The sequence below is a fragment of the Leptidea sinapis genome, chromosome 1 (assembly GCF_905404315.1).
Source record: "Leptidea sinapis chromosome 1, ilLepSina1.1, whole genome shotgun sequence".
In the NCBI taxonomy this organism is placed as follows: Eukaryota; Metazoa; Arthropoda; class Insecta; order Lepidoptera; family Pieridae; genus Leptidea; species Leptidea sinapis.
Window position 1 is genome coordinate 29,697,316 of NC_066265.1, and position 144,179 is coordinate 29,841,494.

The 144,179-nt window shown below is 35.3% G+C and overlaps 3 protein-coding genes and 1 non-coding gene across 5 annotated transcripts; 2 read left to right on the forward strand and 2 right to left on the reverse strand.

Annotated features, from left to right (window-relative positions):
• Positions 1–14,674: 14,674 nt before the first annotated feature.
• On the forward strand, positions 14,675–16,179 carry LOC126964840 (uncharacterized). Its single transcript, XM_050808160.1, has 2 exons — positions 14,675–14,861; positions 15,481–16,179. The coding sequence occupies exons 1-2, from the start codon at positions 14,721–14,723 to the stop codon at positions 15,622–15,624; spliced, it is 285 nt and encodes a 94-aa protein (XP_050664117.1). The 5' UTR covers positions 14,675–14,720; the 3' UTR covers positions 15,625–16,179.
• A 14,511-nt stretch (positions 16,180–30,690) lies between these two features.
• LOC126971010 (U5 spliceosomal RNA) lies at positions 30,691–30,810 on the reverse strand. The gene has a single exon (XR_007730757.1). It is a non-coding gene; the product is annotated as a U5 spliceosomal RNA (small nuclear RNA).
• Positions 30,811–37,980: 7,170 nt separating this feature from the next.
• LOC126964427 (uncharacterized) lies at positions 37,981–66,197 on the forward strand. The gene is made up of 11 exons (XM_050807531.1): positions 37,981–38,054; positions 54,646–54,696; positions 55,291–55,503; positions 58,483–58,557; positions 59,634–59,858; positions 60,250–60,456; positions 61,857–62,634; positions 62,715–63,130; positions 63,256–63,375; positions 63,454–63,639; positions 63,848–66,197. The coding sequence occupies exons 1-11, from the start codon at positions 38,006–38,008 to the stop codon at positions 64,738–64,740; spliced, it is 3,213 nt and encodes a 1,070-aa protein (XP_050663488.1). The 5' UTR covers positions 37,981–38,005; the 3' UTR covers positions 64,741–66,197.
• On the reverse strand, positions 66,188–102,018 carry LOC126964734 (rhomboid-related protein 2-like). 2 transcript variants are annotated; one of them, XM_050808015.1, is made up of 7 exons: positions 101,785–102,018; positions 74,392–74,494; positions 72,673–73,023; positions 71,304–71,456; positions 70,629–70,804; positions 69,897–70,078; positions 66,188–69,455 (listed from the first exon to the last, which is right to left on the reverse strand). In XM_050808015.1, exons 2-7 carry the CDS (start codon positions 74,419–74,421, stop codon positions 69,331–69,333), a joined length of 1,017 nt encoding a protein of 338 aa, XP_050663972.1. In that variant the 5' UTR covers positions 74,422–74,494; positions 101,785–102,018; the 3' UTR covers positions 66,188–69,330. The 2 variants fall into 2 exon arrangements, with proteins under 2 accessions (XP_050663972.1, XP_050663968.1); XM_050808011.1 differs by lacking the exon at positions 101,785–102,018 and adding an exon at positions 86,223–86,405.
• Between the last annotated feature and the right edge of the window lie 42,161 nt (positions 102,019–144,179).

The window sequence follows — 144,179 nt, forward strand, 5'->3', positions numbered from 1 at the left end:
GACTTCCAGAAACATTACGTGTAGGTACAAACATAAGGGTAAGAGATTGTTTTTGGGTAATAATGCTAGGTGATTGCACGAATGCTCGGAATACCAACTACGATGTAAAAAGCTTGTGGATGTCTCAAAAGAGTTCTGGGCTGGGGTCACTAAGGGAGTTGGAATGGCTTCCTTGAAACATTATTAAATAAATAGAGAATGTATAAATTAGATAATATCATAAGTATATTAAGCGAAAATTTTTAGGAACAATGAATATTTAAACTAATGTATTTGTTAAGCAAATATACATAACACGATCTTTGACAATGGCCTTTGAAACATCCGTCTTCAAACATGTACTGGTAATATAAATAAATTACTTAGTTCATACTGTTAATTTATAGATTACATTAAAACTTCCACTTTTATTATTATCTTGATGATATTTTTATTATTTTTCAAATTACATTCCATTCCTATTTACACACTTTTGTATTCTTGTAAAAGCTGCTTTAGCTTTTCCAGTCTTTTTGAGGGACGTCGTGAAATAGCCTTATGGAATACGTTCACCAACTCTTCAGGTTTTGTAACCCTATGCCTCATAATTTATCTTTAATTTTCAGAAATAAAAAATCAAAAAATGCAACATCCAGACTGTATGGTGGATCCGTCATTAATCTATACTTGAGTCCTTCCATAAACTCATTCATTATCTTAGCAGAATATGAGGACGCCTTGTAGTGTTGAAGGACGATAATGCTGCGAGGACGTTTTCAGCAAACTTTTCAAAACATTACACAAAAAAGGTTTCATCGCCAGTGAAAATATTATACACAGCCAATCACTGTCTTAAGTTCTATCTTTTTATCATTTTACGGCACCTCTCTAGAGTTTTGATTATCCGTTAAAAATACGAGCATGCAAGATTTTTGCACTTGTCTCTTGAGTTTGAGTAAAATGTAAGTAGTATGGTATCAACTTTCATGTTCTCTTCAGTCTAAGTAAAAATCAGCATAAGCTCTAATATTTTGTCGAGTTAAATTCATAGTACTGCTGCCACACAATTTTCAAAGCAATGCCAAATGACAATCACACGAACTAAATTGTAACCTAGTCTCGGAATATTTATTGTATTAGATATAAGATCAACATGCATCTTTCACTCGCCGTGAATTTTCTCTTTCACTCAATAGATTTCTTTGCTTAATTTGTTATAATACAATATTTACCCGACCTAATATCATGTTACGTTTCAACATTGTTTTGAAAAAATAAACATTACTCGAACGGCCCTTCCGTTTTTTAATCTATTTAATATTTTTTAGTGTCAATTTTGGATGATAATGTCAAAATAAAGAAAACACTCTTTTATTTAAAGCAGTCGTTCTTATATTTTTATGCATTTTTTAATTTATTTTCTGCTAAGACAAGTAAATCTTTGGGATACTTTACAAAAAAAACGAACACAAGAATATAATATATAATAATATTCACAAGAAATGGTGTACTCTGAGCTCGGTTAGTTGTAGGTATTTCAAATTGCTAAACTTTAAAAACGACGAAAAGTTTTTATTTAACTAGATAATGTTATTATATTATAATTGAATAATAATACATTTTATATAAATACAATTTTATATAAAATGTAAGTCATTTATTACAAGTATATACATATTTTTTTTTTAAATTAGAAGAAAATCTTAAATACTCGAGGAATATTTTGAACACATGAATGAACAGATAATGTTTTCTTGCGTCTTGTTTTGATATATGCATGTTAATATGATATGGAATATGTTATCCGTTTCTGAGACTGTCCATGAAATATATATAAAATAACGTAAGTAACAATTAATTGGATTGTTAATGAAATGTATTTATGTTTATTTTATAGAATTTGTTTGATATCATATAATTTATTACTGCTATAAACAATAGTTACAAGTATTCTTAATAAAAAAAAGTAACAAAAAAACAACCGACTTCAGAAACACTATTCCAAACCAATAGATATAATGTGCACAAAAAAGTATAAAAATAATTGCGTATTTTTATACACTCTAATTAATTAATCTAATTCTAGTTACGATTATTGTAATTTTCGGAATCGTTGTCCTTCCGCCGCGACCCGCTCTCGCCTCTCGCCTCCGACGACTCAAGCACATCTCACCTATAACTATGTAACAAACCTATCTTTGATGACACCGACTCCAAAAATAACATTAATCGTAACTAGAACTAGATTAATTAATTAGATTGTATTAAAATACGCAATTATTTTTATACTTTTTAGTGCATATTATATCTATTGTTTTGGAATAGTGTTTTAGAAGTCTGTTGTTTGTTTATTATTATTTTTTTTATTTTATGATTTTTAGTGAATTTGAAGTACACTAACTAACAATTTGTCTAAATATGTGTAGATATACTAAATTTGACATTGCAGCAATGAACGTATGTGCTTTGCAAAATGATTACAGTTAGAAATTATGCCACAGATCGCACCCTTACTGAAAGTCGTTAAGGAGTCCCATTGATCATCATATTTGACTACGACAATTACTTGACCATAACTATGTTATGGTAGATGACTTAAATATCCGGATAGCATAAAAAAGATTCGGTCGAGTATCGTTAATTTGCTCAAAAATTGAAGAGTTCCGTTACTTTGTCATGGATTCCGTAATCAGAACCTAACCAAACTCTCACTAAACTATCTTTGAAGTATATCCCTTCCAATAAAAAAAGAATCATCGAAATCGGTTGGCGCGATATTGAGTTATTCGTAAATTTATCATCCGCTTTGCTATACGTATGTATAGCATATTTAAGACTTTTATGGTTTTCTCATGGATGCCATTGTCAAATCTGGACCAAATTACACGGGAAGCACCAGCTTTCAAGTAAAAAAAGAATTATCAAAATCAGTTTACCCAGTCAAAAGTTTTGAGGTAACAAACATAAAAAAAGAACATACCGCAATAAGCAAATAAAATCAGATATTGTTAAGTTCATTCCATGATATAAAAAAGAATAATAAATTTGATAAAATGATAACAATTTTGTGCACGACTGTCCATAGTTTGGCAAGTGGCGTTGTATTGCTCAATCTGCAGCAAGTGCCTGCGAAGCGGACGATGCAATGTGATGCACTCTCCTCTTGATCAACATACAGAGGCTTCAGTAACCTGCGCTGAGTCTTCTTACCCACGTTCAAATATACATTGCATCAGTTTTGTTTACGATAAGTTTTGACCCTTTTGCTGAATATAAAATGGCGCTACTCACTTGCACTTTTATGGTTTATATTATTTAAATATATATTCCCTACTTGTAATACAATAATTCATTAGTTCAAACAATTACACTTGTAAATGCTAAAGTTATACATTTTTCAATTTACCACCACATCGGAATAATTGAGCTTGAAAAAGAAGAATTGGCAAGAAATTCATTGCCAGCGACTCTTTTGTATCTATATCTACAGATCCAGATTTTAGAAAGTATAAACACAATTATCTAGTCTTTGTTTCAGGCAGCTTATCACAATAAACTATGCAAATGTTGAAATGGTGGTGTGTGATTTGAAGAACCAACAGTTTTAATTACGAAAAGGGTCAGATTTCTAAAATGGTTTACATTCAGGTATAACGGACACAGTCAAAGATGCTGCCCAACAAACAAGCAATAAGCGATAAAGCTAGAAATCTTTTGGCGAATCAAATCTGCAATAAATAAAAATGTGCAATTCACACGTGTTAGAAGTAAAACCTTCACAAATTTTGAGTTTTTTTTTTTATGGACTAGGAGGACAAACGAGCGTACGGGTCACCTGGTGTTAAGTGATCACCGCCGCCCACATTCTCTTGCAACACCAGAGGAATCACAAGAGCGTTGCCGGCCTTTAAGTTCAAGATAATGAGACGAATGTAAAATTGCAGGAAGATAATTGTAGGTATTAGTAATGATCAAAGTGATACAAATTTTCATAATTATTTTACATTTTATTCGTATATACTACAAAGATTTATTCAGACTCAGAGCTCGATGAAATACTGTATCAATTACTGTTTTTGATCTTGTTGTTGATACAGTGTGACTGCTGCACATTTTCAAATTGAATTCGGCGTCCAAAAACTCAATCAACGGAATCGCTGTATCTGACGCAAAATTTACATTAAACCTCTAAACTGCATATTTAGTCCACAGGTACAGGTTGCTAGGATGACATATGATTTCAATCGCTATGAAAGACGTTACTATCACCGCTACCATACTTATGTTCTCGTGTCTATGTAGTGTTACGTGACGTCAGAATGTATTAAGGTATACTCGCGTCATATATAAGACAATCTCTTCTTCAACTATGATCGCCTGGTACCAAAACACTGTATAACGCTTCCTATCTTATATTCTCCTTTTTTGCTGTCTCGCTTTTTCGTTTCATCGATTTTCAAATCACAACGATGCCAAAAGAAGTTTTCACTTCAAAAACCTGTCATTAAAAGTTATTTTAATACAAATATTTGTAAGCCTTTATTCACAATTTAGTCTAAAACACCTATGATAATAATTTACATTATAACATACTTTTAACTTTATAATTCTAGGCTATTGTGAGTGTATTGTTTGCGGCAAACGAAGAACTCGGAGCGCAGATGAAATACCTAAGTGAAACGTTTTAACTGTTGCACGACTCAAGTTGCACACTGTTGTGGTAATTAACACGACTACTGCCCTCTGTACACTTCCTTGGTGTTTTACTTTCATATTGCTCATGTCAAAATGGCTAGAAATAAGATTTAAATTTATCACGCATGGAACGAAAAGAAACTCAGTCTAATATTGTGGCTAATAAGTGCTTAATATATTATGTACCTACTCTGGCTATAGAGACTGTTACAATTTAAAAAAAAATCAAATATATTACATTCGAATTTAGAATATTTCATTCTTATGTGAAAATTCCAAGGACTTATTATTTAAAGAGATTTTTATCATAAAAAATACGAATTTAAATACTAATTTGTTATAATAAGGTCATTTTTATTTTGAGAAAAGTTAATAAGGGTTGTAGGTACTGTACATATAATGACGTTTCTTTGTTTATATTATTATGACGTCACGATCATGGCGACTCCCTTTTTGGCGCGACTATTTATCGTTTAACTTAAAACCAATTTTTCTTAGCGTGAAGTGGAATTTTTTAAGGAAATAAAAATATCAGTTGGCTACCGAATCTTTACGAACATTCTCTAATATATTTAAAAGAATCTATGACCTATTGATCATGCATTATATTAAGTTGAATGGAGGCTTTTTTGAATGAGCTTCATAGCGTCCGGCAAGACACTACAGTAATAGTAATGTTTTGTAGAACTGAAAAAACAGATCTATTTAAATGTAATAATATTTATTGCAAAATCACTGGGTATAATAATAATAATAATTCTTTATTGCAGGCATAAAATCCCATACACAATATTGAGTCGTACAAATAAAATAGTATACAATACAATAACAAATTTATTTTCATTAATTATTTATCTCAGTCAGATAAAAGCAAAAAGAAAATAGCTTTGAGTCCAAAGCTATTTTCGGGACACTTATATACACTTCGGGAACTCTCTCCGGACCCTTTCCCGCTTTGAAAACAAGCATTTTCGTCTTCGTGACATTGTACTTCAGTCCGTGAGAGTTGGCATAACTCTCACAGACTGACAATAACTTTCCGAGTCCTTTGATCGACGGCCTAAGGAGCACCATATCGTCCGCATAGCTCAGGTTGTTAAAGCAAACACCATCGATATGGCAGCCGACTCCAGTGCTGCTCAGCCCGCCTATCAGGTCGTTAACGTACACGTTAAAAATATATATTCATGGATATTTTTGAGTTTGAGATCTGTTTAAAACGACCATTTAAAGTACAAATGTTAATTATATTATATTGAGAAACGTTACATATATTTATTTTACCAATTACCATATCAATTACATTAATTAAGTACATTGCTATTGCTAGATACTATTATGCGAGGACTCACAAAGTTTTAGCAGCAACTGCAACAACTCCTCAAGTCTATTAGTAAATAGATCACAATCAGGTCAGATCAAGACTCGCGGCACGAGCGTCGCAGTACGTGCTTCCGTGAGACACGCGGGTACCGCCAGAAGACGGTGATTTCTGCTACGACTATAATTGTCAGATATACAATCGATTCCTACTGATGATGAAAAACGCCGTCGTACAAGCACGGGTAATAATCCAGTTTCCGCTTAGATACAAGAAACGCAAAAATTCATTTCGTACTTTCTCAAGCATAAGGGAATAGGTTACATCTAAAAGGCATAAAAGGCATTTATTTTCTCAAAATTGATTCCTTTAGAATTCTTTTTGATGTCATTTCTAATAACTACTAGATTGTATTATATTGACGGTGTGGAAATCGCGAGCATTCCTTAATACGAACACTAGTCTCATAAAGGACTCTTGAGTGACTGTTATTATATGGTCGTGGTCAAATGTCACATCCAGATCTTTCATTGAATTTCGTGTACTTATGAGCTTAACATTAATGCGGTACTGAATATATGAAACTGACTTGAGGACATTGCTTTTCGTCGTTTTAGCTTCAGCAGATAATTTTTAGAATAATTTTAATGTATATCTCTATGATACAACCACATCTTCTAAGAAAACAATTACAATACAAAATAACCAGCAAAGTGGAACAAGTTAAATATTAACTTATAATTAACTTTAAAATACTAACTTAACGATTGTATTCAGTCAGCAATAAACCGTGCAGTGTGAAATATCAATATTTACCCAATATTAATTTAAAGTTGCCTTATATAATGGAAAATACCATTAAGTTTTATGTAACGATTAAACTTTAATTATAATATCAATCCGATGTTACCGAAAAAGATTTCTCGAAAGCTCCAGAAAGATAGTAGCTATCTGAAGAAATTATATAATATTATTTGGATGTTCATATTTTTTTAAAAGCATATTTTTTTAAGGGAGACAGTCGCAGAGTGACGTTCATAATATCTCCCCTTTTAGTTCGAAAATCAGCTCATTTCGTAATTTACTCTCATAAAAAATATGTTTAGGTTATGGTCGGAAAGGACTTATATTATTTCAGGGGATATTCGCTTGCTGATAAAAACTGCCTTAAGATTTATAATTTGAGCAACACCACGACTTTAAAATGGGGCAATATTCATGGCTGTGATAAATTGGTACTATTCAGGGCTTAGACATTTTTGAACGCGTGTCGTCCCAATGCTTTTTATTTATGTCCATTGTCCCACCAGTAAAAAAAAGAGACTTTTTTAACTTTCTGACTTAGACAAAACTTCTTCCTGTAAGATCACTAGGGAATAAAAATAATATAATCGACCTCGTGTCATAAGTACGCTAAAGATTCAAAGTCAAATTCAAATAGACTTTATTTTAAATAGTTTGAAACTAAGCGCATTTAAATTTTCATTATAATTTTTTAAGTGAAAATTACTCAATAAGAATAAGTAAAAATGTTCTTATTACACAATAATGTTCTTATCACAATAAACTCAACGTCCACATTACCAGTAAATATTTTAATATGTTAATATTTAAATTTTAAACGATTATAATAAAAATAATTATTATACCATTAGATAAGTAATAATTTCAAAATTCGGATGAGCATATTGAATGTATCATGACACCAGGATTACAGCGGAGCGGGGCGGTGAAAGTACGATGGAAGGGCCCTATATGAAGCGAAACAAACCGCGCGCGCCTCACATTGCTGTTAGCCTGGTAAGTCTAAATCTTATGTATATATTTTATTAATCTCTGTACGTGTTTTTTATGCATTAAGAATTAAGTGGATGTGATCGTGTCTAGAAATTTCACAAAATATTAAGGTCTTTTAAACGTTTCTTTTAAAAGAATCTGCATTCAATTAAAAATCTGAGTATATTTAGTAACTGAGGTAATTTAAAGTTAAACCTTATGATTTTATTTTTAAATATAAAGTTATCTCAAAATAAATGCATTTCAAATAAAATTATAACAGTCTGCGTACTACGTTCGTACCATAGAGTTCGTACAAGTTATCGTACTGTACTGAACTGGAGATAACAGTTAATATTTTTAATCAATATTTTACAAATTTAATTAGTATGGAATAAAAAGTTTTATTCAATAATATAAACAAACTCGAGTAATTTTTAAATTTACACATACATCTTATACTGTGTTCAAACTTACTATGCAGTTTCCATTTAAAACCATCTCTAGTATTGCAACAGGATGTGGTCGGCAGTCACTTCCTACCCCAAAACAAAATACATGACAATTTAAGATATATTTATCTTCTTCTTCTATATATATAAAAGAGAATGTATGTTTGTATGTTCCCTAATAACTCCTAAACTATTCAACCGATCTCATTGAAATCTTTTGTAATAGATTCTTAGATAGGTTTACATATATAATTTATATGGCAAAACAACGTTTTCCAGGTCAACTAGAAGGTAATTTTGAAAAATATGTGAATTAAGCTTAATTCGGAAAGAAGCTTTTCAAAATAATTAAACGAATGTTATGAATTCATATAAAAAAGATTTAAATTATATATAATTCCCTTAGTTAATTTTTAAACATTCAAATTTCGTTCTCATTGTTGTTTAGTAAAGTTCAGACGTAAGGCGCAACGAGAATAAAAATCCAAGTCAGTCAACCCATTCCCTAAGCAGTTTCTCTCTAGAAGAACAAAGACTTGAAAGAACAAAACTTGCAGGCATTTACTAGCAAGACATATCCCTCGCTCAATGGTGTATACATAATAGTATAAGTAAAAGTATGTTAATGTATCCATAAAAACATACTTGTGTATGTGTATAGAATGATACATTTAATGAATATCATTACATAACCAAAGAATATGTCCGTTTGTCCATCCATCGCTTACCACACCGACATTAGATTACACAAGTAATCATAATTGATGGCCCAAAATTGTTAAGCTCTTGAGTAATCCGTAGGGTGCGTTCACACTGCGAGATCTTGAATCGTTACAATAACTCTTTGAATTATTCTGTTTCACTTTTGAATGCTTTTAAAAGTAATTTAAATGTTAAGATTCATCATTCTTGCATAAATCTTACCATGATTTGCTACTGTGAGCTGTCATTAGTTGGTTTTGTCTAAAACAATAACTCTACTTAGTTTTACTTATGAGGTATTTCCTTAAAACCTATGCTTCAATTAAGTTATCATGCCTACGCCTTTTATTGTCTCTATAAGGTAAAATATGCTTGGAACTTTGAGTTACATAAAGTTTTTACATTTTTTTGAGTTTTACTTGTACTTTGCCACCTACAAATGAATGCGAAAATTTAAAAAGTTTGAATACTTTTAATTTGTTCTGCGTTTCCGAAAATTTGACAAAATATGATAAATTTGGTGAAATAATTGTAGCGACAATAGAAAAGAAATCTTAGCCTACCAAAAAACACGTTTTAAGTTCAGATGTGTGGCTATCACGGTAAAGGAGATACTGCTCGCTAACAAACGGGTTCACGAAAATCGGAGTCTCAAGTCTTAACCAAACAAATAAATACTTAAATAAAATAAAGAGCGGATTTTCAATAATATTTTGTGTACTTTTTTAGCCTAATTACGTTTAAATTTGGAAAACAAAATTAGATCGAATTTTGCTCGTTGATCGAAGTATATTTTGTAGGGAAAAGGGAATCATTAAAGTAACAAGCAGACGTTAATGTGAACGCGCCTTTACCAATAAATATGTATACTCACGTAGCAATTGAAAGATGAGCTACGTTGTAATAATAAAGTTAAATTTATTTCGAAATAACTAGTTTCGTTCCTATAAAGACAGCATGCTTTATATTTCAAAAATAACTATTCGATTAATTTGCTTTAGGTTTTATGAATATTTATTGAAGTAGGCGTTACTTTGCGGAAATCCATAATTATACAAATGATTTAAGTTTTCTTTAGTGTTAATTCCGCCAATAAACAATTCGACACGTGATTCGCCTCTACACGAGGCATCCTCAGGACGTGTTGTCTCGCCAAAATCTGGCACGAGACTCAAAGTTTAGTCTTGGATGTCTAGGATGCCTCGTGTAGAGGCGAAAGACGTGTCGAATTGTTAAAAAACAAATATTGGCGGAATTAACACTAAAGAAAACTTAAATCATTTGTATAATTATGGAATTCTTATTTATTATTTATGTTTGTGCAGAATATATTAAAAGTAAATATAGTAACATAATATTATTTTAATACACAGATATTATTTGTTTAATGTTTGATACATCGATGGAATTCTCGAAAAAGAATAAAGGACTGGATAAAACCTATCAGGAAAAAGTATTACTATTCGGGAAATATATTCATTTGCGTATTCAGCGATTTTTATATGCTAAAGGAATACAAAAACATATTCTGTAATTAACGCTAAATTTTTGTTATTTTAATTTTAATTGTTTTTCCTTAAATAGGAATCCGTTTACATAGCAGTTGAATCAATTACTGTACTCAATAACTCAACAAACAACAAAATTTACTCGTCTAAGGCACCGAGTATTTGACATTTGAGTATTATTGTTGCAACACTTTACATATATTGCAATTGTAATGATCTGTAGAACGATGAAGCTGTAACTATTGATTTCAAAGTTTCTTGCCACTTCTTCTAAAGCTCAGTTTTGTATGAAACTTTTGACATTCATAACTGATTTTGATTTGATTTGATTTTTTAATAAAGAGGAAATAGTCATTAGGTTTACATCGTGGTAGGTATTGATAATATGATAACAGAGGCCGAGACTTTAAAGACGACCATTTTTATGGCTATCAAGCTCGTTGTGGCAAAGTTGCCTCTAGCTGACTACAATCCATATTACAGAAGGCGTCTGAATACCTAATCCTTGATCGATTGTGAACTGAAGTCCGCAAGTACCTTATAGGTGACAATGAACGGAGACTTTTTCAAATAAAAAAAACTAACGATCTTACTGTGGTATCTCATCAGATGCTTCCTTAAAAAAATAAACTTAAAAAATGGCTGCACTCCAGAGGTACCGGTACAAGTGAAAACTTGAACATTAACGTTGTGCATTTTTGAATATTTTGGAATGGTTAGGGAATAATTTCGGACGATTTGCTTTATTTATTAGTTACTAGCTGACCTGGCAAACGTTGTTTTGCCATATAAATATTATATATGTAAACCTTCCTTGAGCTACAACGAATCTATTACAAAAGATTTCATTGAGATCGGTCGAATAGTTTAGGAGTTATTAGGGAACATACAAACATACATTCTCTTATATATATATAGTTAGCCTATGTGTTATTCTGGTGTGAGGGCCCTATTATTGTAAAGTTTCATCAAAATCCATAGAGTAGTTTTTGTGTTAAAGAAGTTCAAACATACATCCAGACAAACAAACTTTCACATTTATAATATTAGTAGGATAAGTTTACCAGAATTTATGTGGTTAGATACAATATTCATTTATTGCGCTATCGTACATAAAAATGACAATTTGTATTACATCAGAACTATTACAATTATTTTAAATTAAAAAGTTTACCTCTCAGAATAATCGACTTTTATCCATAATTTCAGCGACTGTCTTACCAATATTTGATCAGGTCACGTGTCCTGACGCGAGTATAACATTTTATATCCATCTCAGGAAAAGTTTTCACTTCAAAAAACGACCTGTTCCTTTGGTTAGACGAATAATTTCATACGTCTTTCAATTTGGAGCAACTATTGCAAAATATACAACTAATTTAATATTCGTACAGGCTTTTAAATAAAATAACATGTTACATAACCCGTATGCTGTACTTTCACAACAAAGAAATAAATTTATTACTATCGAAACAAATCAGATTTTATGTTTGTTTTAATGAATGTTTTATTCAATATGTTTAAGTAACCATTGGTTGAGTAAACATTCGAATCTCAAACTTTCGAATATTTTAAAACATCAATGTTTTGTGTACCAATAATTCCTTAGCTACACTTTAGAATCACAAAGGATGTCAGAATTGATATATTAAAGGATTAGATAGAGCCTACTAAGTTAGGACAAATATTTTATACTTTTATCTGAGTCATGTTTAACTCTCTTGAAAGCGTTGAGGTTGGACATTCAGTGAGGTTGAGTTACCGTTCTCTTTTCAGTACTTATTTCTAGTTGAAATCATTTCTTGGGTATCAGATATCTCTCTTACATTGCGTTACTTAACGACAGCTATTTAAAGCTTTTACTTAAGTCTGCTTTTTTATCACAGCTTACTAAACATTTTTCTTATTGGCACACGGCGCCTTAATGTAGGTTTATAATATATAATAATAATAAGCTCTTTCAGGCTAATATTGATAAAGCATGATATTTTTATTGCTTACCTAAAATTAAATTATAACTTTCAGAGCTCCAACTCCAACTCCAACTCCAAGCATTCTTTTTTATTGCGTTTTTTTTAATAAATTATACAATATTGTACAGTTATTGCTATAAAATAATCTTACTCAAGTCCCAGGCTGTCCGATCACTTAGATATTCAGCTGTGGAGTAGTAGGATTTACGACAGAGCCATTTTTTAATGAAACATTTAAATTTATTTATAGATAATGCCTGAACAGTGGCAGGGACTTTATTATAAAAATGTATTTACCCTTAAAGCTATTATGTATCCATGGTGGACCCTGCTCCGTCTGTAATGTCTATAGTTTGTAGGCTTTGACCGAACGTACTGCGATCGTGAGTCGTCTACTTTCTCTTTGGTTATCAGATCCAGCTTAATATATTATACACAGTGTTACGACATTGTTACGTCACTGCGAGGAATATCACTCGTTATGGACACTTCCTTTCATAATATCGAACTAGTTCTTGTACCAGCCTTCAATCGTGTCATTTGGTCTGTCTGTGAATGCATTTATGAAATAATTTCTCCATTCATTTAAAGTAAACGTAATTGCTATATTTTAATTATGAATGTAATATGTCCAATGTTCAAATATATAAAACTATGTATGTGTGTATCTGACATTAAGTATGTAGATTATATATATATTACTGATAGCTTCCTTGTGCGGTGTTTCCGGGACGATACGACATGGGTTTTCCGGGACGATACGACATGGGTACCAGGAGACCCGTACGCTCGTTTGTCCTGCTATTCCATAAAAAAATACTGAAAAAATAATACATTTATTAAGATGTGCTGCTAAAAGTTTATGTTTAATAGAAATACACAAAAAACAGTACAAAATTAAGCTAGTCCAAAATTATCGGATCTTTCATGATATATATATAATAATAATAATAAGCTCTCATGTTGTAAGAACAAGTTGGAAATGATGATGAGTTCTGTGCAAAAAAAAATTGGAACATCAATTTCAACTGTCAGATTGCTGCGTTAATTAAGCTTACGAGGGCGTACGTTATTGTTGTAAAATTATAAAAGTCATTTATTTTCTCAAAATTGATTCCTTTAGAATTCTTTTTGATGTCATTTCTAATGGCTACTACCGCTTCGGTAACAAATGGCGCTCTGAGAGAGAAGAATCTCTCCCAGCCTTTTTTGTGCGCTCCTTTTAATAAAATATACAATATTGTACTGTCATTGCTACTGCTATAAAATAATCATAATCTAGTCCCAGGATTATCTACCTATATTGTAGAAAATGTAATGCTGCTTAGGTACTGAAGCATACATATAATTATATAAGTTACCTGTTTGTTATTTATAATAATTAAGTATATATAAATTAAGTATTTGTAATTTTAAATTCATGTAAATAGTTTTTGTAATACAGGCGATATCTGTTAAACAAACGTGTTACTACTGTTATCACTTGTATTTCTAGGTTTTAATGTACACTGGAAACATACAACTGTAATAATTATGATAATAAAGAAATTTCACATCAATCAATCTAGTCCCAGGCTGTCTGACCATATAGATATTCAGCTGTAGTAGTCGGATTTACGGCAGAGCCATTTTTTTTATAAAACATTTAAATTTATTTATAGATAATGCCAGAACAGTGGCTGGGACTTATTTAACTTTTAGCTTAACCTGATAAAATGAACCTATAAGTTAATTATTTATTTTTAAGGGTTTCATCTACTGTGTGTTTACTGGTTTTATTTTTCACTTTACTCACTTTGTAAATAAATATATTTAAACAAGAAAAATAATCAAGGCTCACATAATATTATATAAATAGTAACGAGCTGACCCGGAAAACTTTGTTTTGTCATATTTTTAGAGTTAGACCGTTTCTTGGACATTGCAAGATTACTTTATTTTTCTAAAATAAAAGTTATTTTTCCAAAGTAAATGTAGCCTACTCCTTATTACATCAGCTACCTGCCAATAAAAGTCCCGTCAAAATCGGTCCGGCCATTTCAGTGAGATTAGCCGGAACAAACAGACAGATAGACAGACAAAATTTTTAAAAAATTGTATTTTGGTGTATTTACCTTATATGTATTCATATACATGTAGTAAAAAAACAGTTATTTCAATATTACAAACAGACACTCCAATTTTATTTACATGTTTGTATAGATTAGAATATATATTTTCTCTATAAGTGAACATTGTAATATTCTGAGAAATAAAGTTCTTAAATCATAATGGTTATCGTTTGTTGACAGAAATAGCTGTGGGATCGATCAATATGAAGACAGCGGTAGTTTGCCTGTTGCTGGTTGTCGCAGTGTCTGCGGCTCCTCAGAGAGAAGGTGCTGCCTACACCAAGGAAGCGATCAAACAGGCGCAGAGCACATACCTTATTCCAAAAGATGCTGTTATACAAAAGGTATCATTTGTTGATCCAAATTATTACTTTGTACAGATGAAATTCATCATCAGCCGGACGACGTCCACAGATGGACAAAGGCCTCCCCCAAAGATTTCTACGACGATTGGTCCTGTGCTAGCCTCATCCAACGTATTATTCATCTTGTGCGGGGCCTACCAATACTGCGTCTTGCACGTTGCCGTGCGGCTGTTTATTTATTTATTATATAAACCTTTAAACTTACAGTTTTACCCAAAGTATTTAATTAGAGTACTATCTAACATAATATGCATGTCATTAACAATTGTTTGAAATTTGTCCGCAAGTAAATCAATGTCACACTGAGTGAGCAAGTCGCCGATCAGACGTAATGCTCGAATAGTGGGTAGGCTGTTACCGTGGCTACCACGAGCCTTACAGTGTCTATCCTGATTTTGGGAGGTTTGCCATAATCGCCACGCATTAAGAATAGCCCTTGGTGATCAATTCGGAGAAAGCATCAATGTGTATAATTTTTGCAGTATTTAGAAAAGTAGTTTATCTCTAGTGTTCTTCAAACCAGATTACTTGATGGTAAGAAATCTTCAACGTTCCGCATTATTCCAGTTAAATTATAAATTTTTCATTATTTCAACAGGTCGAAGAAGGTATTGAGCTAGCTGCTTATGAGTCGATTCCCGGAAACCAAAGGATTAACCTTTTCGAGATCCTTGGAGACCAGCTACCCTCAGAAGTCATCAACAATTTGGAGACACAAGTCAACCATATTGGCAAACAATGATCAACATAATATAAGGCTATAAATTTAATGTTAGTGGATGCTTGATGTGAGGTACAAACATATTCTTCAAAAGATTGTATTGTGTAAGATCTCCTTTTAACGCATATTTTTATAAGATCGCATTTATACTCTTTGTAACGGCTGATTTTCGGTATTTTTTCAAATTTTTCACTTAACATTTAGTCAAGCATTGACAATTGCGAAATTCTGAAAAGTTTTGTAATTGTTTTTAGTAATACATCTTTTAAGGCTGACTGTCAAAATACTTATCACCTCTATTGTATGAAACATAGTGTTTATACGAATTTTGTCACAAAATATTAATTAATATAAAATTCATATTTCTTTCAAGTTCTGAGTAAAAATTGGTGAAAGTCATTGTTAAGACATTAATAAAATTGTACACATCACAAATGAATAAGTTAGTTTCAAAAGGAATATTTTATTCCTCCTCTTTTAATGGTCATAAAGTCTCGCAAATGCAGTGAATGTGATATGGATACATCTTTTATACTTTTGTAAATACATTTAGTACAATAAATTATATGTTTACAATGAAGTGTTTTAATTCATACTTAAACTTAAAGATAAGTAAGTTATACAAACATAAACTTCTCGATTTGGTTAAGTTGTACTTAACCAAATGCAAGTTTTTTTTTATAAATTCTTTATTCATATTAAACATACATCAAACATAGGTAAAACATTATTAATTATCTTAAATAACTTACAAGCTAAGTATTACACGCGCCTATAAAAATTTACTTTCATATCATCTGTTAACTTTGAACAACATAAATACTTTAATGTAATCTTAACTTAACTTAACTTTTTTAATGTAATCGTAATATTATTATACAACATACAAGATTGGTGTTTTCGTTTCTTCGAGGATAACTAGTTAAGGCGAAGAGTAAGCAGAAAACACGCAAATATGGTGTTTTTAGACAAGTTTTGTGGTGAAAGTATAGCATTTCGAGCTATGAACACTACTTAATCCTGTTACACATATCCTTAAGTCTTATTTGTAGGTTGCTAATGCTTGCTGTTGGTTATAGTTAACACTGCCGAGCCTTTTTGAACTACCACTTTTCTTTGAAGTTAAACAAGTGTTTTGGCATGTTGTGACGCATTTTTTTGGTACTTCTCTCAGAAAAGTTATTCTTATAGCTTGTACTTTTTTGTGTAGATTAATTTATTCAGATGAGTAGTGAATAACGAGGATTGTAAGCATATAAACTGTTTTCCACGCAAGAATTTTGAAAATATTCGCTTTATTACATAGATGGCGGGCCGGCAGCCGTGAACTCATATCGCTCAAGGTCGCTGGCATTTAGTGTCACCTTAACTGAAAAAAAAAGATGCTAGTCATTTCGCATGGCTTGCATACCGAAATGATCGCAGGGGCCAGTATACAAGTCACGCGAAGCGCCACCCTGCCCCCCGCATATTACTGGAAGGCTGGCGAAAGCCATGCATGTAAAATCGCTAAAAAGTCTCCCTTTGTCGCATCCCCTCGATTCGATATCACTCCTCTTACTGACACAGCCTGTATCGACATACTTGGAGTGGATATATCAAGAGACATTCAGTTCTGTGGTCACAATTGTGGCCTCTAAAAATCTTGAAGATTAGTAAGACAAGACAGTACTTCACTAAAGGCCACTGCCTGCAACTATATAAGGCACAAATTGTGCTTACATTGAGTTTTGTTTTCACCTCTAGACGGGCGCTCCCTAATGTCAGCTTCTTCCATTTGACCGCATATAACGAAGAGCGGTTCGAATCATCGACGATCAAGTCATCTCCGATCGGCTTGATTCTTTGGCGTTGCGTAGAGATGTGGGTTCTACCGCATCTTCATGCATTTTCTACCGCATTTATCACAGAGAGGAGAGTGCTCAGAAGAGTTGTGCGGGTGGACAGCAGCAGATGAGTTCCACCACCGGACATAAAGTCAAAATGAAAAATGCCGTCTGCATCATGTTGACGTCTGGGGTTGCCATCTTTTAATAGAAGAAATAGAGTATTTCTGATTTCAAAGAGGTAAATAAAGAGAACGGACTTCCAAAGAAGAGTATCATTTATTTCCAATATGTTTTTTTTGTACTTTTTGCAGCACATTACAATTTTTCGTGGGTTTTAAAAGAATTCTGTTAAAAAGAGTATTTCCTCCTCCATTTCCATCGTATTATACAGCATAGTCCATTAGTTAAATAAAACACTCTTTTAATGATTAAAACGCGTGTAATTGTATCTTTGTTTTAAAAACTAGATTTTTGGGTAAAAGTTACATTTTTATTATTATTTTAGGTACCTAACCAGACGTTTTAAGACCTTTCCAGATCTAGTCTTCAGGGGGCTCCAGTCCCCTTGATATAATTACACGGGATTAAATCCTTTAAAAGGTGTTTTATTTAAATATGTAACACTCCTGTTGCATTAGAGTTACCTATACATTATACTTATAGTACACCTACGTGATATAGAGTACAATACTTTATTTTAGAGTACGGTTGGCAACCCTACATCTGGCATCCAACCGCACGTCTTGCGAGTTACTTTTTTTTTATGGTTATAAGGAACGAGACGAGCAGGACGTCCAGCTGATGGTAATTGATATGCCCTGCCCACTAAAATGCAGTGCCGCTCACGAATCGTGAAAATCACAAAAATTCTGAGCGGAACTACAATTGAGCTCGTTACCTTGAGACATAACTAGTTAAGTCTTAATTTGCCCAGTAATTTCACTAGCTACGGCGCTCTTCAGACCAAAACACAATATTGCGTACACATTACTGCTTTACTGCAGAAATAGGCGTTGTTGTAGTATTCTAGCCGGCATCCTGTGCAAAGGAGCCTCCCACTGGTTAACTTCTTGCCGCACAGCCACTTTGTGGTATTATTTACCAGCTACAGTTTTATAGAACCGATACGACTACCGGACTTTGAAGCTTAGATCATACTCCCAGCTTAAAGGCATACCTCAGGTATTGCAGATGTCCATGGGTGTTTGTTTCACCACTTCTATCACTTGAGCCCCGTTTGTCCGCTATTTATAAAACATATCAATACTATTAAAAACCTTATCCGAAGGTTACAGCATTATTCTTGTTCCTGTGATGTTTCAAACTCGCAAGTATGCTTGTTCCTGTAATCCATAACAATATTAATCGCACCTGTTTCCAAGAAAACATGGGTTTAACTTGTAACCTGTTGGCTTAGTGTAAAGATATAAAAGGAATGTTGTGTTTTAATGACTTTGTAACCTTCATCAATCGATAATGAGGTGATTGCAAAGAAAACCTTGCATTATTATGACACATAAAAAAATGTTATTGTTTTTATACATTTTCTCTGATCTGCCTAATATCTAGAAAAGCTGGTAAGTACATAGTTGTCGATTACGAAGCTATTCCTTTTGTCATTGAATTCGAATTCAAATATGTTTATTCAAAATTATAGAGGAAAAAAGACATTTAAATCATTTATTTAACGTCAAAAACTACCCACCCATTTGAAAATTAATGCCGAATGAGCGCAATAAACCCAGTGGGCCTCATCTTTGTTTTTATAAAATGTCGTGAAAATAAAATTAATCATGTAGATATCCTGAGGGCGGTCGTTTCATTTCCAATCTGTGGTATCATTCAGAAAGTCATTTATGTTAAAGTTACCTTTACATAAACGTCTCTTAGCAATTCTTTTGAATGTCGTAACATAAGTGTTTTGCACATATTTTGGGATCATGTTACAACTTGACCCCAGAAAATGTACAAAGCACAAAACTGGGGTCAAATTTAAAGTCATTAAAGAACTTTCTATACTGTAGTAGTATCTAGATGTGTGGGCAGAATACTTAGTACAAACAAGTAATTGAGACTGTACACTGAACGAATACTAAGCTCTTAGTAACAAGACTAAAGTTACGTTGCTGCATTGATTAAAGAACAATTTATTCCATGTTCGACTCGAGAAAGTTCGCGTAGAAAGTCTAGGTATAACTTGATTATTGTTAGCAGTAGGAAATTATTCTACATAGATATTGTCAATTTATATCGTACTGGTACTTTCATGTTAGGAACTTTGACGTAGTTGGTGAACACTTGGAAGTTTTACTTAGTTTTTTATTTAGACTAGGATTGTAAACGCTACAACTAATAGTACAATATATGGGTTGATCAAGTGGCTAAGCATATGGGCATTTATTTAACTGGTTTTATTTTGTTTATTTAAAATAAATATATTAAATTGAACAATTGTTCGGTTTAAGTTTTGGAAAAATACTAATTCTATTAAATTCTTTAAAAAAAGAATGTTGTTATCGCTGAAAATTCAAAGATTTTTAACTCCAAAGTTTATTTTTGGGAAGCAACTTCCAAATTTTTTATTGGATATTTCAAATTATACATAAATATTCTATTCGGTTCAAATTTTCTTTAAGTCCTACTTTTTGTACTGTATTTTTTCGTCGGCATATTTTCATTGCGTCATCTTGTTTATTTATTTATTTTATATTTTTAAAAAGTTATTTTTTGTGCATGACATTGACATAATGACATTAGTGGCTCAGTTAAGAAACGTTCGAATGTCGCTTGAGGAATTGGGGATACCAACATATTAACAGTAAATGGTCGACTTTTTTGGTTATGATAATGGGTTTGCATAATATTACCAGTGGGAGGCTCCTTTGCACAGGAAACCGGCTAGATTATGGGTACACAACAGCGCCTATTTCTGCGGTGAAGCAGTAATGTGTAAACATTACTGTGTTTCGGTCTGAAGGGCGCCGTAGCTAGTGAAATTACTGGGCAAATGAGACTTAACATCTTATGTCTCAAGGTGACGAGCGCAATTGTAGTATCTGTTCAGAATTTTTTGGGTTTTTAAGAATATTGAGCGGCACTGCGTTGTAAATGGGTAGGTCGTATCAATTACTATCTGAGCTGAACGTTCTGCTCGTCTCGTCCCTTATATTCATATAAAAAAAATATAACATGACTGGTACTAGTATAGTAAACATTGTGTTTAAAAGAGTTTACCTACGTCTACATGTTGACGAGTACAATACAGTAAAAGCTTTTTTAGTATTCGCGCTTCCTTCATACGCGTTTTCACTATTCGCGTATTAAAAAATTGTGACCCAATTCCTATATTCGCGGCTAGAGATTTCTTTATTCGCGGATGTAATCGGTACATATTACATGCACATAATAAAAATAATTCCAATATAGCCGAAATTACGAATGGAATAGGAGGAGATGGGTACGAACAGATAGAATCAAGTGACATTCAGGAGTTGCTCGAAATGCAAGATGAAGATTTGACTGAAATCGACTTGGAGGAAATGTGAAATTCACAGTCCATTGAAGAGGCATCAAAAAGCACTGGAAATGTGACATTTAATTCTGAAAAATTTCAATGATGACTTAAAAATGGCAAATGAGCTTTGTGATTTCTTTTTGAAAATTGATCCGTCTATGGAACGAAGTCTTATTTTTTAAAGGCAAATTGCTAATGCCAGTGCTGAGTATCAGTTTGAACTGGAAAACCTATTAAAAATTGCCAAGCAAGAAAAAATTACAAAATTCTTTAAACCGTTGCCTAAGCCTGAAGATACTAATTAATAAGTATGGTCAAAAGCTTATATGTTTGTGTTTTATTTTGTCACCTAGGAACATATCCCCATAATCCCATATAAATTACCATTCCGTATTCACGGTTTCTGTATTCGCGGCATATTTACGGAACATATACCCCACGAATAAAGAGCTTTTACTGTACTCTATTTTAGAGTAGGTACGGTTGGCAACCCAAAGCTTATCACAAATTTGTTACTTATGTACAATCATAGTCTTCAGAATAATAGAGCTGTATACCTCCTATATACCTATAGATTATATTATATTTACCTATATGTTGATATCTTATTATTTATTTTTATAATAATAATATAAGCCTTTATTAACCTATAAAAAATTTAATATATAAGTAACAGTTACATTTTATCTTAAATCTACTCATTGTTATAATTTGTTTATTTATAAAATGTATAATAATTTATAGACCAGGGTCGATAATTTTTGAATTCAAAAAAAAATACAGCAGGATGAAACCCATTGGTAAAGGAAGAGAATATAACAAAAATTAAGGGAAAAATAAATTACGGGCGATCTGAGGTCGGGAAGTTGAAAAGGGGGGTGTTTTAGGGTAAAAAACGGTTTATCTCGATTTCCGGAAAAACTACAAGTCCTATGGCAAAAAGTTAATTGGCAAAGTTGTAGGTAATAAAGAGATCTACAACTTTTGTAATTACAACAATCTTTTCCAATGGGATTCATCCTACTATTATTTTGTTTCACTTTTTATCATTTTCAAAGGCTTCGGCACTGGTCTATTATTGTATTAGACACCGGTAACGGTTACGGGTAACTAGATTGTCTTGCTTTCCAGCAAAGGCCTCTCCACAAAGATTTATCTCTTGCTTTCCTCATCCAAGTCGCTCCTGCCACCTTTTGAATATCATCATCCTATCATCCAAATAATTATTTTTAGTATAGAACGTCATTGTTTTTAGTCTTCCCCAAATTCAAAAACCAAGGAAACCTTACAATGAAATAATTAAGAACCAGCGCCCTCTAGTATCACGTTACAAAATTAAAATCTCTTACGGAACTTGTAAAGACGGCCTTGTCAGTTTACGAAAACAAACTTAAAGACGCCGCTAGATAGCTCTGTTTCAGCAATTTAGTTCTGGTTTGAGTCTAGTTGGTTTAATCTTATATCTTCTAACAACGAATTTAAATTAATTTAATAAAAAGAACAAATTATTTTTTCTTTAAATTTTGAGTTTCAGTTCTTAGTATGGGGAACCCCCAATATTTATAGTTTTTTTGCTATTTTCGTATGAAAATGTTAATGCGGTTCACAGAATAGATCTACTTACCATTGTAATTGCTATAAAATCGCAAAATCTAATGAAAAAGAGGTTACACTTATACGCGTTTTAATCCATTAAAAGGGGTTTATTTAAATGTGTAACACTCGTGATAAACAAAGAAATTAATACTAAATGAAATGTGGAAAATGATATGTGAAAACATTTCCTTCTTTTTTTATGGAATAGGAGGACAAACGAGCGTACGGGTCACCTGGTGTTAAGTGATTACCGCCGCCCACATTCTCTTGCAACACCAGAAGAATCACAGGAGCGCTGCCGGCCTTTAAGGAAGGCGTACGCGCTTTTTTTGAAGGTACCCATGTCTGATCGTCCCGGAAACACCGCAGAAGGAAGCTCATTCCACAGCTTTGTAGTACGAGGAAGAAAGCTCCTTGAAAACCGCACTGTGGAGGACCGCCACACATCCAGATAGTGGGGATGATATCCTAACTTGTGGCGTGTCGTGTGAAGGTGGAATTCGGCGGCAGAAATCAGGTTAAACAGCTCAGGAACACTCCCCGTGATAAATGCGGTAGAAGACACACAATGAAGCGACGTCTCTACGCAACGCCAAGTGATCCAGCCGTTCACAGAGCACTAGGTCCCCGACAATTCGAGCTGCTCTGCGTTGCACGCGGTCAAATGGATCAAGCTGATACTGGGGTGCGCCAGACCAGAGATGACAGCAATACTCCATGTGTGGCCGGACCTGTGCTTTGTAGAGCGCTAGAATGTGGGCCGGCTTGAAGTATTGCCGTGCTCTATTAATTACGTCCAGCTTCTTCGAAGCTAATTTGGCTTTGCCCTCCAGATGGCCACGGAATTGGCAATCGCTCGATATTCTGAGACCCAGTATTCCGATACTAGGCGAGGCTTTAAGGGAAGTGTTGTCGAAGAGCGGTGATACGGCAAATGGGGTTTTTTTAAGTGGTAAACGCACAAACTTGAGTCCTCCTGGGGGTTAAATTGGACAAGGTTCAACTTACCCCATTCCGAGACCTTCTCGAGAGAGGATTCGATAGAAGACAAAAGTTTCTCCCGGCACTGGTCGACGATTTCCCGAGAGAGACCTGCATGGCCCGTGTATACGGCTTCACCAGTGCTATCGTCTGCATAGCAATGTATGTTGGAGGTGTCCAACATATCATTGATATGCAGAAGAAACAGAGGAGAGTGGTGTGTGGGAGATAGCACATAGCCTTGGTCCACTCCAGCGTTCACGGGCTTGGGATTCTAGCAATAACCGTCGACAACGACCTGTATGCTGCGCCCAGTGAGGAAGCTGGAGGTCCACTTGCATAAGCTCTCGGGAAGCCCAAATGATGGAAGTTTTGCGAGGAGCGCCTTTTCTTATTTTAATATGATCTTTTTAATGTACATTACTCAGCAACAAGCCAGATACAAATAGTGGTATACACCCTGTGGTAGGTACAGCCAAACTTTTTTGTTACAAGCTTATACATCCTATATACGAAAAGAATTTTCCCCAATATGTTATGTTGTGTGCTAGTGGTGTTATATCTTAATATAAATGCATTTTTTTAAAACAGCTTGCGACATACAGGAAGTACATTACATTTCAAATCATGTCACAGATATCGCATAGAATCAACGGTAATTATTAGTAACTGCTTGTGCGTGAGCTGTGGCCTCGTGTGATGTGGAGTGAAGTGACACCAAACGACGCGGTATTTAGTACAGTTAATTAATGTTATAATCATTTGTCCCGTTAGTCGGTCGTGTCATGTGTGTGGTCGCAGCTTGAGCCCTGACCACCGTCTGATTTACATTCAGATCCCAAGCTAAAGATTAATCAGAATCCATATTTGATGTCATAAACAAAACCTCAATTTATAATTCAATGTGTCAACTATTTATTTACTAAATATTTTATCTGTTACTTTCGTACTAACACCAATCTAAGCCGGTGGGAGGCGCCTTTGCACAGGATGCCGGCTATATTATGGGTACTACAACGGCGCCAATCTCAGCCGTGAAGCAGTAAAGTGTAAGCATTACTGTGTTTCAGTATGAAGGGCGCCGTAGCTAGTGAAATAACTGAGCAAATGAGACTCTGCAGCTTATGTCTCAACTCTCAAGGTGACGAGCGCAGTTGTAGTGCCGCTCAGAATTTTTGGGTTTTTTAATAATCTTGAGCAGCATTGCATTCTAAAGGGCAGAGCGTATCAATTACCATCAGCTGAACGTCCTGCTCGTCTGGTCCCTTATTTTCATAAAAAAAATACGTTCAATCAAATCACCCTAATTATAAGGAATCTATTGCTACACGTAAAATAATACACATTGACACAACGCTGCGCGAGCGCCGAAATCGCGCCGATCTACACCGTACCAATTACAGAGCGCCGAAGAACGGCGACGCTCCTGTAATAATTCTTCTGGGGAATGTGGCGCTCATGAAATTCCGGCTGATGATGATGAAATAGGATTTACTTTGTTTAAATGGCCAAATATGGACTAACGTTCGTATAACCGGTAATATGCAGAACACAGTGGTAAACATATGTCAGTATAGATATATAATAGTCTCGTGTATACATACACATAAAGTTTTTAGTTGGGTTGTTTATTCTTGTGACAAAGCTAATCTTTGAATATGGCGGTTAACTTCTGCGATTTCGTTTAAATTCCTAAACCTAAAAATTTACATATAATTTTTTTAGGCTTTTAGTTCCTTTATTTATTTATTATAGACACACCAACAAGCTATTCTAAACTAAACAAAAATAAGAAAAATATAAAACGAACATTATGAACAGAATAGTTTTCTTACAGGTATGTACTGTATCTCTGTTGTATTATTAAAGATAATGTTAGAACAAAAAACGCAAAGTACTTTAAAGATTAATAAATGTGAAATATACAAATTATTCCTAATGTTGAATATGAGTAAAAGAAGAAAAACATATATATAATTAAAAACTATTATAAATAACACTGTTGCAAAGTCTTTTAAATTGTAGCACCGACATCCCAAACATATCCATGGAGTCAAAATTATTATTAAGGAGCTCATTAAATGATCTCATAGAGCGCTGCAGTCAAGAGGAGAGGACTTTATACTACTATAATAATAAACGTGGCACTGCAATACTTGTCGGGTACCTACTTTATATTTTAGACGACGTCCAAGGGCTGAGATCTATAAAGCGTACATAGACTTTGCTCAGACTTTACTTATGTGAAACTTAGCCGAGTGTGATAAAACGCTAACTGTACTTTTGCATTAGGCTGTCTTGGCTTAATCTCAGCATAATTTCAGTTATCAAAAGACTATAAAAACGAAATAAAGATTAAACTATGCTTATAGTAAAGAGATAAGAGGAATAGAGGAAGACAGTTCAAACGATTGGCGAATGAACTGAAACAGATATGAGGACCACTATAGACAAGAATCACAAGGAACAGGAAAGAATGGAAGACCTTAGAGGAGGCCTTTGTCAAAGAAAAAACAGTTAACAGAAAGAGGACACAGACTGATTAATAGTTAGTTAATAACTGTATATAACTAATAATTGATTTAATAATAGTTATGTAATTTGAAGTTAAATAATTAAAATGTATTATATTATGTGTATATTAGTAAGTTAATGTTATGTTTTTTTTAACTATAAGAAAGGTTTTATTATTATTATTATACTGAGATAAGTTTTACGTAAGTAAAGTCTAAGGAAAGTATTAGTACACTCTATAGATCTAAGTCCTAAAGAGCGAGGTTGAAATGCAACGGACTCAATGGTTTTAACTTTTTAAGTATTTAAAATTCCCACGTCTGCCTCTAACTATGATCTGGTTGAAGAGCTGATGCAGTAACAAGACAAAGAAATAAAACTGCGACAGAATCTTGTGGTTCAGTCGGTGCATCAAAGTGAATTATAGAAATGCCTGTAACCTTTTAAGGCAGCGTGCGTAGCCAGTGCAGGTTTAATTACATGTAAAAAGTGCAGGAGTTCCAGATGATAATTGAAAATGTGTTATAGTTGCTACGAGCAAACAACTAGAAGAGCATACACATTAAAATACGTGTGTCTCAATGGAAAGAATTATTGTCAGATAAACTACGGAATAAGAAAAAGAAAGTGTGTGTGCACGCAAGAAGTTATACTTTTTTCTTTTTATAAAAATCCTTAAAATTGTTTATTCCTCGTGCTATTCTACGTTTGTAGAAAGAACAATATTGTAAGAAACTTGCATAGATGGCTTTGACTATTAATTATTAAATAACGAATACGTCTGTACGGGCTTGAACCCTTTGCCAATCCTATTAATGGGCGAAGAAACCAAAAAAAATAACGAATGTCGCAAACGTCAGAAAATTTTAGGAACCAACTTCACCCTGTTACTTTTATGTTACAGTGATGCGCGCGTATCTTAAAATTCACTCTCATCATTTTTTCATAACGCACCTAAACAAGTATAACTTCAAAAAAAAACAAAATTACCTAATAACGATACATACACAATTCAGAAGGACAAAATGGAGATGGACAGGACGCACATTAAGGAGCCGAGAAATAGAGCAAATCTGTGATAAATTGTTACCCTACAAAAAATTAAATTAAGGAGGTTAATCCTGGAGATGGGAGGATGATATTAAAAAAGTTGCAGGCGATATACGGTCGAGAGTAGTAAAGGAAAGAGAAGACTGGAAATAGTTGAAAGAGGCCTTTGTCTATTCAGGATAAACTCCAATCCAATCAATGATTAGTACATAGTGCTAGTTTTTTTTTATGGAATAGGAGGACAAACGAGCGTACGGGTCACCTGGTGTTAAGTGATCACCGCCACCCACATTCTCTTGCAACACCAGAGGAATCACAAGAGCGTTGCCGGCCTTTAAGGAAGGTCCACCCCAGAATACGAAGGGCAGCCCGAGCGATCTTTGTACGGACCGCTCTCATATTATGTTGGGGGGGGGGGGGGGGGGGGGGCTGTATGGGATGGCCACCGGTCCTCGACAATAAACAATCCTCCTCCTAGTTACACTAGACCTAGAAAAACCTGTAAATATCCCGAATAAAGGCTTCATTATTATTATTATACGTGTGTTACACAAACAGGCATACATGTACACGTTTGTACGATTGACGGATTGGTCTAAAAAAGGTTAAATATATTACCTACGGCACCTTTCAAACCGAAACAATATTTTTTTCACACTACTACCTACTTTACGGCGCAGAAAGAGACGCCGTTTTTCCTCCGAGCTAAGAAGCCTCTCACCGGTGGCTATGTCGGTGTACTTCAAAATGTTATTCCAATATCCCAATTATTTGAGGGATGGATTTCATGAAGTCCTCTACGCGCCTCGTTGGTGAACCCTCTGGTTTGGTTGGTTCTCTGCAGCCTCGATAACCTCGGATTGCTGAAATCATAATTTTTCGCAGCGGCCATCTTGGATTAAAAAAAAACTGCGTTTACTGCCCACGACGTTATGCGACAGAAATGCTATATAAAGTTCTAATATTTAACTACTAAACGAATACATCAACCAATTATCAAAAATACATAGGTATTAAAAAAACAAAATTCAAACTTGCTAAAGTATCAAATTCATTTGATTCCCGCTATTAACTTTAAGTACGTGTATGTGTTTGAGCGATGTCAGTGTAGTAGTGCGATTCGATACCTCTCTGTTATGAGAACGCGTCCTTAAAGAGGTAATATGAATTAGCAGCGTGGTCATTTGCAGTAATCCGAGGGACAATTATCTAATAAGCCACATAGAGATAGCTCATCACACTCAGAAAGCGGCTCCGGAAGTGGTTCTTGTGCGAGCGTGATAATGAATGTGGACCCACACGGCGCCGACCGTCTCCGGGATGCGCGGGACCGTTAGCCGGGATTCCGACCCTTCATTACACTTATTATTGTCACAATTACAGCACAATACCGAATACCTGACATTATACTGGGTTTCTTTATTTGCTAGGCGTAGCGGAATAAACGCAACTTCTCAAGCAACTACTAATATAAAAGAGGGTGTGTGTATTATGTTTGCACGCAAGAAGTTATACTTCTTTGGCCTAACAAAGCAAAAGTCGTTAAAATTATTTATTCCTCGTGCTATTCTACGTTAGTAGATAGAACAATATTGTAAAAATCTTGCCACGATGACTTTGACAATTAATTATTAAATAATGAATACGGCTGTACGGGCATGAACCCGTTGCCTAATCTAATAATAGACGAAGAAACCAAAAAAAAAATAACGAATGTCGCAAACGTCAGAAATTTGGGAACCAACTTCACCCTGTTACTTTTGTGTTAAAATTTCACTCTCATCATTTTTTCATAACGCGCCTAAAGAAGTATAACTTCAAAAAGAGTGTACATGATTGAAATAAAACTTAATTATTACTAACTTTAGGAGTAATTAACAGATACATGAACATATTACATTAATTAAAGCTGTGTTACCAACTAAACACTCACGTACAGCCTAACGAACTTTCTAAAAAAAGCTATTCACTCGATTGTATGAAACGTGCAGTCATTGATAGATTGACAGATGACGGCTATAATCATGTCAAAAACGGAGATATCCGAAATCCAATACGTTCCAAGCAACTATTCGCTTTCAAACTTAGCCGGATTATACTTAGTCGCCAATTGCAATACTGTAACTACTATTATTTCAAACTTATGTCAAATCACTGCACGTTACATACTAAACTGAATTTCAATTTTAACTCACTTTTTACTAACTAGGCACTCCCGCCTCTTATTACGTAGTATTTACATCCTCTTTTCTCACCTATTACTGAAGAGCTAGCAGCACACAGAGTATAGCTAGATTTGTTTGCCATTTTTTTTTCTCGCTAACGCAAACAATATTACCTCATCTTTTGAGCATAGTTGACACTTTATGTACCTAGAATAAAAAAATTCCATTATAATTATATTATTTTATCAAGAGAGCTTATATATTTTACCAAGAATGATATATTTAATGTTGAATTGATATTATTCATCCAAAAAATTTAAAAACACGTTTTTACAGATCAAGCGTCTATCAGGTTCTTGATTTTCTCTTTTATTCTTATTTATTGATGATTTATTTACTATTTCTCATTTTATATTCTATTTAAAATTCATCAATACCACACTCACGTTTAAAATTTTTCACTCATTAATTAAAATTAAAATAACATAGGGAGTGCCGCTTGCTCCTCTTGCCCCCTAAGATAAGGTCGCCTTCGATGAAGGTTAGAGGGGATTTGCCCAAATCCAAACCCAGGAGGTATTTAGTAGGCACTTAGGTTTTACGTGAGCCCCACATTGCAAACGCGGACTTAGGCTGCATTGGTATGCATAGACATTCACCACCTCCCTCACGCCGTTATCCCGGAGGGTAGCCCTTTCCCTTTGTCTGGGCGCAAAAAAAATATTATTAGCTAATATCAATATAACGTTGTTACTGATTATTAACGAGAATGGTTGTATGGGCTTTGCCAGTCACCGAATAAAAGTAGTATAAATAAACGAACTTAAAAAAAAAATTACTGAGCATTTTTTTTAAACCATTAATTTATAACGGTGAAATTGCCTTTTTTCTGACGGAAGTACTGAGCGTCACTTGCGTCAGAAAAAAAAATTGAGTTACCGCCAAGTCGTGGCTAAGGAAGTTTTACTTTACTTAATTTTGCAATAAATAAAAATTTTACTTCACTATTTTCTAAATGTTACATTACATTAAGTAAGTAGTAATTGTTATTTAAATAAAGTATTAGGAACTATTCGTAAGTATACAATTAGCAACTGATGAATCAATAGCGTATCATTAACGTTATATTTTAAACTAAAAACTTTAAAATTATATTTAATGAAAAGCAATCCGTAGAAAATCTACTAGTAAGAAATATAAGTAAGTACTAATAATTTTATAATAAATAATAGCACTGTATTACAATTAAGAATTAAATACTATAAGTTATAACATAATTTGTAAATACAAAATATTGTTCTTATAACAGCTATGAATTAATTAATAATGATAATTTGTTCATTTTCATATTTCATACTTGTATTTTATACTAATTAAGTTTGTAAGAAATAAGGGTGATTCTATTAATCCAATAATATTTAATATTTAAGAACATAATAAGTTTCACCGAAGTGAAACTATTCAAAAAACTATATTAGACTCATTTGAGTGTTCCCCTCCACGGAAATCTTTAGTAAAAGGCGAAAGATTTATACGTTTTGAAGGGAAACCAGAGTGACTCGAATATCAGCATTGAAATGATAGGGTCCTATGACGATAAAAGATGATAGCGCGTGTAAGCAATCCAGTACGTCGCAAGAGCGACATCTAGTTTGTAATGAAAGCAACAAAATTGTCCCTTGACTACAGGTGCTGTTAATAACTAGTAGAAGTCTTGTAATATGTGCCTCTCACTTAATCTACTATTTATTCGTTTCTCGGTAGCAAGCGTATCAGTATTTTTTTTTTATCTTGCTCAGTTCAAAGACGAGTTACAAATACTTCAGCTATTGCTATTGTGGGCATCTCACATTTTCACAATGCCTACTACTGATACAGCCTCAAAAAAGTTAATCTCTATGATATATCTTATAACTAAATAGAAATAATATTAAATAGTAAATAGTAAATTAAATTAGGGCTCATTTTATTATTTTGAAAAATGATAATAACATAAATGGGCGGTACTTTTTTTTTATATTAACTGGCTCCGTCGACTGAATGTCGACGATTCGGCCAACGGCAAGGAGAGATTTTTTATTTTAATTTAGCTGATTGAAGTATGTAAAGAGCTGATTTAAAAGGAAATGATCGGTTGAAATAGCTGTGGTTTTCTTTGTGAACTGAAGAATAGGCAACAAGAGATAATACGGTTAGTAATAAGCACTCATAATATTAACTACCTTGTTAGTATCTAATCTAAGTTTAAGGGAGAAATGTGTGAATGTAAGTGGGAATATGTGCCTAATAGAAGCGTAGAAAGTATGGAGGATAGAAATCACAATTTAATATTATTGCGGGAGATAAATTTGTAAAGAATCTTTATGAAAGGGGAATGGCATAAAGTAAGAAGAAAAGGGATGTTGATGGAGCGAGGGATATCCTTCGGTAGAAGGTCATACAAAGGAATGGACAATTTAGGGCAATAGAAAAAAATATGTTCAAGAGTAGGTACTCTTATGCTCTGCCAGTTATATCTAGATGGCTAGGTATCCAAGTTAATGCAACTTCTATTCCCATTATGTGACATCTGTACAGGGATGCCTTTGTTCTTAAATTAATTGTGAAGTTGTTTGAAGATTTGAAAGGATTTTTGTTAGGTCCAACAAGCAGCTTAATTGGGCGCTACTTGTGATGCCTGGATGTACCTGACACTCTCCATGTTATTGGTGACACATAATATATTTATATTTAAACTATATTTTACTTTCAATAGTTCAAATGATAGTAAAATGTTCGCATAATATCATTATTTATTTACACAAACGAGCGTACGGGTTATGTTGTTATTTGATCACCGCCGCCCACAATCTCTTCCCACCAGACGAATCACAGGTGCGTTGCCGGCCTTTGAGGAAGGTGTACGCGCTTTTTTTGAAGGTACTCATGTCGTACACTGTGCGTGAACATCCACGTGGATGTATCCACTCAATAACTTTATTAATTTCCTACATTTTTATATTTGTATAATTTATTAAGTCAAATAAAACCATCTGGATGTGTGGCGGTCCTCCACAATGCGGTTTTCAAGGAGCTTTGTTCCACGTACTACAAAGCTGTGGAATGAGTTTCCTTATGCGGTGTTTCCGGGACGATGGGTACCTTCAAAAAAAGTGCGTATACTTTCCTAAAAGGCCGGCAACGCTCCTGTGATTCCTCTGGTGTTGCAAGAGATTGTGGGCGGCGGTGATCACTTAACAACAGATGACCCGTACGCTCGTTTGTCCTCCTATTCCATAAAAAAAAACCTTTGAGTATTTTGTTGTATCACTTTACATATTATGTTGTATTTAAAATTATGAATCTGTAAAAATTTATGAGAGGCAATTAGTCTTGCCTTTGAATTTTTCGAAGCTCAAATGTGTAACTTTAACATCCATCTATATTATTTTTGAGCCGCATGAACAAATAATTTTCTAGTTTGAGACTTGAGTTTAAATTTAAATAGATTTTGTGGATGCTTTTAGTTAAGAAGGTTAAAGATAGCAATATTTAATAGCTATTAGGAATGGAACCCCACATATAAACATGAAATTTTGAAAATTTATGCTATGTGATATTGCTTTAAAAATAGTTGTCATTTAGCCCTTAGCATCTAACAATCTGAATTATATTCGTAGAAAGCCTCCTTTCGCGCAATTATCTCATTATGATACTTATAAAAAAGTGACGTAAATATTTTATGAACCTAGCTTACATAATATGGCACATGTTTTTATATTTAACATATACAATGTTGCAAATGTACAATTCTAAGATATAGAAATATACAAGGAGCGTACTTTTTCATTACAAGATTTAATTAATATAATTTTCACTTCTCATGCTCTGAAACTGCTTATTTGTGCACAATTTACAAATGTGCACGATATAGGCTGCACAAAATTAATTTTTGTGCACAAGTGCATAAACGTATCTACTCATAAATGTATCTATATTAAGGCAAAGATAATGAGCCATACAGCCAAACACAATAAAAAGTTCAGAGATAGAATTTGTTATTTTATAATATTTACTTTAATTTATTTGCTTCATGTGTTTTTTAAGACATAATAGATATAAAAATTGAAATTGAAATACGGTAGGTTATTTAATTAATTAAAGAAATATATATATTACAAAATTAATTTAATAGTAGGCTGAATAGGTCTGGAGCCCAAGCCTAATATCAATGTCGTAAGATTAAAAAAAAAGCGGCGGGAAACAATTCTTGTTTTTTCGTGCGTTTATTAATTTCTTCAAATTTGCTAACATTGTTAAAAATGTCCATGTTACACTACTGTTTTATTTCCACAAAAGCTTTTTATCCTCGACATTACAATCAGCCAATATCTCGGATAAAACTGGTTCGTTTTGTGAACTCGTTGTAAAATCTACTATTTTTAAGATTCTTCTTATTTATGTGAATGAAATATTTACTCAATCAGAAAAAAGAATACTTACCTATTACCACGGAAGAGTAAAAAAAGAAGGACTCTGCGCCGTGATATTAGCAAGTGAAGCACCGTTATTCTAGTGTGTGTGCAGTTACGGGGGATACTAGTTACACAATATTTTTCTCCCTTAAATAATCATATATGGTCACAAATACTTATATAGTATCGCTTTAACCCTTTTTCACAACGCACGACGACATTTTGAAAATATTTTATTGAGACGCAAACTGATTTGTCACATCGATCACACGATGAAAATTCTCATAATGGCCGCCTATCGGCCTGTCAGTAGTAGTGTAAGTGTGTGCGTGGGGCTATGTATATTGTATTTACACGTTAATCGGCTTGTTTTGGTGCTACACTGTTATGTATATGACACGGAGTCCTTATTTTTTTTTACTAGTCCGTGCCCATAACATCTATTAGTTTTTTTCCTATCACGGATATTCGGAGTCGGATGTGATCAAACATGTAAGAACATTCATGTCAGACAAAAATATCAATAATCTCACCGTTCATTTCGATAGATGTAAGACCACATTTACCACTGCTACTACTATTTACCATATATTAGTCTCCTATGATGTCGACTAACCTTTTTGCTATTTCCTTAAAAAGCCTTATAGCGCTAGGACCCCACGGACCAAGGGTCTCGATACCGAATGTGCCAAGACCCCTGTATTTGCTTTTTGCCTTTTCAGCCGCTTCACAAGCCGCACCAGCTCTGTTGTTGGTTCATATCGGCAGTATTGCCCCATTGTAATATACCATAGGATATAATGCTATGAAAATAACTTAAATTAAAATGACGAGGTGGTCCGAGTAACATACATACATACATAAAATCACGCCTCTTTCCCGTAGGGGTAGGCAGAGATCACTTCTTTCCACTTCCTACGATCCTTACATACTTGTTTCGCTTCGTCCACTTTCATTATTCCTTTCATACATGCTCTCCGGTTTAGGGTACTCTTGACCTGCCTTTTTTTCAAGACGTCCCTGATTTGATCTTGAAACGTCCGCCTAGGTCTACCCCTTCCAACACTTTCATTCACACTGGCCTAATACACTTTCTTCGTCAATCGTTCTTCATTCATTCTCTCGACATGTCCAAACCATCTCAGCGTACGAGGCCCGAGTAAAAACTTATGAATAATTTATTTTGTGTAGCAAAAAAAGAAAGATGTGTTAAATTAAAAAAAAAAAGACAAAGTCTGTCTATAACATTTCCTCCCTATGCGACACATTACGTAATATAAAAAGTGGTACGATCGAAGCACATGTGGGTTTTATGGTACGCAATGAGCAATTTGAGGTCGTTAAGAATACCTTACTACAATCTAGTCATTAAAACATCAAACGACTGTTAATAGGGGATGCAATTACAAACACAGCTGATGCTATTTGACATATATGGCGGTTGCAGGACGAAGAGAGGCGTCTGTCGCATGATTTATAACACTACTTTACTAATAGCCGGTTGCTATGTGCGTCGGTACGAACTCGCATAAACACACATACGCGTATTATGCCAGTACATATACGAGAACCTCCAATGCGCTCATAAACATATTAGCCAATTTAAAAAGAATAGTGACATTATCTATATGTCAATAGTCAAAAACAAACAAACTCCCAAATGATATTAACATATTACCTATCAAAAAATTTAACTATATTTAAATGTAAAAAAAAAAATAACATCTAAGGCCTATTATAAAGATTATTTGAATGATAAATTTAGTTGGCATATTTGTAAGAATTATATTATTTTCATTAAATACTGCTTGCATACTGTGATCAGAAATAAAAAGCATTCTATTCGATTTTAAAATCTTTGTCACTCAGGTGTATTTTATGTTAGGTCGTTGAATAAAATAAAATATGACCTGCTTGTGTATATCGTTTAAGGCCCAGTTTCCATCAAAGCGGTGAAGAGAGTAGATGCGTTTTGATAACCAGTCAGATTTCGTTATTTCCACATCTCCTCTCCTCTTAGCTTCGTTGGAAATGGCTCAAGCTGAGAGGAGAGGAGATGTCTCATTTGTCTATAGAATTTTGTGCCGCGTCGAGCGATCAAGCGGCGCGGCGGAGCGGAGATACGAGTAGGCGGTCGGCCGGGCGACCCGCACGTGCGCCCTTATTCCCCGCTGCCTTCTCCCAGCGCCTCGCACACCCGATAGCGTTGTTATATGCACAGCTCACATCTCTTCCCTGTTTTGGTGGAAATAGCCTGATACCTTCGCGGCTTATCTCCTCTCGTCTCCTCTCCTCACCGCTTTGGTGGATACCGGGCCTAATGCTACCGAACGATGTATGGCTTTTGCAATGATTATAATTTGGTTCACAATGGTTTGTATAATAATAAAATATATGTAAGAGTATTTAATTACTCATAATAATCGGGTCCAAGAATTTCACTAAACTCTTAGATTGAAAAATTAGCTTTTATATCTTTTATTATTCTTATGTTATTAATTAGAATTAACTAAAATAATATATTTTTTCCAATTACCCAAAAATAATTAAATAGAATCTTTGAAAGTTACAGTATTTACATTTGATACGATTGTCGAATCAGTGATTGGTTTTAGCTGACTGAACCGGGATTAAAAGTGATTTCATACTATCATGCCGTGACAACTTCAATCTCGCTGAAAGAAAATTTCTTCAATACTGATCTCAACTGGATTCAACCGGAACTTTACTGTTACGGATAGTATGAATACACACATTGTTTTTTATTTAATAATATTTTACCAGACCGTGATCGTACGACGAACGAACCGCGATCGAACTTATATTTACGTGCTTGCGCCGAACTTTATTTGAATTTATATTATTTGCTTAACACGAGGGCTTGCTGCGACCGTTTCGTATATATGCTCGGCTTGATCGACAAGCTCAAACGCGTGTCAGCAGCTTACACGGCGGAAGATGATTCGGAACACATTGATTACAGGCACGACAGGGCACAAAAGGAGAAAAGTGCCTCTTGCTGACTAAAAAAAAAACAACTACGAACTTAGCGTCAAGCTGCTTGCTACGAACTTAACGTCTCGGATCTGCTTTGTAACAGTGTGACAAACGTAACTTGTCACAATAGTGGGATTATGGAGAGTATGTTTAATGAGGCACTTTCAAAGTGCAAGGGGCAATCTACTCCACCCATTCCATATACTTCGTGATCAGCCTACTACTCGGATAAATCGATTAGTATGACGTATACTGTTGGGGATGAATTTTTACAAGATGGTCCCAGAAAATGTGCAATACGAAATATATAATAATAACAATTATAAAAACGTTTGTAAGGGGCCGCCAATATAAATGGAGCGACCACCTCCAGATTACTAAATTAATACATTTTATTGTAACGAAATGGGCAATATATCAGACGTACAATATATCAGCTTTAAATTTATTTTGTTTAAAAATATATGAATTTGATGAAAATAACGAATTAACTCATTTGAAGTTAAAAGATGGTAAAAGGGTAATATCATAAGAAGAAAATTTAATCAGAAGAAAATCTAAGCATATAGTCATTTTTATATTATAAGCAAATACTAGAAAAAAATAAAATATACTATAACATTTTTGTTTGTAAAAGTAAAATATAATATACTATGACTTGACGGAAGTTGATACTAAGAGCCGTTAGTTATAGGAATCATAGTTTTTAAATAAACCCTTCCGTCTATTATCAGTTATCACATAACTTTAATAAGAAGCTTCATAATAATCTCTGGTGTAAATCTGCGTGCACACCATACGTACGTCATTATAATTACGATGATTAATCATAGTAAAAAAAAGTTTATAGGCATTATTTTGTATTACAATTAAATTTATTGCTTTGATTACTTTTTATCGCAGTAATTCATATTTTTTATAACAACTTTACGGATTATGAGATGTATCGATTCTTTGTGAGCTTAAAATATCGGTGTGGTAATAATGAGAGATTAAGAGAATGGGACTCAAAAATTGACTTAATAGTTTTAGTTGTAATGTTCTGGATTGTATTCATTTGAAGAACGCTCTTAATTAGATCACATTCACTTCAAATGTTTTCATCTGTTTTATTTGGAATGGTAAATGTACGTGAAATGCATGAACGCTTAGTTGTTCTATTCACAAATTGAGGTTAGGTTAGTGTGTACCCAGCATAAGGCTCGTCGAAAGATAGGAGAGGCTTTAGATGGTCAATGGTAAGTGCCGAGTGGTAAGCAGGGAGCACTAGTACTCCACCGGACGTGGTGGTGATCGGACGCCATGCCTCCGCTCGCGTTCCTCGTGCTCAGCGCGTTCTTCACGCTCGCAGGTTCTACGCAAATACGGTCAATGACCCTCATAAGGATAAACGCATCTTCATTGTGTCACAAAATTTACTAAATACCTTATTAGATATTGATCATTTTTAGCACGGTGTCATCGTTAATATTTTTACCGTTATCAAGTTAGAAATGGTTTTGTGCTCGTGGTAATGTATATACATTTTTTACTTTGAGCGGTTCAGGTCTTAGTGGTATTTTTTTTAACTTTACACATTAGGAACAAAATTTTTATTTCCACTTGTGTATATAATTTGTATTCTAAAAGCGGTATACTAGCGAAACTTGTTTTGCACAGTATAAAACACAGGACACTTAATGATATTTTATGTGGGTGTTCCATAAATTAGGTAATATTTTGATAATATGTAAATAGAACGCAGAACTTGTGTGATTGATTATAGCAAGAAATGAGAATTATTTAGGTTTAGGTTTGAAATTAGTGAGTTTGGTTAAGGCGTGTTTGCTATACCTTACCCGTTACAAGTAACTGCGGATTAAAAAACCTAAATGGTTAACATTTATGTGGAAATGACAATTTTCCTTTATTATTTCGAATGAGCGTTTTTGTCATCTGTATAATGGCAATAAATTTATAATAAGAACTTCATATAATTTCGACTTTTAAAAATAAGAAAGATAAAGAATAGATTTTATTTAAAATCGTTTTCTTTGTACGATAAAATAATTAATTACTTATTTTGTGGAGAGGAGTTCCACAAAAGTATATTTTTTGCTTAATGTTTATATCGTGTGTCTAACAATAGGAATCAATACTTTTATAAACAATTAAGAAATATATAGTGATGGTAATATCATAATAGATTCTTGAATTTTTTGAATTTCCGGCTTAGGGAATTTTGGGGCCCGACTTTGTTTGTAGTTCTTACAACCCTCTTTTGTAAAATTAAGATGGTATTATTATTTGCTGAGTTTACCAATTGTAGAATTCATTACGACATAATGCTGTGAACAGCTATTGTAATCTTATATTAGAGCACGAATTCTATTAATTTTCCAGTATTAATAGGTGTGTAACTTTATTTTTAAAAAGCTGTTGATCAGTCCACTTAGCTATACATATAGTTTAAGTACAGAAAATATAACATTCCTTATAATTAAATTCGAATTAAATTTCAAATATTTTTATTCAAAATAGGATACCACCCGTACCTGACTCAGACCTGAGAAGAACGAGCGCAAGAACCTCAGTAGGCTTTTATTTTCATAAAAATGTGGTTACAATGTAATATCGTGCAATAAAATTTATTATTTAATAGCCTGAAGGTGGTCATTCCTGAAGTCGTTTATGTTATAGTAATCTTTGTATTACGTTATTCAAAAGAATTGTTAAAAACGTTTGTGTGGTAAAGGTTACTATAACATAAATGACTTTCTTAATGATACCACAGATTGGGAATGGAGTGACCGCCCTCAGGCTATTAAATAATAAGTTTAATTGTACAATATTACTTTGTAAACATATTTATTCGATGAAAAAAAAAATCCGCTGAGTTTGTTGCGCCCATTCTTCTCAGGTCTGAGGCATTCATTTTGGAATGGGTGCTAGTTATTTGACTTTCAATAAGTGATGTCACATCCTATTTTGAATAAAAATATTTGAATTTGAAAAACTCGAATTTGAACACACAGTCGTTTTTTAACAATTCTGTAGAATATCGTAATACATGTACATTTGTTTTGAACATCTTCTGGGATCTTGTTGTAAAAACATATATATCAGCATCAATACAATAATAAAATAAACCGCTGATACAAAAATCATACAGTTTTATAATTCGTTTCATATACAATAACATTTTTTTAATGTAAGCCTACAGAAATAGCATTATTTAATGCTCATCATTAATGTTGTCGGCAGAATTAAATTAAAAATGGAGAATTTTGAACATTTTACACAATATTTAGGCAATATATACCATAATTGACATCGCTGTTTTATAACAATAACCAGATTATTAAGCTGCAAAATTTTGCAAAGAATCGGCAATATATTCTATAATTGCTCCTTTGAGAATAATATTAGTAAAAAACATCAAAAAAACTAGAATTAGCGAAAGGGAGTCTGCTTTGGTGACAGGTCTCTTCGTGAATCAATGATGTTTTCGTGTTTAGTGTGTATTCACAAACTGAACTTTGATCCGTTGATGAACCGTTAATGGTTTTCCCCATTTGTGATCTCCTAGTTGTAAATCACCGACATATTTATGCAAGCTACATGTTGTCAAACAAAAGAGTTCAACGCGCTTAAATTTATTTCATTAATCAAAATTATTGTGTTGATTTTGAAAATTATTTTGTTTTTTGTATAATATAAAGTAAACATATCTGATATGTATAATATATTTAATTGTTTTAAAATACATTTTAAGTGATTTCAAAAAAGCAGGAGGTTCTCAATTCGTTGGTATATTTTTTATGTTTGTTACCTCAGAACTTAACGACTGGGTGAACCGATTTTAATAATTTTTTTTTATTTGAAAACTGGTGCTTCCCGTATGAAAACCATAAAAGTCTTAAATTTGCTGTAAGTATGTGCGCGAATTTATGAATAACTCAATATCGCTCCAACCGATTCCGATAATTCTTTTTTTGTTGGAAAGAATATACTTTAAATATAGTTTGGTGAAAGTTTCGCTAGGTTCTGATAAAGGGATCCATGACAAAGTAACGGAACTCTTCAATTCTTAGGAGCATATAAACGCTACTTGGCTGAATATTTTTTATACTATCCGGATATTTGATTCACCTACCATGACGTCGTTATGGTCAAGAAATTGTCGTAGTCGAATATTAGATATATTATATATTTAGACAAATTATTAGTTTGTGTACATCATATTCATTAAAAATCTAAAAATAAAAAATAAATTACCAAAAAAACATCCGACTTCACAAATACTCTTCTAAAAATAACAATAATCGTAACTATTTAAAAATACGCATTTTTTTTTTATAATCTTAGTACACATATCTATTATTTTGGAATATTGTTATTGAAGTCGGTTCTTTTTTTTGTTAATATGCGATTATTACTTTATGGTTTACTTGATTATCATAAGTAATTTACAACCATTTCTCATCAACCTTTCATATAATTTTTTGTGTTAAAAAATTTCATTACTATGACATTTTTAACATTTTAAGAGCAACCTATTAACGAGCAATCGATTAAGTTTTAGCTCAAATCTTATCTAACGAGTTTATAGACGTTTTAGTGTTAAACCTTAAAACTAAAACCTGCCCCCAAGTCGAAGTATCAGTGTTAAACAAAACAAAATATAGTGAAATCTGTGTTATTGTTATGTTAACAAGTTGATAATGCGGAGTGTCTAGTGCGCTAGTTACATACTTTAGCTTAGGATAGAGCCTTCTTTGTGTATCTACAGCTGAAATATGCAACAAGCAACCATTCAAGTTCTGTCTATGATAAGACTTCAATATCGCCGGTGAAATCTCTGTTACATTATTACGCAAATCCAGTGATATTGAAAACATCCCAATTAAAATCGACTCTACAATTTGAACCCACCAGTAAATCTAATCAAATAATTTAAATATAATAAGATAATTGTAAAGTTTGAATAACAATATTTCGTTCAAAGAATTCTAGTACTTATAAATAACCAATTATTAGGCTTACTCGGACAAACTCGTGGGAAACAGCTAGAGCAACGCAATTACTGTTTCAGGCTCCATACGCTCTACTCATAACAAAGAATGCTCGCAAGAACTCACCACGCGTTCGTCAATGAATTCAAGCAGGTTTTGTTCAAGGATACGAGGTTGAATCGCAAACCACAAAAAAGAAAGAATACTTTTACCCGCGGTCAGACTTGTGACCGAATGGTCACCTCTTTGTCCTCGTGCATGCGAGTTATAAATATAATATGTATTACAGCCATTTCTCATAATTCTCATAATAAATAATTATTCATATCATGGTTAAATTTAGATTATTATTTTTTATTTCCAATCCTTAGAATGTCAAATGGGTTCCCATTTGATAGTACGATTTTATCTGAAACAAATTGAGAAAAAAAATATTTTTACCATTGCTTTACAGCTACTAAACACAAAATGAATCGGCTTAGTCGAGTTTATAAGATCCAAGAAAATAATTAAAACAAATGTATGTAATTTTATAAAGAATTGTTACAAAAGGTTTGTGTGGAAGGTTACTATGACATAAAAGACTTTCTTAATAATAATACAAGGCTCTCCTCAGGCTATATAAATTTTAATATACGATTTTACATAGAACTATATTAATTATATAAAAAAAGAAGTCCGCTGAGTATCTTGCGCCCGTTATTCTCAGGTCTGAGGCATACTTTTTCGAATGGTTTGTAGTTTATGCCTCTCAATAAGTGATATTCTATCCAAATTTGAATAAAAATATTTGAATTTCAATTTGAGTAGGTTAGTATGTTGTTAGATCAATAATTAATATAGCAACACCACACAATTTAGTTATGGAAAAATTTATTTTCGAATGACTCAACCTAGCTTGACGGATCATTCTTGGACCTGGGCATTAAGAGTTTTTTTTTTAAATACGATACGACATCAAAGTCTATTATTATTTATTTCATGGGACTGAGCCTTCGGATATGTAACGCTCGTTTACCTTAAGTCAGCACTTACGCTCTGAGAAGAGTTGAATAAAGGAGAATCTCTTGGTGAGCATAGTGTAGTGTAGTTTCGTATAATTGAAATCGCGCTGAAGAATTTTCCATTTCTCTCGTATGTTTGTTAAGCCCACTGTTTTTTCTATTTAAGGAATGACTGGCGAACTCGTTTTCGTATTTTATAAATGCTGGATATCGTTTTGAAAGTTCTTAGTAGGTATTGCAGAGATTGAATTTGGTATAATTCATAAATGCAGAGATATGGATATCATTTATAAATGCAAAGATATGCATATCATTTTGAAAGTTCTCAGTATTGCAGGGATTGGATTTTATATAATTTATAAATGTAAAAATATGGATATTGTTATGAAAGTTCTCAGTATTGCAGAGTTTAATTTGGCATAATTTATTAAATCTAAGATGTCCGACACTTAATAATGTCATTGCAACAATATACGGGAGAGCAGAGATTGACTTTGGAACTATTTTTGAATACCATGATGGCTGCCGCGCAAAACTGTGATTCCAGCAATATTGGTATCGATTTTATAGTTCTTAAAAAGTTCTTTCAAAGGGGAATTCCCGTAAAAAATTATCATTGCACAATATGTATATCGTATATAAGATTCTCGTCGTGGCAGAGAACTATTTTTAAAAGATCCCGATGTCTCGTGATATGCACAATGCACATTTAACGCGAAGTCGCGACCAAATGATGGTTTAAATATGAAAATGCCTTTATAATATATGTAGAACTCATACAAAACATCATATTCATGGCATAGGAAAATATTAAATTCCATAGTAAAATCAAACACCTTGAAGATACCGTAAGCCTTATTATATTTATAATCGAATTGCATACTAACGATAATACTCCTTTACAATCGTGCTGTAGCCGTTTTAAACTGCCTACAGTTAATCTAACTAGGTACGTATTTAACTTCAATGAAGTGGCGGTGAAGGCGGCATTTCTAAGCAAACACTTCACTTAAACTTATTTGTATTCAATATTTATGAACTTTTATGTATATTAAGTGTAATATAAAGTTGTGCGGCGCTCTATGAAGAGACTGGCCGCGTCGTACCTGCTTACGTTCCGGTCTTATATCCAATTACAATTTGAATGTAGCGTAGGTATAGTCCAGCCGTAAGTTCTGGTTCAAATGAAAATGCATATAACGCGTATGTCTTTTATTTACTGAAGTCTAAGGCAATAAATAAAGGCAATAAGTAAAAAAACGTGTGCGTTTCGCGTGTGTATACATTAAAGATATTTGTTGGAGGTGTCAAAGAAAAAAGTAAGCCATCTGGAAGCTTTCAGCGAAAACAAAATATAGTATGGTGGAATTTTGTATCTTATATAGATCTGTGATGGCATATGTGTATCTTTTAAGGATAGCAAACTATATCCATTTTAATACTTTAAAAAATTTGGCAATTATGAAGCGGTAATGTAAAAGGTGTTTATACAAATACGATATTAATCCTTATCATTTTTTATTACTACCTAGTCTTGCCATCATTGAAAATCGTACGGATTGTTTTAGGAACTCCAAATTATCATGGCGTTTGGAGCAAGCCATACTCTCTGAAACTGATTATAAATCATGATCCAGCGGATTAAGATTTATGGTCACTTCAGATCTGATGAAGTCCGAAACGTTCGTTTCCAACCAAGACTGCGTAGACCGAGCTTTGGGACCCGGCGCCGAGTCTTGCTGGAAGGACCATTCCTGTTTATTGAACATGCAACACCACGTTAACGGGATTCACTACCTTCTCAAGAATGGTATCTTGGTACACTTGTGCCGAATACCTTGCCGTGATACCTTTTTCACAAAAGTATGGCTCAGCCATTCCTTCATAGCTAATATCCCACCAAACCATCACTGAAGTCGGATAGTGCCCACGTTGCACTCTGTCGACTAATTGGGAAGCTTCCTTGGAGATTTGAGAATAAATACGGTCATTTTGTTTGTTAAAATGTTGTTCAATTGTAAAAGAAATCTCAACCGTAAACAAATTTTTTTTTGTGACCTCCCTTTGCCTTAGATTATCAGTAAAGAAATGACCAGTAGTCTCTTATAGGGTGCAGGTCCTAAGTCATCCTTTCAAATACGCGACATGGTTCTAGGTGCTATCTTCATCGGCCGAGGGAAAATCTTTTGCTTTCGGAAAGGATTTTTTCAAATTCTTTCACTTACTGCTTTGATCATGATCGCGTACGAACACTACGTGGACGGCCAGATCTTTTTCTGTCACAAACAGAGGAGGTTTCATAGTACCTATTAATAGCCCGCTACATAAACATTTAACTAATACCAAGCGTATGTAGAGTATTAAAAACCGCATTTGGCTCCATACCTACTTTGTGTAAAACAATCACAGCGATTCCGTTCTCTTTATCAACCCACCCCATTTTAATATCGCAAAATATTGTACAATGTATTGGCGCCAAAACGAGAAAACTTAATGAACAATCATATAAAAATGACAGATTCCAAATTCAAATGTAATATTTTCTTTGCTTTTAATTGTAAAAGTATTTATGGCTAGTCTAAGTACATTATCACAAAATCATTCAGAAATACGCTTTTGTTTCATTTTAAACTCATTAACTTTGATTACATAATTCCGATAGCTTTAGACTGCATTATTAACTAATATTTACACCATTTTCTTTCTATTGATAGAACAGCGTCACTCAGACCATTATTTTTATAGAAGAGAACGATAAACGAGCGTATTTGTCACTTGATGTTAAGTGATCACCGCTGCCCACATTATTCTGTAGCACTAGAGGAATTACATTAGCGCTGCCTTTTTTATTTTTTGAACACCATAAAAGTACCACCAGTTGTAGGAGGTGGGTTAAAACCCCACTGTAGAGGAATCCCAGCATACCGTAACTATTATAATAGCACTTAAAATCTAGTACTTTTTTAACATAAGTTACCCCAAAAATAAAAAAATTCGAGTATGTATATGAATTTATTACGAGAAGTTACTACAACGGAAAAACACCGCCGACCATCCCGCGGTGTCAGAGCTCCATGCCTGAAGTACATTTCAGACAGAAAACAGTTCGGCGAGCTCTGTTTTCGTTGGACGTCAGGAAGTCGAGCGGGCCGGATGGCATTTCTCCAATCGTGCTTAGAACGTGTGCCCCTGAGGTGACGCCGGTGCTAACGCGTTTATTCCGGCACTCTTATTCAAAAGGCGTAGTCCCTGACTCATGGAAGTCAGCCCTTGTCCATCCGATCCAAAGAAAGGAGACAGTTCGGATCCGGCTAACTACAGGCCTATTACTATTACTTCCTGCTCACCAAGATCATGGAGAGCATAATTAACCGCCAGCTCTTGGTATACCTTGAGAGTCACCAGTTGGTCAACGACCGGCAGTACGGCTTTCGACATGGTCGGTCGACTGGCGATCTTCTGTTATTCCTAGCACATAGATGGGCGGCGGCTATTGAAAGCATGGGGGAAGGCCTGGCAGTTGGCCTGGATATAGCGAAGGCCTTTGATCGTGTAAGGCACAAAGCGCTCCTCTCAAAACTTCCATCATTTGGGCTTCCCGAGAGCTTATGCAAGTGGACCTCCAGCTGCCTCACTGGGCGCAGGATACAGGTCGTTGTCGACGGTTATTGCTCGAATCCCAAGCCCGTGAACGCTGGAGTGCCCCAAGGCTGTGTGCTATCTCCCACGCTGTTTCTTCTGCATATCAATGATATGTTAGACACCTCCAACATACATTGCTATGCAGACGACAAGACGGAAATCGTCGACCAGTGCCGGGAGAAACTTGTATCTTCTATTGAGTCCTCTCTTGAGAAGGTCGCGGAATGGGGTAAATTGAACCTTGTCCATAATGGGGGTTCAACCCCCAGAAGACTCAAGTTTGCGCGTTTACCACTAAAAAAACCGTATCACCGCTCTTCGACAACACTTCCCTTAAAGCCTCGCCTAGTATCGGAATACTGGGTCCCGAAATTTCGAGCGATTGCCAATTCCGTGGCCATCTGGCGGGCGAAGCCAAATTGGCTTCCAAGAAGATGGGGTTCATTAATAGAGCACGGCAATACTTCAAGCCGGCCCAAATTCTAGCGCTCTACAAAGCGCAGGTCCGGCCACACATGGAGTATTGCTGTCATCTCTGGTCTGGCGCACCCCAGTATCAGCTCGATCCATTTGACCACGTGCAACGCAGAGCAGCTCGAATTGTCGGGGACCCAGTGCTCTGTGAACGGCTGGATCTCTTGGCGTTGCGTAGAGACGTCGCTTCATCGTATATATTCTACCGCATTTATCACGGGGAGTGTTCCGAAGAGCTGTTTAACCTGATTCCTGCCGCTGAATTCCACCTTCGCACGACACGCCACAAGTTAGGATATCATCTCCACCATCTGGATGTGTGGCGGTCCTCCACAGTGCGGTTTTCAAGGAGCTTTCTTCATCGTACTACTAAGCTGTGGAATGAGCTTTCTTGTGCGGTGTTTCCGGGACGATACGACATGGGTACCTTCAAAAAAAGCGCGTAATTTTCCTTAAAGGCCAGCAACGCTCCTGTGATTCCTCTGGTGTTGCAAGAGAGTGTGGGTGGCGGTGATCACTTAACACCAGGTGACCCGTACGCTCGTTTGTTCTCCTATTCCATAAAAAAAAGTTACAAAATGGTATTACTTTGTTTAATATTAACTTAGTTTGTCATAGAAAATGTATTTGTAATAGCTATTGATAGTAGTTCCGCGATACGGGTGAGATAAAGCCCTTTTACAACTTACTTTCCAACATAAATTGCAATTATTACTTATGTTAACTTATGTTGTTACAAAATCAGTTAGGTAAAGTTTTACACCATTCATTGGGAGGCTTATTTGCACAAGTCACCTTTTTACTCTTAATAGGAATGCTTGATACTAATTCTAGTAGGCTTCATTAGATACATAATAGCTTTAAGGGTAAATGTATACACTTTTATAATAAAATCCAAGCCATTGTTCAGGCATTATTGATAAATAAATTTAAATGTTTTGTTAAAATGGCCGTGTCGTGAACCCAACTACTCCACAGTTGAATATCTAAGTGATCGGACAGTCTGGGACTAGATTGTGATTATTAGCAGTAGCAATGACAGTTCAATATTGTACATTTTAAATAAAAAGAGCGCAAAAATAGAATGCTGATAGAGTTTCTTGCGCCGCTTCTTCTCTCTCAGAGCGCCATTTGTTTCCGAAGCAGTAGTAATATCTAGTATATTAGAAATTTACATCAAAAAAAAACCATAGGAATAAATTTTGAGGAAATAAATGCCTTTTATTCCTATAAGCTGATGTGATTTAACATCTTATATATATAATACTAGCTGACCCAGCAAACGTTGTATTGCCGATATTAAAATCGCGATACAAAAGTAACTGTTGATCGTAGATGGGTGAAAATTTGAAGTTGTGTGCTGACTCATAATCAAACAAATTTAAAAAAAATATCAAAAACATAAAAAATAAATATTTGGCGTGGACCAGCCTTAACATTTAGGGGGATGAAAAATAGATGTTGTCCGATTCTCAGACCTACCCAATATGAACTCAATATTTCATGAGAATCGGTCAAGCCGTTTCGAAGGAGTTTAACTACAAACACCGCGACAAGAGAATTTTATATATTAGATTGAGTATTCATATAGTTTTACATAAATTTTCTTCCCCAAACTAGGCATAGGCTGTAGTACTATGGGTACAAGATAACGACGTATTTAATACATACTATATTTTTAAACATATGTACAATAGTACATAATTAAACATACGAGACTCCGAGACAAACATCCATATTCATTATATTAAATGTTTGCACCTACCGGGATACGAACCTGAGACCTCACTCTTAGTAGGCCTAACCACTGGGCTATATGGTTCGTCAAATCATGAAATATATCGAAGTAACGAGCGTAGTTGCGCTATAACTCAGAGTTTTAGGTTCAATCCTGCGGCACTGCATTGTATTGGACATAACGTTTCACCTACCAGGTCACATCTTGTTCATCCTATCAATTTTACTCATAACAAAAACCTATAAACCAATAAAATTTGTATAATATTGCTATGAAAGCAATAAAGCTAACTTAATATTTAAGTAGAATCATTCAGAGATTTTTTTTTAACAAATAATTAATTAAAATTTTAACTGACGCCTCTCAATATAATAATTCTTGATAATGTTATGTATATATGTACATAGGGCACATTAGGTAATTTTTAGAAGTTTTTTTTTATGGAAAAGGATGACGAACGAGCGTATAGGTCACCTGGTGTTAAGTGACCACTGCCGCCCACATTCTCTTGCAACACCAGAGAAATCACAGGAGCTTTGCCGACCTTTAAGGACGGTGTAGGCGCACGTACACCATTCCACAGCTTTGTAGTACGTGGAAGAAAGCTCTTTGAAAACTGTACTGTAGCCCTCTGCAGTGCAGTTTTCAGTGCAGCTACCCCTGTGTGGTGGACACATCCAGGTGGTGGGGATGATATCCTAACTTGTCGTACCGTGTCGTGCGAAGGTGGAATTCGGGGGCAGGAATCTAAAGCTGTGATATTCATAATTTAAAACCCAGGAAGAAACGTGAACTCCAAGCTTATTGTTCGGTTATGTCATGTACGTAAGTCTTTTTAGCTGAGCAGTGTCGTTTACAACTTTTACAACATGATCCGTAAATGTTCCAAACAGATGTGTTATGAAATTCAAAATAATTGTTAGAACACGTTTATGTGGTCAAGATTATCATAGCATAAGTGACTTAACGCAAAATAACGGTACGTCACCCGAACGGGTGGCTTAGTTAGAAAGAGCGCTCGCACGGAACGCGAGAGGTCGCAGGCTCGAGTCCCACATTGTTCATAAAATGTTGTTTTCAGTTTTCAGATGAATAATTCAAATGAATAATTACAGATCTATTCAAAAAACATATATGAATGTAAAAAACTTGCATCTAACTGGCTAGAACCCAAATCCTATGACTGGGTAGAACAGTTTCTGAGTAACTAGTTTATGAAAACATATGCTAAATATATACACACACTACCACACTCACATACACACATACAATTTAATACAAATTTCCCTTCTTCCCCCCTTCTCTGAATCATGTCTTCCTTTTTGTAAGTTAACTTTTGTAATTTTTTTTTTATGGATTAGGAGGACAAACGAGCGTACGGGTCACCTAGTGTTAAGTGATCACCGCCACCCACATTCTCTTGCAACACCAGAGGAATCACAAGAGCGTTGCCGGCCCTTAAGGAAGGTGTACGCGCTTTTTTTGAAGGTACCCATGTCGTATCGTCCCGGAAACACCGCAAAAGGAAGCTCATTCCACAGCTTTGTAGTACGAGGAAGAAAGCTCCTTGAAAACCGCACTGTGGAGGACCACCACACATCCAGATGGTGGGGATGATATCCTAACTTGTGGCGTGTCGTGCGAAGGTGGAATTTGGCGGCAGGAATCAGGTTAAGCAGCTCTTCGGAACACTCCCCGTGATAAATGCGGTAGAAGACACACAATGAAGCGACGCGGTCTCTTCGCAACGCCAAGTGATCCAGCCGTTCACAGTATAATAAAATATAATATATAATGTAATATAATATTGACACACATTATCTTGCCCCAAACTAGGCATAGCCTGTACTATGGGTACAAGACAATGATATATTTATTACAATATACTTACTTAAACATTAATACATATAACATGAAATAGGTTTAAACTATATAAATTTTGTAATTTTGTTTGTCCTAAATAAAAGGTTAAAGAGCGGTGCCTCCCAACACAAGCGATAAGCTTAATGGGAGACACCTGCCCCTAGTTTTTAAGTACTTAATTTTTTTTATTGAGTGGAAAATATCATAAAAAAGTAAGTTTCATTGCGTAATTAAAAAGTATTCCGCTGATTTTAATATTCAAAGAATTTCTGATTCAAGACAGTGAACAATGAAATATATATCATTATGTATTGAGGTTTCAAGTGTAAATTTATAACATGGAGATGCAATTTGACCGAGTTATTTACTTTAATTAAAATTTAACATATAATAGATGAAATTTAATAGCGAATTAGTGTGAGAGTGTCTGTATGAATTAAAACAATGAAAGTTATGTTAATGTCTTTTATGAATACAATATCGGTTCATGTTTACTTTCTCGTTTGCTTAATATCACCCTCAGTGTAATAGATTTACAAGATTAGCCATGTTGACATCGATTTAGAACACTTGGTAAATGTATGGGAGCGACTAAGTTCTATCGTTAGAACTCAATCAAATTCAAGCTTCAAGCATACTCCAAACTTAAAGGATGGCAAAGAATCTTTTGACCCTTGGTGTTTGTTTACTCGTAGTTTAGTCGTTAGTTTAACACTTACATTTTAAAAAAACGTCAAATTTAGAGAAACCGCTCAAAGTGTGCTCCGCCTTGCTCAATACACAATCTCGCTTTTTTTTAAGGTACCCATGTCGTATCGTCGTACAAGGAAGAAAGCTCCTTGAAAAACTTGGGATATGACTTATGAGGCATTTCGCACCATCGTCGGTGTTAATGAAGCGAAAACCGATCCAACACGGTGTTGCATCTCGGCAACCGTTAGGCAATTGGAGAAATCACTCTGTCCTTCACGTAACCATCAGTAATAGATGTACAGGATTTGCCATGTTTACTATTCTAGGAAATATATGTTAGCTGCTTAGTTTTATCGTTAGAAATCGTTTAAGCTTCGAGCATCATTCATTATCATCAACCGGAAGACGTCCTCTGCTAGACAAAAGCCTCCCCCAAAGTTTTCCACGTTGATCGTTCCACCACTGCAGTCGGGCAACGTATTCCGGCGATCTTGACCATATGGTTAACATCGCCGGCGTATCATGGTCATCATCGACGATTTTGTCGGTTCATCTTGTGGGGGGCCAACACCACTGTGTCTTCCTATACGTGGTCGCAATTCGAGGACTTTACTGCCCCAACAGCCATCTGTCCGTCGAACTATGTGCCCTGCCCACTGCCACTTCAGCTTCTAGCATACTCCTAACTTAAAGGCTGGCAAAGAATCTCTTGACCGCTGGTGTTGGTAATGTCCATGACCAGTTGGTTCACCAGTCATCAATTCCCATCACGTGAGCCTTTTGCGTCTTTGCCTTTCTAAAAAAACATTATAGCACGTGTTGAGCACAATAGTATTGTCAGCTGTAGCCAAAATATTGGCTAATAAACACACACCAGTATATTACAGTCTGAAGGGCGCCGTAGGTAGTGAAATTACTGGGCAAATGACACTTAACATCTTATGTCTCAAGGTGACGAGCGCAATTGTAGTACCGATCAGAATTTTAGGGCTTTCAAGAATCCTGAGGGGCGCTATATTGTTAATGGGCAGGGAGTAACAATAACCATCATCTGAACGTCCTGCTCGTCGCATCCCTTAATGTCATAAAAAAATATTTGGTCAAAAAGTATTTAGTCTAAACATTTTAAGACCACGAGTCCATAGTATATCTTTAATATACTCACTCAGTTAACGGAAACCTCATAAAGCAATTCTCATTATGACGGTGTCCGCCAATTCTCCGAACGGACACCGACATACCAGTAGATTTTATATCAGATATAATCATATACTTATCAAACAATGCTTTCTCACGTCCTGAGCGCTACGAGAACAGAGCCGGCTACATTTCCGGTACCACCATTACATTTAATTAATTTTTAATTAAAACGTAAAATCTCTCACGCCAAATATAACAATGAACTTGCATCACATTGATCAAAATTATCAATAAACATTGAAATAGTGGTTAATATAGAGATTATGGTATGCTAAAACAGGCCAGATTTATTACTCTAGCTGCATGCGATGTATATGCTTCTACAATATGATCCCGGAAAATGTACAAAACAAATGTGTTATGAAATTTAAAAGAACTGTTAAAAAGCGTTTGTGTGGAAAAGGTTACTATAGCATAAACGACAGACTGGGATTGAAGCGGACACCCTCAGGCTCTTTAATTATAAATGTTTAATGTGCGATATTACATCCAATTTTTATAACAAAAACCCACTGAGATTCCGTTTTGCTCAGGTCTGGCTGTCTATTTTGAATGGGTGGTAGTTTTTGACGTTAAATAAGTGATTCTGTATCCTATTTTGAATAAAAATATGAATTTGATAGCTATGACATACACTAGCGATACGTCGGATAATTTATTTCACTATGCTGAAAATTTCAGACCCGATTACTAATTTTATTCGTATCACTAATAGGAAACCCTTATCCAGTGATGAAATTGTTAATTTAATAATGATTTAAGGTTGTAAATTAATATTTTTTTAAAATAATATAGTCATTCACTTGCGTTTATCCTTATGTGTATATAGATATAAGTGTTTAAATATTGAGATCTTAGATTAAGGATTGGTCTCCGCTGCGGTCCAACTAGATACCTAAGAACAATAGCTTTTTTATTACGACAACTATCAGATTCTTGTGTGCGTGGCATCTTGTCACTCAATGGCATCTTTCAAATTTTGTAACATACGCTTCGTGTTATTTTACATTGAAATTATGATTATATTGTCATTCTTATTTCTTGAAGTATTATTTTTACAAATTTTACTACGCAACCCGGCATTTTAATTTTAATTATGAGCAAAGTTTAACAGAACATGTGGCACGTGAACCTCACACATTGTTCGAGACTGACTCGAGTACGGCCACTTGGGCGTAGTATTAGTTGCCGCTCTTTGCGACTACGCCTGCGGTATCTAGTTGGAGCGCAGCGGAGACCAATGTAATCCAATCTGTGACTTACTATAAATGATTTTTAAAAATAAAATAGATATTCACAATGCATGAGCATTCACCACCTCTCTCCCGTCGTTATCCCGGAGGGTAGCCCTTTCCCATTGTCTGTACAAAAAAAAATGTGAATAGATATGTGTGTTTAAATATCGAGATGTACGAGTATTTTTGTGTAAGTGTGGTGACTTGGTAGTACGTGACCTTTGCCGCCTAGCACTCAACAAATACAACCATTTTGTTGATTGTAAACAGTTTTTAGTAGGCTGACTTTGTCATTTCTGAAATCAGCAACATTAAGGAATTGTGGATGCATTTAGATTAATATCCAACATTATAATATACATTGGGTAACGTATCTTGAGCATAACAGCAAAGTCTACGGCCTTACAAATAAAATGGGCATAAAGTTATCCTCCTCGCGTCGTTTTCCTCATTACTGAGGGTCGTGACTCCCCCGCTGCATCAGTTTCTCCCGTACGATTCCCCTCCATCTGCTGCGATCCTTAGCCTTATGAAGAGCATCATGGTAGTTGATGTTTAGAGCGGATGCTACTGCGACTGCGACCTCTGGGACGCCTGCCATCTACCTTGCCTGTCACCATCAGCTGTTCCATGGCATAAAGTTATAACTAAGCATAAACCAAGAATATATAAAATGTTTACAAATAGACATTTTGCTTACGAATGGTTTGTTCGGACGTATAACGTTTCCCGCGTTTATTTGCAAGGCAGCTTGTCATTAGGAAAACTTCAGAACTATCATTGTATTGACAGTGTTGTCAACGATAGTGTAAACATTTTCTTTGTTTATCATCAGTTATAACTTTATACCAAGTTTATTTGTAAGGCCGATAAGAATTATCATTAATATAGTTTTATATATTTTAGCTTATTTATAGTAACCTTAATACATTTAAAATACACCAATGTAGGTGCCGCATGGCTTTCTTAGCATTAACACCGGTTGGGTTAAGAGCAATAAAAGCGTAGCCTCCGTACAGATGCGGGTTCGATTCCGCATAGTCCTGTATATATAGCGCCATTAATAATTAAAAATAACGAATGGTTTGTTTACTTACAGGAGGTCAGAATGGATATAAACCACAGTCCGTTCGTGGTGTGAGAGACACTGGTAAGTCGAATCAGATTTTTGACAATGATTTCGAAACCCTTATTATTTTATGTTGTTGAAGTATCCTTGAGAAAATAACAATGAATAAAGAACTTCTTGACTGTCGAAATATGATCACCTGATAGAAAGCAGTAGAAAAGCAATTTTACCTACTGCAACTGCCTGATGGTAAGTTAGCAATCCGGACAATTCTTCGTGATTTTCGGTTTGGTGTTGTATGTAACGTGTATGTAATGTATGTTGTGTAAATTTGTTACGTTATAAATAAATATATTAAAAAAAAGTGAAACGCTCTGCCTAGGTAGGATTCTTGATTGCACATGGCGCCGCAGTTGTAGTGCCGCTCAGAATTTTTGGGTATTTCAAGAATTCTGAGCGACACTGCATTTTATTGGGCAGGGCGTATCAATTACCATCAGCTGAACATCCTGCTCATCTCGACCCTTATTATCATCAAAAAAATAGTCATTTCTTTACATCTACGTTATACCTTTAAATACAAGAATGTTCGCATTTCTAACTGTATAAGTTTCCCAAATTAGCGTCATAGTAGAATAAAATCAGAATCGTATAAAATAAAATCGGTTGTTTTAGGCAAACTATCACTTCCATCGGGGTGTCTATTGGAAGGCCGCTGGTTTGCGGACGGCGGACGAGTGGTGACGAGTGATGCGTGCCTGCAGTGCGCATGCGCCCGGAGTGCGCTCTCGTGTCGCCGGCGGGCGTGCGCCCCTCTGCCCGACCCCCCGTCCCGCTGCCACATCTTGCACCGGAAGGAGCAGTGCTGCCCGACCATTCAGTGTCCTGGTAATTTTATTTACAATAAGGCCTGTCGCAGACGACACACTTTTTGTGCTACTGAGTCTGCCGGAGATATTTCACAGACTCAACGCACACGACGTACACTTTCGATCATTTTGTCAGCAGAACTATAGGGACTTACACGCAATAGAAATACAGAGAGAAAAAAAGAAGAAGAAATAGAGAATTTTGGGTTCGTCCTAAGCTTTCAGAAAGATTATTAAAGGGACTGTTTATTATTAAACATTCAGTTCTAAAACAATATCGAATTAAATTTGCACACTTCATCCCACAATTTTCTTTTTAAATTTCTGTCATGACACTCTGCCAAAGATGTATCATACAGGCTGGTCTGTTTTCTATTTCTTGAACCAACATCGATACATCGATGTCTACCGCCATGATACACGTCAATCACTAGCAAGTGGAGACTACAGACCTACAGACTAAAGTGAGCGTCGCGTCATCTGCGTTAGCGCGTGCTGACGCGAACGATATAATTATTTTGTTGGCGCATTTTTTCTACAGCCCCATGCGGCGCAGTCTGTCAGATCTACGAAGATACATTATTGTATTATTTTGTGAGTCAGACTTTTTGCGCGTCGTATGCGTTATTGCATATACTTCTATTTGTTGACAGTGCGTCACGGATAATCTGTCGTCTGCGACAGGCAATGTATTTTTTTGTATTACTTACAATTAAAATGATGAACAAATGATTTATGAAACGACGAATCTATGAATGTAGATTTAAAAAAAGGGGTGAAGAGTTTCTTGCTACTGCTTCTTATTAAAGCTCAACCGTTTTCAAAGTTTACCATCACTTCGGAAAAAAAAAACTGGTGAAACGAAAGAATCTTTTGACATTCATAATATGTATCATCTCCTAGACCTAGATAAATAAGGTGATTTTGATTTGATTTGAAGTTACGAGAGGAGCAAGAACTGATTGGAAGCGATATATAATCTCTACCCAATACAGTATAGTGTCGCCCAGAATACTGGGCGGCAATAGCCGCGATTACACTCGTCACCATGAGACATAAGATAATATAAGACATTTAGTTTCAGTATCGCTGTAATTTCTTTAACTACAGCCCCATTCAAACTGAAAGACTAAATCGAGTGCTTGTCTACCACTGCTTAGTAATAGAAATGGCTCCGATGGGTTGCTTATACAGTATGTTAAAAATCCTGTACGATAATTCACACGGATAAGAAGTTGAATGCGAAGACACCACTAAAAATAAAATTAAAATCCTTTAGATTAAATGCTACGATAAAATAAACATTTCATATTAAATGATTTCAAAAGTCTTGAGAACCCCTGTCTTATTTATTCTACCAGTAAAATAAGGTCATCGCCCTGACCTCGTTCCAATGGCGTATAGCTATAATGAAATGGGTGTGTGGGCGGGGAAAAATTAAAATGGCCGCAGGCAGAGGTGTCCAAACTTTTATAAAGGAGTCCGTTAATAGACTTTTTTTTTATTTTCTTCAAAATCAATATTAATTTGTTCCCACTACTTGATACCAATATACGCCTCAAGATATAGTACAGGATTTTTAATGATCCTATATAGTCCGCATCACATAACACCGTAAAAATGAATAAATTTCTGTGCAAATGTATATTGTTTTTAATATTCACAATTTCATCTAAATAGTCAAAAAGGTGCAATCATAATAAAATAACATAATATTAATATTTATATTTGTCTAGGTCCCCCCTAGGCTATCAAAGATATAAAAAATATCGTGTATCGATGTTTGAAAAAGGCCCTTGGAGTTGAGGCAAATCTAAGGCAAATGTTTTCGAAATGGTGATTGATATATTCCCTCTCATATGCCAACATGTCCCTCGCGCCCGCAGAAGCCACTTGCTGAGCTGTTTCGGCGACAAGCGGTTTAGTATTTATTGGTTAAAATAATTATTAATAAATATATAAATACCTGACGTAGTTTTCTTTTCTGCATTTTCGGAAAAAAAAAACGCCATTTAGAGTTATACGAGTATAAACCTAATTTTAGGTTTCAACTAAATATCCCAAAGGAAATTTGTGGTTTTTCAGTTTAGGCATTTGCACTACATAGTTCGTAAAACTCTAAATAAATTTTGACCTTGAAAAATAGAATTCACCTCAATACTACAAACGAAGCTCATACTACGTGAATACTTTATTTAATTTACTTTTTATTTAGCTTGTAGAAATAGAGATACAATCAAGCATGCATGGAACTATTCCATGCTGTACGGGATGTAATGCTAATATATTTTTAAGCATTTTATAATCAAAACCTACATTAAATATTTAAGAAGAAATTTTTAAGACATTCTCGTAGCAATTTACTTCATCAATTATTGTAACTATAATTAATTTACAGGATTACAAGCATTATATAGATTATAGGTATATACATACAAACATTATATAGATTACTAGCTGACCCAGCAAACGTTGTATTGCCGATATTAAAATCGCGATACAAAAATAACTGTTGATCGTACATGGGTGAAAATTTGAAGTTGTATGTATTTTTAATGCTGACTCATAATCAAACTTAAAATCAAACTGACAAATTTAAAAAATAATCTCAAAAACATAAAAAAAAATCGTGTTTAACATTTAGGGGGATGAAAAATAGATGTTGTCCGATTCTTAGACCTACCCAAAATGCACTCAAAATTTCATGAGAATCGGTCATGTCTTTCGAAGGAGTTTAACTACAAACACCGCGACATGAGAATTTTATATATTAGAGATAACACTTATACTATTTAAAATCCTTTGGTAATGATAAATATTTTCAAACGGCTCATCCATTCACTCTCCTCAATCAGTAGAACCTAACAAAGAAAAGCGTAATAAAATTTATCATTTAATATAATAGATAGATGTAGTTATCCAATATACGTGTGATATGAATAAAAAAGTACTTAGTTTAAGGTTTATAACATTAACGATGAATTTGTATATATTTCAGATGACATCAAACTTTTAGAAGATAAAGGGAAACCAGAAGACACGGATATAGCTACGCCAGAATCCATAGGAAATAGTAAGTCATTCAATTACAACTTAAAATAACAACAACGGAAACTTTTGAAAGGAAGAGTTTTATTGCAATGATTATGCAATTATAGATAACGTTAAATACAAGAATATATTTTAGCGACTCCCATTTCGTAACTTAGATAATACAATACCGCAAACCATAACATAATTCTGTCCTATATTAATAACTAGCTGACCTGGCAAACGTTGTTTTGCTATATAAATTGTATTGATCTTTTGCTTGCTAGTTGATAATAGATGGCGCTAGTTGTATTAATTAGCAACAATCACACTTCTTTTATATTTTGTATAATTCACACTATAGTTTTATAAATTATAGCCTATTTGTTATTCTGGTACGTTGTTTTGCCATATAAATTGTATTGATCTTTTACTTGCTAGTTGATAAGAGATGGCGCTAGTTGTATTAATTAGCAACAATCACACTTCTTTTATATTTTGTATAATTCACACTATAGTTTTATAAATTATAGCCTATTTGTTATTCTGGTGTGTAAGCTATATTATTGTAAAGTTTCATCAAAATCTATTTAGTAGATTTTGCGTTAAAGATGTTCAAACATACATCCAGACATACAAACTTTCACATTTATAATATTAGTAGGATTGATAATGATCATTTAAAAAGCGAGTCAACTATAATAAGATGAAAACTTTTTTAATAGTTTCATGACATCGGCTACAAAAAATCAGTGTAGGTATGATTATGACAAAATTTCATTGTATTTTGTGCAAGATGCCAAGCCATATATTGTAAGGCTTATGACTTTAGTCCGAAATCTGTGTGCGCGACCGTCCCAAGGGGTGACAGACGGTAGCGGGTGATGTTGCGGGGAAGTGCAACGCATAAGGCTGAGGTAACCCGCTACCATCTTTCTCCCCGTGGGCGGTCACGCAGGACGTTATCGGACTATAGTATTCATTACTTAGCAGTGTGGCATGCATAATGGCTATGCTGACAAATAATATTTCAACAGATACTTTTTTTTATATAGGTTTCAATTCTTGTTCATATAACGTATGTTGTAAATATATGTTAATTTTTGTTCCGGTTGCCAGGTTGCGTGGAAGTATTCACGGTATACGCAGCTGGGTCAGCTATGAGCTCCAAAGTGGCATGTGAGCAGTGCTTCTGTCTAGGAGGTACTAGGAGATGTGTGCGGCCCAAGTGTCTGCCTCCACCACCTGGCTGCCATGCCAGACCTTCGCATGGGGCATGCTGTCCTCAGCGGTATTACTGTGACCATGCAACTAACGTTGCAGTTAAAGAAAGGAATCCGCATGGTAAGCAGATACAAGTATTTAACTCTTAAATCATCGACAAATTTACATATATTTTTTTGTATCACAAATGAACTAAGATACCTAATAATAATATAGAAATAAATAAGTGTACTAATTATGTATACCAATAAAATTCGAAGAGTTTCATCAATACTCATAGAGTCCTTCATCAGATCTTTTTTCGGAATGGGAGTGTCCTGTCAAAGCCATTCTTAATTCCTTGCGCCTGTTCTTCTCAGACCTTAGCCATATCTTTTCATATGGGTGTAGATATTTTTCAATAAGTCTTTTAAAATCCTTCTATAAATTAATAAATTTGAATTTGATTTTTATGTCCTAATTATGTATAGTCCTCAGAAATTTTACTAAATTGCAGTAAATTACATTTTAGATTGTAAAACGGCAAAAGGAAATTGGATAAGTGAAGGACAAAGAGCGACTGATGCGGAAGATGATGGCTGTGTCCAATGCTTCTGCTTGCGAGGAACTATTCGTTGCCAGCATGCATCCTGTGCTCCCACTGTGCAGGGCTGCGCCCCACTTCTGCAGCCAGGACAGTGCTGTCCGCACCAATACAAGTGTAATCACACCATGACAAGTACGTACGATTAAAAGTGATATCACAACCACATTTGAAGAGTACCTTGAGTGCCACGGACTAGTAAAAAAAGAAGGACTCCGCGCCGTGATATTAGCAAGTGAAGCACCTTTATGCTAGCATGTGTGCGGTTACGGGGTATACAAGTTACACAATTTTTTCTTCCTTAAATAATCATATATCCACAAATACTTTTATATTATTGTTTTTACACTTTTTCACAACGCACGACGGCATTTTTAAAATATTTGATTGCGACGCAAACTGATCTGTCACAGACGATGGCAAATCTCATAATGGCGGCCGATCGGCTTGTATTAGTGTAAGTGTATGCGTGGGACTATGTATTTACACGTTTACCGGCTTGTTTTGGTCCTCACTGTTATGTAAGGTGACACGGAGTCCTTATTTTTTTACTCGTCCGTTCTTGAGTGCTATTAAATGTCAACTGATTTATGCATGAGGAATTTTTTAGCATTTCTGAGTATTTTTCGTTTGAAGGCATTATTTGCTAAATAATATCCGATAATCCAAAATATCATACCAATAAAATATATCATAAAGATTTTGTAGCCAAAATTTTATTTTATTTATATATTTAACCGATTTCAAAAAAGGACGCGGTGCTCAATTCGACGGTTTTCTTATGTTTAGATGATTAGATTATTATATTGATATTATATTGATTAGATTTAGATGATTTTTTTTGTTTTAAAACTGATGCTTTACAAATAATAAATTTCGCATTGCATCAATGAACGTAAGCGCATTGCAATTTTATTACAGACAGTTGAAATTCTGCCACAGATCGCAACCCTTACTGTAAGTCGTTAAGGAGTTGTATTGATCATCATATATATTTGACTACGACAATTACTTGACCATAACAACGTGACGGTAGGTGACCCTAATATCCGGATAGTATAATAAACATTTGGCCTAGTATCGTTAATTTGCTCCTTAGAATTGAAGAGTTCCGTTACTTTGTCATGGATCCCATAATCAGAACCTAACGAAACAATTATCAAAATCAGTTGGCGCGATATTGAGTTATTCGTAAATTTTTCGTTTTCTGGTGTTCTCATGGTGGCCATTGTCAGATCTGGACCAAATTGTAATGGGACCACACGGAAAGCACCAGCTTTCAAATAAAAAAAGAATGAAAATTAATAATTAAAAGAATAATCAAAATTATTGATATTGAAATTGAAGTCGGTTAAAAATCTAAATTAATCGTAGCTTCTTGGAGACAACAAGCACATTAAATCTTATCATGTCATCGGACTACTGAAACTAAATCATTGGTTTGATCATCGAAAGCAATGATATAGAGAGTCAGATTCTTAGGCTTCCGTATCTATCTAAAGAGCATATTTTTAGTTTATTTCTGTCAATTACAGGTGTATCCCGAAATCTGTACAAACAGCCTCAACAATATATAAAAACAGGGAGGGATGAAAATCGCTCATTCCAGGCATCAAAATCTATAAAACGTGAAACAACAGTAAAAATCTCAGGTACAGCAGCAGATGTCACACAACCATCAATAATTAATAAAGAAACAACTAATACTACTACTATAGTATCTACAACTCCGACTACATTGCATGATAATGTAGAATCCACAATGGCAACATTTATGACTCAAAAAGATGAAATATTATTGAAAGATTTAAGTACAACTTCTAAAAATGAGGCAACAACAGAAACTACGTCTTCAACAGAATCTACGGACAACTTTCCAACAGAACAGCCAGAAGGTTCCGTAAGAGTCATGATAAATGGTACTATCAACTGTTCTGCTGAAATATCATCGACTTCTCTAATATACAATATTACGAATATTAATGACACGCTTATTCAGAAGCAAGCCCAGCCACGTATTCCAATAATGAATACACAAGAAATAGAGGCACAAACGTTTCCAGCAAATGAATTAATCACCGAGCGGAACTACGATGACGGTTATAATGCCGAAAGTTTTACTATAAATGTAACAAGTTCTTTGATAGCAAATAAATCAACAGTTTCGACTTCAACTACAAAATCGTCAACATCATCATTAAGAACTGTGAAGCCTATGCTAATTGACATGCATAATATATCCAAGAAGACAAAAGATGAAACTGACTATGATTACCCAGAACACACCTTGCCACCCTCTTTACCAAATTTAAAGTATGCATAAAATAATATAATAGCGGAATTTATGAAACTAATCAATTAAAAATATTAATAAACACATTTTTTTTTTTCAGAATTATTCCGTTTGTAGCTGCTGATGCAGTAGTGGATGAAGTAGAATCTCGCAAGGAAAGCGATTCTTACACAATTTTAGATAGAGAAGATAAATTCCCAATTTATTACCCTGGCCTTGATACAAAAGCAACACACTATGGAACTCAAAAAGAATCGCCTGAATATCCAGTTTTTACGTCTCAAAAAGATCAAATGTCTCAATATCCGAAACTGACTCATGATGTACCGGAGACGTTTTATGCCGGTAGTGTTGAGGACATTGTTGAAAGTCCAATTCAAGAGTTTGCAGTTAGTACATCTTACGATAGTTCTTCTGGGGATAAATCTATGGAAATTAGGCCAACTGACTTGGAAGACAAAACCAAAGTGGATAAACCAACCCTTAATTTATTCTCACCTCCAATGGAGACTGAAGGTTTACACAATTTATGTACCTAGTAATAATGTAGCTATCATTACTGAATTATATTATATTATTATATTATATATATATTTAAAATTAAGTTCCATAAATTATAAATAGCATGTAATTATTCTCAGGTGGTTTTATCCCGAAAGGTCCAGGTATAATAGACGATTACTACATGATACAACACACTACGTCTTCATCAGATTCAGTTGTACCACATCTCACAACAACTTTACCATTGGAAAATAAAGGTATTATCTTAGCAATTTTTTAAGCCATTAAATAAGTTTTACAATTTGCATCTTTCGACAATTTTATTTACATTCCAGACGGTTGCACATCAAATGATGGTAGAAAATTATCTGAAGGAGAGTCTATAAATCAAGCGTGCTCAATATGTACATGTGCTTGGGGAGAGTTACACTGTTCTCCTCGGCCATGTAACATTCCTGCTGGATGTATTAGACGTCCTGTTGACTCAAACATGTGTTGTGGCGAGCTAGTATGTAAACATGGTAAGAAATTCTTATAAAAGCTAAAAAGTACTTTTTAAAGAAAAGTTTAGCTCTTTCAGAAGAAGTGGCAAGTACCCTTTTAGATTAACCATCTTCAAAGAGGTATTTTCAAAATTATTTTAACAAAGTTGTCATTCTTATTTTGCAAACCTCGTTACTTTTCATATTTCATACATTTGATTATGTGACAAAAACTTTTATGTTTCAGACAATAAAACGAAACCTCTCGTCTCTGATATATCCTTTACCACTGATAATATTCTTACACCGAGTTCTGTGAGTGAGAATAATATCCATTTCAACAATCATGAAACAAATAATAATGGTACAACAGTAAGTGACATACGCATTACACTTTCAAAAACAAATGCTGATGATAAACTCAGTCAGACTAACATTACTTCTATAGATATAATTAATGTAAAAGCAACAGAACTACCATATACATCATCTACTGTGCCTCTTAAGAACATTGAGTCTACAGGAAATAAAACAAATACTAATTACCAAGAATATGAAGACGAGGAAGATGAAGATGGATTTTCATTTGGAAATGTTTTAAAACTGCTGCTGAGTGAAACATATGAAACAACTACAGTCATTCCTTTTAAAAAGATACCACCAACAGTAAGTACACCGAAAACCACTACAATAGTTCCACTAATAACAAGTAAGAAGCCAGCAATTTCCCTGCCTCATCAGTATTCATTTGTGCCATCTAAAAAACTACACAATAATGTTAATAGAATTGATCACCTTATACTAGGAGAGGCTACTGCTATCAAGAGACCCACTCAGCGTCCCACATTCAAACCTGTTACAACGACGACAAGAAAAGTTTACCCCTTCACAAGATCTACTATAAAACCGACAACAAAAGCAGTAGAGATTAACAGTATTAGTGGACAAGTGGGTTCGGTAGAAATTTCAAGACCTCAAAATATGTTGCCTGATTTGATTCCTGGCCTTCCTAAGGTAGCTGGATGTAATATTTATGGGAGAATGTATAGAGTAGGGAGAATTATAGCTGAGCTATCAACCGCATGTCAAGAATGTAAGTGTACTGAAATGGGAGTGCAATGTACAGCGCTTAGTTGCTAATTTAATAGTGATAGCGCTGAGATATAAGAAATAATGTAAAAGATAAAATAACATATAGGATCGGAGCTTTGCCAAGCGTACAATTACTGGATGTTTCAAAGTATCGTATTGAGTACAAATATTTTATGAAGAGCGGTGGAAAACCAACAAGTTTGTTTCAAAAGCATTGTCTTTTCATGAAAAAGGTTATAATAAAAAACAAACCGACACAAACAAACATAAGAATGTATAGGAAAAAAGTGAGGAAGGTATTGCAACAGCCTTACGTATGAAATAAATGATGGCAAGAAGTGCTTGCAGAGCAGATTTTATAAATTTGATATACGATCAGTTCTACGATAAGCCCATAATATTGAATCGTGGATGAAAAACATCTCACAAAGCATAAGCTTGATGTAAGTACTACTTGGAACTATAAACAATCTTATTACTGAAAATCATTCTAACAGAAATGACAGTAAGACGTGCAAGTGAACTGAATCCATTTCCTGTCAGTGTTGTGAATGTTGACAATCGTAGTTTGTGTTTAGTTTAAACAAAAATTTAGAACAAAATATGTGAGATTAGAATATTATATAAGGCTATAATGAATAATATTAAACGTAAGCTTAAATTAGGTTAATTTAGTCCATATGACTAATACGCATAATGAAGATGTCGGCTTTGATCTCAGCTTAAAATAAATCTACAGCAGCCTAGCGAAACTATCTTAGAAAAAAAAGATTCACTTGATTGTATGAAACTGCACTCATTGATCGATTGACAGATGACGGCTATAATCTTGTTAAAAACGGCTATAGCTTAAATCCACTACGTCTAAGCAACTTTTGCTTTCAAACTTAGCCGGATTATACTTCGTCGCCAATCGCCGTACTGTAATTACTACTATTTCAAACTTGTGTCAAATCACTGTATGTTTCATACTAAACAAAATTTCAATTATCAGAGGTAGTCCTGCCTCCTATTACGTAATATTTACATCCTCTTTGTTCTACAGTAAGTGTCAAACTCTAGAGCAGGGTCACTAATCTTTCTTTGAATGCAAAAAAAATAAAGGCCCACAGATACATTAAGACTTACTGTCACCCCGTGCTGGCCACTAGGTATTTGATAATGGAAATACTGCCATTGCTGTGTAAATATTTATAAGTATAAAAAAGACACCGTCTTGTAAAACCCGACTATTGCAAGTAACATATCACATTACTTCATTCAGATTTTAAAGGGTGCTAGGAACCTAAAAAAATCGAATATTTTATTTATTACCTAAGGTATTGTAAAATTTATTTATAATGTGGCTTAACATCTGTTTATTGAATATAAGGGGGCTTACAGTTTTTGATCAACTTTAGAACCACCCATCCACACTAATTAAACATTGCGCAGGTAATAAAATGTTATGTGCTGTGTTTCGAACATTATTTACAAGAAAGAGTAATAAAATATATTATTATGAATTCAATGCTTTTATTTCATCAATGATATGTACACAAAAAACTTCCAAGATAAGACAAGTTTTAACTGATATTATGTTTATTATCACAGATTAACCTACACACTTACACTATCTAATAACATTAGAAGACTATTTAAACATCAGCCGACAAGATCAGCAAATAATATTAACAGCAAACAATGAACAACTTTCAATAAAGTTACAATACATTTATTTAGATAGCCGTTACTGCCACACATTTAAATCAATTCATGAGATTATAAATGAATATTTATTTTAATAATTTCGTTGATATTCGAATCAAAATGATAGTCACCGGCTTAAATCCTTATAATTAATTTATTTACATAAATTCTGACATTATACAAGGCAGTTCGAAAAAGTGAACAATGTTCAGTTAATTACAGCTTACTTGCTAAACGATTTTCACCGGCTAATCGAATAACTTTTTAATGTGTTAAATTCCATTTCATTTTAAAAAGCCTAATCATAATTTATACAATGCAATATGGGCTCAATATATGAAATGAAGTAACATCAGACATTGATGACAATTTAGTTTTAGTTTAATGAAGTAGTTAGCTTTTGTTTGCGTTTTCAATATTATTTGTAGAAACCTATCGGCTCGCTCGAGTATTTATTACGCTAAAAACTATCTATATTAATACTTCTAGTAAGACTAGATTCATAATCACTTTGGTTACGATATTGTTAAAATCCAAATAACATGACTTAAATCGAATAACAATAATGTGAGCTTAGATTAAGGATTGGTCTCCGTTGCGCTCCAACTAGATACCTAAGAACATTAGCATTTTTATTACGGCAACTAATAGATGCTTGTGTGTGATCTTGACACTGACAATGGCTTCTTTTAAATTTTGTCACATACGCTCCGTGTTATTTTACATTGAAATTAATAAAATACAAATTACTTACTGATGATACATGTCTTTCTTATTTCTTGTAGTATTATTTTTACAAAGTTTTACTAAGCAACCCGGCATTTTAGTTTCAATTGTTAGGAAAGTTTAACAGAACCTGTGGCATGTCAACGTCACACATTGAGACATTGAGACTGGCTCGAGATTGCCCACTTGGGCGTAGTATTAGTTGCCGTACTTTGATACTACGCCCCCGGTAAAGTCGGTTCTAGTTGGAGCGCAGCGGAGACCATTCCTTAATCTAAGAATGTGACATAATTAAAACTAAGATCGTTACAGATAGAACTATTGAGGTAATATAATATTATACTACGTATGTACTAGAGAAGAGGTCTCACCTTTATTGTTTGTAACTCAATTGTGGCCAGCTGTAGTCAACTCTATTAGTCTTTGTTAAGCGTTTGTAGTAATAGCACGCATTTAAATGTTGGATTTTGATAACAATCACTTTCGTGCATAATGAGATTATGTTTCTACAGCTAAAAAACAAGGAGTAACCTTACAACCCAAAGTTCAATATATTGTATTTAAAACACGCTTGATTTAATAAATTTTGTTGATTTAACTGGTGATGACACCTCATCGCGGTGGCAACTAGCAACTTTTATATGTAAATAAATATATAAATTAAAACAAGCTGCGTGGTTGAATTTCTGCTAAAAAAAATGCTAGAATTTATTTATGGTGTATAATCAACGCGTTTTTATGGAATTGGAGGTAACGAGAGCTAGATGGCTTCCTGATGGTAAAATATGATCACCGTCACTCATGCTCATTGGGGACGCCTCTGTTAGCGGTAAGCATTAGCACAAGTGTGTTGCAGGCCTTCTAAGGGGATGTACACATTATTAATTGAGGCATCCATGTTACATTGGCCTGACATTGGAACAGAACTGTTGCTTTAGAAACATTAGCTGTCGTAAAACTACTGAAAGGCCAGTAACTCTCTTGTGGCTAATCTGGTGCCGTGAGATATTGGGCACTTACTAATTATCAGGTGTTCTGTACATTCGATTGTCTTCCATAAACAATTGTCTATTTATAGTTGTTATTCAGTTTAATGACGCTCGCATATTTGAAAACCGGATCTCTTTTTATGGAAGAGGAAAACAAATGACCGTACGGCAGATTTTAAGTGATAACCGCTGTCCATAATCTCCTGCAAAACCAAAGGAATTACAGGAGCCTAGCTGGCAAATCTAGTGATTTGCACCCTTAAATGTCAGTAGATAGTTTTACTGGGCTTGCCACTAATCCTCTTGATTGGGATATTGTGCGTTTCGGTTCATCTTCCAGTGAAAAAATGAACTCATTCAAGAGCCAATTAAAATTAATTACTTACAATATAACAATAGTAAGGATATTTTCATTAATCCTTTTCTAATTATTGTATTATATCAAACGTATTCCTAATCTTTACAAAGAGCAACATGTCACATTATTATCTATTGTATATAAAAAGTACAAAAATTGCCGAAATCTCTAATTTTGTTACAATTGTTTTGGCAGTAGTTAAATATCACAACTTTCTCTCATAGAGATATACATATTGTAAAACGCTTAATTCACTGGAACAACAATTTTTAACAGGAAGACATAGCAAATTTTCTTCATAGTAACATGTAACTCAAATAAAAACAAACGTTATTAAGAATTAATCTGAAATATTTTAATAGTTGAATTCTATAACTATTGATCAACAATTAATACTCATTCCCAAAATCAAACACTAATATAAATTTTGCCAGATATTATTATAATAATTTGATCAAAACAGACAACGCTAAAATCCATTTAAAAGTTTTAACGCTAGATGAAAACCATATCCAATCACAGAATCCGTAAAATAGACTCAAAAAATATTCGAATCAAATGTCAAAGTTAATTTGGAAAACATTGTATAATGAACACTTTAAATTTGTACCATTATATCAATCGAATTTGTTTCGTCAACTGTCTTCTCTATAACCTCAAGATGATCGGGTGGGTTAAATTTATCAAGTCAATCCGTATTAAGAAACTCTAAACAAGATTAAACCTTAACATTGCTTTAACGTAGCAAACATTTAAGTCGATCGATTAACGTTCCTTCGAAAGCACGGAACAATTAAGCACCTACCAAGCTAATGGCTCTGGTATCTTTGCTTGTATCTGGTCTAGAATCTTCTAGCCTTGGCTCCAGAACCTTCGTCAGGTGTAATTGTCAATTGGGTTCCACACCTTAAAGTACGTGACTGCAGCTGCAACGCCCAATACTAGCACCAGGACAGATACCAAACGACACCATATCATGCTGCGTTTCCAACTGTTTTCACCTGCAATTATTTGTAAAATCGCATTAATTTGGGTGTCGCATTGGGAATATAAGCTAAAACTATGTTGAAAATTTTATGTATAATTTTAATTTAATTAAACCCTCACAAGACAAAAGTTTGCGCTTTTACCACTAAAAAGCCCCATTTGTCGTATTCCTCGGTCGTCAACTTGTGGTAATTAATCAGAGCTGCCAGCGATGTTGTGAATAATTAAGTATATAAATTGATAACTTTAGAAACTATTTTGCTATTTATTCGTAAATTTCGAGGATAAAACTGATATAATAAAATATAGTCCATTTGCCGTTTCAATAGTTAGATTTATTTGTCAATGAGGTACAATATTTATTTCGCTTATGACATCAGCCGCCTCGTGAACATGGCAGTTGCAACATTAAATATGTAATATTATTAAAACTCAAAGTCGGATGTAGAACTCACCGTTAAATACAAGAAAAGCAAGTGGTACTCCGACTGCAGCGCCCAGCACATGTGCCGCCCACGCCACGTGGTTGTAGTTGGTCTCCTCATCGGTTACCCTCAGCATGGCCCAGCAGCCCTCAGACGTGCCCAGAACTACCACGCTCAGTGGACGAAACCACCACAGCGGTATATACCCGAACCTGCGGAGACAACTGGATGTTATTTTACATTTACAAACATCTGAATGAGAAGATGCCTATATACTTATTCGCTCGAAGTTTAAATAAACTTGGCAAGGTGCCAGATGAAATTGGAAGGGAGCGCATATTATAATCAATTGGTAGATGGGTTGATGTAGGAGCTTAGTAAGTAGTGTTACTTTTATTTAAAGTCGATTTCTCCGACCGTTCCTGAGAACAATTCCAATATCTAATCTCCACCTGGAGGTGTGGCGTTCCTCAACAGTGCTGCTTTCAAGGAAGTTTCTACCGTCTACTACCAGACTATGGAAAAACTTCTTTGATGATTACGGTGTTTCTAGAATACGACGCGGTACGTTAAAAAACAAGCAAGTTTAACTGTTTATAAGGCTGAAAATGCTCCAGTGACTCCTATGGTGTTGCAATGAGTACGGTCGGTGGTAATACGAGATGCCACGAAAAAGAAAATCAAGTATATCTAAGAATTTATCAAGGGCCCTAGCAGCAAAAAATATTAGTAAAGCAGTTTTAATAATAACATAAAGTGTACCTTAAGCACACGTTCGGTAGGTGAGCTGTGAGCAAAGCGTAGACAGCTGCTGATGCTCCCACTACTCTGACCCTGGGTTGCAGAGCACCAGCCCCGAGAGCTCCGGCGGCGACCCCACCACACCACATCAGCGCCACGCGAGCCCAGCCCTGTTCACGTTCTAGTGGCCAACCCACCTGAAATAAATATCATAAATTTTTTAGTAAAATAATGCCAAGAATAGTGGTTAATTTATAAAAGTGCTGAGATTCTTGTAGAATTAAGAATCGTTACAATTTAATTACGTTATTCATTATTTACCTTACATCAAAAAAAGTGTTTTTAGGACGGATAAATCCTATATAACCCAAACACAGTATTATTTCAACAGTCTGCTAGGTTCTTCTTAACCAACAAAAGTTACTTATTTTCTTAATACTATATCTACCTACTCATTAAATTTGTTTCGTTTCACTTATTGCTTATAATAATTTCATTGACAAATTTTGTACGATTAATAACTTATCCTTTTTTTATTAACTAGAATCTTGAAGTATTAAGAATTGAATATCGGGGAACGTGATCCACATGTTCTTACAGATAATATTTAGTCAAATAGAAGTAATAGGTGTATTCCTAATAGTCACCTGCCAATAGAAGTACACGATAGCTGTTGTGAAATTGATTCCAACTTACGGCAAGTGCTACCAGAGCGTTGAGGGCGAGATGCGTGGTCCCGGCATGGATGAAGCCATACGTTATCAGCCTCCATGGTTCCTGGAGCCAGCTTCCAGGAGACCATTCCAATCGTCCTTTTAATTCTTCTGGACCACACAAATGCAACAGCACCTGAACAAAACCAAAAAAATTACATTTACAAATTTGCTTTCCAAAAAGTTCTTAATTGCTTGTTCTAACTTATGAAAATTATGATTATGAAGTTTTGTGTTTAATCAATTTATGTTTTTTTTTTATATATTTATTAATAATATCCAAAGTGTATACAAAATTTCAGATTAATCGGTTGACAGGAAGAGGGTGAAATTTGAATTATTAAATTTGACCCAAGAATAATAAATAAAACAAACGGGGTGAGCTAAATAAAACCGTTTAAAAAAAAACAAATTTTACATTGCGGTTTCAAAGCAATAAAAACCACTGAGGTTTGTACAATTGCTAAATTAAGTCTACACCAACAGAGTTAAATTAATAAAAGAAAAAATAGTTCACAATCACTTAGCTTTAGCAACTTACTGTATACAAATAAAAGTAAAAGTACGAGATACAATTAATAGTTAAGCACGATAAGTTGATCGGTGGTCAGTCAAGTCCTAAAAAGTATTTTTTTAAATTCTGTTTTAAATTAGTCTCAGTCAACGAGTCGGTCAAGTCACGTGGCAGTTTATTAATCAGTCCAGGTACTATGTAAGCTGTTGTTCTTTCACCGAACGCATTGGATGCCCGAGGCCAGTGCAGCCGGTTTAGACTAACAGCGCGCGTATACACGGGGTGATCTATGGCTGTTTTTAATTTATTATTAAAATAATTTTCTTTTAGTATTGCATATTCAATTTGCTTAAATATTGACAACACTTGACAATGCTTAAATAGCCCGCTTTCGTTACCCTGAAATTTACGTTTAATTTGATTTGATACTATTTTTTTAAGAATTTGAATTTGAATTTTATTAATTTTGTCAAGGTACGAATTGTAAGTACGACCGTAACTGCTCAGTCCATACTGAACGTACGATTCGGCTAACGCGTTATAGATCATTATTTTGACTTTATAGGTTTGTTAGCGTGACAAGTAATGTAACAAGGTATTATTATAAAAGAAGAGGAGTGGTCCAAGGACTGAACCCTGGTCTACTTCAGGTGGATTTTGATGACACTTCAAATGATATACCACGATTTATAATTTAAGTAAAAATTTATAAATCTTGCAATGATTAACCCTGCAGAGCTTTATAAATTATTTGTTTTATTACTTTGTTTGCTCGAAATAAGAATAAAGATAAAGGTGTAACCACAAAACAGTTTTAGTTTTATTGTGATGGACTTACTATGAAAATTATCATGCTGAGAATGAAGTATGGTGGTCTTAAAACTTCTAGCAGTTTCTCTTTCCGTCTTTGGAATTTCGTTTGAATTTTTGGTTTTATTTTCACAGCTTTCACGCTTAGAGAGCATTTTGACTGCTTCCACACTCCAAGAGTCAAGCCAGCCTGCAGCCGTGACGATGGTTTGTTGCCAAGAAGCCTCCGGTTCTCTCCGGGGCTGTTGGTTCTGCTATCGTTGCCAGCACATTCCTCGTTCTCCACCCACGCTTCGGCTGGTGGACAATCGTCTGGGATAACCTTTCTGCCTTGATGAACTGGCACGGGTTGATAAGACTCTATGTTTAGTGGCTCTGACTGTAATAAAATAAACAGGAATTTAATATTCGTCTTATCTCTTGATAACTTATATAGACTTATTTAGGAAATTATAGTCATTAATAGTTGCAAATTTAGTAATGTACGAATAAAGGCATAAAAGGCATTTATTTTCTCAAAATTGATTCCTTTAGAATTCTTTTTGATGTTATTTCTTATACTACTACCGCTTCGGAAACAAATGGCGCTCTGAGAAGAAGAAGCGGCGCAAGAAACTCTCCCAGCATTCTTTTTTTGCGCTCTTTTCAATAAAAATATACAATATTGTACAGTCATTTCTATCGCTATAATATAATCACAATCTAGTCCCAGGCTGTCCGATCATTTAGATATTCAGCAGTGGAGTAATAGGATTTACGACAGAGCCATTTTTTTATAAAACATTTAAATTTATTTATAGATAATGCCTGAACAGTGGGTGGGACTTTATTGTAGAAGTGTATACATTTACCCTTAAAGCTATTATGTATCTTATGAAGCCTACTAGAATAAGTTAGAAGCAATCCCTTATTTCTAGTGTTATAATAATGAAAATCACTATTAAGAGCAAAAAGGTGACGATTTTTGTGAACATATATTAAATTTTCATAAATGTACTGACAATGAACAGTCATAATATTTATTTCTTTAAATTTTTATTTGAGAGACTGTCTATAACCAAGCTGATATATAGCACGAACAGATCTCTTTTGCAGTGTAAACACCATATCAATGTCAGCAGCATGACCCCATAGTAATATACCGTAATTACTGCAGTTTTCCCGAATCGATACGACTTAATTAAAGCCCTTAAAGCATAGAGCATACTTATTTTTAGTTTATTGGCCAATATATAACCATAGGCGAAAGCCTCACCGCTTCGTACCATGTGAGTGATTGACTGAATTAAAAATTGCATTAAAGTGGCAATCAAACTTTTAATTTAGTACACTATAGTAGGCATAAATACTCCTTATATCTATTACTCTTTGTTCTAACTGAAAGTCCCTTTAAAATCGATCCAACTATTTTAAAATGAAGCAGTAGATAGACAGACAAAACGTGACTTTTTAAACGTGTATTGATCTGGTGTTAGGTTCAGTATACATCTAGTGTAATATAAAGTGTAATGTTTAGTTTAAGTAAATTTCGTAAAAAGCTGTTCCATTACAAAAATAAATCTTTATTTTTATGATTAAGTACAAAGTTTATATATTATTTCAAAAACAAAAAAAAATATGCAAATTTACCATTAAAGATTTGAAATATTTCTGCAATCATAGGTAGGTAGGAAAAAAGGTTAAAAATGCCATATATTATTTAATTAATTCATTAATAAGCCGTAAAATAACTGAGTAGCTGACTGACCTCTTGGGGATCCGCCACATCTGGAGTCATGCTGCCGATTCAATGCTGTGCTCATCTTCAGCCTCCGAGACCAGAACAGCCAACACCGTTGCTCGCCGGGCTTCTGTGCACAAAACAACGACATATAGTCTACAATTCGATTATATACGACAAATATTGAGGATAATTTATAACATTCCCATCATTTCGGATTTCCTCATATGTCTGTCTCTGGGAATCTCTGTTCTAAATATATATCCTTGTGGTTTTGTATGCTATGTTTACATAAGTGATTTGTTTTGCTTCAACGTGGAAAAATTAGCAAAATTAATAAATAATCGGGAAAAAAAGGGGAAGAATTAATATATGTCTGTTTATTGTATATGTGTAATCGTCAGCCCTATTGCCACCACGATGCCTATTTGAAGCTAGTGTGATTACGTTTTAATCTCAATCCCTACCTGGGACTAGATTGTGATTATTTTATAGCGATAGAAATGACTGTACAATCTATATATAAAAATGAATTGCTGTTCGTTAGTCTCGCTAAAACTCGAGAACGGTTGGACCGATTTGGCTCATTTTGGTCTTGAATTATTTGTGGAAGTCCAGGGAAGGTTTAAAAGGTGAATAAATAGGAAAATGCCGCTAAATTAAATAATAACAACAAATTTGTTTTTTCTTTGATGTGTCCATACATAATTTCTATGAGAGAATTTATTGACGCACGGTTTGACAGTTCTGCTGTGAAACAATTTCATTACGACATCAGGGTGCATATTTTACGAAGTAATTTTTGATGTTATGATATATTATTGACAAATTCATATAAAAACATTATTTTATTTATTATATACAGAACAACGTCTGTCGTGTCAGCTAGTCTATATATATAAAAATGAATTGCTGTTCGTTAGTCTCGCTAAAAGATAGATTTGCCTAATTTTGGTCTAGAATTATTTGTGGATGTCCAGAGAAGGTTTAAAAGGTGAATAAATATGAAAATGCTCGGATTTAAGTAAAACAACAATTTTGATTTTCCTTTAATGTGTCCCCCGCCGTTCAGAAATCAAATTGAATATTAATTCATTAAACTATTAAATTAAAAAAAGAATTAAAAAAAAAATTAAACTATTAAGTTTAAAATGAATAACTAATTAGAATCTTTATATTATTATTTTAACACTCACAGGAGGTAAGAAATAAACTTAATTTTAGCTAACTATAGTTGGTAGATTAACTACAGCTGTTGTTAACTATCTATCAGATTATTTTTATGTAGATGGATAAATCTTAAGTTTTAATCTTAAGTCGTCATCTATTGCTTATAAACCCGAAAAATTTTAAACATTGTTTTATTTTTCTTATTACTTTATATGGCAATACAGCGTTTGCTGGGTCAGCTAGTATTGTATATTTTTATTGAAAAGAGCGCAAAAAAAGAATGCTGGGAGAGTTTCTTGCGACGCTTCTTCTCTCTCAGAGCGCCATTTGTTTCCGAAGCGGTAGTAGTATCTAGTAGTTATTAGAAATGACATCAAAAAGAATTCTAAAGGAATCAATTTTGAGAAAATAAATGCCTTTTATATCTTTTATGCCTTTTATATCTTACGTCGTTTTAAAATTCGATATTTCAGTTAAGTAACGGTGTTTAAGTTTTAAAATTAAATCTCAGAAGACGATCATACGCTTAATGAAAACATAGTTTTAAAATTTTTTAAAAACCAAAAAAGGTTGATTTAATTGTAGGCCGTACTAAAAGTATATATTATTTGTAGCTGTCGTAATTCGGAGCTGTCGTTATGTATAGGAGTGTGTAAAATGTGTTCTTAAATTTCATAAATTATGGGATCCATGAAGCAAAACACAAAACAGCAACAAAAAAATGTAAAAATGATTTTTACAGAGGTTTACACTCTACACTAAAAAACTGCCTATCACTTACGTTCAGAGCTCTACCTTTGAAAAATGATTTCCTCTAAAAGAGACACAATCTATTCAAATTAAGAAAACGTAACCTGATTGAATGATTTAAAGCTGTACCTTTGAATATAGTTTAATAGATATTTATATTAAAGCACATATGAATATATAGCCAGAGAAATCACAGTGAAGAACGTTCAGAGATTGATGAAGATGACATCTTTTCTTGTTTACGATTGTATGGGCCAGTACTTCATTGATTGTGGTAAGAATAGATTCAGGCCGCTTGAGTTGCCGATTCCATCTATATAAATTATTTCTTGTTATTGTTATACTAGCAGGCTGCGTCGAATGCTCGATTAAATATTATTCCTCGTAGCGATTATCGCTTGATTTGATTTTGATGTGATAGTACAAGGTATGCTTTTAAATCATATAGTAATCTTAGATTAAGGATTGGTTTCCGCTGCGCTCCAACTTGATACCGCAGGCGTAGTTGCAATGTGCGGCAATTAATACTATGACCAAGTGGGTCTGTTTAACTCATTCTGTTTAACTTTACTATTAATTTAAACTAAAATGCCATAGGTTGAGTAGTAAATCTTTGTAAAAATATTACTACAAGAAATAAGAAAGACACTGGGATCACATATAATCAGTAAATATTTTCTATTTTATTATTTCAATGTAAAATAACACCAAGCGTAAGGTACAATTTCAAAGATGCCACCAAGCATCTAATAGTTGCTGTAATAAAAAAAAGTTTTGTTCTTGGGTAGTGCGGTATCTAGTTGGAGCGCAGCGATGATGACGCAGTTTCGACTCAAACTCGTGGGTGTTCTCGTTCATTTCTATCATCATCGTATCCAATGACATTCATTGTTTGCCAATAGATATGATCGCAATTCACAACCGCAAACCTTGCAACACTACGCATATCTATGGACAGATCTGGTGACAGATGGACGGACGGACACTCGCGTACACATCGGGAAACATTGCACGAATATTGATGCAGTGCTTTACGGATTAATAATCAATTTGCATACCGTTATAGATGCGATTGTAATAATGATTGCGAATTACGTGTTCATAATCTGTTTGTATCATAATAACGTATTCCATTAAAAAAACGACGGGTTGCACTCCGGGAGTGCCGGCAGAACTGAAAATTGTAACATTAACTTGTGCATTTTTCAACATTTTGGAATGGTTAATTTCGATTGCATGAATTGCTTTATTTATCAGTATAACACTATTAGGGTTTATGTGGTTAAATACAACATTTATTTATTGCGCTTTTGTATACAAAAAATGATAAGTTATATATATAAATTAAGTGCTGTTCGTTAGTCTCGCTAAAACTCGAGAACGGCTGGACCGATAATTTTGTTCTTGAATTATTTGTGGAGGTCCAGAGGAGGTTCAAAAGGTGAATAAATAGGAAAATGCTCGAAATTAAATAAAAACAATAACTTTGTTTTTCCTTTGATGTGTCCCCTGTCGTTCAGAAATCAAATTGAAAGAATAGTTTAAAATGAATAACTAACTAATATTAGAATCTTTATATCTTTCTAACTTTCTCAGGAGGTAAAAAGCAAACTTTAATTTAATTATTGATTTTTCTCTTATTACTTTATATGGCAGTACAACATTTGCTGGGTCAGCTGGTATTACATAAAAAATTTAACATTTCAGAACTACTAAAATTATTTTACATTAAAAAGTTTATCTCACAGAAAACTCAACTTTCATCCTTGACTTCAACAACGACTGTCTTGCGAATTTTCATCAAGAAGTTTTCACTTTAAAAATTACATAAATATTGGAAAATATACACCCAGCAATTCAACATGTAAACTCACGGTAATAGTGACAGAATATGTATCTTATTCAAGGAAAACTAATTAATAAATAAATATTATAGAATAAAATATACAAAGTGATAACGGCACTTCCGATGGTTTGATAAAGAGTTGACATGGGCTCAGCTGTAGAGAGAGTCTCTTTTGTTTTGTTTTTTTTTGTTTTATTTACTAACTTTATTATTTATTTTTCGTAATATCAGGCTTATTCGCCGAAATGTTATCCTGCGAACAGATCTAAGGTGATTTAAAAGGTGGGTAATGTGTTCCAAAAGGCCAGCAACACTCTCTTGATTCCTTTGGTGTTGCTGGAGAAGGTGGGCAGCGGTGATCATCAGCTGAAGGGTAGGCTCTTTCATCGTCCTCATCCAAAAAAAAAATAGGTATAAGTCAAGAAATATGTGTGAGTGCTAGGGAAAAGACTTCCCTAGCAAGCACAAAAGATACGATAGTTGAGTGGTTGAGTTCAACTGTGGGAGGCTCCTTTGTACAGGATGCCGCCCAGATTATGGGTACCACAACGGTGCCTATTTCTGCAGTGAAGCAGTAATGTGTGAACATTATTGTGTTTCGGTCTGAAGGGCGCCGGTAACAAGCGCAATTATATAGCTGCTCAGAATTTTTGGGTATCTCAAGAATCCTGAGCGGCACTGCATTGTAATTTGCAGGGCGTATCAATTACCATAAGTTGACTAAATTATTGTATCATACATACATTCATACATTTATAAACAGATATCTTAATATGGAATGCTCTAGAATCTTATCCGTCTGTGACGCCCTTTTGAGCTCTATTTTTTCTTATGTACTTTTGCACACATCAAAAATCATCAATCCATTTCAAAGGTAAGCACTGCGTGGTTCTACGCACGTACGTAATAACACTATCAATTTGTCGACATAAGCTAATTACCTATTTATTGGAAAGTAACTTGGAAGTTGATTTCAGACATGTAGATTTGTAAACTCGTAAAATGCGATAGAACTGGTGGGTATCTACACTTCAATACATCGCCTGTCGAGCACGGCTATAAATATGAAGGTCGTTCATCAAAATAGCGAACAGTCTGGCATGAGTTATGTGCTCCTGGTACTAGCTACCAGCATCTCACTTCGACTTATGTTCATGAAAACATTATTATAGCCGTCTGTGATTGATTCATACTACTCAAATACGTTTTAGGTTTGATTTTCAATATCAATTACTCGTACTTGTAGACGAGAATTTTGGTTATCTAATAAATAAAATTCTCATGTCGCGGTGTTTGTAGTTAAACTCCTTCGAAACGACTTGACCGATTCTCATGAAATTTTGAGTCCATATTAGGTAGGTCTGAGTCGAGAATCGGACAACATCTATTTTTCATCCCCCTAAATGTTTAGGGTGGTCCACGTGATTTTATTTTAATTTTTGACATTTTTTTTTAAAATTTGTTCGAGTATAAGTCAGCATTAAAAAATACATACAACTTCAAATCTTCACTCATCTACGATCAACAGTTACTTTTGTATCGCGATTTTAATATCGGCAATACAACGTTTGCTGGCTCAGCTAGTATTATACATGTGTATGCAAAGATGTCACGATGTAGTATCGATATTTTGTGACTATCTATTCTATATTTAACATTAAAAGATCCACAGAAGAGCAGTGCTTTTTTTAATTTAAAACACTTTCACCCTAGAAAGCTTTCGTTTCAATCGAAATCAAACTAAAACTTTGAATGCAATTATTTAAATATTAAGAATACTTTTAAAAACAACAAAAATAACTAAAAGAAAACAATTTTTAAAATTAATGAAACTCGTTTAGATGTGTGGCGCTTGATGGTGAGAAAGATATGATGTGTGGTGTGCTGTTGAAAGATTATTGATGATAATATTCTTAGAATATTTATGAGCCTTTGTTCAATATTGTATTAAGTATATCAATCATAATGTAGGTACATACTCAAGAGCTAGCAGTACACTATTGGCTATGTATGCGGTTAATACACTCTGCACAGCCCTACCGATCAATTGTTTCAAAACCCCTGTTGCCAGGTGTTGGGCGATACTTAAACAGTTATAATACAAATACTCAAGTGCTATATTATGTTGCAAATAAATAAAACAAACAGAGCTAACAATACAGACCTCAACCGGTCGGTCGGTCTAACAGTCAACATAATTTTGTTGTAAATGTTACAAGGTTTTATACCCCACTGAGCGGAATACAAAGTTTCTTAATAATAGTAGCGGCAAATTCATCCTAGTTAAGTTAAAAACTTTTAAACGTCTTTCTCTCAATTCCGTTAACCCACGCCGGTAAAACTCCTTTGTCTCCTCTGGAATACCAGGAATGAATGGGAGGCAGTGGGAGGCTCCTTTGCTCAGGATGCCAGCTAGATTATGGGTATAACAACGGCGCCTTTTTCTGCCGTGAAACAATAATGTATAAACGTTATCGTGTTACGGTCTGAAGGGCGCCGTAGCTAGTGAAATTACTGGCCAAATGAGACTTAACATCTTATGTCTTAAACTGACGAGCGCAATTGTAGTGCCGCTCAGAATTATTGGGTTTTTCAAGAATCCTGATTGGCACTGCATTGTAATGCGCGGGGCGTATCAATTGCTGATCTCATACCCTTGTTTTCATAAAAAAGGGCATGGTCGTTATTGACTAGCTAGTGACCTGATGAACATCATATCCTCTAATTACATAAAGAATAGGTATATCGATTCCTATATATGTGGTTGTACTTTTGTTAACAATAATTAGTGAAGTTAGCCTTAAATTGTACATGTAAAAATAACTAAAAGAGTTGAGCTATCAGAAAAAATCAACCCTGCATTTTATAAATGATTTCGTGTTTTTCATGAACGCCGAATATTTCACTGGCTCAGACTATTGTTCGGTGGAATGACTGGAATGAGGTTCATCGCTTAGAGTCGACCTTTGTAGTAGTGTGTGTGCTGTAGACAGAGCCAACAGTCCAGCCGGATGAGTTTTTATGCCCTCCGGGTCTTAACAACTATATGTAGGTAAGTATGTGTGCAGCTCACAACTACTTACAAATTAAATTGAAAATGTTAACCATCAAAGGGTCTACTCTCTTTCTCTGAAACGAAACATAGTAAACGAACGAAATTTAAACGAATTATCGGTAGTGACCCTACTCTATTTTGTTTTCGGACACATCGACAAAGTTTCGGACCAGAGACAATATTCGTGAACGAATGGTGAACGATTGGAAATGAACATTATTATTATCCAACTAATTTGAAGAGTTCTATTTCATGCCAACGATGGGTAAGTAATACTAATAACCACCAAAATTATCTGTATTACACACGCAATGTAAACATGTCAACTCAGTACTTACGATTTTTTGTTTGAATTCTGTAAAAAGTTTTCTAAAAATAGTTCTCAGGCTTAGAAACTCGAAATGTCAAACAATAACGTTCGGGACAATTCTTCAATACGAATGGAACCGTTGTAGGAAACACCCGAAACCTCGATCGAAACTTCGTTTTTCGTTCAATAAGGTAAATAGGTTGACCTACAGTTTTGGAATGGCATCATTTCATCGAATTAAACTTGACTTGTCTGCTAAGCACTATCAAAGGTAATTATGTCTCAAGCAACGCGGGTTGCATACGAGTGAAGTAACAATTACAAAGATTTTAAATAATAATATTAAACTTCAGCTTTCAAAATATTGTCATCTTTGGTGGTTTAAAATACAACTTTATTTTTAAATAGGTAGGTCTTATGACAAACTTATTTTTAAATGTTATTGATTTCTATCGTGTAGGTAGGACTAGGTAGGTGTTTGTGTTAAAATTAAGTAGGTTAGTGACATATTAATAAAAATATTTTAAAAGGCACAGAAGATAACGTGTTTCTTACAGATTTGATGTTTGCGAAGTTATAAACAAAAAGGATTGGTCCAAAATTTGTTCGACATCTCTACACGCATCTCGCAAAAACGTAGTGTGGAAGATATTCTACTTCCTCGGTGCCAAATCCAATCGCGTCTCTTACATAAAAATAACTAACTACCTAATTAACAATAACAGCAGTATTCGATACTGACCTAATTGATAATTAACGATATATGTAACGACTTACAATGGTATGTGTGTGTGTGTCACGAACCACGACGAACTATTAATACAGAGTTGTGATCGTGATCAGAGACATTGTTGCCGATGGTTGTGACTTGTGAAAATAAAAATTACCTGAATAATCCATCAACAACGGTCTAGTCGTTATAAAATTGACAGTAAGGGAAGAACACATATTGATTAATAGGCAGCATTAAAACATTGTATGGTCAAATAATTTTTATAAATAATTAAATTATATAAGCGAGTGGGAGGCTGCTTTGCACAGGATGCCAGCTTGATTGTAGGTAAGTTGCACAACGGCCGTCACACACTGCAACGTCAAACAATTTCTGCCGTGAAGCATTAATGTGTAAACATTACTGTGTTTCGGTCTGAAGGGCGCCGTAGCTAGTGAAATTACTGGGCATGAAAAAAATCAGAGTTAACATCTTATGTCTCAAGATGACGAGCGCAATTCTAGCGCCGCTCAAAATTTTTGGGTTTTTCAAGAATCCTAAGCGGCACTGAATTGTAATGGGCAGGGCGTATCAATTACCATCAGCTGAACGTACTGATCGTCTCGTCCCTTATTTTCATAAAAAAAATCTAAGCGGATACTATAATATATTAATTTACTTTATGTATACAAAGAGTTGAACAAACTACTATCATTCTTATTATTGCATTTATTTTTTAAACCTCTGATAACTTCGGCTGCTGATAAGATATCATTAAACTCTATTGAAATGACAAAGAAAAACATAATTATGTTGGGAAAATACACAATACGCGAATACACAATATCCTTAAGTATTAGTAATGGGTATATACATACATATAATATTAACGTACCACTGAATTGGCTTATCACACAAATGTCCTGAATGAAGGTTGATTATTAATTACTGTGGTTTTGTACTTCTAATCGTTTATTATCCCTACATTTTATAAAACAAAGTCCTCCGCCGCGTCAGATTTAAAGTGAATGTAAATAAGTTGTACATAACTTTAAAAATTTTAACGCACCACTGATACTTATAACTTGGTGACCCTACCGACGCTGTTCTGCCCATACAATAAGATTAGGATTAATATCTTATTTGTACAAACGGCTTTTACATTACCGCTTTAAAATTGGCAAAATATTAAAATGTATATAGTATGTTATCACACCCCAAAAATAATAAGAGAGGTATCGTCAAATACGAATTTGTCATCTAAATTGAAATACCTTAGTAAAAACTGCTTATATTCATTAGACGAATATTTTCAACTAAAAACTTGACTATATACTATATAATACTGCTACTAATCTTTTGTTAAATTGATATTATTGTTACTAATTATTTAGAAATGTATTTTATAAAATTTGCACGTCATAAATGTGGCAAACATGTACTTTTTAATATTTATGTAACATGTTTATGCAAATAAAAACTTTGACTTTGACTTGACTCTATAACAAAATAGACATGCCATCGCGGTCTTTTCTGTTGACCTTTATAAGATACACAATTCAACTATACATTATTTTGTTATATCTCAAAGACTTTTCGTTCAAAGCTCCCTGAAGGCTTATTTTTTCCAACATCTCTAACAAATTTAATTAATAATACAAAAATGTATACTAAACAATATGTTATGTTTTTTTAAAGTGATAATCCTCACTTCTAGGATTAATGCACAAATAAAATTTGAAAAACAAAATTTTAATGAACTCTAATGAACGGTTAGCTCAGTTGGTTAGAGCACCGGCACGGAACACCGGAGGTCGTGGGTTCGAATCCCGCATCGTTTATAAAATTTTGTTTTTCAAATTTTATTTGTGTATATATACAAAACTTAACAAATTATATACTAAAACCATCCCCGAGAAAAACATCCATTGGTGAAAACAATATAAAAATCGGTGTAGTAATTATTCAGTTTATCGCGAACAGACAGACAGACAAACGCGGCGGAGGACTATGTTTTATAATATGTAGTGATTAAGTTTTTACACGACAACCTTACATATGGTTGAATCAATAGATTTACATTATTATACTAGCGTATAGATTGGCAGGGCGTATCAATTACCATCAGCTGAACGTCCTGATCGTCTCGTCCCTTATTTTCATTAAAAAAAATCTAAGCGGATACTATAATTTATTAATTTACATTATGTATACAAAGAGTTGAACAAACTACTATCGTTCTTATTATTGCATTTATTTTTTAAATCTCTGATAACTTCGGCTGCTGATAGGATATCATTAAACTGTATTGAAATGAGGCATGAAACAAAGAAACACATAATTATGTTGGGAAAATACACAATTCACATTTCGAATAGATTTACATTATTATACTAGCGTATAGATAAGATACAGCGAGAAAGAATCAGGATCTATTGTAACTGTTGCTTGCTGCTGGACAACCGATGAAAACAGGCCAGATTTATTACGTTAGTGTGCGCGACATGCTAAGTCTTACACTCGCTATTTGCATGTCACTTTGTGCTAGTGTGCGTGCATGGCTCAGAATAGAGGTTAACAGTTCACCTCAATTTTTGAAGTTTTCACAGCTGTCACAGTCTATCAAGACTATAAGTGATCTAAGATTAAATCCATAGAGCACCAAATGGCCCGTGTCAACACTAGCTGTAATCACTGGTTAACGCACACGTTGATAAATTAAAATTGGTCATGTTATATCGCGCTGTCTGGTTGTCTATACGCTTATTAGAACAATAGACTTAGAATATAACTATACTCTATGGTTGAATTCATATTTCTACTGACCTAACAAGACGAGGAGGCATTCATTTAATAAGGTAAGCTTAGATTAAGTATTGGTCTCCGCTGCGCTCCAACTAGATACCGCAAAATGCGGCAACTACTACGGCTAAGTGGGCATAATCGAACCAGTCTCGAACAACACTTTCTGTTAAACTTTGCTAATAATTGAAACTAAAATGCCGGGTTGCGTAGAAATACTTTGTATTTATAATACTACAAGAAATACGAAAGACACTGGGATCACATATCATCAGTAAGTATTTTCTATTTTATTTATTTCAATGTAAAATAACACGAAGCGTATGTAACAAAATTTGAAAGATGCCTTTGAGTGTCAAGATGCCACGCACACAAGCATCTAATAGTTGCCGTAATAAAAAAGCTATTGTTCTTAGGAGGTATGGCCCGCAGCGGAGACCAATCCTAAATCTAAGAAAGTAATTATGTCTTATCTTAAATGTATGAAATTCGATTTCTACGCAAACAATGATGACAATTTAATGATTACTATTTTAATTTTTAGGGAATATCTCAAGGATAACATGCCCAAAAAGAGTGGGAGAATGTAGGATAAAATTTCAGATAGGTATATTCACGATATTATCGCTATTAGTGAAAGGCTACCATACTTTAAGAATCTGTGTTAATTTTCAGATTGAACCAATTATTCTGAGCGGCATCACAGCGTTCGTCACTTTGAGACAAGGGATGTTAAGTCTTATTAGCCCGGTAGTTTCACCAACTACGGCGCCCTTCTTTTACTGAAACACAATAACAAGGCGTCGCTGTGGTAACATCTTTGATCCTTCAACTGGCAAAACAAAAATGCTTTACATCTCGTTTTCTTATGATAATAAAGGATGAGACGAACAGGACGTTCAGCTGATGGTACACCCTGCCCATTACAATACAGTGACGCTCAGGATTATTGCAAATTCAAAACTTCTGAGAGGCACTACAATTGCGCTTGACTCTTTGAGACATAAGATGTCGGCGCCCTTCAGAGCGAAACTAATAATGTTGACATATTACTGCTTCATGGCAGAAAAAGGCAGTGTTGTGGTACCCATAATCTTGGCGACATCCTGTGCAAAGGAGCCTCCCACTAGTAAATTATAAGTATAGTCGTTTTTTTTAAATCTAAATTTCAAGCTATGATTATACAATGATAAATTAAAGCTCGTTTACTTACAGATAGGTTTCTAAACTCATAAAAAACACCAAAAAATCCAACGGTGTAGGTTCACCAATAATAAACACTGGATTATTTACAGGTTCTAGTGTCACTGCGTACTCGGAATATATTTCGATTCGGTTATTGTTTTGTGCACGGGACGCACGGGTAGCACGGGTGGCAACCCACAGGGCACTGATAACAAACAGCTGACTTCTGAAGACGCGACGCGACCATAATATCACAATTGCAATTTAGATAAAGCACGCGATTAAATCTAATCACCTCGCTAATTATATGGTATATAATACAAGTATCTAAATATAATATGTATATTCTCTTAATGAATAAAATTATGCTCAAATCGATCTTTTAACAATATCACTCGATTACAGTTTTAATCATTTTGCAAGCTATTAATAGACTATAACTAGCTGACCCAGTAAACGTCTATTGCCATATAACATATTAGAAAAAATCAATTATTAAAATTTTGTTGCCACCGATTCTCAGACCTACCAAATATATCGTACTAAAATTATTGTATTCGATTGCCGTCTTGCAACCCTATATCGGTTTGGTGGATGTAGGAGAATAATATAAAAATAGTGATACAAAAATAGTTGTAGATCGTAGAAGGGCGAAAATTTAAATTAAAATAAAAAAATTGTCAAAAAAATAAAAAATAAAAATTTAAGGGTGGTTAAAATGCTTACCCTTAACATTTAGGAGGATGAAAATAGATAGTAGCCGATTCTCAGACCTATTGAATATGCATATAAAATTTGGTAAAAATTAGTGAAGCCGTTTCGGAGGAGCAAGGTAACCAACATTGTGACACGAGAATTTTATATATAAGATTAAAGTTAGATTGTCAATGGGTCATCAAACTAGTCGGAAACTGAATCGTGGGACCATACAACGATTTGATAATAATAACACTTATCCCTTGACATCGGTATATCTGATTTTGAAGACACTATAAATATATTATTCATAACGTAATATTATTACTAATGTCCGAGTATTGTGCGACACGGGTTTGTTATACATATGCAGATGAGACTTATTAAATACAAATAATCCAAGTATTTGTTGTATTTCCATAGTCTAATTCTCCTGGGTGGTAAAAATATTCATTTTACACTAATAATTAAATAAATGTTAATTTCTTACGAATTTTTTTGCACCATAGCTAAATAGTTTTATTAAAAGTCAGATTTTAAAATATTTAAATTTGTTATTACGTATAAGGTACATAAAGGACAAAAGTGTTGGAAATTTTTTTCCTCAGCACCTTACTAGGTACAGACCTCCATAGAATATATTATTATCATTGGAAAGATCTTAATGGAAAAAGTTTAAAATCGTTGAGTTTCGGTTTCTAGTTGGGGTCAGGTTCAAACATTTCGCATAGAGTTACATTGAACATTAGGTTTGTTCACTAGAAAGTACCAACAACGGCTGTTTTGAACAAATATTTTGTTTGCAAAACAAGTTGTTTACATTGTAAGTCACGTGCTTTTGTTTGTAAACAAAGAATAAGCAGTTTTCTAATTGAAGCATTTTAACCACCACAACGTATGCTAAATCAGGCATGCATACTCGGGAAGGAGACACGCGAGTGAGCGGTCGTCACTAGTATTTTAATATTTTTCTTACATCTAAACTGTTTTAATCATTTACTTTATGAATACTAATAATTTGAGTCACGAATCCGGACCGATAAGAAAAATACCATAATTAACTGTTTGTTTGCTGTTAAAATTAAATTATCCTGTTTTATATTTTTCCTCATTGAAGCGCTGATAATAAAGGCATAAAGGCATAAAAGGCATTTATTTTCTCAAAATTGATTCTTTAATTTTTTTTTGATGTAATTTCTAATATACTTACTAGTCCAGCCATAAGTTCTGTTACAAATGAAAATGCATTTTTTTTAAACGAAGTAATGTAATTTTATTAAAATTTATACCTAAAATATAAATATACATAAAAAATATAATAATACATAAAATATTTTATTCGAAATGGCCAACTTTAGCTTTTATACAGGCCTTTAATCAGTTTGGCCACGAAACTAAGGATTGACGCACTTTTTCAAGGGGAATTTCGCCACTACTTGCTCCAAAGATTTTTTAAGGGACTGTCGCCGTGTCGTTTAGAGCAGGCCATGTCCACTAAAACTGACCATAATTTGAAGTCTAAAGGGTTGAGATCTGGGCTAGATGAGGGCCAGTCTTCAACTCTTATAAAGTCCGGAACGTTGGTTTAAAGCCAGGCTTCAGGTGGAAGGTCCACCGTATATTTAAAAAAAATGTATTGTTGAGAGGTTTGACAACACGATCCAAGACTGTATCTTGATACACTTTGGCTGAAGTTTTCACTCCTTCCAATCTAGCGGTCACAATTCTTTAATTGTTGCGAACTGGTGGTCTAACAGAACCAGAGTTAGTTAGACTAGACCAGGATTGTCAGCAATACTCCAAATGCCATCACTCATCAGCAACTCTACAGTATGGAATCTTGCTTAACGTCAAAGTCAAAATAGGGCCACATTTTGACGACACTTGAGCGCTTTTTAATACGTATCTGTAAATCTTTGAGCGTAATTTTCTACCACCTTCAAAACGTCGGATTTATTTGGAATCGTGCATACTTCTCAATCACCATGCAACTACAGCTAGCCACTACAAGTGTCACAAAAAATCAGGGTGAGACGTATTCTCTGATACGTTATAATATGTCGCTCTTTCGATGAGTTACGTCGCAAATAATAATATTAATAAATCACTGTTAAGGCTGTTTGATGACGCTCGTCATCAGATGGACCCAGCTGCTTGTTCCAACAGACAATACACACGCGGTGGGGTCAGAGCTCGCAGCCCAGTGTCACATCAGTGTCAACGTACTGATAACACTGTTTATAGGTTAAAGATGTTAGTCCTCTCCGATACTGACACACATTGAGTCGCGTTTCATTTGTATAATATACTAGTTGACCCGACAGACCTTGTTCTGTATATAATAAATAAAATAAGGTTTTTTTATGAATTTGTCAGTAATATATCATAACATCAAGAATTATTTCATAAAATATGCTCCCTGTTGTTGTAATGAAATTGTTTTACAGCAGAACTGTCAACCGTGCGTCAATAAATTCTCTCATAGAAAATATGTCCATACAAAACAAATAGCGGACGACATGGGACACATGAAAGGAAAACAAAATTGTTGTTTTTATTTAATTCCGCACACTTTCATATTTATTCACCTTTTAAACCTTCCCTGGACTTCCACAAATAATTCAAGACCAATATTAGCCAAATTGGTCCAGCCGTTCTCGAGTTTTAGCGAGACTAACGAACAGCAATTCATTTTTATATATATAGATTTATTTGTATATAATAAATTTCAATATAATAAAAACCGTTAAGAATAGAAACATTTTTACACGCATTTTATTAGCTTCACCTGTATGTATGTTTGTTTGTAATCGACTCATTTGGTCGGCATTTTGACCCACTTTAAACGGCCAGATTTCGTTCAAACTTCGTAGATTTATCGAGGACCGATGACAATGCATTAATTTGATAAAATTATTCCAATTTTCAATTTGCAAAATAAGATTATTGTTATTTCTAGAATTATATCTATCGTCCATAAGGATGGAATTGATGTTAATTTTAAATTTCAAAATAAATTTTCTATTTTTTAGTTCGGTTTTCGATAAAAAACGTGTTTTTTTTTAACTACTTTTATTATTTAACATATTGCAACAACACTTGGTAAACATCATGAAGCCACATCAGTTCGTAAAGGGGGAGAAGACTTGACATGGAGAGAAGAACTGATATGAAACTCCCAGAAACTTTACAACTATTGTTGCGGCAGTAAACTATCTCTGAATCAATTTCATTTTCCTTCAAAATACAACCAAGTTGTGGTATGAGCTTCCTTGTGCGGTGTTTCCGGGACGTTACGGCGTAAGTACCTTCAAAAAAAAGTATGAGTACCTTTCTAAGAGGCTGGTAACGCTCCTGTGATTCCTCTGGTGTTGCAAGATAATATGGGTGGCGGTGATCACTAACACCAGGTGACAGGTACGCTCGTCTGTCCTCCTCTTCACAGTACAGTGTAAGCACAATATGCATAATTTTCTCTCCCCTCTATGTATCTGGTTTTAATTTAAGAATTTGGTTTATAAAATAAAATCTCTGTTAACTAATGTATTGTATTATATAAGCTAGCTTATATGAGATGTAATGTGCAGTGGATCTTATGAAAAAAAAAATCCACAAGGTACATGCGACTAACAGAAAATGCGATCTGATATCCCTCCCATACAACTATTACAGTTTTACATCAGTCGTTTGCTTTATACGACGAGGCAGTCTACAATACGAATTTTATGAATGGATGAATTTCAAAAGAATTTCTAAAGTTTAATATAAAATCACATTCCCTTTTTTTTTCTAATAATAAAATAACAGCATTGCATTATTTTAAACTTCTCAAACATTTGAATAAAATTCTTTTTAAACGGATTTACGTTTTAATTCCGTTTAAAAAGAAAAATAAATAAATAGAAGGTTTGATTAGATAGAGATAAATAAAAAGAAAATAAATGTAATTTTAACTATATTTTTAAATAAGGTATTTGGATCCAATTATACTCATTTTAATCCTTTATATTACTTAATTTTATTTCAATCTGTTACACACAAAAAAGTAAAAAATTGAAATCAAAATCTTTTACCTACAAAATTAGTGTTTAATTAATGCATCTACTGTACTTAATAACTTTTCAGTCTTTTTTTCTGATTTATTTGCATTTCATATTTATTCACTAAGGTTAATTGACACATATGAGTATTTTGGCTACAAAACTTGACGAAGCTGTAAATATCGATCTAAAAGATTGGCAATAAGTTTCAAATTCAATCAAATCAAAATCACTTTATTCTTGTAGGTCAAGGTAATTACCCTAATGAATGTGAAACGTTTTCTTTTCTTTTTAGATTTTCTTGGTACTCTTCAACTTTTCTAAAGAAGTGGTAAATGGTAAAATGTAATATGATCTATGACATTCATAAGTTTTTTTGACCTATAAGCCGCAAGTACTACGCGTTGGGCTGTGGCCGTAGAACGACGCTGCCGCATGCGTACAATATACTGAGACCTGTGTATATTAAGCTCTTCAAACTCGAACATGATTACCATAGCCCAAGAGTTAGTCAATGTACAAAAGCACTTATTGTATACAGATATAATAAACTTAATTAGATTAGTACGAAAACCAAAGTTACCGAAATAGCCAAATGATTGCAAAACTGAAGTAGCAGTGGGCAGGGCACATAGTTCGACAGACAGGTGGCCGTTGGAGCAGTAAAGTCCTCGAATGGCGACCACGTACCGGAAGACGCAGTGTTGGTAGGCCCCCCACAAGATTGACCAACGATCTGGTCAAGATTGCCGGAATACGTTGGATGAGGGCAGCGCAGGACCAATCGTCGTGGAAATCTTTGGGGGAGGCCTTTCTCCAGCAGTGGACGTCTTCCGGCTGATGATGATGATAATGAAATAGAAATATGCTTGCAGCAGAATAGTGTATTTCAGTCAGTTAGTTTCAGTCTTTTATTAACCCACTTATAAGCTTGTTATGTAATCTGTGTAACGAAACATTTGAATGTAAATTTCACTTACTTTCAAGTGAAACATTGCACACTTATGAAGCACCGATTTTAATACGTTACGTTAAATAAGCTGTATTACTTTTTTAGCTTGTTATGTATGCATTTATATTTAAACCGGAATCTTATGACGTGATTTTCGATCCCTTCAGAACACCGAGCTTTTTAAATAATATTAGTATATAAAAATGAATTGCTGTTCGTTAGTCTCGCTAAAACTCGAGAACGGCTGGACCGATTTGGAAAATTTAGGTCTTGAATTATTTGTCGACGTCCAGAGAAGGTTTAAAAGGTGAATAAATTGGAAAATGCTCGGAATTAAATAAAAACAACAAATTTGTTTTTCCTTTGTGTGTATATAATTTCTATGAGATAATTTATTGACGCACGGTTTGACATTTCTGCTGTGAAACAATTTTATTACGACAGCAGGGTGCATATTTTAATAATTATTATAATAAATATTAAGTAATTCTTGATAAAAACATTATTTTATTTATTATATACAGAACAACGTCTGTCGGGTCAGCTAGTAATTTATATTTGCCGTTAAAAATATTAGACACTTAATAGACATCGATACGCGACTAGTTTATTTCATTTATTTTCAACGCATTATTTCCTATGGTATATTTTATCAGCATATCCTGGTCTATGCTCTGTGGCGGTAGTCCTCGCCTCGTTTCGCGGCTGAAACTCAACGGATGTTAATGTGTACTTGAGCTGTCTCGCGACGCGGGCACTTGACTCCGCCGTGCATCGAACCGGACTCATTATTGTAATACAACTGTGCGTAAGGGTCGCTACTAAAGCGGGTAATAACTTTTTAAGCCGATTTAAAATTGAATTGACAAGTATTTAGGTATCATTTAAATTCATTTGATCAGTGTTTTTTTGAGAGTTTTAATGTTAAGATATGTAAGCTTATAAAAGAATTATACCTTTATGTCTCCTTGGGCCCTACAATTCACGAGTTATAAAATATTAACGAATGAATGAATAAAGCCTTTATTGCAAGCATTTTTTATAACAATAAGGAATGAGACGATCAGGACGTATGATAAGTCCTGCGCATTACAATACAGTGCTACGCAGGATTCTCGAAAAACCCAAAAATTCTGAGCGGCACTACAATCGCGCTTGTCACCTTGAGACATAAGATGTTAAGTCTCACTTGCCCAGTTATTTCACTAGCTACGGTGCCCTTCATGCCGAAACACAATAATGCTTACATATTACTGCTTTACGGCGGAAATAGGCGCCGTTGTGGTACCCATAATCTAGCCGGCATCCTGTGCAAAGGAGCCTCACACTGTTCCCACCACCAAAGGTACTAAATGTAGGTACATTCTTAACTTATGCTCAACAACCAAATTATATATATCGGCGCAAATACTACAACACACCTATTATAAGAACGAGAATAATTTAGTTTAACTAATTTTAGTTAAAATTAGTTCATAAATTACATTGTGATGTGAAATTATTGTAAAAAACAACATGAATGTAAAACACGAGCACGTGCGCCGGGTCCTATAAATACAGCCCGCACGATCGACACTGAAGTCAAATAGCAAATAGCCAGGTTTTCACAGTTTCCTGGATTCCCCCCCCCCAAACCTCATCTATTAGTTTTTAAGCATAATAAAGTTTTATCCCTCAATACGTAGATAGGGTTGTAGAAATAAGTTTTCTGATACCTACATATATAAGGCTTAATTGTAAATTGCTTTAATAAGTAGATTTAAGTAATTTTGTATATATATTTTAATATCAAATATAGAAATATGGAATTTGAATTTTTTTTTTTTTTGACACTGAAGTCAGTCGTGCTCGGGCTGTCGTACGGTACAGACCTCTCTCGGACGTCGTAACGCTGCCCGTTAAATAAACGAAAGTAATAAAATACCTACTCGTGTAGTTTTCTTTAGAAGAACCAATGAGGGATCTTCAGCAAGATAGCAATTGTGATGTCAACAGTAATGACGTCACACCTTTTAAAAACAATGCAGAGGTTCTTTCCTCGTCATAAACATGTTTAATAAAAAAAATATCAAAACCTAATGCATTTCGGACTAGGTGCAGATTCCATTTTTCGGCAAGCCAGTTATATAGTTAGTAAAAATCAGTCAAAGATCCCTCTATGGCAAAGCTGTTAGCGGATACAGACCCCGGAAAAGGTATCCTTGAATGCGCAGAAATTGCATTGATGTATGATTGAGTACGCTAGTACATTCAACCCAGCCAACGTACAAATCAGCGATTATAGTGCATTACCTCGGGGCAATATTATATATATAAATATAATATCTTTAATACAATATGTGACTGTACAGTTTCATTTGACCATAAGTTTCGCTCACGGCCAAAGACCCGTAACGGTGACGGAACGAGCAGATGATTCACCTGATGCTATGTGACAGTAAACTTGATATGACTGTTGTGTTTTTAAATTCGTTTATAATCAGTTATTAACGGTTAAAATCGGTTTCTATCTGTTATTGCGTTGGGTGTGCAAACGTTAAGGGAGGGTCTTATAATTCTCAACAGAAAGGTATTGTAGAGCGTGGGTTCTCCCTCACACGCGGGTTTCGTTTCAAAATTAAAACAAACTTATATATTCTGTTATGCTTACATTCATTCACTTTCTATTAAACATATTTATTATAAATATTAGGCCGAAGGCAGACCGTTATTACTTTACTGCATTTCTAATCTGTCTCATTCGATTACTTTCTCATCCGCGTCAATATTCGAACTTAGTATAAAATATTATCATTTCACTTGATGGCCAACCATAGAACAATGAGTTCTTAAATGCGGATAAGAACGCCTTGTTACAGTACCTACCAAATTGTAGACCGAACATTTGTCTCGATAGCGGGAGATTTAAACTCAACTCTGTCAAAAGACTTGGGGGTAAAGGTAAAAGGGAAAAACTAAACCTTTCCAATAAAACCCCTTAGATACCCAAAAACCGTAAAATATTGATGAAAGATCGATTTACACCGAAAAAAATGTTACCTATGTCCGCAACGCTAACCGATAAGAAATTTCTTCGGTTTCCGAAATTTGCTAACGCATCACATAGCCTGTGATGTATAATGTGATAAGAACCCATCACATAAATCTACGCTCGTAACCCTTCAAACCTGTACAAATTAGTTAAGAATAATATGCGTTCTGTTAATAATTTTAAAATGGCCGATTTTGCAAAAACCCCACGTGCATGTTATTACATAAGAAATAATAGGATTAATACAATATTATTGAATGCAGATACTACCTGCAGGCATTGTAGTACAAAATACAATATCCTCTAAACAACTAAACTTCTACGAAAGATAACCTTAACGAGCGTTGACTCACTGCCTTTTTGTTCGCCAAATATCGGAGGCTTTGTTTGCACCCAGACACGTGGTGTCTCGCTCACACTAGTACATTACAAGAGCGACAGCAAATGTCTGAATGTAGTATGCGGTATTGCCACAGATTAGCCGGAAGCAGTATGAACAATATTCGTCGAAACAATTAGCAATTACGTAGGTATACAAATAACCCTGTTATTACTTTTGTTAAATTTCTTTTAGCCATAATAATAAACATTAATTAAACGTCCCTCCAATATGTGCGAAGGGAACGATGGCTGGTCCATGCGTCAACTCGTCAACGGGTGCTGCTTGTGGTGCCAGGTCGACCTGTAATAGTTAAATCATTATATTTGTTGGATGCGATTACTAATTATGACAGTAATCACGACGATCATGTTCATGAAGCATCCTTACACAAACAATGAATTCAAGCTCTAAGGGTTGATGCATCCAATATACGATATTTTATATTTTAGAATTTATTCTTTATTACTTTTTATGAGATAATTTATATTATTTAAACATGATTCATATATTGGATGCAGCACTTTACAAACTAATTTATTATGTATATTACACCCATTGCAATTGACTCTATTTGATTGAAAAGAGTGGCCGTTGAGTTTCTTGTATGTTCTTCTCGCGAGCTCAACTTTTTCCGAACATATGATTGATGATGAGGATGATGTGACGATTCAAAAGCGCTTAATTCGAGTACCTTCTAAGCGAAAGAACCTTCATAAAGTGTTAAGAAATCCAAATTTGTGGGCACTGTTACAAAATCACATAATTAAACAAATATTATTTAATTATACATGTTATAATTTCACCTGCAAAATACTATAACTATTTGTCGTTGTAAATAGATAAATAATTTCTGACCCCTCCTTCCCCTATTAAAGCACTTGACCTGCTGTTCAGTTATCACAGCTAAATAGACTGTTATTTCTAGTCTGTGGCTACGCTGTGTATAATGTTATCAGATTAGACTGTTGGTCGCCAACTTGCCCTAAAAGTATTGGGGTCACCCCATCACCCAGTTGACTAACTAGGCCACGTACTACTCCTTTGACTTGTTATACACACGGCCCTTGTCAACAATTTCATTCTGGGTTACGTTTCTATATAAAACATACGAACAATTGCCCGTGACTATGCCCGTATAAATTTCGTATACGTGACTTCCGACCAATGAATCAGTTATTCACAATCTTATGTTGGACCCTAGTTTCAATTCTCTGACATAAAAGGAAGCCTAAGTTACGCCCTATATCTTGAACTATCTACTTATGAAATACCCGCCTAAATCGGGGCCGTTATTTCTGAAAATGGACGGAATAGACAGACAGACAGAAAAGTAAATAATACTATTTTTTTTTAAATTTATAAAAAATTAAAATTTATAGATGTATATACATCAGATAACCTGAACGCTCGTTTGTCCTCCTATTTCATAAAATCTCTTGCCTTATCCATACACATGTGACATTCACCAGTGGGATGCTCCTATGCTCAGGATGCCGGCTAGATTATGGGTACCACAACGGCGCCTATTTCTGCCGTGAAGCAGAAATGTATAAGAATTACTGTGTATCGGTCCGAAGGGTGCCGTAGCTAATGAAATTACTGGTCAAGTGAGACTAACATTATAAGTCTCAAGGTGACGAGAGCAGTTGCAGTGCTGCTCAGAGTTTTTGGGGTTTTTCAAGATTCCTGAGCGGCACTGCATTGTAATGGGCAGGGCGTATCATTTACCATCAGCAGAACGTCCTGCTCGTCTCGTCCCTTATTTTCACTAATAAAAAACATAAAGTCATCTTTAACCGACGTAGTTTTGCACCTTGCCTTATATTACGGGAGCACTTCACGATACAAGAATGCATGTGTTTTAATTTTCCAGTTTAAATCGGTCAAGAGCACGCCTGTTTTGTATCTAACGTTACGTTAATTACAAACATTAGCAAAAAGCCAATATTTTACTGGATTTTTAAAACTATTTCAGTATCGCCATGACCTTGGGTAACCACAAATATGATTATTGTAAAGTCCGCTTGAAATATTATTTCGAATAATATTTCACCTATATATATACAAAAATACAAAAAAATCATACGAAGATATTATTATACTAAGGTTTATTATTTTGATAGCCGTACAACAATTGGACGTTATTCCAGAAAAACCAAATCCAAACCACAATCATGTCGAAATTGAGTTAAGAACACAAAACTGGTCACGTGATTCATATTTACGGACTGACAAGAAATGGCAGCAGATATTTATTAAACTTTAAACACTTATTCATTAAAATGTGATGTTTGTGGCTTGGAACGTTTTTCAGGAACTACGTTCAATTATGTATTTCTGTAAATAAACACTTTAATATGATCATCAAAGGTAGCTAATTATCATCAATTTTCCGTGTGATAAACATAAATGGTGCACTGTAAAACGTGTTGGCCTGTGATTAATGAATTTTGGATCTATAGGTATGTAATAGATCGGGGTTCAAATGTTTTTATAGGTTTGTTCTCTTATTGAAATGAAAGTATGATTATTCCTTCATAGAATGTAAAGAATTAGCAGCCGGTATCACAATCCAATAAGCCATCCATTAGAAACTAAAGGGACTATTTAAAGATATATCTTCGAAAGTAAACCTCGTTGTTCCAAAAACTCAACCGAGAGCGTGTAAGAAATATAATCCATTTCTCTGTAATTATGCAGGATCTAATTAAGGCTATTTCTCTCCCTTGAATAGAATTACCAGGAAATATAATAGTCATCACGATGAAGTCGACATATTTGATCATAACTTACATAAATTTAAAAAATATATTAAAACGGTTCTTTCAAGGGAGGGATGACCTCAATCGTTATTTTTCTTTTTTGTGTAAATTTATATTAATATTGTATTCATAGATATATAATAATTTATAGTTCTTATTTTATTTTGTGGCTTAATTTAATTGAATAGCATGTCATTTTCGCCTATAATTGAGGCATCACTTACCATGTGAATGTTATTGTTTTTGTATTATACTGTGTTTATATTAGTGTATACCTTGTTGGCGGAATTTAATAAATAAATAAATATCTAGCGAATTTTTACAATTAAACTATCAATATAATTTTTTTTGTGCAATTAAACTGCTGAAACAGACCACAAATCGCCACCCGTACTTTTCTTTGATATATAAGAAAATAATGCTATAAATAAGAAATCCAAACTTCTATTAACTTAGAAATAGAATAAAATAAATTATTGTTATAAATAAGTTTTGTTTGTAACGAATACATCCGTTGAATTTGAATTTGAATTTGAACGTAATTTGCAATAATTTATGAATAAGCAAACATCGTAGCCAAAGTTGGCTTACAATACTTTGCTATTGAAAAAGACCGTGGCGTTTCATGTCTGCTTATGTTCTAATATGTATATATAGTTCTTTTCTATTTGTTAGGCTGCGAGAAGAATTATTGTCCCCGGAAACTGTGACCTTACTCCGATCTATTGTATTCTCACCCTTCTCCAACATCCCCCGGACCCATTGCTTCTACGAAGCTAATAATGTTCTTAGGAGAAGGACTATATTAATTTCGATGTAAATTCATGTCTTATCAAATACGGGCTACTTTAGTAAGAAGCGTACTGCATCTAATTTCGCTGCCATTGTCGAATTATAGCAATATACTGGCCCGAGAAAATCTCAAATTTTCGTTGATGTAACAGTAGATCAAACGCAGTAACGCGCAAACGAAATTGGATTAGCCTCATGCTTCCAAGGAAACTAGTAGAGAAAATTTGTGCCTTATCTTAATCAGAACCCTAACAGGGTACTGCAGACTATAAAACACCTTTCACTCCTAAGCCTCAGGTAGCTGAGAACGTGTTAATTCTGTATTAATTCAGATGAAACCCCGATGAATATTTGAAAGCGTGGAATGTATATAAAAAAACCCATTTGGACATATACGTTGCGTCTCTTTTGATAAACTAACTCTTCAAACATCTGAGACAGGTACATCTGAGAAAGATAATATATTAAGATCCCGAAAATTTATAAATTTTTAACATTGAGGTACATTTAATAGTGGCCATCACAAATGATCATATACAGAACTGTATTAACCCACATTAGAAACCATAACATAGCTACCGGCCTACGTTCAGCCAAGCGAAGAATATTGGGAAGACCTGGAGTGGAGTGAAACGTGAGTACAACGAGTATACAGGACCTTAATTTAAATAAGATAAGAACTAAATTCGCTTAAGATGCGACCGGTTTCTCATACTGTTCGCAATAGAATCTACACTGAGCCCTTTGGGAGAATTTTTTCCTGGACTAGCTATAAGAGGGCAACCTTTTATAATATATTTTGAGCCTTAAACAAGAGCTGATCCTCCGCTTCCTACCTGTCGTTGGTCTTCCAGCAGTTTATTTGATTTTTATGTTTGTATAAACTCTCTTATGTGAAAATTATATCTCAATTAGAAATTGTCTGGGATGATTCGCTTTTAAGAATGTAGAGTCTGTTCTAAATAGAGGTGCATGACAGTAACTAGAGCAGGTGTCAACATCATTACATAATATTATAAAACAAAGTCCCTGCCGCGTCTTTTAAGGCTTATTTCTCCAATGGATAGCACAAATGGTTCTCGAGGAAGGTTTAAGTATATAATTTGTTACGTTTTTGTACACATTAACGATATTTATTGGAGGTGTAGGAGAAAATTTAGCCGTCTGTGAGATTTGGTGAATAACAATGTAAGGTGGAATTATGTATCTTATATAGATCAACAGAAAAGTCTGATATCGCATATGTCTCTGAAGAATAATATAAAACATCCATTTTAATACGTACTTTAAAAAATTGGCAATTATAAAGCGGTAATGTAAAAGCTGTTTACACACACACGATATTAATCCTCATAATTTTTTTATTGCTACATTTTATAAAATCATTCAGAAATATGTTTTTGTTAATTTCTAACTCATCATTTCATTTATTTCCGATGGCTTTAGACTGCATTATCCCGAATACTTACTTACATCATTGACAGAACTGCATCTGTCGGGTCAGCTAGTCTAACAACATAAATAAAAAAGTACGTGATGCATATATGTTATATTACTGGTGATGTAAGAATTAATTATAAGATGAACATTTTCTATCTCTAATAGTAGACTATTAGTTGAGACAGAGCGACATTCGGCTGAGTGCTGACTCCCTCACGATATAAATAGGTGCCATTATCTACTGACATACCATCGCTGGTTGCACATTTTGTGTAGAATCTTGGGAATCTCTACCCCACTTAAAGAAAAAATGCTCAAAAATTGAAATATTATCTCCTATTGAGTGACTTTTTAAGGGATTAATCTTAGATAATTTATACGTTTAGATAGCCTGTGATCGCTGTGAATACATCGAGACAAGAGTTTACCAGGAGGAGGAATGTGTAAACATTACTGTGTTTTGGTCTGAAGGGCGCCGTAGCTAGTGAAATTACTCGGAAAATGAGACTTAGCATCTTGTCTCAAGGTGACGAGCAGTTGTAGTGCCGCTCAGAATTTTGGGGTTTTCAAGAATCCTGAGCGGCACTGCATTGTAATGGGTAGGGTGGGTCAATTACCATCAGCTGAACACCCTGCTCGTCTCATCTATTATTTTTATAAAAAAAATGCAGTGAACTGTCTGCCTCTATTTTCATCAAGACACACTAAGACAGAGTGACTGACGTTTCGCGAGTGTAGTTCATAATATTCATAGTTCTGTAGTTGACAGAGCTTTGGTCCTCGATTATAGTGCTACTACTCTTATTACAAGGTAATGCAGAGTTTTCAAGAAAATAACAAAACTAATTCCAACATCAAGGTGGGTAAAACCCGTAAATAAAACGCACATGAGCTCTTGCTAAAAGCTGAACACAAAACAGAACACAGAAACATTCACGCAACTACGTTAGAAACAAAATAAACTTTAGAGGCAATAAACGAAAAATAATTATTGTTTTTTTTTAAATGGCTTTATAACTCTGGGTTCTAACCTTTTTAATCTAAAAAAAATTATTGATGAAGTCTGTACCAGACTATTTTTTACGTTTCATTTCACAGTTTTTCATTTAAAATTGACAGTTTTTAGCCTCCCGGTTAGGTTAGAAATTTCATAGGTAATTTTCTTCAAAACTTGTAATAAGAGTGGTATCATTATAAAAGCTATATCAACTACAATATTTTTTACCTCCTAATTCGTGCCACGGGATACAAAGTCCAACCCGAATCATCATCTAAATATTTTCATGTTTATACTGAATAGGTTTTCACAGTTAACTTGGAATTCTATAACAAAGGTGTATGGGGAAAATATGAGACACAATAGATAGAGAATTCGGAATTATACAACCTTAGCCTTGCATTGAAACAGTCAATAATATGTCAATTTAAAATAAGTCCGGACTGAAGGTTTATGATTAAATATTTTAAGTAACTGATTAAATAGTATTGAACTCACCAGATCTCCATCTTAACACTATTTCACAAGCACACAATTACAAGGTTTCAACGTATCGATGCACCAACCGTGTCTGACCCGTCCCGCCCATATTACCGTAAGTTATCCCGGATAATCCCGTTAGCGCTTGCGGACAATTATCATCTGCAGACAAGCCGTGAGAAGCCCGAGTAAGCTGCGAATAGGTTTGATTCAATTTGTTTACAAATATAATGATGGGCGGCCGACAGGGCGGGCGGCTGTCGCGAGACGGCGGGGTCACTGCCCGGGATGTTACCTCGTTGTCATGGCAACGCTGCACTACACACTGCACTATCGTTGAACAATTTTCCTAGAGTGTGTCTTGTATACTGATACATACAGACTAGCAAAAACAATAATATTTTTCTAATTCGGATCAGAGACAAAATGCGAGATAAATTTGTAGAGTTAATAAGTAATTAGTTAATAATCAATAGTGACCCCGACTGTAACTAAGCTAGAGGTCCCAGGTTCGAATCCCTGTCAGTTAATCATTTATATGATGAATATGGATTTGTTTCCTAGTCACGATTTATATGTTTTTATGTATTTTTAAGTAAGTATATTGTATTAAATATATCGTTGTCTTGTACCCATAGTACAGGCTTTGCCTAGTTTGGGGCAAGATCATTTTTGTAAAAGTGTGTCAATATTATTATTATTATTTTGATTTTGTTAAGATTTTCAATATACAAAATACTAAGAAGCTACTTCAAAGTGTGTGTTTACGACTTGTTAATCATAATTTAGTTGCACTAATCGGTTTCCTTTTTTATCCTGCTGTATGTCCGTTAGAGATGATTTTCTCTCTTTCGCATTGTTCTTCTATACGCTAGAATATTGTTAGTCTATGTTACAACTTCTCCATCTTCTTCTTCTCTGTCTATGTTTTCCTTAAAGGCCGCTTCTGATTCCTCTGGTATGGTATGGTATAGGGGCTCCTGTTACTGCAATTAAATAACTAGTATGTTTACATTTTGCGTGCAGTATTGGCCAGTTAATCCAGCCCAGCTCCTTCCAGAAGTTCAGAACATTCCTGGGGTGTTCGCAGACTTCCTGGAGCGACCTCGTATTTGTTAAGGTTTTTGCCCATCCACATATCATGACTGTTGAGGCTGATAAGTCTTCGTGTCAGGTTGGGCGACAGTGCAGCTCATTTGAACACTCACAGTGAGCCGTCTTTATAAATTCTTAATTCATTTACACCAGCTCACACAGCTGTAAGTGATAGTTCTTTTGAAAAACATTTTTTGGTATCTTAACGCATGGTCCCTCACAGAGTGGATAATCCTTTCTTACCCTGTTCCAGAGATTATCTGTAAAGCAGCCTTAAGGTGATGCAAGAGAATGTGGGCGGCGGTAATCACGTAACACCAGATGACCCGTACGCTCGTTTGTCCTCCGATTTCATAAAAAATACAACACACATATTGCGTAAAACACATTTAAATGCGTTTATCACGTCAAAATGCGATATTCCACCCGCAATTTATCTTAATTACCTTCATCAAATACCGAGGCTACAGTTTTTCCTAACAGATACCACTGAAGGACCTTTAAGCACCATACTTCCTCCCAACTTAAAGGCCCTCAACGCATCTCAGTACCGCTCAAGATTATAAAAAAACCCAAATAATTTGAGCGGCTCTACATCTGCGTTCGTCACCTTGAGACATATGATGTCAAGTCTCATTTGCCCAGTAATTTCACTAGCTACGGCGCTCTTTAGACCGAAACACAGTAATACTTACACATTACTGCTTCACGGCAGAAAATGGCACCGTTGTGGTACCCATTATCTACCTGACATCCGGTGCAAAGGAGCCTCATACTGGTAAATGTGTTGCGGATGTTCATGGGCTGTTGCCTCACCACTCCCACCACGTAAGCCTCTTGCCCATTCGGTCCCTTTGAAGGTCCCTTCAAGCTCAAATTTCAATCTTAACTGTAACTATGTAGTAGGCTACCAAAAATAGCGCGTACACCTTCCTTAAAGGCCGGCAACGCTCTTGTGATTCCTCTGGTGTTGAAGAGAATGAGGGCTGCGGTGATCACTTAACACCAGGTTACCCGTACGCTCGTTTGTCCTCCTATTCCATAAAAAAGGTAGCTTAAAATGTAAACAATAAGATGTTTAAGGAAACATCCTCAAGGATATAATATGTTATTGATTTGATTATCCTTAATAGTTTAGTTAGTACTAGGAACAAAGTAGATTACAGCTTATGTTTGTAGGAATACTGTACGACCGTACGTAACCTTAAAAAAAATTGCAATCGAATGTTTTTGGATATTTAATTTATTTAATACCTACTTAGAGATTCCTTTTAAAATTTGGATATAGATTATCGTTGCGATGCTTATCATAAAAATATTATTTTTTTTCCAAATTTAAGTATTACTAAACTACTATTTAAGCACAGTTTTCTTCAAAAGCTCTACCGTATAATCAACCTTTTTGCTCTTAGTGATAGCTTAGTGATTTTCATTATTATAACACTAGAAATAAGGGATTCCTTTTAACTAATTCTAGTAGGCTTCATAAGATACATAATAGCTTTAAGGGTAAATGTATACACTTTTATAATAAAGTCCCAGCCACTGTTCAGGCATTATCTATAAATAAATTTGTTTTAAAAAAAAAATGGCTCTGTCGTAAGTCCTATTACTCCACAGCTAAATATATATGTGATCGGACAGCCTGGGACTAGATTATGATTATTTTATAGCGAAAGAAATGACTGTACAATATTGTATATTTTTATTGAAATGAGCGCAAAAAAAGAATGCTGGGAGAGTTTCTTGCGCCGCTTCCTCTCTCAGAGAGCCAATTGTTTCCGAAGGGATAGTAGTACCTAGTACAGATATTAGAAATGACATCAAAAACAATTCTTAAGGAATCAATTTTGAGAAAATAAATGCCTTTATGCCTGAGTATTAAGTTCTTCTTGTACTCGTTTTGTCACTGGCCCCATAAAAGAATGCTTCCGTACTAGTCTAGAAGACAAAATATTTAGAAAAATAGATTAGAATAGAATTACATATATTTATTTACCATAAGGAGTGATAATATCAGATTGCAACAACCCTTGGTAAACGTCATGAAGTTACATCAGTTCGAGAAAGAGCTTTGACATGGAGAGAAGAACTGATAAGAATCGTCTAGCGACTAAACTCTAGCCTCTCTCTCTGGCTACTCTATTTTTAAGTCATTAACCGACTTCAAAAAACGAGGAGATTCTCAATTCGTTGGTGTGTTTTTTTATGTTTGTTACCTCAAAATTTAGGTGTGAGTGAACCGATTTTGATAATTCTTTTTTTATTTGACAGCTGGTGCTTCCCGTATTGCAATTATTATTATTATCCCCATTGCAATTTGGAGTCGGTGTCAGCCAAGGTAGGTTTGTGACTACCCCCCTTATTCATAATGGTCCGCTAACTTTAAACAGCCGCTTAGTAGTGTTTTTTCTCATTCTGACTTAGCTCAATAGAAGAAGACGGAGTGAGAATTAGCAATGCTTTAAGTTAGCAGACTATTATGAATAAGGGGGTACATATATAGATATTGGCGAGAATATGTGCTTTAGTCGCACACGCGAGAGGCGAGAGCAGGGCCGCGGCGGGAGGACACCGATTACAAAAATAACAATAATCGTTACTAGAATTAGATATTATTTATTGCATATTATTATACCTATTGTTTTAAAATAGTGTTTTTGAAGTCGGTTGTTTTTTTGTATTTTTTTTATAACAACTACTACTGACCCATACAGCATTATCCTCTATATAATAGGTACGCCCTGTTTGTCAAACAAACTTTAATATATTTCTTAAAATCGTTCTTCGTGATTCCTAGTGTACTGTCTGGTATTTTATTGTAAAATTGAATTCAAATCCAATAGCCAAACATCATCACTGTTGCAAAGTCTACAAAGTGATCTACAATCGATATCATATTAATAAGTCACATAATATGGAGTATGGCTCTCATTTCCAGTCTCAGCTCCAACCGAAAGCAACATAGAAGCTTTATATAAGTTTGATTATAAATGATAAGATAGTAATGCCAACATCACGGGAAGTTAATTGCAAATTAATTGTTCTGCATAGTACTCCACACATTTATTATGCAAGTGTACCTATTATTATTTTCCTCACTGGGTGCAGCATACAGGTCGTTGTCGACAGTTATTACTCGAACCGGAAGCCCGGGAACGCTGGAGTGCCCTAAGTCTGTGTGCTATGTCCTACACAGTTTCTTCTGCATATCAATGATATGTTGGACACCTCCAATATACTGCTCATGTCGTATACTCGGGCCGTGCAGAACTCTCTCGGAACATCGTCGGCCAGTGCCGGGTGAAACTGGTGTCTTCTATCGAGTCCTCTCTTGAAAAGGTAGCGGAATGGGGTACAATGAACCTTGTCCAATTTAACCCCCAGAAGAATCAAATTTGCGCGTTTACTACTAAAAAACCCCATTTGTCGTATGACCGCTCTTTGATAACACCTCCTTAAAAGTCTCAAAATTTCAATAAAGCAACCAACCCATTATTAGGTACATATTATTAGTACCTAGTTAGTTAGTTAGTTGTTATTTGTAATATCTATCTATTTTTATAATATTTTTTCATAAAATCTTTTTTAGAATAATAATTGTACACGTAAGTACCCATCGATACTCTGTGATTGTACCTAGTTATAAGTTTTACTTATCTAGAGACATCTAGAATACTACTGCGAAATCATTATTATCCAGCGTCAAATGAAATATGTTGCGCAAGTTTATCAAGAAACTAACAACTTTCATTAGCTAATTACAGATGGCGCTCATCAGCAAAACTATATATAAATAATTTATAATAGAATTGAATAATAAGTGTTAAATGGGCTATGTAAATTTTCTTACCATTATTCAAGAAATATAATGTGTGAAATTATGTGTTCAATATTTTTTTCACATTAATTTGAAATAGATTTAAATTGGCCATCTCTGAATTCTTCTTCAAAATTATTATAGATGGAGTTTAAAGTATAATATTTGGGTTTTACCTCCTTCCACAAAGGAATTTGGTGATCTCTCAGTCCAAAATGACTGCACCAATTTGGTGAAATTTTCAGGCTAAATTCAGATTTCAGGCTAAATTCAGATTAGGATATAGATTATCGTTGCGATGCTTATCATAAAAATATTATTTTTTTTCCAAATTTAAGTATTACTAAACTACTATTTAAGCACAGTTTTCTTCAAAAGCTCTACCGTATAATCAACCTTTTTGCTCTTAGTGATAGCTTAGTGATTTTCATTATTATAACACTAGAAATAAGGGATTCCTTTTAACTAATTCTAGTAGGCTTCATAAGATACATAATAGCTTTAAGGGTAAATGTATACACTTTTATAATAAAGTCCCAGCCACTGTTCAGGCATTATCTATAAATAAATTTGTTTTAAAAAAAAAATGGCTCTGTCGTAAGTCCTATTACTCCACAGCTAAATATATATGTGATCGGACAGCCTGGGACTAGATTATGATTATTTTATAGCGAAAGAAATGACTGTACAATATTGTATATTTTTATTGAAATGAGCGCAAAAAAAGAATGCTGGGAGAGTTTCTTGCGCCGCTTCCTCTCTCAGAGAGCCAATTGTTTCCGAAGGGATAGTAGTACCTAGTACAGATATTAGAAATGACATCAAAAACAATTCTTAAGGAATCAATTTTGAGAAAATAAATGCCTTTATGCCTGAGTATTAAGTTCTTCTTGTACTCGTTTTGTCACTGGCCCCATAAAAGAATGCTTCCGTACTAGTCTAGAAGACAAAATATTTAGAAAAATAGATTAGAATAGAATTACATATATTTATTTACCATAAGGAGTGATAATATCAGATTGCAACAACCCTTGGTAAACGTCATGAAGTTACATCAGTTCGAGAAAGAGCTTTGACATGGAGAGAAGAACTGATAAGAATCGTCTAGCGACTAAACTCTAGCCTCTCTCTCTGGCTACTCTATTTTTAAGTCATTAACCGACTTCAAAAAACGAGGAGATTCTCAATTCGTTGGTGTGTTTTTTTATGTTTGTTACCTCAAAATTTAGGTGTGAGTGAACCGATTTTGATAATTCTTTTTTTATTTGACAGCTGGTGCTTCCCGTATTGCAATTATTATTATTATCCCCATTGCAATTTGGAGTCGGTGTCAGCCAAGGTAGGTTTGTGACTACCCCCCTTATTCATAATGGTCCGCTAACTTTAAACAGCCGCTTAGTAGTGTTTTTTCTCATTCTGACTTAGCTCAATAGAAGAAGACGGAGTGAGAATTAGCAATGCTTTAAGTTAGCAGACTATTATGAATAAGGGGGTACATATATAGATATTGGCGAGAATATGTGCTTTAGTCGCACACGCGAGAGGCGAGAGCAGGGCCGCGGCGGGAGGACACCGATTACAAAAATAACAATAATCGTTACTAGAATTAGATATTATTTATTGCATATTATTATACCTATTGTTTTAAAATAGTGTTTTTGAAGTCGGTTGTTTTTTTGTATTTTTTTTATAACAACTACTACTGACCCATACAGCATTATCCTCTATATAATAGGTACGCCCTGTTTGTCAAACAAACTTTAATATATTTCTTAAAATCGTTCTTCGTGATTCCTAGTTTACTGTCTGGTATTTTATTGTAAAATTGAATTCAAATCCAATAGCCAAACATCATCACTGTTGCAAAGTCTACAAAGTGATCTACAATCGATATCATATTAATAAGTCACATAATATGGAGTATGGCTCTCATTTCCAGTCTCAGCTCCAACCGAAAGCAACATAGAAGCTTTATATAAGTTTGATTATAAATGATAAGATAGTAATGCCAACATCACGGGAAGTTAATTGCAAATTAATTGTTCTGCATAGTACTCCACACATTTATTATGCAAGTGTACCTATTATTATTTTCCTCACTGGGTGCAGCATACAGGTCGTTGTCGACAGTTATTACTCGAACCGGAAGCCCGGGAACGCTGGAGTGCCCTAAGTCTGTGTGCTATGTCCTACACAGTTTCTTCTGCATATCAATGATATGTTGGACACCTCCAATATACTGCTCATGTCGTATACTCGGGCCGTGCAGAACTCTCTCGGAACATCGTCGGCCAGTGCCGGGTGAAACTGGTGTCTTCTATCGAGTCCTCTCTTGAAAAGGTAGCGGAATGGGGTACAATGAACCTTGTCCAATTTAACCCCCAGAAGAATCAAATTTGCGCGTTTACTACTAAAAAACCCCATTTGTCGTATGACCGCTCTTTGATAACACCTCCTTAAAAGTCTCAAAATTTCAATAAAGCAACCAACCCATTATTAGGTACATATTATTAGTACCTAGTTAGTTAGTTAGTTGTTATTTGTAATATCTATCTATTTTTATAATATTTTTTCATAAAATCTTTTTTAGAATAATAATTGTACACGTAAGTACCCATCGATACTCTGTGATTGTACCTAGTTATAAGTTTTACTTATCTAGAGACATCTAGAATACTACTGCGAAATCATTATTATCCAGCGTCAAATGAAATATGTTGCGCAAGTTTATCAAGAAACTAACAACTTTCATTAGCTAATTACAGATGGCGCTCATCAGCAAAACTATATATAAATAATTTATAATAGAATTGAATAATAAGTGTTAAATGGGCTATGTAAATTTTCTTACCATTATTCAAGAAATATAATGTGTGAAATTATGTGTTCAATATTTTTTTCACATTAATTTGAAATAGATTTAAATTGGCCATCTCTGAATTCTTCTTCAAAATTATTATAGATGGAGTTTAAAGTATAATATTTGGGTTTTACCTCCTTCCACAAAGGAATTTGGTGATCTCTCAGTCCAAAATGACTGCACCAATTTGGTGAAATTTTCAGGCTAAATTCAGATTAGCTCAGCGAGTGACATTCTCAGTCTCTAACTACAATATGTACTACTGAATCACGGTGAAACATCACGGTGAAGCCAATATTACAATATACCTACATTATAATATATATTTAAATTCAAATATATTTATTCAAAATAGAATTTTTTATCACTTAAGAGAACGTCAAAACTACATGTAAAGTCTTAACATGTTATAAACGATAAATTTACGTTATTTGAGAACAACTTGTACAGATAGAATAATATAAATATAAATTTGAATACTTATTTATTTTGAGAGTACGGTTAGTGATGATGTAGAGAACAATCTATATACGCGGCCAGGCTTCCCTACAACGCATATTAAGGCTGAGACAATTGACCACATAATAAAAACAATGAGCTAAGGTAAGTCTCCACGTCATGATGGTCACAGCATTGAGCATCTTAAGGCGGCACTAAATGCCAGCGACCTTGAGCGATAGGAGTTCACGGCTGCCGGCCCACCAACTATGTAACAAAGCGAATATTTTCAAAATTCTTGCGTGGAAAACAGTTTATATGCTTACAATCCTCGTTATTCACTACTAATCTGAATAAATGAACCTACACAAAAAAGTACAAGCTATAAGAATAACTTTTCTGAGAGAAGTACCAAAAAAATGCGTCACGCCAAGCCAAAAAACTTGTTTAACTTCAAAGAAATGTGGTAGTTCAAAAAGGCTCGGCAGTGTTAACTATAACCAACAGCAAGCATTACGAACCTACAAATAAGACTTAAGGATATGTGTAACAGGATTAAGTAGTGTTCATAGCTCGAAATGCTATACTTTCACCACAAAACTTGTCTAAAAACACCATGTTTGCGTGTTTTCTGCCTACTCTTTGCCTTAATGTGTTTGCATTATTATTTAATATGTGTATAGCTCATTCCAACTTACCCGAGGAGATGATAAAAACTATTGTGGTTCCAATAATTAAAAATAAGACGGGGCACATATCAGATATCTTTTTTTTCTTTTTTTTTCGATCTTGTCTCGTATGACCTCCTTTGGGATAAATTAAGAAGAGCTGGTTTTGCCAACAGTAGATCTGTTGGCAAAACCAGCTCTTGGAATATTCAAGTATTGGATTGGGGGTCAGGTAAATCTCGTAAGATGGGCGGAAGAGTTTGAGTCTGAGCCTTACAGAATGGAGTGTGGAGCAAGGCAGAGGGGATCGACCTCACCTAATCTCTTCAGCCTGTACATAAATGAACTGATCGAGGGGCTCAGCAGCATGCCTTTCGGTTGTCACGTTGGTACTTATGCGTCAATAACATCAGCTACGCGGATGACATGGTGCTGCTAGCCCCCTCGGTGAGTGCGCTCAGAAAACTCCTTAAAGTCTGTGAGTCTTATGGGTCTACACGGTCTCCTATACAATGCAAAGAAAAGTGAGGTTATGGTATTTTAGGCTGTGTAACAATTAGTGTCCAAGAGTCGTACCACCAATAAAACTTAGCGGTGAACCTCTCAAAAGTTTCAATTCAAATATCTTGGACACTTTGTAACCGAAGACTTAAAAGATGATGTAGATATGGAGAGGGAACGCAGGGCGCTATCGGTTCGAGCGAATATGATAGCACGCAGATTCGCGCGTTGCTCGACTGAAGTGAAAATAACTCTTTTTAAAGCGTACTGCACATCGCTCTACTCGAGTAGCCCGTGGGTATGCTACACTAATAAGTCGTACAGCGCCCTGCGAGTTCAGTATAACAACGCCTTCAGAGCACTGTTGCAGATGCCACGTTTTTGTAGCGCGTCAGCTATGATTGCACACGCAGAGGTCGATTCTCGATAGCTTTAGCGGTGTCCTACGTAAAAAAGCGGCTTCTCTTCTCCGCTGAATTCGTGGCAGCAGTTATAGTTATCTGATAGCCGACAGCGGGGACTATCCGTATGTTGGCCATTTAATAAAAATAAATATGTCCCTTCGTATTTATAATTACTAACACAATTAGATTGTAAGTTTACTGACAATAGACCGTAGTTATCTGAAAATAAACGTTTTATTTATTTTTATTTCATTTATATACATATTAAACGGAACCTATTCTATTTCCTAAAGAGAAAGTTCCCTTTTAAGACTTTGAAGCCAGAAACTGCCTGAAGCTTGATCGATCCCAGTAAGTCGATACTTGCAAAAGTCCAGCGCCATTCGTTTCCCAATATCCCACTCAACGGAAACCATACGTACCTGCTCACCAGCTAGACAAAAACACGTACCTATTCAATTCAAATATTTTATTATATTAAAAAAATAAATGACAAGATGATCGTCAAAACTTAGAGTTAACAAGAGTTTAATCCAAAAGAAAAAAAAATAACGACAAGATGGCCGTCAAAACTACATCACATATATGTGATGAGTTTAATCCAAAACTAAAGAGAAACAATAGGCTCAAGCATGAGAGATATTACTTTTCTACGTTTACTTCCAACAATAAATCGTGGTAGTTCGTTACCGCGTCAACATTTGACAGTTGCTTGAGGTGGGTCGACGATATTGGCTGGAAGTTGTGGCTGCCGTGAGGTGGAAGTTATTTATACTGCCCGACACGGAAACGATAAATCGTTACTCGTACGACAACAAATAAGGGTTTTTTTATAGGATGGCAGGACAAATGGCCACCGACATCACAGGAGCATTGCCCACTGTGGGCCCTGTCATATCGTCCTGAAAACATTAGCAAGGAAGTTCAATGCATGCCTTGGTTGTACGGGGAAGAAAGCACTTATTATGTCTCGTATTCAAGTCATTATGTTAATATTTGAGCTACCAATTGTAATAAAATTGTTAGAAATAATATTATATTCATGTCGCCGTTAATTTGCTTCCATTTCAACTGAAATGTGTCATCCGCTCCTTGTCGTATTTGAGAGGTAACACGAGTCCCTTGATATTAGCGCGTTTTGCCGCCTCAAAGACCGGCCTATCTGGCTTTGCAAGAGTGTATACCATAGTAATTATTGACACACTTTTACACAAATTATCTTGCGCCAAGTTAAGCATATTATATTATAGCCTGTATCATGGGTTAGGTACAAGACAATGATATATTTAATACAATATACTTACTTTAACATACATAAATACATTTAAACATCTATGACTCGGAAACAAACATCCATATTCATCATATAAATGCTTGCACCTACCGGGATTCGAACCCGGGACCTCTAGCTTAGTAGGTAGGACAGCTAACCACTCGGCTATACAGGTCGTCGTATTATTAACTGTTAGGTGACCCGTACGTTCGTAGGTATATCTAAAATAAATCAAGAAAATAGGAATCAGTGCTGATTTTGCAAAAGTTAGTTAAATATATATTGTAGTTACCTTCCATATAGGTTTCATACAAATATTTCTCGTCGTCGTTTCCGTAAGGATGTTAAAAATTAATTGGTTGTCGTGTCGGAGACTGTAAAAGTACTCAAATGTGTCTAAATAAAGTTCAGATTTATTCCACGATATTGTTTGTACAACAATATTTGTGTCGGTGTACACGATGTCAAATTTTAGATAGCTAGAGACTAGGCAAACATAAATGTGATAAAATCCATAAAATATTAGCGGACCAGTGCGCAGTTATACTGACCCGAACAAAGAGAGTACGTCTTGATGTTGCGTAGTCACACAGTTGTTAATGATTATGAATCATAATACAGCTAACAATGAATTTACGATCTATATGGAATTGGAATCAATGATTCAGGAATAAAAAAAATCATATAAAAATATACCTACCATAATTTAAATAAATAAATTATATATACATCTTAACAAACTGGATGCACATTGCACAGTATTCCAAGTTTTATGATAAATTGTTACAGGCCAGTTTTCCGTCAAAATAATCAAAAGATAAACAATAAACCAATTAAATCATACATTTTTTTCTCATTATTTGTAGGTTCAACAAGAAACTGACGAAGAACGCGTTAGGAATGGATTTTGATACAACTCTTTGCGGTGACATTAGTATTTATATTTTGGTCGAATAATTCAACACCAAGCTACTTGCCGGCATTTTTAAGGACGCGTTCTCAAAACAGAGAGGTATCGAATCGCACCACTACACTGGCACCGCTCAAAACATACACGTACTTAAAGTTAATAGCGGGAATCAAATGAATTCGATACTTTAGCAAGTTTGAATTTTGTTTTTTTAATACCTACGTATTTTTGATAATTGGTTGATGTATTCGTTTAGTAGTTAAATATTATAACTTTAGATGGCAAATCTGTCGCATAACGTCGTGTGTAGTAAACGCAGTTTTTTTTTAAATCTAAGATGGCCGCTGCGAAAAATTATGATTTCAGCAATATGGGTATCGTATCCGAGGTTTGAATCCTTATATCCATACAATTTTATCCATAAAAGTAAAGTAATTAATAACGTATTTTACACATTTTTAACAATTTTTATAACGTGAGAAGTCAAAAATTAACAATTCTAGCTTAACAATGTATCTAATGAATAGCATTAAATTTAAATTACGATAATTTCCCGAAACCACGCCGAAATTCTGGAAAGCAATTTGCGAGCATGTTATGATTTGGCAACATTGATTATAGCGTCATAGCCCAAAGCTTTCATCTGTTTTACATTTAACTATAAATTACCGCTCTAATATACGTCCGTACCTACTGTTTGTTAGTAATATAAATAGTGTCACATACGCCTTATTACGTACGCCTTTTCCATTAGGGCAAGTGTAGACTGAACCGTCGCCGCGCCGTTACCGCACTAATGCTACCCATCTGTTCGGATGTTGTGTTTAGTCCATTCTAGTTTCTTATAATCGAAAACGCTCGCGTTTATTTATTTAATTATCAATAGCCTACGTTGGCTTAAGAACAATGCAGGTTTTTTTTTATAAAAATAATAAAATTCGTTGAGGAAAGTCTTTGGATTTTTTTATGGAAATTTGCTTTGCTTGTGCAACCAACAGTACGTGGTATTGTTGGTTGCACTGGTATCTGTTAAAATTTTATGGTGACAGAATGTCTGCGGCGTGTAGGGCCCCATCTGAATTATAACGCGGAGCGACTAAGGCGCGGCGGCAGGCGCATCTACATGAGCCCTAACAATCTCACTTGGTAATTTTTGGTTGTTAATTAGCAATAATAATTTTATTGAAGAAGCAATGTATGTGTTTATCCGCAGTTTGGTTTTCAAGGATATTTCTTCCACATACGAGAGTCAAAACGAAAAAATGACTAACATCCTATACGCTCCAGTGCCTTAGAATATCTAGCAACCCGTAACATAAACCACATAATGATACCTCGACTATTGTAAACACAACTGGATATAGCGTATCAAGTGACCGGCGCCTGGTTAGGCGCCAAAACAGCTCAGCAAGTGGCTTCTGCGGGCACGCGGGACGTGTTGGCATATCAGAGGTTAACAAGTTGTTGAAAAGAGGCTAGTAAGTTGATAATTATTTTTTTATGAAAACAAGGGACGAGACGAGCAAGACGTTCAGCTGATGGTAATTGATACGCTCTGCCCATTACAATGCAGTGCCGCTCAGTATTATTGAATATTCCAAAAATTCTGAGCGGCACTACAATTGCGCTCGTCACCTTGAGAAATAAGATGTATAGTCTCATTTGCCCAGTACTTTCACTAGCTATGGCGCCCTTAATACCGGAACACAGTAATGCTTACACATTACTGCTTCACGGCAGAAATAGGCGCCGTTGTGGTCCCATAATCTAGCCGGCATACGGTGCAAAGGAGCCTCCTACTGGTATATGTCCCAATGTTATTAGATATTTTCAAAATAGTATCCATTTACGTCAATTCATCGCTGCATTCAATGGAGTGAATGGAAAAACCGAGAAAAGTACATCGCCAATTCGTCTCTTCGGCGGCCTTTGGAAACACTGCTACAGCTGCCTCGGCATCCATAAAACATATTCCTCGAGGTTTTTCTTTTACTTTCGGGAATACACAATAATCGCAAGGTTTAGTAAGTAAGGTCAGGGCTGTACGGCGGGTGACCCAGTAATGTGACGACGCCATGTAGTCATTCGTTCGCGGTTTTGACGAGGCGCTCGTTGTCGTGTTGAAGAAGGATCCTACCGCGAGTTCTTTCTGTCGAACTTCTTTCTATACTCATTCAACTAATATTTTTTTTTAATTAGCTCAATAAGATTTTACGAGAACTAGTGATAACACGTCTCTCTATCGATCAACAGATCGGATTTCAAGTTAAGGTTAAATGAAATGTTCTATTAATCCCTGAAAAGTACCTAATAATGTAAAATAATCAATTCCCCTGGGTAATTACGGATAGCACACAAAGACTTTATAATTTTTCCGAATTGGTGGTGATTATGATATAATTACTTAAACTGAATTGTAATATATAACTTGCTAATTTCATATTAAATTGAGAAATATCGTAAACCACCATCGTGTGATTCCAAGCCATCAAATTTTTTGCTGGCTGTGCCTACACGAAGTCAGCGTGACGGAGCATTGTTCTCGTTTTGTTGGAGTTCAACAACAGTATTTCTAGTCTAGTTAGTATGTGTGTCTGTGGTGGTCTGGTGAGGCCTGGTGCGGCCTGGCCGGGTGACCTCGCCCGGTCGTTGACAGAGCGTTCATTGAACAATAGTGGGCACAATGCACGGCCTTGCGTTGTTTGTAGGCTGTTAGACGATCTCGCCAGATAAGTCTATTTACAAGACACGACAAAAATCGGCAGGTCATCAATAGTTAGAGAGGCAAGTTACCAAATTCAAATTTAAATAATCTTATTAAAAATATGATACATTTATTAATACTACATTTACAATACTATGACTACATTAAATTAAAACTATTATTACGTGGAAGCGTACCAAGAATACTGGGCTTGGGCTTCCAGTAGCCTTATTGAGGCGCGAAGATAGTATTTTAAATATTCTCCGCGCCTCTGGGCCCCACGGGCCAAGTGTCTCGACACCAAACGGCACAAATATGTAGGTATGGCTCACTGAGACCAACATATTTGCGACGCTTGCTGTCTTCGGCAGTCGAAGCAGCAGCCCCAGCACCAACTGACGTTACTTGGACATGAAAAACAGCCAGAGTGACGACGCATTTTTAATAAAATTAAAAGTCTACCACCCCTTCTTTCGGATCAAATTTTTTCAATAAATAGCTTGGAGGGACTTCACTCCATTCCTAAGATGTGGTTTCATATATGTACAAAGTCATTAATGTTATCAGTACCTAGTACCTAAGTAACTGTTATAAAAGTATATACTTTACTAAAAAAATACTAACTCGACAAATCAATTAAGGATTCTCAATGAAATATATACTGGTAATCAGAAATTAGAAACCGGCTAGTACTGACGATTATGTATTGCACATTGTGAGTACATATTCAGCATGCCTTAACAGTAAAAGGCACATACAGTCTGCGCGCGAGTTGAATGCAGACGGAACCTGTGGTTAAGTAGGAGCATCTCCCCCGCTGTTCGCACGCCTCGCCTTGCGCGCGTATCACGCAGTTCTGTAGTCGTTGCTTACCACATTATCGCGTTTTTACTGTTTATTTTACTATTCATTTTACTAGTTGCGATCCCGTGTTATTTTTTGTCCATCAGGTTCCGTTCCAAAAAAAAAGTGTGTGAGTATGCACGCAAGAAGTTATACGTTAGTTATGTTTTTAGAAAGAAAAATTTTGTATAAATCTTGCAAAGAATTTGAAAATTAATTATAAAATAATGAATATGGCTGTATGGGCTTGAACACTATGCCTGTCCTAATAATGGCCGAAGAAACAAAAAAAAAATAACGAATGACGCAAACGTCAGAAGATTTTAGTAACCAACTTCAAACAGTTACTTTTTTATTACAGTGATGCATGCGCATCTTAAAATTTCACTCTCCTCATTTTTTCATAATGCGCCTTAAGAAGTACAACTTCAAAAATGAGTTTTTAATCATCGCCAAACACGAGAAATGGCGTAAGTTGTTTTATATATGTGTGTCAATGAAAGCCGGACCATTAATTTGAGATTTAATTATTAGGATAAAATATTAAACCTTAAAGTATGGCTTAAACCTATCGACCTGTTACGATTATGGTATGATTATGGTCATTCAACTCGCGCGACATCTATAGACGTAAAGAACCTCCCATGTTCATTACCACAAATGGCGAACTCCGCGACCATCCCCCGCCCCGTCATAGCGTGCGTTGCGAGGTGAAGCATGTAGTGCACGATAAGGCGCGACCGCGAAACATCTCAATCATCCTGGTCGAGTATCTGCGATTGCTTCGAAACTAGTCTGTAGATGAAAATTGTAAAGACATTTAAATCAAATCAGGTCATTAATTAGGTCACGGAAATGACACTTATGAAAGTCAAAAAAAATAAATTATTTTTCTTATTGAATCTACCGCTACTTCGTAAAGGGTTGAGCTAATGAGAAGAAGTAGCAAGAAACTCATTGCCACTCTTTTATATCAAGATTTACATTACCATCGATCTACAAATCATTTCAATTACAATATAATATGTAAAATATTGCAACTATATCTATATCAAAAATTATTATGAATTTCAAAAAAATTTAAATAATTTGAGAACTTTGCCCACAGTGAATAAATATCTGACCTTATGACAATTTAGTCGTAGAACCTTATTCTAGAAAGTTTATTAATAACAGTTACGCATCGCTTTCATGTTCATTGTTAATTTGATTAGAATTTAATACATTCTGAGCCATGTGCAAAATTTCAGTATGCGTCAAGCCATGCAATTCACGATGTGATATGAATATGTGATTCAGTGTAGGCTAATGGTAAGCGCACACCGATGCCCGCGCTGCTTTTAGTCACTCGAAAAGTAAATGGGAGTATCGTCCGAATGACGTAATGATTACTTAGGTGATAATTCTACCCTATCATCTGAAAAAATAAACTAAAATCGATTCTGATTTTGTCTTGTCAATGTTACTGATTTACCTACTTTACTGATTTGTGAATCAATCATGAAGAAAATCAAAATCGTATATTCATTCAGGGCAAGAAGTTGCTAATTAAAAAAAAAACACAAAACATACCCTATTTATTTTGATAACCAAAAAAAAATCTTTAAAAACTCTCATTAAATTCAATCTAGCTTAGTTTAGTTTCTTCTCTTTTTGTAATATTTGGAGACGGTCAATTTAAAACCTATAAATAAAGGAACTGTGTTGTCTACGGCTGCTGTCAACAGGTCGACTTGGTAGGTATCTACTGAAAATCAGTGTTGGAATTGGGGTGATCCTTGTTTCAATTCCAAAAAATGCTGAGTGGGTGTCCTTTTCGTGACGCCGTATTTTTAAATTTGTTTATTTTACATAAATAATATAATGTTTTGTGTTGTCATGAATAAATGAATACTTTACTAATTATTTATTCATCTTGCCAAAGTGTTGAAGGAAAATAATCAAAGGATTCGATTTATCTTGTTCTTCTTCAACCTTGATCTACCCAATACTGAGCAAAGGTCTCTTCCATTTTGGACCATTTTGTGCGGTCCTGAGTTTTACGCATCCAGTCCTACCCAGCCGCTCTCACCAAATCGTCCCTCCATCTTGCTGGCTGTCTCCCAACATTCCTGAACCCCTTTCGTGGTATCCACTCCAACAACTTTTTGCTCCATCTTCCATCATACCTACGACTAATATTGCCCACCCACTTCCACTTCCTAAAGGCTATGGTTTTTGCTATGTCAGTTAGTCCCGTTCTCTTGCGGATTTCGGTGTTCCGGACGTGATCGCGTAGAGAAATCCTCAACAAAGTTCTTTCCATAACCCTTTGGGAGACTTGTAGTCGGTGATGAGCTGCCGAGTCAGCATTCAAGTCTCGGCTCCATAAACCATTACGGGTAGGACGCACAGTTCGAATGTGCGGCGCTTGAGGTTTAAATGCACTCGTTTGTCCCGGAACACGTTGGAAAGTTTGCCGAAAGCCTCCCCATCCCAACTGAATACGTCGCTTTATCTCACGTTCCTGTCCGCTCCTCTCGAGACTTATAACTTGACCTAAATAAACGTATTCGGCAACACTGTCGATCCGTTGACCGTGCACGGTCATATATTCAGCTTCGGCATTGCAGCACATAATTTTTGTTTTTAGGCTGTTCATTTTTAGACCAACGTTAAGAGATGCAGAATGCAGTCCTCCAACATAGCCTATAAGGTCCTCAGCGTTGCTGGCTAACAGTACAATATCATCTGCAAAGCGGAAGTGCGGCAGGTATTCTCCATTCATGTTAATGCCTCTATTGGACCAGTCGAGAAGCTTAAATATGTCCTCCAAGATTCCCCCTGTCTCACCCTCCATACCTATAGCACATACCTATAGTCAACTTGACTTCTCTCAAGAGCGTGGATCACAGTCCAGTGTTCCACTGTATCGAATGCCATCTCGAAATCTATAAAGGCTAATGCTGGTTGTATTCGTTACACTTTTCTTTAAGTTGTCGGACTGTGTGGTCAACCGTCGAGAAGCCACTTCTGAAGCGTTTGAAGACGTCGTAATGTTTAAAAATGATAAAATTATTAATTTCAATCTATTTTTAAAACTTATTTTCAATAATATATTAATTAAACAAAAACACAATTTCAACAATGCACATTATATCGACATTGAACTTTTCACTAAATACATTCAATTACACTTATAGTACTTGTACTATTATATTTTCTTTGCTTAAAGCACTAATACCCTGTACTTTCCCCGGGGCGTAAAAAGAATAGGGGAGTCCCAGGCCCATGGGTGTCGTAAGAGGCGACTAAGGGCTTTTTAGAAGTGGAAGAGTCACGCTGCCGTCTTATAACGTCAGCATAATCCGGCCAGACTCGTCCGGGTTAATTACCACACTCGCACAGAACACCGGCGTGAAGTAACGGCCTAGTGCCCCTGTGTTTCGCATAGGTTAGTGTCGAGGACTGGAGGCCATCCCTTCCCCCCCCCCCCTCCCCCCAACATAATGTGAGAGCGATCTTGAAAAAGTAATTACCCCAGGAGGGTACCGGCTCTACTAGAGCCGGAGAATCCCTGGGGAGGGCACAGAACCGCGTATGACCGAGGACAAACGAGGCAGTAACACCACGGCACCCCGCTCCACCCTCAACGTGGACTTTTGCAATATCAGGGGAATTCACTCCAATTTAAACGCCGTCCACCACCACCATGAGAAGACGCAGCCAGCCTTGTGTTATATCAGATATCTCGACCTAGCGATACGTCATATTTAACGTACCCCGGGTACAAAATTGACCACAATTTTTTGCCTCATGCCGGGGTATGTATGTACGTTAGGGAGGATATCTGCTGTCGCCGTCTCGGCAATTTTGAGGGTAGGGACCTGTCTACTCTCTAGCTGCGCGTAGATTTAGAGGACCGCGTCCGCATCTACGCGTGTAGGTCCATAGTGGTAACGCAGACACCGATCAACTCATGGGCTGCGTTCAAGCGGCAATTGACGACGTGCTTGCACAGATTCGTAGAGGCGTATGGTCTGTCCCAATTGGTTGAGTCGCCAACGCGGCTCCCGGATGTGGATAGCCACATGCCGTTATTAGATCTTCTGCTGACTACACATCCCGATGGTTATCAGGTCTTTGTGGATGCCCTTCTCGGCACGTCCGACCATTGCCTGGTCAGGAGTGTAGTGCCTATCCGACGCCAACGTCGCAGACCACCAGCGACCCGCCGCGTTTGGCACTACAAGTCAACAGATTGGGATAGGATGCGTTCCTTTTTTGCATCCTACCCTTGGGGCAAGGTTTGTTTCCCTTCTGATGATCCTAGTGCCTGCGCCGTTGCAGTAGCCGATGTGATACTGCAGGGCATGGATATTTTTATACCAAGCTCTGTAGTACCGACCGGTGGCAGATCACAGCCCTGGTTCGATGCGTTAGTTAAAGCAGCATCTGACTGCAAAAAACAGGCGTATCGAACTTGAGTTGCGGCACTGGGCACAAAGAATCCGAACTGCAAAGTTCTTAAGAGGAAATATAACCGTGCCTCCAGATTTTTTAAGCGGCAAATCGCCCGTGCGAAATCGAAGCACGTCGTCAAAATCGGCGAGCATCTTTCCAGTTACCCGACCGGAACACGCAAGTTCTGGTCGTTATCGAAAGCTGCTCTTGGTACTTCAACCAGTCTTCCCTGAAGCCGTTGCACATGAGAAATGACTCCTTGGCCCATACGGCAAAAGAGAAAGCTGATCTCCTTTGCGCTCTTTTTGCCTCCAACTCGACTCTTGACGACAACGGAAAAACACCGCCGACCATCCCGCGGTGTCAGAGCTCTATGCCTGAAGTACTGTCCTGTTTCTTCTGCATATCAATGATATGTTAGACACCTCCAACATACATTGCTACGCAGACGACAGCACTGGTGATGCCGTATACACGGGCCATGCAGGTCTCTCGCGAAATAGTCGACCAGAAACTTGTGTCTTCTATCGAGTCCTCTCTCGAGAAGGTCGCGGAATGGGGTAAATGGAACCTTGTCCAATTTAACCCCCAGAAGACTCAAGATTGCGCGTTTACCGCTCTTCGACAAGACTTCCCTTAAAGCCTCGCCTAGTATCGGAATACTGGGGCTTTGAAATCTCGAGCGATTGCCAATTTCATGGCCATCTGGAGGGCAAAGCCAAATTGGCTTCGAAGAAGCTGGGTGTCATCAATAGAGCACGGCAATACTTGAAGCCGGCCCACATTCTAGCGCTCTACAAAGCGCAGGTCCGGCCACACATGGGGTATGGCTGTCATCTCTGCTCTGGCGCACCCCAGTATCAGCTCGACCCATTTGACCGCGTGACGCAGAGCAGCTCGAATTGTCGGGGACCCAGTGCTCTGCGAACGGCTGGATCACTTGGCGTTGCGTCGAGACGTCGATTCATTGTGTGTCTCTTACCGCATTTATCACGGGGAGTGTTCCAAAGAGCTGTTTAACCTGATTCCTGCCGCCGAATTCCACCTTCGCACGACACGCCACAAGTTAGGATATCATCCCCACCATCTGGATGTGTGGCGGTCCTCCACAGTGCGGTTTTCAAGGAGCTTTCTTCATCTTACTACAACGCTGTGGAATGAGCTTCCTTGTGCGGTGTTTCCGGGACGAAACGACATGGGTACCTTCAAAAAGAGCGCGTCCACCTTCCTTAAAGGGCGGCAACGCTCTTGTGATTCCTCTGGTGTTGCAAGAGAATGTGAGCGGTGGTGATCACTTAACACACCCGTACGCTCGTTTGTCCTCTTATTCCATAAAAAAAAAACTAATGTTACACAATACGTCAGCTGTATAGCTACTGCTCTGAGCATTTCGGTGACGCGACCTCACGTGGTTTCACCCATACAATCTAACAATGTCTAATATATGTATTTATATTTTCAAGAACTTTGCCGACCTTAAAACGTGCAAACGTAAGTACATAATATGAATTTGAAAAGTGGAAACACATTGCTACTCGTACGTGGCGGGCGAGGATCGAACCGCGGGCTGCGTGTCAGTCAACGATTGATTAACAATATCTTATCGTCAGCTGTAAAACTCAGCAATGGCTAGCTATTTATATTTATATGTTCATATACTTCAGGTGGAATTCCGATAATAACATACCAGATGGGTTTGTTTATAGTAAACGATGACCGCCTTGGAGTACATTCAGTTTGTAGACGCGGTCAGCAGAAGTTTGATCAATCTGCTGTATCAATCTGTAATCCAACAAGATCGCATGTTTGTCATGTTTATGTAGAAATTATACTTGTTCAACTGGATAACAAAAGTAGAGCTGATAATCACTCGTAGCCAAATGACGCAACGGAAGACCGGAGTTGTTTTTCAAACCAGCAAACATGTGTTGGGTCCATTTTGTAACGTATCGTATAAATCTTACAGTTCTTTATTGTTTGTAGTTTGTCTCTTTTATAAGTTTATGTTATGTAGAGAGGCTTCAAGAAGCCTCCAGTGCAAAGGAACTGTATGCGAGCTGAATGAGTACCGCAGAAATCCCTTTTCCACTGCCATGCCGGAGTTTGCAAGCATAATTTATGTTTCGGTTAGAAAAGTGCCGCAATCTAGTGAAATTACTGGGCTAATGAAACACAACATCTTCTTATGTCTCTTAATGACGATATGTTATACGGGTCACTGAATTTAGCTTTTGTTTTTTACTTTACAAAACTTAAAATAATTGAACTTGAATGTAATTAAACTTAGAACTTATTAACTTAAAGCAAGAGGTTTTTCCATAATCCTAAGTGGTGAATGTCTTGGTCATCTCGTCATTTTGTAGTCGTCTCATAGTTCTTCTCATTTACATAATATGTATATTCCTTTGCCTCTGCCTCATATTTATATCTAATATATAAAATTCTCGTGTCCCGGTGTTTGTTACCAATGTCCTTCGAAACGGTTGAACCGATTTGTATGAAATTTTATGTGAATATCGGGTAGGTCTGAGAATCGGGCATCATCTATTTAACACCCCTCAAGGATAAGGTTGACCCTTTTTTATTTTTATTTTAGTATGATTCAGCATTGAAAAAAATACAACTTCAAATTTTCACCCGTCTACGATCAATATCTATTTTTGTATCGCGATTTTAATATTGTTCTATTCCATGGATGGAATGGAATGCAAGATGGCAATCGAATTCAATAATTATATAACGATATATTTCTAGGTCTGAGAATCGGCATATATATTTTATGCCCCAAAAATTTTAATTAATTGTTTTTTTTAATATTACTTTATATGGCAATACAACGTTTGCTCGGTCAGGTAGTACCTTTATATAGATATAATACTGATTATTAAATAATAAAAGATTTTTTTTAGAAATATCTGTGCTTTGAGTATCTTGGCTCTATCCTACTCGTTAAATTCAATATTTTTATTACGTAATACAACAGCAACCACGAATTTTTGCAACCTTTTTCTTTCCAAAACTGGAAATAAATTATCGTTAAAATTCTTTATTTTCAAGTGCAAGTTGTTTACTTAATAAGTCTCGTGTATATCACAGCGATTTCAACTTATTTTCAAGCAACCCAGCTAATTGCTAGACAACATGCTGCAATTTCAACTGTCGATAATAGTTCTTCTTCTCAATCGGTCACTCTTGTCAGAGTGGTCGTGGTTGCCAAGATGACGCAACATTAGTCGCCGTTGGTCTCCACAGTTATGGGTCGCACTGCCTCCCTCGCGATGCTCCTCCACTTTTGACGGTTTGCAGCATTACGGGACCACTCCACAATAGGTGTCTGGATCACTGTTTTGATAAGGTCCGTCCATCGTGTGGGTGAGCGTCCTCTCGCTCTTTTCCCCTCCACCTTCCCCTGCACTATCAACCGCTCAATCGATCCTTCATTTCTGGAGATGTGACCAAAGAACTTCAGAATTCGTAGTTGCACAGTCGACGATAGCCTTTCTTTTATCTTCAGTTCTTTTAAGATGGAATTGTTGGTTCGGAAAGCCGTCCAAGGGATCTTCAGGAGTCGTCTCCAACACCACATCTCTAAGGCATCAATTTTGCGGCGGCGGCGGCGGACCAGGTTTCAGCCCCGTAGAGGAAGATTGGAAACACAAGACACCTCATAAGTCGAACCTTGGTGGTTTTGGTGATCCTTCTGTCCTTCCAGATCTTATTGAGCTTCTCAACCGCAGATCTGGTTATAGCACATCGCCTTCGGATTTCCAGCTCGCAACCTCCGGTATTGGAGATAGTAAAACCAAGATAGGTGTAGGTTGGCACCACCTCACAGTTGGCAATGTGTTGAAATTCTTCCCTGTTGTTATTTACGCGGTCTACTATCATCATCTTGGTTTTAACTTTGTTGATGGCCAGTCCGAATTCAAAGCTGGTTATTTCCAAACGTGTTAGTAGTTCTTCAATATCCTCCTTTGATTGGGCAAGTAGTGTAGTGTCGTCCGCATATCTGAGATTACAAATTTTGCGCCCTCCGACAGATATGCCTTTATCCCAGTCCTCGAGAACAATCCGCATTATGTGCTCGGTGTAAATGTTGACAAGTAAAGGTGAAAGGATAAACCCCTGTCGAACGCCACCCTCTGTTTTGAAATTTGTCTAGCCTATTTCGTCCACCCAAACAGCTGCTGTACCATCTATGTATAATCTTTTGACGAGTTGTATCAAATACAGAGGTACTCCCATTTGTGGTAGTACGTGCCAAAGTTTTGTCAATTTAACAGTATCAAATGCTTTCCGAAAATCAACAAAGCAGATATATAGAGGGGTATTGAACTCCCCAGCTTTCTCTATGATTTGACGGATCACAAGTATTTGCTCTCGTGTTCCTCTACCTTTAACGAAACCAGCTTGTTCGGGTGCGATTTGATGTGACAAATAGACCTGAAGTCTTGTATTCAAGATGTGGAGTAGTACCTTGCTGACATGGGATATAAGAGAAATCAGTCTATAGTTATTGCATTTTTTCGTTGAGCCTTTCTTATGCAGCGGTATGAATAAGGAATGTGACCATTCAATTGGCCAACAACCTGTTTCCCAAATTTTGCAGCAGATGGTGTGTAAGACCTCAACCCCCGTTTCTCCCATGGCCTTAAAAACTTCTATAGGCAAGTCATCAACTCCCACGGCCTTATTGCTCTTAAGACGCAGGACTGCAGCACGTACTTCATCTTTCAATATTGAAGGTTCTTGTTCATCAACATAAAATACCGCGCCGATGTCGTTCTGCACAGTGTTGCCATCGGAAAACAGTGATTTACAGTAATTCCTCCATATATCAACAATTCCCTTTATTTCTGTTATTGTTACACCAACGGAGTTCTCTATGGCCCAGGTTTTCGGCTTAAACGAGCGAGTTAGAAAGCGTATCTTATGTCCACATGAGATCCCTTGTTTTATACTTAATGGGGTGCTGTTCAAGTTCTTCACATATCTTTGCTAAAGCACTGTTTCGGTCGCGTCTACATTCGGCCTGTATCAAAGCATTTATTTTATTAAGTTCAGATACTGTTGCTCCACTGGCTTTCAAACTTCTACGATATTCCACTAGCTTCCATGTCTCTTTTGACATCCAATGCTGTCGTTTGGCGTTAGGGTTTTGTGGTTGTGTCTCAGTAACTACCTCTTTGATAAATTTCTTTGCGTATAGCCATAAAGAATTGGGGTCCATTGAGTCTGTAGTTTCTGCCATTCGATAATAGTAGTATGTAGTAATTTGATATTTTTAAAGTGATAACCCACACTTTTAGGATTAATTACACACATTAAATTTAAAAACAAAATTTATGAACGAGGGGGCTCGAACCCGCGACCTCTCACGTTCGTTGCGAGCGCTCTTCCACTGAGCCAACCATTCCAGTGTCGTACAGTTCATAAATCTTGATATGTTTTGTTCAACTCTCAGGCTGTGGCTTCATCTACAGTATCTACTTTACAGTTGATAACCTGCTTAATCCCAATATTTGCATATAGGAAAATCGACTTCAGACGTCGCTCTTTCAAATCTAAACAATATTTTTAAAGTGATAACCCTCACTTCTGGGATTGATAATAACAAGTACAACCATCTTAATAATCTTATTTATTCCTTCATTACATATGTATGTACTTGACCTCTAGTTACACTTTAATGTATATTTATTCAAATAAAACAAATCTTAAATAAAAAACAATCTAATATTTACAATACTGCGACTACATAAAATTAAAACTATCATTACGTGGAAGCGCACCAAGAATACTGGCAGCATGAAATAGCTGCCAGCGCTTGGGTTTCCAGTAGCCTTATTGAGGCGCGAAGATAGTATTTTGAACATTCTCCGCGCATCTCGACCCCACGCGCCAAGTGTCTCGACACCAAACGGCACAAAGATGTATGACTCACTGAGACCAACACATTTACGACGCTTGCTGTCTTCGGCAGTCGAAGCAGCAGCCCCAGCACCAACTGACGTAACTTGGACATGAGAAGGAGCCAGAGTGTCAACGCAAGTAGCGTCCCACACCAGCGCCCTTCCCCGTGCCCAAGCCACAAGCGTCATTCCATCAGGAAACCATAGTTACACTTTTATTTTCAATTTGTTATTTCATTTCATCTCTTCATCAATCATTGATTTACTCTTCTCTTTATAAGCGTAGTTGTGTTTAACTGTTATTGCAAGTATGTCCCTATAGTGTGAGTAATTAAAACCGAGCAGTCAAACATCAATGGCTCATTTATAGACTCAGCTAGACGTATGAAGTGGGCAATAATTTATAGCCACCGATAGTTCTACGTAGACGTGAATAGATACTATGGCAGTAACATACTTTTATTAAGACTGCCTTTTAAAAAAAAAATAAGAGACGAGACGAGTAGGACGTTCAGCTATTGATACGCCTTGCCCATTACAATGCAGTGCAGGGATTATTGAAAAAAAAATTCTGAGCGGCACTACAACTGCGCTCGTCAAATTGAGACATGAGATGTTAAGTCTCATTTGCCCAGTAATTTCACTAGCTACGGCGCCCTTCACACCGAAACACAGTAATGCTTACACATTACCGCTTCACGGCGGAAATAGGCGTTATTAATAGTATTAAGATCAAATTACATATAACGCTAAGATTTATTTTAAACCAATTTGACACTCATGTATCGCCTCTACACGAGGCATCCTCTGAGATTTTGACTCGCCCAAACTCTTGAACGAGAGAAAAAAAGGCCCGTTGTTGTGTAGATTTAGAATGAACGGAATATTTCAGCAGACTTCGCAGGAACAGTGTTCAGCTCGTTAATGACAATCCTGGAAAACTATTATGGATAAGTGATATTACATCATAATTTCGTTAAAATATCTTAAATAAATTTTAATAATATTCATCTTTTAAGTTAGCTTGGATTGCTGATATTATATTATATGATCTGGAAATGTCTCGAAACGTCGGGATAACTAAAATAAAAATAATAATGTAACTTTCACGCAAAAATCTAATTAATCCTTTAAAAGTGTTTTATTTAAATACTTAACCATACACAAATACATACAAAACATCTTAGACTCGGAAACAAACATCCATATTCATCATATAAATATTTTTAATCTTAATACCAATGGGAGGATCCTTTTCACAGGATGCCGGCTAAATTATAGGTACCGGCGGCTATTTCTGCCGTGAAACAGTAATGTGTAAGCATTATTGTGTTTCGGTCTGACGAGCGTCGTAGCTAGTGAAATCACTGGGAAAAGGAGACTAAATTTCTTATGTCTCAGGAGACGAGCGCAATTGTAGTGCCACTCAGAATTTTCGGATTCCTAAGAATCCAGAGCGGCACTGCAATGTAATGGGCAAGGCGTATCAATTACCATCAGCTGAACGTCCAGCTTGTCTCATTATTATCTTTATACCTTTATTATCATAAAAAAAACCTACCGGGATTTGAACCCAGGACCTCAGTAGGTAGGATTATTATCCACTGGGCTGTATCTGTCGTCGAATTTATAAATATAGTATCTTCTTAAGTCCACTATAAACCCAGATGTCTCATTTTATCGGCAGCTCATTAACTTTCACATTATTTATGACGATGATCACCTCAATGGCGTCCATCAATCATTCGTCGGCGTTGTGACGTCACGTCGACATGTTCCTACAAGTGACTCTATTAAAGTTTTATGTCGGCAATAAAATAGCTGCTCTACATAATGTTTGTTTAACGATTTTAACCAGCGCTAGTTTTACATTATCTTTTGATCTCGTAAAATCTTTACGTACGTGTGAAGTTTCCTTGATTTTAGTTAACGAATTAATTTTGACGTTTTCTTATTAATTCACCGATTCTCTTCCTTTTCACACGCTGTTTATTAGTATCACCCATATGTATGTTTGTAACCGACTCATTTGGGCGCGATTTTGACCCACTTTAAACGGCCAGATTTCGTTCAAACTTCGTAGATTTATCGAGGACCGATGACAATACATTAAATTTGAGTAAATTATTCAATTTTTCAATTTGTCAAATAAGATTTTTGTTAATTTTCTATAATAAACTTGTCAAATGGCAAGAGAACTACTTGATAGGAAGTGGAGAGGTAACCGCCCATGGACAACACCAGGGGTCAAGAAATGCATTACTGGCCTTTAAGTTGGAAGTATGCTCCAAGCTTTAAAGTCCCTAACGGCCGTTCCCAATATACTATCTACAGATAGAGATAAATTACTACATTCTACTGTCAGTAATTAGCTGTCAATAATCTGTAGCTGTCCCAATATACCTGATAGCTCATTCTTATCGCCTTATATTGGGACGCGTGAATTTCAATACAAACTTCTATCGCTAGTAAGCTATACGTCGTCCCATTGACAGACAGCGTGTACGGATAAGGTGAGTTACCGTCGATAAGTTTATTGTGACAGAAAAGTCAACGATAGTTACGATTTTATATCTCAAGCAGGCCACAACCGGAGTTAGACTGAATAGTGGTAATGGCCGTAAGTCGTATCGGTTCAGGAAAACTGCAGCCAGTGAATGATTCCACAAAGTGGCTGTGAATGGCAAAAAGTTATTCACAAGCTGTAAAAAAAGGAATATAATTGCCTTAAATGCATCAACACTGAAAAACTTTTTCAAACATATTTTTTTTAAAACTTTAATTTTTTCCTGCAGACCGTTGAAGAGTTTTTTGAAATTGCAATAAGGGACGAGACGAGCAGGACGTGTGTTTTGTGTGAAATAAAAAAAATAAAAAAAACACATCATTGTGCTTTCTCTGTTGCATAGCTCTTCTGGCTTTTTCCTGCTGCAAACTTCAGGCTTGAACAGCACGATTCAATTATATATGCCATAAAGCAACACAACAGTGGTTTTTAATGAAATTTTCCTACATACAACTAAGCCCTGGAACGAACTTCGTGTCTTCGGGACGATACTTTTATGAATATTGTCATAGTACACTCTGGGTGTATCTATAACTTCCATAATGTTTGGCAAACTTATCATAATTTTTCTTTAAAGCTGTCGCAGAAAAATTATAATTTTTGTAACTTCTACTATTGCATTCTGGTAAGCACCGGTGAAGTTTTAATGTTGTATAATGTTAATAATGTTGTAAGTCTAAATGAACATGGTGGTATTATACCACTCTAGCTCGTTTTGGTTTTCTTTTCATTTTTTATGACAATAAGGGACGAGACGAGCAGGACGTTCAGCTGAGAGTAATTGATACGCCCTGCCCTTTTGGGCGTGCAGTGCCTTGAAAAAACCAAAAATTTTGAGCGGCACTACAATTACGCTTGTCACCTCGAGACAAAAGATGTTTAGTCTAATTTGCCCAATAATATCACTAGTTACGACGCCCTTCAGACTGAAGCACAATAAGGCTTACATTACTGCTTCACGGCAGAAATAGGCGCGGTTGTGGAAGCCATAATTTAGCCGGCATCCTGTGAAAACGATCCTCCCACTGGTAAAGAGAACCGTTGAAGAGTTCTATCATGTGGAGCTGCTTAATGTTGAGTTGGATGTCCTTCCAGCTCATGCTTATGAGCTGAGCCAACACATAAAATATGACTTCAATCGGTTGAGGTTAACACAATCAAAGTGGAGTTGAAAGATTTGACATAAATAGATTAGTATTAGAAATACAAATATTTGCAAACGAAATCAAAGATTGTATAGAGGGGACGTGCTTCATAATACAATAACTACTGAAGAAAAGAAAACTGCGAAGGTCGAAGACGTTGACGTGGAAAAGTTGGAATAAAAAGTAAAGAAAGCTATGTATTTGACAGGTCAACACGAGAATTGCTCAGAGTTCACGATGGAGCCATAGGCTGTGTTGCAGATAGACGGAGCTGCTGAGAAAAAAAATTCAAAATTTACGTTCGTAAGAAACTTTTTGGTATAAATAATTTTATAATAATACATAAAACTTCGCCAGTGAAAGGCTCCCTTGGACAGGATGCCGGCTAGATTATGAGTACCACAACGGCGCCTATTTCTAATGTGTTTTTGGTCTGAAGGGCGCCGTAGCTAGTGAAATTACTAGGCAAATGAGACTTAACATATTAAGTCTCAGGGTGACGAGCGCAATTGTAGTGCTGCTCAGAATTTTTGGGTTTTCCAAGAATCCATTGTAATTACGTTGTGATGGACCGGGCGTATCACTTACCATCAGCTGAACGTCCAGCTCGTCTCGTCCCTTATTGTCATAAAAAATTAAAAGAAAACCAAAACGAGCTAGAGTGGTATAATACCACCATGTTCGTTTAGACTTAGACTTATACAACAAATTTTCTTCACCTCAAATGTGTTTGGAGTGCTCATCTTTTGTGTGAACATTAAAACTTCACCGGTGCTTACCAGAATTCAATAGTAGAAGTTACAAAAATTATAATTTTTCTGCGACAGCTTTAAAGAAAAATTATGATAAGTTTGCCAAACATTATGAAAGTTATAGATACACCCAGAGTGTACTATGACAATATTCATAAAAGTATCATCTCGACTCGAAGTTTGCTCCAGAGCTTAGTTGTATGTAGGAAAATTTCTTTAAAAACCACTGTTGTGTTGCTTTATGACATAAATAATTGAATCGTGCTGTTCAAGCCTGAAGTTTGCAGCAGGAAAAAGCCTGAAGAGCTATGAAACAGAGAAAGCACAATGATGCCATGTTGGCGATCAGATTCCTCCAGCTAAGTGAATGTACAGCAGTCAGCAAAGAAAGAAAAAAAATCTACATGTAGTTAGCAAATTATAATAAGAATCTCAATAAATATCTTAGAAATTGGATTATACCATCATTTGAAAAGAAATAAATACTTCAGGTCTGACGAGAACAACATAAACACAAATACTGCTCATTGGCAGCGGAAAAATGCAGGAGGTGGTGAGGTCTCTCTAGCCTAAGCAAAGATTGCTCCCGCCGGTACAAATCACATCTCCTGCATAAAAAGGCATAAAAGGCATTTATTTTCTCAAAATTGATTCTTTTATAATTCTTTTTTATGCCATTTCTCATATACTAGATACTGTTACCGCTTCGGAAACAAATGGCGCTCTGGAGAGAGAATAAACCGCGCAAGAAACTATCCCAGCATTCTATTTTTGCGCTCTTTTTAATGAAATATACAATATTGTACTGTCATTGCAATTGCTATAAAATAATCATAATCTAGTCCCAGGCTGTCCTTTTGATTTCCATTGTGTTCTTTTAAATTTAACTTGTGACAATTTTAGAAGCTCTGTCGTTGAGTCGCTATGTCTATGGACACAGATAGCCGTCACCCTTAGGGCACACATGACGTTTATTTTGCGCCCGGTGTTTATACACAGTGGGGTAAAGCATTTGATGTAAGTACCACTTAACCACTCCACGATTGTTAACCTTTCACTTCACATACAAAATGTAATATGGAACGTTTAGCGACATGTGCCCATTGTTATTGTAACAGGTTAAATAATGACCCTCCTTCACAAATCTCTTTGTATTAGGTACTAGCTGACGCGGCAAACGTTGTTTTGCCAAATAAATTATTTTTAGAGTTAGATCGTTTCTTGAACATTGCAACATTACATTATTTTCCTAAAATAAAAGAATTTTTGTAAGGTAATCGTAAGCCTAAGTTACTGTTTATTACATCAGCTACCTGCCAATAAAAGTCCCGTCAAAATCAGTCCAGCCATTTCAGAGATTAGCCGGAACAAACAGAGAGACAAAAATTGTAAAAAAAAATATTTTGGTGTATATATACATGTAGTAAAAAGCGGTTATTTCAACATTACAAACAGACACTCCAAATTTCTTTATATATGTTGTATATAATGTATAGATTATAAAGAGTGTGAAAATAGTTGAAACTTTACTCCTAAATAAACATAGTAAATGTTTACCATATTTCTCAAAATGTATGCTTTTATTTTATGTCACCCCCTATTTTTACATCAATTATAACTAGAATGTAATTATAACTTTAATCGCTTTAATCGTTTAATAACTTTTAACTGACTAAGAAAATAAGAATGTTATCGGATAGTATATATTCTATTTTTTTTATCCCAGAATCCGTATTTTTTTTGAAACCAAACAAATTATAATTTGATGATGAAGTACCGAGGGTTTTGAGCTTTTATAAACGCATATAATGTGCAAGCATTATTGTGATACTGTTTAAAGGGCTACCTAGTAATATAACTGGGCTAATCAGTCTGTCTGGCAACAACAAGGGACGAGACGAGCAGCTCGTTTAGCTGATGGTAATTGATAAGCCCTGCCCATTATAGTGAAATGCCGCTCAAGATTCTTGAAAAACACAAAAATCCTAAGCGGTACCACAATTGCGTCACCTTGAGACAAAAATGGTAAGTCTCATTTGCCCAGTAATTTCACTAGCTATTACCCCTCACCCCTCAGACCGAAACACAGTAATGCTTACACATTACTGCTTCACGGCGGAAATAGGCGACGTTGTGGTACCCACAATGTAGACGGCCACCCTGTGCAAAGGAGCCTCCCACTGGTGAGCATAGAGGTTTGACCTTTGCTCGTTTGTACTCCCGATTAATCTCTCTGATTTATAGAATAATTAATCGCCGGGCAGGGCTTGACATGCTCGCGAACGGGCGCTTCTTGTGTTGCCTTCTCAGTGACAATTAATTTCATACCACTTCTTTTCATTAAAGCTCAACTTTTCCGAATTTGTGATAAAGTCTTTGACATTTATAAGTATCATTTTGACCTAAGTGCGCTTTGGCACTACATCCGATCCGAATCATGTCCGGTGTAGGTGCGGTGTAGTCGTATAACTATTTATAACGGTTGACGGAAAGAAATCGTATGACAGAAGCCGGATCTAGTCCTTTAATACCATAGAAATAGTTCTACAACTACTTCGGACCGTGTTTTCACGGATACGGATCGGGTTCGGATTGGACGTATTGCGATAGTGCTCTAAGTGTATAAATGATTTTTCTTTCCTTAATAATGTTAATTAGCCTTAAATTCTCTTGCTGTTAGACAAGCGGTAAAAACAGACAAGGAATATTAGTTTAGAGTGAGTGACATGCTACGTCTTACACTCGCGATTTGTATGACACTTTGTGTTAGTGTGCGGGCATTGTTTCACAATAGAGGTTAATTCTATACTAATTTTTTTTTGGATGTTATCACAGCTGTCATCTAAGTAATTAACTAATACAGAATGTAATATATACATTTGGCTTTGGCTTTGGCGTTAATCAAATCAAATCAAAATCACTTTATTCATGTAGATCACGGAAATGACACTTATGAATGTCAAAAAAATATTTTTCTTTTTGAATCTTCGTAAAGGGTTGAGCTAATGAGAAGAAGTAGCAAGAAACTCATTGCCACTCTTTTATATCAAGATTTATATGTATAAGATAGGATTCTATTTAATGTTATCGACTCTCTCTGCTTTTTATCTCAGAAACTATGTTCCGTTACGATCGAGTAATCCATGAAACTACATCTGTTTCAGATATACATATTAAGTGCATTGCCTTTGATCATATCGAGAATTATTGTGAGGTTATTGATATGAGCAGTGATTATAATTACAGATGATTTATGTCTGTCATTGTTCATTTAATTATAAATTGGATACTTAGATTAAGGATTGGTCTCCGCAGCGGATATTCCGTTCTACCTAAGAACAATAGTTTTTTATAACGGCAACTTTATATTGTATTGTGTATTGGCTATTTGTAAAGAAAGATGCTTGGCATCTTGACACCCAATGGCATCTTTCAAATTTTGTAACTTATATTTGCTTCGTGTTATTTTACATTGAAATTAATAAAATACAAAATACTTACTGATGTTATGTGATCCCAGTGTCTTCTTATTTCTTGTAGTATTATTTTACAAAGTTTTACTACGCAACCCGGCATTTAAGTTTCAATTATTAGCAAAGTTTAACAGAACATGACGTGGCACGTCAACGTCACAGATTGTTCGAGACTGACTAGAGCACAACCACTTGGACGTACTATTCGTTGCCGCACTTTGCGACTACGCAAGCGGTATCTAGAAGGATCGAAGCGGAGACCAAGCCTTGATCTAAGCTTAAAACATATCCGATCATGTATTTAAGCTAAAAGCACGACAATGGAAATAACAAATAAGGAACTTATACAAAATGGCGTGGCCACTAATATTGTCAGAGGGAATCAATGACCTACCTACCCAATCTATCATTGGGAGGCTCTTTTGCACAGGCTGCCGGCTAAATTATAGGTACCCCAACGGCGCCTATTTCTGCCGTTAAGCAGTACTGTGTAAACATAAATGTGTTTTGGTCTAAAGGGCGCCGTAGATTACTGGGCAAATGAGACTTAACAACTTATGTCTTAAGGTGAGGAGCGCAATTGTAGTGGCGCTCAGAGTTTTTGGGTTTTTCAAGAATCCTGAGCGACACTGCATTGCTATAGGCAGGGCGTTTATGTACATAGAACGTCATTGGAGGGAATGCATAGATCTTATTAATTATTGGCTTAAAAACTTTTGGGACGCCGATTTGTGGGATCTAAATTAATACTCATGTATAAGTAATTAATAAGTGATTATTTTATATTTTTAATATTATAAATAGTTACTTTATGAAAACGGCAAAAGAAAAGACTTTGGTAAGAGAATCAAATCTTTTGCCAAAATCAAAAGTCTAAGTTAGGTTCATACATAAATAAATATCCGTGAAGCCAGCCGCAGGCCTAATAAAATATTTATATAATTGTAATAAATAACACATAAAATTTAACATTATTTTTATCTTACAAGATACATTAAATAAAAGATAAAAAAAATATATATTTTTTGTATGCAAATTTTGTTGCAAATATAATATATGTTTTTTAATGTCTTGTTCAAATTAACTTTCCAGTCCCCATCATCATCTTATCTATAATTAATCTATACATCTATACATATAAATAAAATTGGAGTGTCTGTTTGTAATATGTAAGTAACCGTTTTTTACAACGATTGTATATGAATATATACGGTACACCAAAATAACATTTTTTACAATTTTTGTCTGTCTGTCTGTCTGTTTGTTCCGGCTAATCTCTGAAATGGCTGGACCGATTTTTACGGGACTTTTATTGGCAGGTAGCTAATGTAATAAGGAGTTACTTAGGCTACTTTTATTTTAGAGAAATTCTTGTATTTTAGAAAAAAATAATAATGTTGCAATGTCCAAGAAACGGTCTAACTCTAAAAATAATTTATATGGAAAAACAACGTTTGCCGAGTCAGCTAGTATTAAATAGAATCGCAGTTATATATTTTTGAATGTCTATTTAGCGCTTTTTATCCATTATAAAAGTTTGGTTTACAATAATTAGCTTTTAACTACTAAGCTACCTACTGTGAACTTATTTAAATAGTCCTTTATTGCTACCAACCCCTTATGTTTGATATCATTTTTTGCTCGCTCTTTATGTACACTCTTCACCTGTATGTACGTTTGTTTGTAACAACTCATTTGGGCGCGATTGTGACCCACTTAAAACGGCCAGATTTCGTTTAAACTTCGTAGACTTATCGAGGACTGGTGACAGTACATTAATATGATAAAATTTTTCTATTTTTGTAAGATTTTTGTTAATTTATATAATTTTCGTTTATCGTCTATATGGCAGGAATTGATGTAAATTTGGAAATTTTAACCATTATCTTTAACCGATTTATATAATATTAGGAAGTTTTCAAAAATACCAACGAGAATTTTTAATTGCACAATTCAAATTAAGTGCAAGTTTAAAAAAACTAAATAACTAAAAATTCTATAAAAAGCGTGTTTTTTAGTTTTTTTTTAATATTCTGTATCGCTGATTTAAATTAGTTATCATTGCTTTAAATATAAATCATAAATAAATTGGGAAGAGTTCATCAAACAATGATTGAATATAGTTTGGTTGAATATTGTGGGTGATTTCCCTCGAGGTAACCGCTAGCTATTCCATCACAGTATCAATAATCTGTATTTGTTCCCATGAACTATAATGTTATTACTGTGAACAATAACCCTTGCTTTTGATTTTGTCTGCGTCACTCAAAGATTAGCTTCAATAGCAAAAGTGACATCAACTAGTTACTGATTAGGTGTAATGCTGTCAGGGGCGTGCATTAGTCGTAGTTGAGCCTGGAGATTGCTTACCGTAGGTATTTAGGAAAATTTATGATTTCAATAGAAGTTTGGTTGTAAAATAATGGAACCTAAAACAAATTAACTTTAACACTATTACTACTACTGTTTATTTAGGTTGATAACGAGGGAGGCACTGCCTAATTGCCTATATAATACGCACGCCTCTGATTACTGTTTGATTAGTAAAAAGCTTTTTTTTATTAAAAATAAAAATAATATTATAATATATATTTATATAAGCTATTAAAAACACAGTCCTCTGTGACAGAATAAAGTAATAAAATGAAAAGTAGAAGTTTTCATTAAGTTTTTATTTTCCGATGAGGAAATCGTGAAAGTGACAACCCTAGCAAAACTACAGCCTCGGGAGCCCCCGGCGTTGTGTTTGACGTAGTGTTAATATGATTAGCAAGGACTAACACAATCAGCGCTCCACTCCATAGCTCAGGTAACAGATAACACGAAGGCAGTACAGATGAGGCGTTCAGTAAATATTCGTTATTTAGCTGATATAGGAGTGATTTAGACAGAGCACGGTGTTCGTTTGGACAATATCATGTATTTTCAATGGTGTAAGGCCATGTGTAGATGCTTATTAAATACTCGGCTATTGTTACCGGCTAGATTATGGGTATCACCACGGCGCCTATTCCTGCCGTGAAGCAGTAATGTGTAAGCATTACTCTGTTTCGGTCTGAAGGGCGCCGTAGCTAGTAAAATTACTAGGCAAATGAGACGTAACAGCTTATGTCTCAAGGTGACGAGCGCAGTTGTAGTGCCGCTCAGGTTCGTCAATTTTTGGGTTTTTCAATCATTCTGAGCGGCACTGCATTGTAATGGGCAGAGCGTATCAATTATCATCAGCTGAAAGTCCTGCTCGTCTCGTCCCTTATGTACATGAAAAAAAAATGTTTTCGGTCGTGCATCTTGTCAATACCAGTTATGTATCGGGATCGCGAAAAATATGCAGTGAAACGCGATGACAACTTAAGAAAATAATACTACTATTATAAATGTGAATGTAAGTTTTTTTGTTACGCTTTTACGCCAGGGCTACAGAACCGATTTTGATGAAATTTTGTACTGCGATAGACTAGAGCTTAAAGGACATAGGCTACATTTTATCCTGGAAAAATCCATGGTTCGCACGGGATTTGTGAAAAACTGAAATCCACGTCGATGAACTATAACTATACCAATAGTAGGTTTAGTTCGCCATACCAATCTTCCTCCAAATAAGATTCCTATAATATGTTGGGAACGGGAGAGAAAAACGGGAACCGGAACTAGAATAGGACATGAGATAATCATCAATTCCAAACTTGCTTATTATTTTTACAAATCTTACTATATTATATATTATTATACTTAGAAAATCTGTGCTTGGCAATGGAAACGTGTTCTACATAACGCGAAAACATAAATGCATTAGAAAGATCTATTAATTAACTTAAGTTAAACATATCATGAACATATTTATTTTGTTTAAAGAAAAAATTTTTAAGAATAAAATGGAAAAAAGGAAAAACAGCTGTTCACCAGTTTTACAAAAATTTTTTTCTCAGACGAGGCATACTTCCACCTACATAAATGCATTTGAAATATCTATTAATTAACTTAAGTTAAACATATCATGAACATATTTATTTTATTTAAAGAAAAATTTTTAAGAATAAAATGGAAAAAAGGAAAAACAGCTGTTCCAACCCATAGGCTTATAAATATACTCGGGTATAGAATACCTGATAACCCGATAATACGTGGCCAATTTTGATTTGTCAATGTGTACGTTAGCTAGAATAATATTTAAAAAAAAAACTATGTTTAAAAAACCGACTTCAAAAACTAAAAAGTTTAAAATAACATAATAAAGATTAATTTTTATACACCTCTTATGCCTACCTTAAATTTTAATAAAATACTGTTTTTGTATGTGCTAGGTAAAATGAAAATTACTGGACCAAACTATGTGAAAATGTTATAAAACTAAGTCTAATATAATCTACCACGTAAATGTAAAAAGTAAAAGTTTAAGGTAACATAAATTGTGTAATAGATAAAATAATAATTTCACAAAACACCAGAAATATTTTTGAGGTTTGGCTCAGAAATATTTATATTTACAATCAATTCTGAATATGAATTCCAATCAGTGGATCTTATTTATCTAATTTATATATAAAAAGGGCTTCTTTGTCACAAAGTCTTAAAAAATAGACCCCTTATATTATATTAATATTATGTTCAATTATTTTTATACATATTGCTTTTATGTGTGTGGCTCTGTCTGCTTTTTATTTTGAATCTGCCTTTAATAACTGCTCAACATTGCAGCATCCATTATTTTGACATGACGCATCATCTCTCATGACGTGATGTATTCGTACCATAACGCACCCACCAAGACCCGGGTAGCGCTTTGTTTATAAAGTTCGCTTTGCTTTTCATGAAAATTATCAAAATTTAATAAGATTTGTAGTATCTCGTATGATAACGAAAATATGCCTTAATTTCCCATCATATTATATGAATGGTATGTGGCTGAATAAGTCGATAAATCCGGTGCTAGAAAACCAAGCTATTTACAGACCACAGGGTCATCAATTAAGGTTGATATATATAAAAAATGACTCATCTCAGCCACCAGACAGAGCAACAATGGTTCGTGGTTATGAAGGACAGCGTCGACTACAAGGCTAGACGCCCGCGACGTCTGATTTCGAGTACGTGACATGCTGAAATACGAGTACCGATTCGCAATGGAACAAATCGGTACGAAAAGCTAGTTTTTAATCTGTGTGGTCACGAATCTATGGTTTTGGGCACTGTTTCCATGATAAATTTGGTCACTGCTTAGAACAAGATTTCAGCGGCTCGAGGTCGAAGTGTTGCTTAAAACAGACCATGTCGTCTAAAACTGAGAGAAAAAGAAATTCTTACATTACAATAATCGTTTTGAAATTAAAAAATATCTGAATGTAAATTCATATATTTTATCAGTGTAATAATCTAGTGTGTAAATGTTTGTGGGCGAGTGTTAACAGACACTCAAGGGATCACCTCGAAACGCAATCCACACTTCTCAATATATATTTTACGAGCGATGTTACTTTCGACGCGGAAAACGAAAGGCCATTCGTGTAAAGCGTTCGTCGAACCGCAACAACGTAGTGAACGAGCGTGCAATCGATTGTAAAACGAATGACTAAAATTAGACGAAAAAGACTAGTTTTCGAATTCGTCCGTACGTGAGCTGTGAATAAATTCGACCGTCTGAATGCAATTTGGCTAAACCAAAGGTGACTAGTATTTGTACTTTGGCCGTACCTGGATTGTGACGTATGTCGGACGACCCAAAGAAGACTAACACCCGAGTTTCGGCGATGATAGAGTTCTGACTAAATTCATCCGTCTTAATATAATTTTGGTTAGGCCACAAGTGAATATATTAGTCAGACGAGCCAAAGAAGACTAGCACTCGAATTTCACGTTTCAGTATTCAGGTTTTACTGCTCGATTTTTTCGTACTTAGAAATTTAATAAGTGGATTTAATAACATAAATTTAATATTTCAGTTTTATTTGCGTAGCATCTGTGTATCTGAGTAGCTTCCCTTTTCACACACACTGCCGCAGCTGCTATATATAATATCTTGGGAAAGTTATTTATTTATTCTTTGTAAAATATGTTCTTGGTTAGATTTAGTTATAATTTTTCTTTTTTATTCTTATTTTTGTAGCAATTTGAAAACAGTTAATTAATAAATAGCCTTTAGTATCAATATAAAGTGTAAACGCTCGTTCGCTCTGCCACGGCCCAGTATCTCAGCCAGTCTGGATTTTAAATCCATTAATTATAATTTTTGTTTACAGACTTCAATCAGGGTTTGGGTCGTTGATCCCTGTGTCAACTAATGCAGCACTGACCACAGGTACTTAACTAATTTACATTGAACCTCTACCGCTACTAAATATGAGAGCACAACTTATCTATATTATAATATACTAGCTCTTACCTGCGACTTCATTCGCGTGGAATAGTTATTTTGTGCAGCATACTTTTTGTTAGGATACTTTGCAAATAATACACACACTAAATGCTATTTACGCCCGCTCAGCGCACTTCTACCATACAGCGGATATTCCTAGTTATTGTGGACAGTCTCTTTAATAGTATTTCCCTGCGAACTTAAATCTATTTCATCCCCATGTAGGTCAAAGTGTCAAATATGCTCGAACCACTGTTTATAAATTACACTGGCCTGCAAAAGTAAGTACCACACTTTTCAAATTAAATTTTTTAAAAACTTTAAACTATAGAAGGTAGAGATTTAAGATTAAAAACATTTTGTTGGAAATTTTATAGGCTTTAATTCTTAGAAAATAAAATTATACATTAGTAACATTTTTAACTTAAAAAAGATAAAACAATGAAAATAGACATTTTTAGTTTAGTGTAAAAAAATTCAACTAAAATGTATTACATGTTATTTAATTTTTAATAACTGGTATTGCCTCCTCGAGCCCTGATTACAGCTTCGAGCCGGTTTGGCATACTGAACACTAGCTTTCGGAGCCGATGTTGGGGAATATTATCCCATTCTTCTACCAGGGCCTGCTTTAGTGCCCTGAGGGTAGTAGGTGGTGGTCTGTGATTTCTGACTAGCCTCCCAAGCTCATCCCAGGCGTGTTTAATCGGGTTGAGATCAGGACTTCTTGATGGCTAAGCCATCACGCTGATACCGACCTCCTGAATATACTCTTGTACGATATGAGCCGTGTGTGGCCGGGCATTATCATGCATCAGCATCGATCCATCACCCATATTTGCTAAATACGGCCCTGCATACTCATTGAGAATCTCTTGAGCATATCTTTGCCCAGTGAGGGTGCCATTTTCTATGGCTACTAGCTCTGTGCGACCTTCTGAAGATATGCCAGCCCATACATGTACACTGCCTCCACCGTATTGGACTCCTTCTGAGATGCAGGCTTGAAGGTATCGCTCACCAGGTCGCCTGTAAACACTTCGCCTTCCATCAGAAGTGTAAAGGGAGAATCGAGACTCATCTGCAAACAAAATTCTTGACCATTCTTCTTCATCCCACTGCATGTGTTCACGGGCGTATCGCAGTCTCGCTACTCGATGCTGTCTCTCGAGTTCGGGCTACTCGCTGGTCTTTGGGGTTTCAAATTTGCTTCAGCAAGTCTTCTTCTCACTGTACTGTCACTAATGTAGTCCCTCCGGGTCTGAAGTAGCTGTTGCTGGACTTCAACTGCATTGTAGTGGCGATTACTTAACACAATGGAAATAATATAACGATCTTCTCGGGCACTGGTACACCTGGGTCTGCCATTACAAGGTCTCCTCAGATGGTGTCCAGTCTCTTCGTACCTTCGCTATACCTTCTGGACCGTTCGTACCGTCACACCCACCATTCTTGCAGTGCGACGCATACTGATGCCTAGTTCCAGAAATGCCATGATCCTAGCACATTCTTCAACTGAAAGAGGCATGATAAATAAATGTTATGTGCTTTTTAGCATAAATTTTTAAAACAAGACCCATCGATCTTGAACAAAATTTAAAACAGAAAGAAAAATGTGAATGGTAAAATTGTAATTCGGAAACGTCCACTTTGAAAAAGGAATGGTTTTGGTTTTGAAGTTTTTTTTCAGCCATTTCTTAAAAGAAGGTTACCGACAATAAAGTTTTTATGTACAAAATTAAATTCTCTTTGGAGTACCAATTTTAAAAGTGTGATACTTACTTTTGAAGGCCAGTGTACTTCTTATTAAATTCCTAAATACACACACACAGTTTCATAGTTTGATACCCAAAAATTACTAATTCCCATGCAAGCTTTCATCTCTTATTTCAACCTGTTTATGCTCTTTTTAACAAAAAAAATCTTGCTTGTCCTTTAACAAGGTCGAGTCTATTTTTGTAAAAAATATAATCAAAATCGAATTCGGAGTTAGGTGTGAAAGCGTGAAGTTATTTGGACACACATACGAATTTTCATCCCCTATTTCAGTTTTAAAATCTAAATATTATGTATTTATTTCTTATCAAGTGCCTTAACACAAAGTTTTATCATGCAATCTTCGAGGATGACACACTTCCATACAAGCTTTCATCCCCTCCATTTATTTTTTCGCAATAAAAGGTAGCCTATGTCTTTTTCTAAACTCAATTCTATCTCTATACAGTTTCGGTGGAGGTTAGACGTGTAAGCGTAACAA

What these genes read in the sequence shown, in the direction of transcription:
- LOC126964840 (XM_050808160.1), top strand. Translation starts at nt 14,721, where the DNA reads ATGAAGACAGCGGTAGTTTGCCTGTTGCTGGTTGTCGCAGTGTCTGCG. An exon ending in AAGATGCTGTTATACAAAAG is followed by an intron (nt 14,862 to 15,480) that starts GTATCATTTGTT and finishes TTATTTCAACAG; the next exon opens with GTCGAAGAAGGTATTGAGCT.
- LOC126964427 (XM_050807531.1), top strand. Translation starts at nt 38,006, where the DNA reads ATGCCTCCGCTCGCGTTCCTCGTGCTCAGCGCGTTCTTCACGCTCGCA. An exon ending in CCCGACCATTCAGTGTCCTG is followed by an intron (nt 55,504 to 58,482) that starts GTAATTTTATTT and finishes TATATATTTCAG; the next exon opens with ATGACATCAAACTTTTAGAA. An exon ending in CCCTCTTTACCAAATTTAAA is followed by an intron (nt 62,635 to 62,714) that starts GTATGCATAAAA and finishes TTTTTTTTTCAG; the next exon opens with AATTATTCCGTTTGTAGCTG.
- LOC126964734 (XM_050808015.1), bottom strand. Translation starts at nt 74,421, where the DNA reads ATGACTCCAGATGTGGCGGATCCCCAAGAG. An exon ending in ATGTGGCGGATCCCCAAGAG is followed by an intron (nt 73,024 to 74,391) that starts GTCAGTCAGCTA and finishes ATTTTATTACAG; the next exon opens with TCAGAGCCACTAAACATAGA. An exon ending in TGCTTTTCTTGTATTTAACG is followed by an intron (nt 69,456 to 69,896) that starts GTGAGTTCTACA and finishes AAATAATTGCAG; the next exon opens with GTGAAAACAGTTGGAAACGC.